This window comes from Rutidosis leptorrhynchoides, chromosome 3, assembly GCF_046630445.1.
Source record: "Rutidosis leptorrhynchoides isolate AG116_Rl617_1_P2 chromosome 3, CSIRO_AGI_Rlap_v1, whole genome shotgun sequence".
NCBI classification, from domain to species: Eukaryota; Viridiplantae; Streptophyta; class Magnoliopsida; order Asterales; family Asteraceae; genus Rutidosis; species Rutidosis leptorrhynchoides.
The window spans coordinates 500,046,228-500,190,406 of record NC_092335.1 but is presented as its reverse complement, the minus strand read 5'-3'; the positions used below and the strand labels follow the sequence as shown (position 1 = coordinate 500,190,406).

Sequence of the window (144,179 nt, the reverse complement as noted above, 5' to 3'; positions counted from 1 at the left end):
ACTATAGTTTAATAATTAAAATCATAATTATTATTAAAAATACAAAATACCGAATTATTTATTATTTTTATGCAAAATTTGTATTTATTAATTAAATAAAAAAAATATTGACAAATATTCTTGGAAAAGCACTAAATCAATTTGTTTATTTATATAAAAAATCCTTAAAATAAATGAATTTAAAAAAATAAATAAATAAAAAAATAAATAAAATACTTTTTTATTAAAAATTATAATGGAAAAACTACTTTTATTATTTTATTTTGTGTATTATCCCATGACCTAACATTTAATACTTTTGAATTTTAAAATCCCATTAAAAATTAAAATATTTCTTTTTCTTTTAATTATTTTATTCTTTTTACCTAATTTTTTCAAGTATAAATACCCCTCATTTCTCATTCAAACTCACACCAAAATTTTTCTCATTCTCTCTTTAAAGAATTACTACTAGTAAGTATTCTTTTCTTAATTTTTACTTTTTACTTTTTACTTTTTACTTCAGTTTATTATTTTTTTTTTTTACCAAAACATGTAAATAATGTTATAAATTATATGCAATTAAAAATAAAATAAATAACATGTTATAATTAGTAATATATGTTACTAAAAATTATAAAAGTATTTTTATGAATTAATATATAGGAATTATAATTAAAATCGAATTAATGAATATATATGTATATACGCACCTAACGTGAAGGTTATAATTAAAGATAGCGTATAAAGACTACAAACATCACCGCTACTTGTGGCCTAGGGTGATCCTTGTTACCATTATGGGACGCTTGTGGATCTCGAATGCCAAGACTTAGATTCTGGTCAAGAGATCCTGGGCCACTCGGTAACAATAGATCATTCGAGTAACTTGCATGTTAGCAATGAAGTTTGGGCGAGATTGTACAACATCTTTGTTAAGAATTATAACCCGAACATTCTTAAACTAGAAGCTTACTATAAGTGGAAGCTTTTCATAAATAGTAAGTTTCCAAAAATAGAAACTTTTAAGAAATAGGAACTTTTCTCGAAAACCGTCACTGTCAATATAGTTGCTATATTAATAAACATACTTTATGTCAGTTAGACATTAACTAATCAAACGTTATACCTCTAGGTTGATATCCAGATCACTTACTTGCTTTACTTTCCTTCTTGCGTGGAATACTTCAACTGCCATTTAAGGTGAATTCATAACCCCTCTTTATTGCTAGCAAACTTACTTACTTTACTTGGGGTGAGACACATGCTGTTTTTACTTTTTACAATTTAGACACAAGTACCAAACTGTTAAACTATGTTATACCCGGCTATGTCCGACTAAGTCCCTACAGTGATATTTTTAATTGCTGCTGCATGCTTAATTATTGGGGGTAGGCCTATCGGGAGTAACGTCCCCGATACATTTAACTAAGTCTTTGTATTACTTGATAATGAAATTAAACCGACAAGGACAGACACAACTTGTCATGGGGCAAACTTGAACGTTTAGTCTAAATATCAAACTTTGGCATAACTTTTTGATCCTGCGGGAGATCAACTTTACAAACTAAATCTTGTGGTCTAAAACAACGGTTAAACTTTTGTTAAACCTATGAACTTCACTCAACCTTTTGGTTGACACTTTAGCATGTTTTGTCTCAGGTGCTGTTTGATTCAAGCTTACTTATCTACTGCTTATGTGATGCTACTTGGACATAGGATCAAGATATTATCGCATTTATTACTATTGCATTTAAACATTTACTTTACTCCTTTGTAACGACATTTCATTTTCCGCTGCGTACTCCATAAAGTTTAACTTTCTCATTTAGTATTGTTCTCGTTATTATAATATGTTGATATATTTTGATATTAAGTCACATTTCGCCCAGGCCCTAACTGGGGGTGTGACATATTGGTATCAGAGCATAATCAGGCTGTTATAGAGAACCAGAATTGCATTTTTGTGTGTGCCTTATGTGTTAGCTAGGGTGCCTTAGCAATCTAGGAAACTATAACCTTTCCTGCCTTAGACTTAAAGCACTTAGGATTACCTTATAATCTTAACAACCTTGCTTTGATAATTTTGGCTTAAAATGCTAATCAAAGTCTCTTTCCTAATGTTAGGATGTCTAATTTTCATTAAACGAACAAAATGACTCTTTTCAAGCCGACCGAAGAAGATACTAAAGGGTCTTCCACTGAAAGACCAGCCCAAAGTCCACCTTATGGCTTTGGTGGTCCTCGTTCACCAAACTATAGTCCGGATACTTTACCTAATTCTCCCGATCACTACCCGACCCCGAAAACTGAAGACAAGGGGAAACGTCCTGAGGAAACTACTCCGTCAAGGAAAAGAGTCCGATATCCTTCTTATGATGATGCTGCTAAGTAAGAGATCATGAGCCTGCGAAAAGATACCGAGAGAAACTTGGAAGGTTTGCTTCGCCACATGGCGAGAATGGAGGTTCATATGGATGAGAAGGATCGTAAAATTAAGAAACTCTCGGAGGTAAACACGGAGTTAAAGAAAGAGATAAAGTTGGTGAAGTATGAGGAAGAACGTAACACCCGTTGGGGAAAGCAATCACTTGCTCATCTCAAGGAGAATGTTGATTTCTGGTTGGATATGGAAAGAAATCGAGTCAATAAGCAGCTTACTCTAAAGGGGTACGATAACAACGCAGTCAACAGCCACGTTACCAACCTCTACGATAACCTCGAGTATCTTTATGAGAAGCAAAAGGCGAGGAACAAGAAAGTTGATGAGTTTATGAAGAAGGTGGAGGATGAGAAGAAGAAATATGAAGACTACTTCGATCTTAATATTCTTTAGTTATTTTTCCATTTTCTATCTATGTAAAGGCTATGCCTTAAAACTATTTCTATTTCCGAATCGTGCACTAAAAGGCTTATTTAATGCCTCGTTCCTTAATAATATAAACTGTTTTATATATATCATGTGTTACGATAAAACTGTTAATGTTCCATTGGAAAATGGAGAGACTCTCATCATCCAAGGTGAAAAGAGTGGTTCCAATCTCAACATCATCTCCTGTATTAAAACTCGCAAATACCTTAAGAAAGGTTATCCAGCTATTCTAGCTCACATTAAGATTATTGAATCGAAAGAGAAGCGTATTGAAGATGTACCAGTGGTTAAAGACTTTCCCGATGTGTTTCCCGAAGATCTTCCTGGTCTTCCACCTCCTCGACAAGTTGAATTTCAAATTGATTTAACTCCTGGTGCTGCTCCTATTGCTAAAGCGTCGTATCGTTTAGCACCCTCCGAGATGAAGGAATTATCCAACCAGCTCCAAGAACTATTGGATAAAGGTTTCATTCGTCCAAGCTCGTCCCCATGGGGAGCTCCTATTCTATTTATTAAAAAGAAGGATGGTACGTTAAGGATGTGCATTGATTACCGCAAACTTAACAAGCTTACTATCAAGAACCGTTATCCGTTGCCACGTATTGATGATCTATTCGACCAACTTCAAGGGTCAAGTGTTTATTCAAAGATTGATTTGAGGTCCGGATATCACCAACTTAGAGTCAAGGAATCCGATATTCCTAAGACTGCTTTTCGCACTCGTTATGGGCACTATGAATTCTGTGTCATGCCTTTTGGTTTGACCAATGCTGCTGCTATGTTCAATGAACCGTGTTTGCAAACCCTATCTCGATAAATTCGTCATTGTATTCATTGATGACATCTTGATCTATTCCAAGAGTGAGAAAGAACATGAGCAACATTTGCGTATGATTCTTGAACTCTTACAAAAGGAACAACTTTATGCTAAATTCTCTAAGTGCGAGTTTTGGCTCAAAACCGTACAATTCCTTGGACATGTTGTTGATAGAAGAGGAATACATGTTGATCCTGCTAAAATCACTGCTATTCAGAACTGGGAGATACCAAAGACTGCGAAGCATATTCGCCAATTTTTGGGACTTGCCGGTTACTATCAGAGATTTATAAAGGATTTTTCACTTCTTGCTAAACCTCTTACGAAGCTAACTCAAAAAGGGAAGAAATTTGAGTGGTCTGAAGAACAGGAATCTGCTTTCAAGATTCTGAAGGAGAAATTGACCACAGCCCCGATTCTATCTTTACCTGAAGGTACTGACGATTTTGTTGTTTACTGCGATGCCTCAAAGCAAGGCTTTGGTTGTGTTTTAATGCAACGTGAAAAGGTTATTGCCTATGCATCTAGACAATTGAAGAAACACGAGGAGAACTATACCACACACGACCTTGAGTTAGGCGCCGTGGTATTTGCATTAAAGATATAGAGACATTATCTATATGGTACCCAGTTTACGGTGTACACTGACCATAAAAGTCTTCGACACATCTTTGATCAAAAACAGCTGAATATGAGGCAAAGTCGATGGATCGAGTTATTGAACGATTATGACTGTAAGATGGAATATCATCCTGGCAAGGCAAATGTAGTTGTCCATACCCTTAGTCGAAAAGACGACGTTAAACGTGTTCGTGCCTTAAACCTGAAAATCAAATCAAATCTTATATCACGAATTTGAGAAGCTCAACTGGAAGCTATTAAACCAACACTTATCGAAGGTGAAGGACCTATCGGTTTCGAGAACCAACTCCAAGTGAAAGCTAATGGTACACGGTACTTTGGCAACAGAATTTGGGTTCCTCGCTTCGGTAATCTCCGTGAACTAGTCTTGGATGAAGCGCATAAGACTAGGTATTCTATTCATCCGGGTTCCAGTAAGATGTACCACGATGTGAAGGAATTCTACTAGTGGCCTAACATGAAAACCGACATTGCTACTTATGTTAGTAAGTGTCTCACTTGTTTGAAAGTTAAGGCTGAACATCAAAAGCCTTCTGGTCTGTTGACACAACCCGATATTCCGCAGTGGAAGTGGGAATTTATTGCTATGGACTTTATTACTAAATTGCCCAAGACTTCTAGTGGAAATGATACTATATGGGTCATAGTAGATCGTCTTACTAAATCTGCTCATTTCTTACCGATCAAGGAGACCGACAAGATGGATAGATTGTCACAGCTGTATATCAAAGAAATTGTCTCTCGTCATGGTGTTCCTATATCAATCATATCTGATCGCGACAGTAGATTCACTTCCAGATTCTGGAAATCCTTACAAACTGCTCTTGGAACTCAACTCAACATGAGTACTGCTTATCATCCACAAACCGATGGTCAAGGTGAGTGAACCATTCAAACATTGGAAGATATGCTTCGCGCTTGTGTTATCGACTTCGGCAAAGGCTGGGATAGACATCTGCCTTTGGTTGAATTTTCTTATAACAACAGTTATCACTCTAGCATTAATGCTGCACCTTTTAAAGATCTATATGGACAGAAGTGTAGATCCCCTCTGTGTTGGGATGAACTTGAGGACAGACATTTAACTGGTCCTGAAATTATTCACGAAACTACCGAAAAGATCGTTCAAATCAAGCAACATTTAGAAACTGCTCCTAGCCGACAGAAGAGTTATGCCGATAAGAAATGAAAGGACATCGAATACCAAGTTGGAGATAAAGTCATGTTGAAAGTATCCCCTTGAAAAGGTGTTGTCCGTTTCGGTAAACGAAGTAAACTCAGTCCACGAGATGTTGGACCTTTCACAATCACTGAAAGAATTGGTCCCGTGGCATATCGATTAGAACTACCAACCGAACTCAGTCAAGTACATGATGTGTTTCATGTCTCAAATCTTAAACGGTGTATTGCTGATGACACTCTCATTATTCCTTTGGATGACATTCGCATTGATGATAAAATGCACTTCATAGAGGAACCCGTAGAAGTCATGGACCGATCTGCTAAACTCTTATAACAAAGCACCATACCTATTGTTAAGATCCGTTGGAATTCACGACGTAGCCCCGAGTATACGTGGGAACGTGAAGACCAAATGAAACAGAAATATCCCCATCTTTTCTCAACCGCTGATGCATCCGAGAAGTCTACCTAAAACTTCGGGACGAAGTTTTTATTAACGGGGAGGTACTGTAACAACCCACACTTTTCAACTTCTAAATTTACTGAATTAACCCTAGGGTTATCTGCCTGACTATATGTATTAAGGGTTGTTATATACAATTAAATATTGACCGAATAGTAATTTTTAGTCAACATTGTACGCTTAAATAAATAATATATTATTAATTTATATAATTTGACATAATTTAACTAAGTATATAAACTTTGTATCCCTTTTATTATTTAGTTAATGTATTATATATTTAACTATATAATAAATCCAATTATATATAAATGTAATAATATTTACAAACTTACTAAAACTATAGTTTAATAATTAAAATCATAATTATTATTAAAAATACAAAATACCGAATTATTTATTATTTTTATGCTAAATTTGTATTTATTAATTAAATAAAAAAAATATTGACAAATATTCTTGGAAAAGCACTAAATGAATTTGTTTATTTATATAAAAAAAATCCTTAAAATACATGAATTTAAAAAAAAAAAATAAATAAATAAAATACTTTTTAATTAAAAATTATAATGGAAAAACTACTTTTATTATTTTATTTTGTGCATTATCCCATGACCTAACATTTAATACTTTTGAATTTTAAAATCCCATTAAAAATTAAAATATTTCTTTTTCTTTTAATTATTTTATTCTTTTTACCTAATTTTTCAAGTATAAATACCCCTCATTTCTCATTCAAACTCACACCAAAATTTCTCTCATTCTCTCTTTGAAGAATTACTACTAGTAAGTATTCTTTTCTTACTTTTTACTTTTTACTTTTTACTTTTTACTTCAATTTATTATTTTTTTTACCAAAACATGTAAATAATGTTATAAATTATATGCAATTAAAAATAAAATAAATAACATGTTATAATTAGTAATATATGTTACTAAAAATTATAAAAGTATTTTTATGAATTAATATATAGGAATTATAATTAAAATCGAATTAATGAATATATATGTATATACGCACCTAACGTGAAGGTTATAATTAAAGATAGCGTACAAAGACTACAAACATCACCGCTACTTGTGGCCTAGGGTGATCCTTGTTACCATTATGGGACGCTTGTGGATCTCGAATGCCAAGACTTAGATTCTGGTCAAGAGATCCTGGGCCACTCGGTAACAATAGATCATTCGAGTAACTTGCATGTTAGCAACGAAGTTTGGGCGAGATTGTACAACATCTTTGTTAAGAATTATAACCCGAACATTCTTAAACTAGAAGCTTACTATAAGTGGAAGATTTCCATAAATAGTAAGTTTCTAAAAATAGAAACTTTTGAGAAATAGGAACTTTTCTCAAAAACCGTCACTGTCAATATAGTTGCTATATTAATAAACATACTTTATGTTAGTTAGACATTAACTAATCAAACGTTATACCTCTAGGTTGATATCCAGATCACTTACTTGCTTTACTTTCCTTCTTGCGTGGAATACTTCAACTGCTATTTAAGGTGAATTCATAGCCCCTCTTTATTGCTATCAAACTTACTTACTTTACTTGGGGTAAGACACATGCTGTTTTTACTTTTTACAATTTAGACACAAGTACCAAACTATTAAACTATGCTATACCCGGCTATGTCCGACTAAGTCCCTACAATGATATTTTTAATTGCTGCTGCATGCCTAATTATTGGGGGTAGGCCTATCGGGAGTAACTTCCCCGATACATTTGACTAAGTCTTTGTATTACTTGATAATGAAATTAAACCGACAAGGACAGACACAACTTGTCATGGGGCAAACTTGAACGTTTAGTCTAAATATCACGCTTTGGCATAACTTTTTGATCCTGCGGGATATCAACTTTACAAACTAAATCTTGTGGTCTAAAACAACGGTCAAACTTTTGTTAAACCTATGAACTTCACTCAACCTTTTGGTTGACACTTTAACATGTTTTGTCTCAGGTGCTGTTTGATTCAAGCTTACTTATCTACTGCTTATGTGATGCTACTTGGACATAGGATCAAGAGATTATCGCATTTATTACTATTGCATTTAAACATTTACTTTACTCCTTTGTAACGACATTTCATTTTCCGCTGCGTACTCCATAAAGTTTAACTTTCTCATTTAGTATTGTTCTCGCTATTATAATATGTTGGTATATTTTGATATTAAGTCACATTTCGCCCAGGCCCTAACTGGGGGTGTGACACTATTCAATGCAAATATAGTGGTACGCCAAAAGAAGATCCAAATGAACATCTTCGAACCTTTAATAGGATCTGTACTCTATTCAAAATCAGAGAAGTTGAGGATGAACAGATCTATCTCATGTTGTTTCCCTGGACTTTAAAAGGAGAAGCCAAAGATTGGTTAGAATTGTTACCTGAAGGGACGATTGATACATGGGATGTCTTAGTTGAAAAATTTCTTAAACAATTCTTTCCGGCATCTAAAGCCGTAAGACTTCAAGGAGAAATAGTTACGTTCACGCAAAAGTCAAATGAAACTCTATATGAGGCGTGGACAAGATTTGGAAAGTTGTTAAGAGGATGTCCTCAGCACGGTTTAGACACTTATCAAATAGTACAAATATTCTACCAAGGTGTCGACGTTGCTACACGAAAAGACATCGACATAACAGCTGGTGGTTCCATTATGAAGAAAACCGCAACTAAAGCTTACAAATTTATTGATAACACAGCATCCCACTCACATGAGTGGCACCAGAAAAAAGATATCTTTCGTTCATCTAAAGCGGCTAGAGCCGATTCTAGCCATGACTTTGATTCCGTTTTCGCAAAAATAGATGCTTTCGAGAGACGAATGGAAAAGATGACTAAAGATATTCATGCAATACGAATCAGTTGTGAGCAATGTGGTAGACAACACTTAACGAAAGATTGTCACATTGTACAAACGATGGAACTACGAGAGAATGTTTCCTACATGAACCAAAGGCCGGGAAATAATTATCAAAATAATTATCAATTTCCAAAGCCAAATTTCAATCGAAATCAAAACATTCTTTACAATCCAAATGGACCAAACAATAACTCGTACAACCAACAAGGTCCGAATAACCAACCAACTCAAAACAACACTTTCAATCAACAAAAACCTTGCTTGTATAAACCACCACAACAAACCGAAGAGAAAAAGCCAAATCTGGAAGAAATGATGGCAAAGCCAATGGAATCTCAAACACAATTTATTACATCTCAAACCCAAACAAATGAGAGGTTTGATCAGTCATTAAGAACTCAACAAGCTTCCATTTTGAATCTAGAAAAACACGTAGGTACTCTTGCTAGCATGATGAGTGAGAGGGAACAAGGAAAGCTACCGAGTAATACTGAAGTAAATCCTCGAAATGAGAATGTTAATATGGTGTCAACAAATTCTGAAAAACCATCATCAGAAGATGAGAAGGTTTTAGATGTGAGTAACAATGAAGAAGTTACAACACCACCACCACCCGAGTTTGTAAAGCTAGTGGTGGCACCATACAAACCACCCATCCCGTTTCTAAGAAAATGAGTTGAGTATGAGCAAGTGATAGGTAATAAAGTTTGTGATACCTCTGGAAAGAAGAAGAAGAATAAGAAAGTACAAGAAACAAAAACCGTAATGATAAACCCGGTGAAGACAGTTTCACCAAAACCTCCACCCAGGGTGGGTGATCCGGGTGAATTTATTGTTCCTTGTCTACTTAGTGATTGTATAATGTATGATGCACTAGCAGATTTAGGTGCGAGTGTGAGTGTTATGCCTCTTTCATTATATAAGAGATTAGGAGTAGGTGAGTTAAGTCCAACAGAGATGAGTGTCCGACTCTTTGATCAAACCATTAGGCACCCAGTTAGAATTGCTGACAACCTACCCATTCAAGTGGGTAATTTAACCTTTCTAGTCGAATTCATTGTCATTGACATAGAAGTGGACCCAAACATTCCTCTAATTTTAGGTCGACCATTCTTAGCGTCCACCGGGGTGTTATTTGATGTAAGAGAGGGTAGAATGACACTTAGTAATGATGAAAAATCGATCACCTTTGTAAATCGAAAGTCTAAATCTCCACCAACCAAAACCGCTGAACCAACAAAAACGATTGGTAAGAACCATGTTGTTTTACCAACTCCAACGGTAGTGCTTAACAATAATAAAACATCTAAGTGTGGGGAAAATGAAGTAACACCTAATGATGACTTGATAACAAAGAACCCCGTTATTGATATGAAATTAAATGACTCCGTTATTAATAGTTCAATGAAGAAACTTATTAAACGGATTCGCGATGCTAGAACCAAGGGGAACTTTAAGTTATGTAACCGGTTAGTATCCAATCTATCGCCTAAAGAAAAGGCGAAACTAGTTGAATTTGTGAATATTACACAAGAATCCGACCAATGGCTTAAAGCGAAAGTCACAGATATGCAAGTTGATTATGGTCCAAGAGAAATTGATAATGAAGTTAACCACAATTTCGACACCACAGCTACCTAAGTGTGGGGAGATTCAAATGTTCTTAGAAATAATGCTGTCTAGGGTTAGTTGTTCTGTTCTCGTGTAGTTCCGAGAATAGAGTTCGATTGGTCTTTTCCACTAGCAGACACTAAAGAACTGGTTTTCTCACCCCATTCTGAATTTTTGTTTTGTAGGTTTTGTATGAAATTAATATGCATTTTTCAATTTAAGTTTTGTGTTAATTTAAAAACAAAAAAATTACTTTATTTCATTAAGTTTAAAAAAATGATTTCTAAAATTCATCGTAAGTTGAAGACTAGGTCATGGAACCGAAATTGCTTTACCCGAGGGCGGGGCGACAAATTTTGCTATCATTATTTTTAATATTATTGATCTAAAGTATACCAAAAAAAATTAAAAAACCAAAAATCTTTACTTTTAAAACAATCGCTTTAAAAACGACAAATTTTAAATTTTGTCGAGGGACGGACTAGGTAAACATACCGAAACTACCTAAAGTAAAAGGAAACAAAATTTAAAAAAAAAAATTATTCATTAAAATTGTTTTAATAAATAAAGGTTTTTATAATATATATATATATATATATATATATATATATATATATATATATATATATATATATATATATATATATATATATATATATATATATATATATATATATATATATATATATATATATATATATACTTATGTACAAAACAGGGTAAAACAGCCCACTTTCAAAGACTGACATTAAGTTCAGCAAAAGCTACTAATTTTGACGACAAGACGCAAAATATCAAATGTGATATAAAATAATATGTTTGCAAACTCGGTATTTTTAATCACTTTTCTACACTAATCACCCTCATGAATTTATAATTATAGTCTGATTTCATGCAAATGAGGGCATTGCATGATCTCAAGTGTGGGGAAGGGTTATAAATTCTCTCCGGTTTACACTTAGTTTATTTTGAAAAATTTTCAATAAAATGAATTCAAAATCATGTTTATACATATTTATGAACGATAAAACTAGGTGTTAATGCCGAAATTATTGTTACCTCAGAGAGAACATAAATGGAGAAACAACCCAAAAACATTAGAATTCATTTAAAATGGAATAGAAGAGAATAAAAAGGCAAAGAAAAGAATAAATAAAAGCTAAGTGTGGGAAGAATTTACCAATTTCTTTAAAACACATATCACATATTTGGTACAGATTATTGCAGGTACTTTTGCTTTGGACTAAACTAATCAGTTTTACCCGATTTATTGTAATACCTTTGAAAGAAAAGATGGATCTATACAATGAATCAATTCCATCATTAAAAGGAAGTAAAGTCTTCTGAAAAAGACACGCGCTTCTTGATTTAGGTCAGGAAGTTGTCGTCCAGATCAGCTGTAGGTTGACGAAAAATCTAGAAAAGTCATCTCTAAAATTAGCAAAAAATCCACGGACCTCAGCATCAAACAGTGTCGCCAAGTGGTCAGACTTATCCTAACCATGAGAGGATCTGTCTCGTAAAATGGGGAGGGCGCCATGCAAATTAGCTTGATAAGACTAATGAATCAGACTCCCAGAAAGGATAATCTCCTTAAAGATTAAAAATCAACATTTAAGCCTGATATTACTCAATCTTTGAGATTGACCTTAAAGATTGAAAATTACAAACTCATGGAATTCGATGATAACTAAACTCGAGCTTGAACGAGAAAATATTTTGATCAAATTAAAACCGATTTGTTTTCTGAAAACCCATTTTTAATGCGTTCATTACCATTGAACGTAAAATCCTAGAAATTCACTTGGAATTCATTAGGTCACCTGAACCAAATCGGGTGTCAACCGTAAGAAAGGTGGTTGCATAGCATGGTCGAAGACAGGACCTTGTGCCAGACTGAAAAACTATAGGGTGATCTTTACTATTGCTCCTACAAAGAATAGTAATTGCATCCGACACGTTTTAGACCATGAACATCAGCATGTCACGGGACATTGCCTTAACAATTGCTTGTTCAACGCTTTCCTTTACAACCGGACGGTAGTTTACCGAAAGGTAATATACGGAGCAAGTATACTGGACGTGTGCTTTCATAATACAAGGATTAGGAAGTGGGTGACACAAAACCACAAGTTTTTGAGCTAAAATCTTCAAAACTGAAACCCACAAAACCCACAAAAATATTTTGCAAACACCGGTGAAGGGTTATTCCGGAAAACTTATCTAGGGTAAAAGCTAGAATGAATTTTCAAAAGATCAAATGTTTTTATAAAGATCCGATTTCCTTCAAGGATCTAAATTTTCATAGTCATGTGGGACTGTAAACCACATCGTTACTATCATTGTTCATACCGCCGTATTGAAATCACTGATGTACAAAGTGTGAAGAATAAAGAAGTGATTCTCGTAAAGTTATATTCAAGTTCTATATTGCTTGAGGACAAGCAACGCTCAAGTGTGGGAATATTTGATAATGCTAAAAACTAACATATATTTCATAGCATTATCCCTCAAGAAAGACAAGCTTTTAGTTGCAATTGTTCTATTTACAAGTGATATTCGTTTAAATAATAAAAGGTGAAGACAAAAGATAGATTCGACGATTTGAAGACGCAAATGACCAAAAAGCTAAAAAGTACAAAGTACAATTCAAGTGGTTCAATTTATTGATGAGAAACGTCTCAAAATTACAAAAGTACGGCCACAAAATGCAAAGTACAAGATATTAAATTATACGAAAAGGCGTTCGAAAATCCGGAACCGAGACATGAACCAACTTTCAACGCTCGACGCAACGGATCTGAAAGCACAAGTCAACTATGCACAAGAATATAATATAATATTTAAATAATTCATAATAAGAATAATAATAAATAATATAAAGTTGTTAATTGAGCATAGTTAAAGGGTCATAACTGAAAATTTCAAATCAATAATTCGCAATGAGATATTATTGATTCAACTTTGAATGGTAGCCAGCTAACATTCCACCTACAACAGTATCAATCATTTGCCTATAAAAGTAAGGCACGGAGTAATGAAGAAACTACACCTTTTTCTTTTCCTTTCTCATATCATATACGATATATATATATTTATATTTTATAATTATAATTTTAATTTAAGTTTAATAATAATTGGGTTATTGTAAGAATGTTTTACGGGTTTTAAATCGAAACTCTGTCAGTGTAACGCTACGCTATAAATAATCATTGTAAGTTATGTTCTTCCTTTTTAAATTAGTGTCTCATAACTAAGTTATTATTATGCTTATTTAAGCCGAAGTAATCGTGATGTTGGGCTAAATATTAAGGTTGGGTAATTGGGCTTTGTACCATAATTGGGGTTTGGACAAAAGACCGACACTTGTAGAAATTGGACTATGGACTATTAATGGACTTTATATTTGTTTAACTGAATGATAGTTCGTTAATTTAATATAAAGATTTACAATTTGACGTATCTATAAATAACCACATACACTCGATCGAATACAATGGGCGGGATATTTATAAGTACTAATAATTGTTCATTTGACCGGACACGGGGATGGATTAATAGTCAATGGACTCATTAAAACAGGGGTGGATTACATACAATGAAAATTGGTGTAATTGTTAACAAAGTATTAAAACCTTGTTACAGTTTAAGTCCTCAATTAGTTGGAATATTTGACTTCGGGTATAAGGGTAATTTGACGAGGATACTCGCATTTTATAATTATGGCTGATGGACTGTTATGGACAAAAACCAGATAAACGTATCGAATAATCTAGGACAAAGGACAATTAACCTATGGTAATAAATTAAAATCAAAACGTCAAACATCATGATTACGGAAGTTTAAATAAGCATAATTCCTTTATTTTATATCTCATCGTACTTTCATTTATCGTCATTTTATTTATCGTACTTTAAATTATCGCACTTTTATTTTTACGCTTTATTTATATTTTTAATTATTGCACTTTTATTTGTTGTCATTTACTTTACTCTTTAAAATAAGTTATATTTATATTTAATATTTTGCATTAGGTTTTAACTGTGATATAAGTCTCAAAATCGACAAACCGATCATTAAACGGTAAATCCCCCCAAAGTTACCTATAATTACTATATATTACTAAATCTAGTTTAACTACTTAATTAACTAATTTGACATAGTAAGACACCCAATAATAGTGTCCACGGATCGACCTCCCGGACTTTACCTTAGCTATATTATTACACGATAGGTATAATTGGGCTTTGTACCATAATTGGGGTTTGGACAAAAGAACGACACTTGTGGAAATTAGACTATGGGCTATTAATGGGCTTTATATTTGTTTAACTAAATGATAGTTTGTTAATTTTAATATAAAGATTTACAATTGGATGTACCTATAAATAACCATATACACTCGATCGGACACGATGGGCGGGGTATTTATATGTACGAATAATCGTTCATTTAACCGGACACGGGAATGGATTAATAGTCTATGGAATTATTAAAACAGGGGTGAAATTATGTACAAGGACACTTGACATAATTGATAACAAAGTTTTAAAACCTTGGGTTACACGCAGTCGATATCCTGGTGTAATTATTAAACAAAGTATTAAAACCTTGTTACAGTTTAAGTCCCCAATTAGTTGGAATATTTGACTTCGGGTATAAGAATAAATTGACGAGGACACTCGCACTTTAAATTTATGACCAATGGACTGTTATGGACAAAAACCAGACGGACATATTAAATAATCCAGGACAAAGGACAATTAACCCATGGGCATAAAACTAAAATCAACACGTCAAACATCATGATTACGGAAGTTTAAATAAGCATAATATATTTTATTTCATTTTTCCTCGTACTTTTAATTATTGTCATTTTAATTATGGCCGATGGACTGTTATGGACAAAAACCAGATAAACGTATCGAATAATCTAGGACAAAGGACAATTAACCTATGGTAATAAATTAAAATCAAAACGTCAAACATCATGATTACGGAAGTTTAAATAAGCATAATTCCTTTATTTTATATCTCATCGTACTTTCATTTATCGTCATTTTATTTATCGTACTTTAAATTATTGCACTTTTATTTTTACGCTTTATTTATATTTTTAATTATTTCACTTTTATTTGTTGTCATTTACTTTACTCTTTAAAATAAGTTATATTTATATTTAATATTTTGCATTAGGTTTTAACTGTGATATAAGTCTCAAAATCGACAAACCGATCATTAAACGGTAAATCCCCCCAAAGTTACCTATAATTACTATATATTACTAAATCTAGTTTAACTACTTAATTAACTAATTTGACATAGTAAGACACCCAATAATAGTGTCCACGGATCGACCTCCCGGACTTTACCTTAGCTATATTATTACACGATAGGTATACTTGCCTTTTGTGTTTTAGTTTAATTTAGGTGATTTCCTGTAGTAAATAAATATAAAACTGGTAGCCATTTCATACACACCCTCTAGAACACATCAGGACATTAAAAGAAAACATGATCAGTAGGCTCTATACCATGTTGATAAGAAACACATCCAATTTATTCAATCTCCAACCCCTTTTGTAACAACTTTAACCTTGTTGGAAGCCTATCGATAGAAAGTCTCCAAAGAAAAATATTTAAATTACGTTACGATGAATGTAATGGAACCATCTGGTAATGTGAGTTGTCATCGGAAGTAAGTGATCATCAATGACTGCACGAGAATCAGCAACCGGAAAGGATTCATCACCTGCCAACTTCCATTACCAAAAATCATCTCAATTAAATAAGATAATCGAATCATTTATCCTCGACATCTCCTCCAAGATTTTTGAATTTCGGCTGCCAATGTTAGAACGACACCAGCACCAACTCCACAAACCATTTGTCCATCTCTCTGCCACTTTGCAATCAGGGTGGACATCAAGATGAAATAAACGTGGAAACTTGTTAGCTAAAACACCAACTCCACACCACTCATCAAGCCAAAACTGAGATGTGTTGCCATTGTAAAGTTTCTTGTACAAAGTGTTATGGGGAATAAGATTTTTCACTTGTGCATTATTACAAGATTTTAAGATATTAGCCCAAGTTCCTTTTTGATTAGGCTTTAGAACCGTGACCCCTGTATGTACACCATGAATAAATTTTATGATCTTTGTCTATTTAGAAGTCGGTTGAGTTGCAATTAATCCTCCAAATATACTTTTTTATTTAAAAGCACGAAGGCTACCGATCCCAAATCCACCTTTCATCGTACCTCGTATGATGCTAAGGCGATATATCAATTCACTCAATTCATTGTCTTCGAATCTCCCGTCGATCCCCATAAGAACCCATCACGAATGGAATCTAATTCATCATTAGAGGTAATAAATACCTAAGCTTCCCAAAACCGACTTTAAAAGAGTGAGGCACCCACCAATAGAAATCATATACGCTTTCCAATCGGAGAGTTCTTTTGAAACGATTAATAATCGGTGCCCAATTCCCAACAATGTTGATGTTTGAACCCATGGGTAAATCGAGATATTGGAATATGAAAGACCCTTTTACGCAGCATGCATCTAACACCAAACTATCAACTACCGTATCACTAAATCCCAAACCGAAAAATTGTGATTTGTTTACATTAAATTATTTGAGGTCTGATTGTGAATGGAAGGAATCAAGAACCTGCAATATATTAGTAAGACTTTGGTTATGTCGTTCAGACACAACAAATGTAAACCTTTAATGACTATCAAAAACAAGAACGGACTCAGCGGATCGTTTTGACGCAAACCTTTTTTCAAAGCGAACTCACTGGTCGGCCTTCCATTAACTAACACAGATATACGCCCCGTTATAAGACACGTTGAAATCCAATCACACCATATTTGACCGAACCCCATCTTTAACATCATGTCATAACGATCGTCTGATAAGGCAAAAAGGAACATATATTTCATAGCAATATCCCTCCTAAATAATAGGTTTTCATATGTAATTGTATTATATTTTCATTGTAATTGTTTAAATAAATAAGTGCGAAGACAAAAGGCGAAAACGAAGATTTGAAGACACAAACGTCCAAAAAGCTCAAATGTTCAAGATACAATTCAAAAGGTTCAATTTATTGATGAAAAACGTCTAAAAATGACAAGAGTACAAGTTACAAAATGCAAAGTACAAGATATTAAATTGTACGCAAAGACGTTCGAAAATCCGAAACCGGGACATGAGTCAACTATCAACGCCCGACGCAACGGACCAAAAATTACAAGTCAACTATGCACAAGAATATAATATAATATTTAAATAATTATATAAATTATTTATATATTATATATATTTAAAAATTATGTCGACAAGCTATGAGACAAATGATTCTGAGCTATATTTTCAAACTCCACGACTCGCGGAGTTTGAAGGCTAAAAACTCCACGACTCGCGGAGCTGTCAGAAATCAAAACTCCTATAAAAGGTCACGAATTCTGCGAGTAAAAATAACATAATAATAATAATACTCCCTAGTATAATATAAATATATATATATATATATATATATATATATATATATATATATATATATATATATATATATATATATATATATATATATATATAATATAATATAGATTAGTGTTATATTAGATTTGTTCGGGTTATGTAAAGGTTATTTTACGGGTTTTAAAGTAAGAGCTCTGTCCGTGTAACACTACGCGATAAATAATCAATATAAGCTATGTTCTCCTTTTTAAATTAATGTCTCGTACTTAAGTTATTATTATGCTTATTTAAGAAGAAGTAATCATGATGTTGGGCTAAAAATATTAAAATTGGGTAATTGGGCTTTGTACCATAATTGGGGTTTGGACAAAAGAACGACACTTGTGGAAATTAGACTATGGGCTATTAATGGGCTTTATATTTGTTTAACTAAATGGTAGTTTGTTAATTTTAATATAAAGATTTACAATTGGATGTACCTATAAATAACCATATACACTCGATCGGACACGATGGGCGGGGTATTTATATGTACGAATAATCGTTCATTTAACCGGACACGGGAATGGATTAATAGTCTATGGAATTATTAAAACAGGGGTGAAATTATGTACAAGGACACTTGGCATAATTGATAACAAAGTTTTAAAACCTTGGGTTACACGCAGTCGATATCCTGGTGTAATTATTAAACAAAGTATTAAAACCTTGTTACAGTTTAAGTCCCCAATTAGTTGGAATATTTGACTTCGGGTATAAGAATAAATTGACGAGGACACTCGCACTTTAAATTTATGACCAATGGACTGTTATGGACAAAAACCAGACGGACATATTAAATAATCCAGGACAAAGGACAATTAACCCATGGGCATAAAACTAAAATCAACACGTCAAACATCATGATTACGGAAGTTTAAATAAGCATAATATATTTTATTTCATTTTTTCTCGTACTTTTATTTATTGTCATTTTAATTATTGTTATTTATTTTATATTGTTATTTAAATATCGTCATTTACTATACGCTTCGTTTAAAATATAAATTGACAAACCGGTCATTAAACGGTAAACCCCCTTTTATATATTATTATATATAATTATATATATTTTGTACAAATATAGTTGTTTAAAAATATAATGTGCAATAAGCCCGCTCCCTGTGGAACGAACCGGACTTACTAAAAACTATACTACTCTACGATTAGGTACACTGCCTATAGTGTTGTAGCAAGGTTTAGGTATATCCCATATGTAAATAAATAATTAAAACTTGTGTAATATTTCGTCGTATTTCGTATTTAAATTAATACTATTTCGTACACCTCGCACGACATCAAGTTTTTGGCGCCGCTGCCGGGGAATCGGCGAAACGCTATATTTTTAATTTATTTTTGTATAAATATATTTATATATCATTTTAGAAAAACAATATAAAATGTAAAAAAAAAAAAACACGTTTTTCAAACTCCACGACTCGCGGAGTTTGCAGGCTTAAAACTCCACGACTCGCGGAGCCACCCTGACAGGCACACCCAGGAACCCTACTTCGCATTTATTACGGAATATTATTAATTATTATTATTTTAAAACCCTAATTAGGTTTAATTAATTTAATATTTAATTTTTAGTTTTAATTAAATTTGTAATAATTACTTTTAATTAGTTTTATTATATATAAAAATTAATACTTTTATAAAATAAAAATATAAAAATAATATTTTTATAAAAATTGTACTTTTTACAACTTTAAGTTTATTTTTATATTTTGTATTTTTTTAGTGTAATATTTGTATCTTTATTGTTCGTAGGTAGTTTTAAGTTCTAGTATTTTGCCGTAGCTTATTTTTATTATTAGATTTTTAGGCTTTGCCGTAAAATCCCTTAAGTGCTTTTTCTTTAGATTAAGATTTAGGCGCTTTGGAATTTTGCGACGCCGTTTTTCGCTTTAGTTTTAAATAGATTTTAGTGCCTTTAAGTAATTGCCGTTTTCTGAATAAAATTGCATTTACCTTTAGACCTTTAGGCGCAACTTTTTAGATATAATTTTTAGACTTTTAAGTTACGACGCGCTATTTTCTTATTTTTATTTTTTGACGTTTTTCGACACACATTCTTTTTCTTTCTTATTTCTCGACGCTTTAGTTTTTAGGACTTAGAAATTTTCTCTATTTCTTATCTAATATCTCAAACGGAAAGAAAAATTATTTAAGTGGTTAAATTAATGGACGTTGACAATTTTCTGCTTCGTAGTAATAGTTGGATTTGTTAGTGGCTGAGTTGTGAGCTTCCGATTTAAAGGGTTCTGGCTCCCTGCTGCATCTTTTGGCTATTCGAAACGTGGGCAAAAGCAGAAAAGTCTATTAATTGGACAACTTATATAAGTTTTTCTATTTTTATAACTAATAGGATAATTAGTAAATGCACCACATTGTAGCTAAAATTTGGCCATCGCAATAAAATGGAAAATTTTGAAAACAAGGCTATGGAAACCCTTTTTGATATCCAAAATCAATTAAATCAATACTCTCAAACGAGTGTTGTTGACAATTCGTTCGGTCAATCTTGGATCACGAATGACGAAACAATAACTGGTTGTGAAATCTGTGGAGATTATCACTCAACATGGGAATGTTATTATTACGTTCCTATGGAAAATTACGCACCCACGGAACCTGAATGGAATGATTATGAAGAATACAATTCAAATTGGGATTATTCCCAAGAATATATCCAAACTCAACAACCAGTAGACGAGGAAAATTACGTGTCTGGAAATTTATTAGACAATATGAAAATCAAACTCGAAGAACTCAATGCTCAAAATGAACAAATGAGAGAGTTTGTAAACTGGCAAGCTGAAACTCTATCAGACTACACACCTGTTGATCTGAGGAGTATTGTGCAAAAAAATCTCATATCATCGAATTTTGATGAATTCGAGAGCTCCGAAATTACCAACTATCCCGATGATACTTTTTATTCAGTCTTACCAATTTCACAACATATCGACACATTAGCCTCTACCGACGAAATCATCGATCCATCTATGGATGAAGAAGAAGTAAGGAAGACAAATTTGTACTCTTGGGAAAACGATAACGTTGAAAATTTTACCCCCGAGACCAAAATGGAGGGACTGATAAGTACCGTTAATGAAGAAGAATCTACTCCAATCCCGAAATTCACCATTCCACAACCTTCCAACCCAATATTCTCAATAGACGAGTCATCTACCGAAGATGAAATACGAGCTGTAATAGATAATGACACCTCGGATTTCACCCAATTGGGTAATAGAGGTGAAAACTTTGATCTTGAGAATAAAAGGAAGGAAACGTTAGAAATTGTCCACCCTATAATATGTATGTCGGTGTATATCGATCCATTTGACCAAGAACCAGAAAAGAGACATATCCATTTACTAAAAGCTACACTTAAAAAAGAATTAAGTAGTGACGATCGGGTGGGTCTAAACTTTAAACCCATTAATATATTTTATACCACCCGAGATGTAAATAACTGGCTCACTATTTTAATTCGTGGAACTTATTCTACCGACTTCACATGTCGTCAGCTAAGTGTGGGGAAGTTTAACCCCACTTAACGTTAAATTCGGGGTTCGGGTTAGTGCATAACTCGTTAAATAAACATGCATAATAAGTAAGGGTAAAAGACGCTTTTTCAAATATTAGTAAACAGTTCAGAAAAGCAGCCGTTTTTGAAAGAAAAAAAGCATGTGTGATAAAACAAGAAGGAATGAACGATGAGGCGTGCCATCTATCATTCGACAAGCTTTGTAATTACAAACTGGGTATTTTCAATCACTTTTCTACACTAATCACCCTCATGAATTTATAATTAGAGTCTGATTTCATGCAAATGAGGGCATTGCATGATCTCAAGTGTGGGGAAGGGTTATAAATTCTCTCGGGTTTATACTTGGTTTATTTGCCAAATTTTATGAAAATTTGAAAAATTTTCAACTAAATGAATTTAAAATCATGTTTATATATATTTATGAACGGTGAAAACTAGGTGTTAATACCGAAATTATCGTTACCTCGGAAAGGACATAAATTGAGAAACACCCTAAAACGATTGAATTCATTTAAAATGGAATAAAGGAGAATAAAAAGGCAAAGAAAGAAACTAAGTGTGGGGAGAATGTGCCAAGTTATTCAATTAAAAACTATCTATCACATGTTTCTGTAAAGTTTATTGCAGGTGCTTTTGTTTTGGACTAAATTAACTATTTTACCCGATGAAAGAAAAGAAAAGATGGATCTACACGATGAATCAATTCCATCATTAAAAGGAAGTAAAGTCTTCCGAAAAAGACACGCGCTTCTTGATTTAGGTCAAGAAGTTGTCTTCCAGACCAGTTGTAGGTTGATGAAAAATCTAGAAAAGTCATCACTAAAATCAGCAGGAAATCCACGGACCTCAGCATCAAACAGGGTCGCCAAGTGGTCAGACTTATCCTAACCATGAGAGGGTCTGTCTCGTAAAATGGGGAGGGCGCCGTGCAAATTAGCTTGATAAGACTAATGAATCAGATCTCCAGAAAGGATAATCTCCTTAAAGATTAAAAATCAGCTTTTAAGTCTGATATTACTCAATCCTTGAGATTGACTTTAAAGATTGAGAAATTCAAACTCATGGAATTCAATGATATCTAAACTCGAGCTTGAACGAGAAAATATTTTGATCAAAATTAAAACCGATTTGTTTTCTGAAAACCTATTTTCAGTGCGTTCATTACCATTGAACGTAAAATCCTAGGAATTCACTTGGAATTCATTAGGTCACCTGAACCAAATCGGGTGTCAACCGTAAGAACGGTGGTTGCATAGCATGGTCGAAGACAGGACCTTGTGCCAGACCGAAAAATTATAAGGGTGAGCTTTACTATTGCTCCTACCAAGGATAGTAATTGCATCCCACACGTTATAGACCATAATTAAAAGCATGTCAGGGGACATTGCCTTAACAGTTGCTTGTTCAACGCTTTCCTTTACAACCGGACGGTAGTTTACCGAAAGGTAATATACGGAGCAAGTGAACTGGACTTGTTGCTTTCCTAATACAAGGTTAGCAAGTGGGTAACACAAAACCACAAGTGTTGAGCTAAAATTTTCAAATCTGAAACCCACAAAACCCACAAAAATATTTTGCAACACCGGTGAAGGGTTATTCCGGAAAACTTGTCTAGGGTAAAAGCTAGATTGAATTTTCAAAAGATCAAATATTTTCATAAAGATCCAATTTCCTAACGGATCTAAATTTTCATAGTCATGTGGGACTGTAAACCGCCTTTCAAATGTGCACTTTGCTTTGGAAACCGAAAGTAAATCGGCTATTTGATTGCAAGTGTCGTTGACCTAAACCCGAGGCAACTGTGGATGACACACCCACCTTTAACCATGGTTCTATCGTTACTATCATTGTTTATACCACCATATCAAAATCACTGATGTACAAAGTGTGATGAATAAAAAAGTGATTCATGTATGTTTTTATTTCAAGTTCTGTATTGCTTGAGGACAAGCAACGCTCAAGTGTGGGGATGTTTGATAAGGCTAAAAAGGAACATATATTTCATAGCAATATCTCTCCTAAATAATAGGTTTTCATACGTAATTGTATTATATTTTCATTGTAATTGTTTAAATAAATAAGTGCGAAGACAAAAGGCGAAAACGAAGATTTGAAGACACAAACGTTCAAAAAGCTCAAATGTTCAAGATACAATTCAAAAGGTTCAATTTATTGATGAAAAACGTCTAAAAATGACAAGAGTACAAGTTACAAAACGCAAAGTACAAGATATTAAATTGTACGCAAGGACGTTCGAAAATCCGAAACCGGGACATGAGTCAACTATCAACGCCCGACGCAACGGACCAAAAATTACAAGTCAACTATGCACAAGAATATAATATAATATTTAAATAATTATATAAATTATTTATATATTATATATATTTAAAAATTATGTCGACAAGCTATGAGACAAATGATCCTGAGCTGGATTTTCAAACTCCACGACTCGCGGAGTTTGAAGGCTAAAAACTTCACGACTCGCAGAGCTGTCAGAAATCAAAACTCCTATAAAAGGTCACGAATTCTGCGAGTAAAAATAACATAATAATAATAATACTCCCTAGTATAATATAAATAAATATATTATATATATATATATATATATATATATATATATATATATATATATATATATATATATATATATATATATATATATATATATATATATATATATATATATATATATATATATATAATATAGATTAGTGTTATATTAGATTTGTTCGGGTTATGTAAAGGTTATTTTACGGGTTTTAAAGTCGGAGCTCTGTCCGTGTAACACTACGCGATAAATAATCAATGTAAGCTATGTTCTCCTTTTTAAATTAATGTCTCGTACTTAAGTTATTATTATGCTTATTTAAGACGAAGTAATCATGATGTTGGGCTAAAAATATTAAAATTGGGTAATTGGGCTTTGTACCATAATTGGGGTTTGGACAAAAGAACGACACTTGTGGAAATTAGACTATGGGCTATTAATGGGCTTTATATTTGTTTAACTAAATGATAGTTTGTTAATTTTAATATAAAGATTTACAATTGGATGTACCTATAAATAACCATATACACTCGATCGGACACGATGGGCGGAGTATTTATATGTACGAATAATCGTTCATTTAACCGGACACGGGAATGGATTAATAGTCTATGGAATTATTAAAACAGGGGTGAAATTATGTACAAGGACACTTGGCATAATTGATAACAAAGTTTTAAAACCTTGGGTTACACGCAGTCGATATCCTGGTGTAATTATTAAACAAAGTATTAAAACCTTGTTACAGTTTAAGTCCCCAATTAGTTGGAATATTTGACTTCGGGTATAAGAATAAATTGACGAGGACACTCGCACTTTAAATTTATGACCAATGGACTGTTATGGACAAAAACCAGACGGACATATTAAATAATCCAGGACAAAGGACAATTAATCCATGGGCATAAAACTAAAATCAACACGTCAAACATCATGATTACGGAAGTTTAAATAAGCATAATATATTTTATTTCATTTTTCCTCGTACTTTTATTTATTGTCATTTTAATTATTGTTATTTATTTTATATTGTTATTTAAATATCGTCATTTACTATACGCTTCGTTTAAAATGTAAATCGACAAACCGGTCATTAAACGGTAAACCCCCTTTTATATATTATTATATATAATTATATATATTTTGTACAAATATAGTTGTTTAAAAATATAGTGTGCAATAAGCCCGCTCCCTGTGGAACGAACCGGACTTACTAAAAACTATACTACTCTACGATTAGGTACACTGCTTATAGTGTTGTAGCAAGGTTTAGGTATATCCCATTTGTAAATAAATAATTAAAACTTGTGTAATATTTCGTCGTATTTCGTATTTAAATTAATACTATTTCGTACACCTCGCACGACATCATCGTCCCAACACACCGAATCATTAACCTTTTCAAAAGCAATTTTGAATATCAACAACTGGCTCTTCTTATTATTAAACAACTCCATTGTTTTGCTTAAATTCAAAGGACCATCCATAATCTGACGACCCGTAATAAAAGAGGACTCGTAATAATAGAGGACTGTTTTTCACTAATGATTTTATCAATCACTTTAGCCAAGCGATTCACCAAAATTTTAGTAATACTTTTATTCTGGACACTAATAAGAGAGATTAGCCTGAAATCCTTACTAACATAGGTTTTGTTACCTTCAGAATTAATGTTATAAAAACCGACAAGGCACCTCTGGGAAACTTGCGGTCCTTAAAAGCTTCCAAAATTAAAGAGCATAAATCCTGTTTAATAATGTCCCAATAGTTTTTATAAATCCGAACGTTAATCCATCTGGACTGGGAGCCTTAGGACTTCCACAACTCCAAATAGCTTCTTTAATTTCTGCTTCAAAAATGTCACAAACAAGAGAAGCTCAATACATATCATCAAGTGTCACTGTCGGGTCAGGAACAACAAGAGACGTATTACGTTGCACTATATCGAATTTGGTTTTATAATAGTCAAAAGAAAGCTGCCTTTATACACATTAGATCTATCATCCAATGACAAAGCAATAAGACCACATCTTATGCGGCGTTACATTTCAATGTGCACGTGAGTTAGCAAAATTAAGTTCCCATAACGCCTGTCATAGGTTGTTAAATTTGGCATTCTCGGGGCGTCAGTTACACTTGTAACGGACAATGTCAAATTTTAACATTCAATCAAATGTTGACACCTCATTTGCATCGCATATTTTTTTTTACCTAAATACTAATCATATTTTAACACATCATTCAAAATATTTTAACTCAAGTTTAATACTCAAATTTTACATTCACTATAATATAACTTCAAAATATTTGACACTCTCAGATTACAATTATATGTTTCTTTAAATAAAAAATGCATTTATTGACTCAGGTTGTAGTAAAATAGCTTTAAGGTAATGTGTGGTGTAATAAAGCAAAAACAAAGGTCAATTAAAACTTCAAAATCTTTAAAGGTATAAAAAGTAAAAGTAAATAAAGTTGATGGGTTGCATGGCACAAATACCAGAGACATCGTCGTATCTTTAATTTGCGTGGGGAAGAAAACCCATGCATCGTTCGTTATAAAAATTAAATCATGATCTTATCATTTAGTTTGCTTTAAATTTCACTGCTTTTTACGACAGTAAAGCAATTGCAAAATCCAATGCCATGCATCGACGTAAATACTAAAATTCCATCAAATCTTTTGTTTTTTGTGCAAACGCAAACAATGGCATCCTTCCAACAAGTAAAAGGCAACGACAAATTAGGATTATTAGAGATTTGAAAAGTAAATCTTAAGATAGGTTCATTTTATTCATTTCTTATTGAAACCGGATCAAATTCAGTTTAGATTGAAACCGAATAATCAACACATTAATATTATAATAATTTCAATATGTAAATGCTATCAAGTCGTACATAATTATACGGAGTATGATACAAACAACATTAATTTAACAATTAATTATTTCTTCGTTGAATAGCATAAATTAAAATCAAATAAGTAACCAGCCAATTTAAGTTTACAATTATCATTGTAGTTCAATGTAGGTTATATACTCAGATAAATACTACTGTAAGTTATGTACTTTGACAACGTATGCTAATGTAAACAACACGTGACTGGTTACCTGTTAGACCGGTTAAATTGACTATCTGTCATTTTTTTTTTTAAACTGAAAACATTACACGTCAGTCCATGTTGTGATGCCCCGTACAAAACTATCGTGTACGAATCATCAACAACAGGATCATTACAAGGTCAAGCACTATATGCTATTTCAAAATACGTTTGCATTCAAGATAAAAGGTGACGTCATAACTAACGTCGAATGTTTTACACCAACAGTATGCTTTCACGAATAGCAAGCATGAATAAATGTATGTGACCCTTAGGTCGTTACAAAACATAGTTTCAAATGTATTAAAGTTTGAATGCAAGATAAACAGTTCATGCGGTGATAACACTAGAGCAGCGGGTGTCTACGGCAAGACTAACACGACAGCGAAAGCAAATAACCTTAAGCACCTGAGAAAAACATGCTTAAAAACGTCAACACAAAGGTTGGTGAGCTATAGTTTAAGTATAACAGTATGTAAGGTAGGCCACGAGATTTCAGTGCTACAAAGAGCGTTTCAAAACAGTATGGTAAAGTATATGTTAACCGTGGGCACTTGGTAACTAACTTAACGTTTATACCCCCTGAAAGTACACTTGGCAAGTGCGTATGTCTACGAAGTATTAAACACTCGTTAAATGCTAGCGCGAATAGCCCGAGTGGGGATGTCAAACCCTATGGATCCATATCTAAGATTCGCGTTCACGGTTCCAAAACCAATGATTAAACGTTACCGAGCTAAAGGGAATGTTTATGCCGTTGTATAACCCACACATATATAAGTTTAAGTACTCGTGCCTAGAATGTAAAACATAAAATCCGCATGTATTCTCAGTTCCCAAAATAAGTTAAAGTAAAAAGGGAATGCTATAACTCACAATGATAAAGTAGCGGTAAAGTATGACTCGGAAAGTAAGCAAGTAATGAAGGTTGTCCAAAAGGGTCCTCAACCTAAGTCAAATAGTACTAAGTCAGTAAATCGTCCGAATAGATTTAAAAGTATGTAAATAAGGTCTTAAGGGTCATCATCATTCATCATTTAACAAAAGGTGTAAAGTAAGTTTCGTTCGTGAAAAGAGTTTAAAACAAAGGCTGAGTTCGGTCAGTCACCACGGCCCCTATACCTAATGAAATAAGGTGAGACCAGTGGCCATGGCTCCGTATATGAGTCTTTTAGTTGTGGTAAAAATTACAGAATCAAACTCGTCTTCGTTTGACCTTGGCGACGGTCTAAGTGCGAGTAGGTCAGAATTTTCAGCACAACGTTAAATGGACATAGTGACGATCGAAGGGCCATAAATCCTAAACCGCTCGGATTAAGACGAGTCCTATATGAAAAGTTATCTATTAGAATAGAGATATCTGAAAATCATAGTTACAGTAGCCCAGGTCGTACGAGTCAGACACAGAAACAGTAAAACAGTAGGGTCAGTAGGTTCCGGTGGTTCTTGGTGTTCGATGCTTATCATGGTTCTCATCCTTGATGCATATAGCTTCAAGTGTACAACTCGTTGATGTGTTTGCATCATTTTCACCAAGGTTTGACCATCATAACCCAAGTGTAAGTCTAAGACATGAAGCACAACTCACTTAAGTGTTGCAAGTGTTTTGATGAACCAAAGTTACATCGAAGTCTTAGATCCGACACATACATGAGCTATAAAAGTAATATTAACCAAGTTTTGACTATTATGATACATGTGTAAGTTTAAGACATGTAGCACAACTCACTTAAGAGTTGTATGAAGTTTGATGAACCAAAGTTACATCAAGGCCTTAGATCTAACACATACATGAACTTTAAAACTAATAATAAGTTACAAACTTGAAAGTAAACTTATAAAATCAAGATCTTAAGTTGTAGAACATAGTTCTTAGTTAGATCTTGAAGATCCTAGACCCAAAAGTCTAGATCTAACATAAGTGTACCAAGTTATAATTAAAGAAAGCTTACTTATGTGTTCTTGAACTTTCAAAGTTAACTTTTAGTTCAAGATTAATGAGATCAAAGTTAACTAGTAACATTTGACCAATAACAACCAACAAACATGAAATTAAAGTGCATAATATGAAGAAATAAACTAAGTAAACAAGTTAATAAGTTCATGGGTTGCATACTTTAAAGATTCAAGCCTAAGTTTGATCTTTAAGAAAGTAAACTTTTAAGTTTACAAACATGATTCACAAGTATGATTCCACAACACATGAACTTAAATCTTTTGAAATATTATATGTAGAACATAACTAGAAAGTTAGTTCTTGTATGTTCTTGCTAGTACAAGATTAAAAGAAGAATCAAACTAAAGAGTTTTATTCTTGAAAACATGTAAGTAATAACTACAAGTAAGTAATAACAACAACAAGTAACAAAACAATAATCAAAGAACAAGTGATGATGATGATTAGGGGGTGTTGGTTTACGGTTTTACAAGAGAAAAAGGAAGGAGAAAACTCAAGTTACTTACAAAGATGTAAAGGAAAGATGAGAGAAAAAAGAAGAGAAAAGTTGCAAGTAATTTAGGTGTGTGAAAAATGAAATGGAACAAGTGAATGGAGTAATCAAAAAAAAGAAACCAAACACCTCTAAAGGCCTCCCTTGGCCGTCGGTTTGCAAAGAGGGAAGGGGGAAGGGATTGATCACTAGTCACTAGTATGTATTTGTCCTTTAAAGGTGGTTAATAAGAGAACTTGCATGGGGATTATGGTAACTAGATTCTTCATGTAAAAGAACTAACATAACCAATTTAGTTTAACTTGAAAGTAATACTTACATGTGAGATTGGGCTAGTTAGTCCATTTAAAATGTAGGGTGGGCTTATAAGCCCATGTTCATGAGTCCATTACACTAATCAAAGCCCAAGTTCAATAATTTCTCAAGTTAATCCAATTAAAGCCCAAGTAACTAACTAGTAGCCATAGTTAATTAAAATGATTAATAAACCTTAATCATGAATGTAAATAATATGTAAAAATATTATTCGTGAAAGTTTCGTGTGTCACAAAGACGTTTCGGGCATTTAAAGTCAAGTACCGGCAATCATGGTAACAAGACAATGTAATAACATACATTCGTTTAATCACAAGTATTAATAATAAAAATTATTAATAAATAAACGTTGGAAAATCCAGGGTCGTTACATTACCCACCTGTTAAAGAAAATTTCGTCCCGAAATTTTAAGCTGAAGTAGATGGAGGAGTCGGGAAAAGGTGAGGATACTTCTGCATCATTTGATTCTCTCGCTCCCAAGTAAACTCAGGTCCTCGTTTGGCATTCCATCGTACTCGAACGATCGGGATCTTGTTGCGTTTTAAAGTTTTGATCTCATGATCCATAATTTCAACAGGTTCTTCCACAAAGTGGAGTTTGTCGTCAATCGTAAGTTCCTCAAGTGGTATGATAAGTTCGGGTGCAGCAAGACACTTCTTCAAGTTTGACACGTGGAAGGTAGGATGAACTGAGCTCAATTGTGCTGGTAGATCCAAACGGTAAGCAACGGGTCCAACACGTTCCAAGATTTCAAAAGGACCAATGTATCGTGGGTTCAACTTTCCACATTTTCCAAAGCGAATCACACGTTTAAGATCACCAACGTTGAATTCAAAGTCTTTACGTTTAAGATCGGCATAACTCTTTTGACGATCGCTGGCAGTCTTAAGTCTAGCTTGAATCTGAGCAATCTACTCCGTTGTTTCATGGACTACCTCGGGTCCGATGATTTGCTTTTTGCCTACGTCAGCCCAACAAATAGGGGATCGGCACTTACGGCCATACAACGCTTTAAAAGGTGTAGAATTAATGCTCGAGTGATAACTGTTGTTGTAAGAAAATTCGGCGAGTGGCAAATGCCTTTCCCAGGCCTTTCCAAAATCAATGACACATGCACGCAACATGTCTTCCAATGTCTGAATCGTTCGTTCACTTTTCCCTTCGGTCTGTGGGTGATATGCAGTACTCATGTCGAGACGGGTTCCCATGGCTTCTTGCAAAGAACGCCAAAATTTGGAAGCAAAACGGGGATCGTGATCTGAGATGATCGATAAAGGTACACCATGACGAGATACAACCTCCTTGATGTATAGTTGAGCAAGTCTCTCCACTGTATCCGTTTCCTTCATCGTTAGAAAGTGTGCAGATTTAGTAAGGCGGTCAACAATAACCCAGATGGTATTGTATCCGCCCACCGTCTTTGGTAGCTTGGTGATAAAATCCATCGTTATCCTTTCCTACTTCCATTGTGGGATTTTCGGTTGTTGAAGTAAACCAGAAGGTCTCTGATGCTCGGCTTTAACCTTCGAGCAAGTCAAACACTTACCAACATAAGTCGCAATGTCCTTCTTAAGATTCGGCCACCAATACTGTTCTTTAAGGTCGTGGTACATTTTGCCCGCTCCAGGATGAATCGAATATCTCGATTTGTGTGCTTCATCAAGTATAAGGTTCCGTAGATCTTCATAAAGAGGTACCCAAATTCTTCCGGCATAACATCGGAGTCCAAACTCCCTAACCTCGAATCGAGAGACATGGTATGTTCAAATGTTCATGAGTTATATTCTCCTTCTTGAGAGCCTCATCTTGGGCTACTCTGATCTGGCTGTTGAGGTTCGAATGGATGGTGATGTTCAGAGCCCTAACACGAAGAGGTGCCGTCCTCTCCTTTCGGCTTAAAGCGTCAGCTACAACATTGGCCTTGCCAGGATGATAACGGAGTTCACAATCGTAGTCGTTGAGAGTCTCGATCCATCGACGCTGTCTCATATTCAGTTGCTTCTGATCGAAGATGTCATGCCCCGTCCTAATCCATCTGGACGAAGTCACCAACATCTGGTCCCATTGCGATGATCGACTCCAAGTAATGTCTTTAAAATGAGCAAATGCACAGCGGAATGTTTCTTTCATACCTGAGAATAAACATGCTTAAAAGTGTCAACCAAAAGGTTGGTGAGTTCATAAGTTTATCATAAAACAATAAAATTCATCATTTTGATAGACCACAAGATTTAAATCCTGCATGGTACAAATGGGCCCGAATCCTATACCCACCTGTAATGCACATGCGATATCTTTTAAATACAGTACCTTTCTCGTGTACGAAATCATGTTTCATAAATCTTAGTAACCGTACACATATCTCGTGCACAAAAATAACATACACATAACCTGTGTATAAAATCATTCTCTCGATACATAATATTCATATCAATTGGTGGCAATTATCATGTCCACATAATTCAATGGTGGCAATTATCATGTCCACATAATTCAACGGTGGCAATTATCATTTCCACATAATTCAATAATAATCCGCAGAACTTCTGTCTGCATAATAATTCATTCGAGGAATGTTTTGCTTGTGTCTATCTCGTTAAACATTTATAAAAGCATTTCATGTATTCACAATTCAAAATATATTTCAAAAGCATTTAATAAAGCAGTTATAAAAACAACGCATGTGTTCTCAGTCCCAAAAATGTAAAGTGTAAAAGGGAGCAAATAAACTCACACATATAAATATTGTAAAACAGTTAATAAAGCAGTTGCATGTATTCTCAGTCCAAAAATGTAATGAGTAAAAAGGAGCAAATGAACTCACCATACTGTATTTTGTAGTAAAAATACATATTACGACATTGATCAATTGTAGGGTTGACTTTGGATTCACGAACATATATTATTCGTTTATTTATTAATACACATCTTTGTAATCGAACAATATATATACAAATTTATTAATTACATTATATATATGTTTCATATCTTCATTTTGTATATGAAAATATTAGTTTTGATATGTTATATGTATAAAATATATATAAACATCGTTTGTTTGTGAAAATATATTAATTATAATAATACTAATATAATATTTAATAAGGGTAAAAATGATAATAATTATAATACTTAATATTACTAATAAAGATAATAATATTAATGATTCTTTTAATGATAGTACAAATGATAGTTTTAATAAAAAAGGTAATATTATTAAAGATGATAACTTTAATACAAATGATAACTTTTAATACTTTTAATAATAATAATAATGATAATATCATAAGCTATATTATTAATCATTTTGTTATTACTAACATCTAATATGATAACAATAATATCAATTTATAATAATGATCATAGTAAAAATAAATATAACAATAATACTAATAAAGATGTAATAAGAACAAAAGTATGATAACTACCTCCAAGGTGTAAGCCTTTAAAAAAATATTTGCCACAGGAGGGATTCGAACCCACGACCTCTCGAAAATCAGCAACACACTAAACCATTACACCACTACTTACTTTTCTGTTATAAATAGGTAGCCCATATTTATTTATCTTATTTTCTATCTCGTCCCCAATTTAATTATGGCCCAACGACAACTACTCATAATCGGCCCAAGTACTTTTTATTTTAAATGATCCGTTAACAGCCCAACCTAATAAATAAATCAAGTCCAAAAAATCATTTGGCCCAACTGAAGAAGTTTAACACTTGACCTAATATACGGATGAGTAATTCGTGGACAAGGATTTTACAGCCGCCCTTCTTCATCATCATCTTCATAATTGACCTCATCATATCCCATTTTTTTCTTCATCATCGTCGACTAAAAAAAAATTATATCATCTTCTACCTTGCTATCATGTATCACGATCATCATTCCCTCATCTCCACTATTCATCATCTCTTTCGTTGAGTAGTAACCCAGAGAAGCAACAATAGTAAACAGAACTTAGAATCAAGTGGTGATCGGTGGTGGGTCATTTTGGTGGTTCCGTTTATCAACGGCAGTAACGAAATAGAAATGGTATCCAACAGTGATGGTTCGATCATGGTGGCAGTTCTTGAGTGTGATATTTGAATGGTGACATTTGTTTTCAGCTACTCGTAAAACAAAAATACAAACAGTAACAGAGATATTTGATTGTGTAGGTTGTTGTGGGGTTTGATCGTATGAACGGAATTTGAAACAGGAAATTGGTAACCGTAACGATCGAATGATGAATATCAATGGTGGTGGTGGTTTATGATAGCGAGGTGGTGAGAGTGATGACCGGCTGTTTACAGCAGTCGGGGATGGTGATAGTTGTCGGGTGGTCTTCAAGGTGGTTGAACGAAACATGAATTAGAAATAGAAGCCAACAATTGTGTGGTGGTTGTGGGTGGTTCACGGAGGTTGTAGGGTGATGGTGGTTCAACGGTTTTGATCAAATGAAGCACCATAATCACATAACAGTAGTAGCAGTTTGAGGTTCGGTTTGATGGTTTGACGAATGTAATGGTAACTGGTGATAGTTTTCAAGAAGATGTTCAAAGGTGATATTTGAGTTGGGTTTAATTAGAAGTAAAAGAAAAATGAAAGATGATATATATATTTATGATGTATATATATATATATGTTTATGAAATTTAAATGGTTGGTGTTCTTGAATATCGAAAACGGACATAAGAGTAGTTGGTGGATTGATGTTCATGCTCAATATGCATGTATGTATGTTGGTAGTAGCACATAAAATATTGATAAGATGTAAAGAACAAAAACAGTAGCCAGAAATGAGTCATTGATTTGTAATCGTTGGAATTGATGGTTTGTCTATGGTTGTAGAAAAATAAAAATGCAAATGACAAGATGGTGATATATGCATGTATGTGTAGATATTATGTACATATAATAATATTAATAATAATATAATATATATAAGTAATTGAAAGGAACGTCCACTTATGAAATTGAAAGCCACACTTGTGTCTTCTTCTACCTACAATTTTATCACTGCCTGCTATATCGTACTCCCGTGGTTAATCAGTGGCGGATAAAAGTCTTCGGAAAAATTCTCAAAATTTTAAATTAACTATATTTATTTATTTTTGTCATTATGGTATAAAATTCGAGCATTAATTTGTCAAATAAAAATTACATCAACTGTCCCTCTCATTTTTGGTTAAAATATAAAAAGTGTTAAAATTACATAATTAGATCCTAAATATACTTTTAATAAGCCTATAACTTATATAACTCATTTTCGGGTCACCTTTTATTTTAAAATTACATATGTTTGAATTTAACTTGTTTAATATCAATCGGAACATCAGACGAGTATTACAATCATTTAATATTTATTTTTAATATACTTATATATATATATATATATAGATTCAGGTTTTATTATATAATTAAATACATTAAGTATATGTTTTTAAATAAATAAATTTAATATTTAAACTTATATATTTACAATTAATATTCATGTACATATATATATATATATATATACATACTTAAATATATATGAATCTATTTACAGATAGTTATTCGTGAATCATCGAGAAATAGTCAAAGGTCAAATGCATTCATGTAACTGTTCCAAAGTTTTCGAGACTCAACATTACAGACTTTGCTTATCGTGTCGGAAACATATAAAGATTAAGTTTAAATTTGGTCGGAAATTTTTGGGTCGTCACAATACCTACCCGTTAAAGAAATTTCGTCCCGAAATTTGAGTAAGGTCGTCATGGCTAACAATAAAAATGTTTTCATGACGAATATGAGTTGATAAACAGAGTTTTATTATTATTGATCAATATAGATAACATGATTCGATTATGTGAAGCGTACGAATGAAGCTATCACAAAAGATGTAGATGAGTAAATGCAGATTTGTGGGTGACGTAGTCATGGTTGAATTTAGAAAATAAGGTGCGTCTTAACTTTTGACGTAGTCTGGTTTGAATTTTAGAGAATAAGATGCGTCTTAGCTTTTGACGTTGTTTTGCTTGAATTTCGAAATTCAAGGGATTAAAGAAAATCTTCGAAATCTAAAAGATTTGATTTTTTTTTTTTTTGTGAATAAGGAAATTAAAATTTCTATAATCAATTACGGTGATCTGTCTCGATTACTCTATCTAATATTTCCATTATAAATTATGCTCTTCTGTTCTATTATTCTCACAATTCCTATACTTTCTTTCTTAGTTCATACATCCAAAAGATTGTGAGAATGCTTAATCCCGTTCTAATCCTTGATATTTTTCTAATTATAATTTCTGTCATCCTTCTTTTCAATCTCCCTCCAGAAGAACCTGTTTACTTCTACTATTACCTTGGGGTGATACTATTCTTAATTATATCGTGTCTTTTTATTGCTATTCCTATTAATATCCACGGTTTGTAACCTCCGTGTTGTTATTGGGCTTAATATTTTCTCTTATATTTTGGAGCTCTTTGCCTTGTTATTATCCTCCCGAACTCTAGTAAAGCGAGTAACGGTCCAGAATTCATAAGTATGGAATTTCGGATAAACATCATGTTTTAAATAAGAAAGAATGTATTAGAACGATTTGATTTGTCAAATTACCAGAATCACTGAGAATAGAACTATCAAGAATATATTTTCATGATATGTTCAAAAGTTAATCAGAATGAAAGAGTTATGTAACAAGACACCTGATGACGTTATAATCTGTAAATCATCATGTTCCATTTAGAAACTCAGCATGACTTACTGTAATATAATCACGTTGATCAAGTGTCATTATATTATACTAACTCATGCATCAGTTCCCAACATCACTTCAATAACATTCATATTTTAAACTCGAAGATTTCAAAATTTAGAAACTAAAATAGTTTCTTTTATGATGTAACACAGGAAGCACGAAGAGGTATAAAATTTCGGACGAGAATATTTATGAAAATATCCTCAGAAATATCGAAGATATTGATGATGATATTTTGGAATTTCTAAGTTCGAAGGTTGATGAAGAAAAATTTTCTGCAAGATTTTAACATGACTTCGGAGCAAGGTATTCTCTAAAGATTTCAACGGATCCAGAATTACCTGGATTCTTTGAATATAGGGTATGGTCCTTGTATTTATCCTTGGTCTCCTTCGTGGTTAGCTCAATCCGTTTTCCAGTTCTAACTTTTCTGAGCTTTTCCAACATACTATTCTTTATCATCAAACTTCCGACGGTTAATGTCGTTTACGGTTGTCTATCTTTTCTGCTGCTTCATTCAGCTTTTTCAAAGATCAATGTATTGATTCGTAGGCTGGATGCTTTTCAAAATTTAAGAATGGAAAATCTTAATTTCAAGAGATAAATGCTATATGTATACGTTTAACTGTTGATGTAGAGACATTGTGAGATTCAAAATACTGATTTGCTATTTCCCGGTAATTGGTATGGCAATTCTTGTTACAAGATGTGGATGAGTACATGATGAGACTTCAATAGATAAATATAGTGATTTGTCGGAGGGATTTAAACCAAGGAGCAACGAGATTACTGGTATGTCTGCTGGTAATATAGTAGAATATAAAAGGTTCCCTGGTAACAATAAAAGAGCACACATATATATCAAGATTATAATAAGGTTGTTTCGAACGAAAAGTCGATGTTGACTTACTGGAGCTGTGACAAAATTTGCTACTTTAAAAATGAATAGCAAAGTTATTTTCGGTAATAACAATGCCAAAAGAGCTAGCACAGATATGTTTTAAGCATTTACTCATGTTCCGAGTGTTTTCAGGTGCATAACTATATGCATCAATCTTTTCCCCCGTAGATGAAGTGCGGTTGATTCATCCTCTTGATTGAGGAATTTTCAAGAATCATGAAAGGTTTGAATGCAGATTGTAATCAGTAAGATACAATTGAGGTTTAAGATGAGATCAAGTGGCAAACTTGAATAATTGTTTAGTTTCATATGTTATAGTCAATATTTTAATTCATTTTAATTGTCCAATGTTATTAGTCCACAGTCGATAGTCCATAGTTGATAGTCCAATAATTCATATATAGTTTAATTTATAATATTTGAATTAATTAATACGTATCGTGACCCGTGTACATGTCTCAGACTCGATCACAACTCAAATTATATATATTATTGTAGAATTAACCTCAACCCTGTATAGAGAACTCGATCATTAATGCATATAGAGTGTCCATGGTTATTCCAAATAATATATATAAATGCGTCGATATGATATGTCAAAACCTTGTATACGTGTCCCGATATTTAAAGTGCGTAAAATAAATACAGAAATTAAATGACAATAAATAAATTTGCGAGAATGTAAATTGCGATAAATAAAATGTAATCAGTTAGCTAGAAACAATTAGCTAGGAACAGTTAGCGTGGATTCTTAACACAATTTCTCATAGTTAATTAGTCTGTTTCTAACAAATTTTATTTTGTCATATGTTTTCTTCATTATGCCACTTGTTGGATTTTGATAAGTCAAAATCCGAATATGAAATTGAATAAAAATGGTTATTCTGCGGTGAACGGATACATATATTAGTGGTTGTAAGTAAGATAGTAAATGACTATTGAATCAGATTCGAAGAATGTACAGTATAACTTATTAATGTGAAATCTAAATGTTCCTCGGGTATTACCTATCCGTTAAAATATTTTCACCATTAACAGTTTGAACGAAAGAATTTTTAATTACAATCTTTATGAAAAAATATATACATATATATTTTCTTCAGATGTAATTATGTATTTAATGAGTCAATATGATATTAAACTTATTTAATTTTCGGTTTGAGCTAAGATAAATAATCTCTAAAACTTTTAGAAACCACATATTCTTCGCAGAATATTTCTTCAATGAAGTTATGAATTAATACTTTATCGTTCATTGTTGTTGGTACTCCTTGGTATCCATGGTGCGTATGACGTTGATGTTCGCGTGACAGATTGTGAAGTTGAGGTTTGCGATGCGGTTGTTTTTGGTGATGGTAATGGTACTGTTGGCGTTGGTGGTGGTACTGGTTATGCTGCTGGTGCTGCTGCTGGTGTTTGTAACCTTCGCACCATATTCTCTAAAGCCACTACCCGAGCGCGAAGCTCGTTGACTTCTTCTATTACACCGGGGTGATTTTCGGTTTGAACTAGCGGATAAATATAATCTAGAATTTGGTATAGTATATAATCGTGGCGAGATACTCTGAAAATGAGAGAAAAGATGGTGTTTCGAACAGGTTCACCGGTAAGTGCTTCAGGTTCTTCGCCAATAGGGCAATGTGGCGAATGGAAAGGATCACCTTCTTCTTGTCTCCAATGATTGAGGAGGCTCCGAACCCATCCCCAATTCATCCAGAATAGATGATGACTGATTGGTTGATCCATTCCGGTCACACTGCTTTCGGAGCTTGAGTGGAAATCCATATCGGAATAGCTGTCGGAATAACTATCGGAATAGCTATCGAAATCTTGAGGGACTCGAACTGGTTGAGGGATTCATCTCGTACGATCAGATGAAGTATTTTCGATAAGAAATAGATCCCATAAGTTACGGAGGAATCTACGGAAGCTGTCAGGTAAAGGTAACAATAACAGATACGCTAAGATATGAATTTATCTATACACTGTCTATGCAATAGATGCAGTAAGACGTGTCTAGGCTTTAAGGATGATAAGCAAATAATTTTTCGACACTAAATGATAAGCAAAACTTTTGACATGCAGACACGGTCGAAGTCCAGGCTCACTAATGTATCTAAACAACTATCAGTTAGACACACTAATACAAGACCTGGTTCACTAAGAACACCGCTCTGATACCACATGTCATACCCCGTCCTAATCCATCTAGACGAAGTCACCAACATCTGGTCCCATTGCGATGATCGACTCCAAGTAATGTCTTTAAAATGAGCAAATGCACAGCGGAATGTTTCTTTCATACCTGAGAATAAACATGCTTAAAATTGTCAACCAAAAGGTTGGTGAGTTCATAAGTTTATCATAAAACAATAAAATTCATCATTTTGATAGACCACAAGATTTAAATCCTGCATGGTACAAATGGGCCCGAATCCTATACCCACCTATAATGCACATGCGATATCTTTTAAATACAGTACCTTTCTCGTGTACGAAATCATGTTTCATAAATCTTAGTAACCGTACACATATCTCGTGCACAAAAATAACATACACATAACCTGTGTATAAAATCATTCTCTCAATACATAATATTCATATCAATTGGTGGCAATTATCATGTCCACATAATTCAATGGTGGCAATTATCATGTCCACATAATTCAACGGTGGCAATTATCATGTCCACATAATTCAATAATAATCCGCAGAACTTCTGTCTGCATAATAATTCATTAGAGGAATGTTTTGCTTGTGTCTATCTCGTTAAACATTTATAAAAGCATTTCATGTATTCACAGTTCAAAATATATTTCAAAAGCATTTAATAAAGCAGTTATAAAAACAGTGCATGTGTTCTCAGTCCCAAAAATGTAAAGAGTAAAAGGGAGCAAATGAACTCACGCATATAAATATTGTAAAACAGTTAATAAAGCATTTGCATGTATTCTCAGCCCAAAAATGTAATGAGTAAAAAGGAGCAAATGAACTCACCATACTGTATTTTGTAGTAAAAATACATATTATGACATTGATCAATTGTAGGGTTGGCCTTGGATTCACGAACCTATATTATTCGTTTATTTATTACTACACATCTTTGTAATCGAACAATATATATACAAATTTATTAATTACATTATATATATGTTTCATATCTTCATTTTGTATATGAAAATATTAGTTTTGATATGTTATATGTATAAAATATATATATACATCGTTTGTTTGTTAAAATATATTAATTATAATAATACTAATATAATATTTAATAAGGGTAAAAATGATAATAATTATAATACTTAATATTACTAATAAAGATAATAATATTAATGATTCTTTTAATGATAGTACAAATGATAGTTTTAATAATAAAGGTAATATTATTAAAGATGATAACTTTAATACAAATGATAACTTTTAATACTTTTAATAATAATAATAATAATGATAATAATGATAATATCATAAGCTATATTATTAATCGTTTTGTTATTACTAACATCTAATATGATAACAATAATATCAATTTATAATAATGATCATAGTAAAAATAAATATAACAATAATACTAATAAAGATGTAATAAGAACAAAAGTATGATAACTACCTCCAAGGTGTAAGCCTTTAAAAAAATATTTGCCACAGGAGGGATTCGAACCCACGACCTCTTGAAAATCAGCAACACACTAAACCATTACACCACTACTTACTTTTCTGTTATAAATAGGTAGCCCATATTTATTTATCTTATTTTCTATCTCGTCCCCAATTTAATTATGGCCCAACGACAACTACTCATAATCGGCCCAAGTACTTTTTATTTTAAATGATTCGTTAATAGCCCAACCTAATAAATAAATCAAGTCCAAAAAATCATTTGGCCCAACTGAAGAAGTTTAACACTCGACCTAATATACGGATGAGTAATTCGTGGACAAGGATTTTACAGCCGCCCTTTTTCATCATCATCTTCATAATCGACCTCATCATATCCCATTTTTTTCTTCATCATCGTCGACTAAAAAAAAATTATATCATCTTCTACCTTGCTATCATGTATCACCATCATCATTCCCTCATCTCCACTATTCATCGTCTCTTTCGTTGAGTAGTAACCCAGAGAAGCAACAATAGTAAACAGAACTTAGAATCAAGTGGTGATCGGTGGTGGGTCATTTTGGTGGTTCCGTTTATCAACGGCAGTAACGAAACAGAAATGGTGTCCAACAGTGATGGTTCGATCATGGTGGCGGTTCTTGAGTGTGATATTTGAATGGTGACGTTTGTTTTCAGCTACTCGTAAAACAAAAATACAAACAGTAACAGAGATATTTGATTGTGTAGGTTGTTGTGGGGTTTGATCGTATGAACGGCATTTGAAACAGGAAATTGGTAACCGTAACGATCGAATGATGAATATCGATGGTGGTGGTGGTTTATGATAGCGAGGTGGTGAGAGTGATGACCGGCTGTTTACAGCAGTCGGGGAAGGTGATAGTTGTCGGGTGGTCTTCAAGGTGGTTGAATGAAACATGAATTAGAAATAGAAGCCAACAATTGTGTGGTGGTTGTGGGTGGTTCACGGAGGTTGTAGGGTGATGGTGGTTCAACGGTTTTGATCAAATGAAGCACCATAATCAAATAACAGTAGTAGCAGTTTGAGGTTCGGTTTGATGGTTTGACGAATGTAATGGTGACTGGTGATAGTTTTCAAGAAGATGTTCAAAGGTGATATTTAAGTTGGGTTTAATTAGAAGTAAAAGAAAAATGAAAGATGATATATATTTATGATGTATATATATATATATATATATATATATATATATATATATATATATATATATATATATATATATATATATATATATATGTTTATGAAATTTAAATGGTTGGTGTTCTTGAATATCGAAAACAAACATAAGAGTAGTTGGTGGATTGATGTTCATGCTCAATATGCATGTATGTATGTTGGTAGTAGCACATAAAATATTGATAAGATGTAAAGAACAAAAACAGTAGCTAGAAATGAGTCATTGATTTGTAATCGTTGGAATTGATGGTTTGTCTATGGTTGTAGAAAAATAAAAATGCAAATGACAAGATGGTGATATATGCATGTATGTGTAGATATTATGTACATATAATAATATTAATAATAATATAATATATATAAGTAATTGAAAGGAACGTCCACTTATGAAATTGAAAGCCACACTTGTGTCTTCTTCTACCTACAATTTTATCACTGCCTGCTATATCGTACTCCCGTGGTTAATCAGTGGCGGATAAAAGTCTTCGAAAAAATTCTTAAAATTTTAAATTAACTATATTTATTTATTTTTGTCATTATGGTATAAAATTCGAGCATTAATTTGTCAAATAAAAATTACATCAACTGTCCCTCTCATTTTTGGTTAAAATATAAAAAGTGTTAAAATTACATAATTAGATCCTAAATATACTTTTAATAAGCCTATAACTTATATAACTCATTTTCGGGTCACCTTTTATTTTAAAATTACATATGTTTGAATCTAACTTGTTTAATATCAATCGGAACATCAGACGAGTATTACAATCATTTAATATTTATTTTTAATATACTTATATATATATAGATTCAGGTTTTATTATATAATTAAATACATTAAGTATATGTTTTTAAATAAATAAATTTAATATTTAAACTTATATATTTACAATTAATATTCATGTACATATATATATATACATACTTAAATATATATGAATCTATTTACAGATAGTTATTCGTGAATCGTCGGGAAATAGTCAAAGGTCAAATGCATTCATGTAACTGTTCCAAAGTTTTCGAGACTCAACATTACAGACTTTGCTTATCGTGTCGGAAACATATAAAGATTAAGTTTAAATTTGGTCGAAAATTTCCGGGTAATCACAGAAGATGTGCTGGAGACTCTTGTGATCGGTGAAGATAGTACTCTTAGTTCCATACAAATAGTGTCTCCACAATTTGAGTGCAAAGACAACGGCTCCAAGTTCAAGATCGTGTGTAGTGTAGTTTCGCTCGTGAATCTTCAATTGGCGGGCGGCATAGGCAATAACTTTTGATCTTTGCATCAGTACACAACCAAAACCACTTTTCGACGCATCGTAATAAACAACAAAGTCGTCACTGCCCTCAGGAAGTGATAGGATAGGTGCGGTGGTTAACTTCTTCTTCAAAGTTTGAAATGCTGATTCGTGTGTGGGTTCCCAAATGAACTTCTTACCCTTGTGAGTCAGTGCGGTCAAAGGACGCGCAGTCAGAGAAAAATCCTTCAATGAACCTTCGGTAGTAACCGGCGAGACCTTGGAACTGGAGAATGTGAGTCGGAGTAGTGGGAGTCTCCCACTTGCTGATGGCTTCAATCTTGGCGGGATCAACTTTGATACCCTGGTCGCTCACAACATGACCCAGAAACTGAACTTCCTTCAACCAAAATTCACACTTGGAGAATTTGGCGTAAAGTTGCTCTTGTCTCAAGAGTTCAAGTACTAGTCGGAGGTGTTGCTCATGCTCTTCTTCACTCTTAGAGTAGATGAGGATATCATCTATGAAGACGATAACAAACTTATCCAAGTACGGCTTGCAGACACGATTCATGAGGTCCATGAACACGGCATGTGCGTTGGTCAATTCGAATGGCATCACGAGAAACTCATAATGACCATAATGGGTTCTGAATGCAGTTTTCATCACGTCACTTTCCTTCACCCTCAACTGGTGATAACCGGATCGCAAATCGATCTTTGAGTAGACACTCGATCCTTGTAGTTGATCAAAAAGATCGTCAATTCTAGGAAAAGGATACCGATTCTTGATTGTCAATTTGTTGAGTTCACGGTAGTCGATACACATACGGAAGGATCCATCCTTCTTCTTCACAAACAGAACAGGTGCGCCCCAAGGCGAGAAACTTGGTTGGATAAACCCTCGGTCAAGTAGTTCTTGTAGTAGGCTCTGTAATTCTTGCATCTCGGAAGGTGCGAGTCTGTAAGGTGCGCGAGCTACAGGTGCAGCTCCTGGCACTAAATCGATTTGAAACTCTACTGCTCTCGGCGGCAGTAATCCAGGCAATTCTTCAGGGAAGACATCGGAAAATTCGTTCACAATTTGAACGTCGTTCACATTCTTCACCTCGGTTTCTACCGTTTTCACATGCGCTAGGACAGCAAGACGTCCCTTCTTCATAATCTTTTTCACTTTCACGCAACTAATGAGGTTCAACTTCGAGGTACATCTCTCTCCGTAGATGATTAGTGGCTCACAGTCTCCCTGTGGTATACGAAGAGCTTTATCTCCAAAAATAATATCGGCCCTTATCTTGCTCAACCAATCCATACCGACGATCACGTCAAAACTTCCCAATTTGATAGGTATCAAATCAATTTCGAAATCTGCACCATCTATGTTGATAATAGCTCCTCGACTAATATGGTCAACTTTCTCAAGTTTTCCATTGGCGACCTCGACAAGCATACTCTCTTTTAACGGGACTAATGACCAATTAATCTTATCGCAAAAATGTCTACATACATAACTTCTATCCGCACCAGTATCAAACAAGACAGAAGCTAAAAGATTGTTGATTTTGAATATACCTGTCACCAAGTCGGGGTTTTCGCGTGCGTCCCTTGCATTAACATTGAAAGCTCCAGCGCGCGGTAGTCCGCCATCTTTTCGCTTATTTGGACACGCATTTCTGAAATGGCCCGTCTGTCCGCATTCGTAGCACTTCCTTAGCCCTGTGGGGTTCGGCTTCCCATTCAAAGTGGTGACCTTGCAGTCTTTTCCAACATGCCCAGTCCGTTGACACTTCTCACAAACAACATTACAATATCCAGTATGGTGCTTGTAGCACCGCTTGCATTGTGGTAAGGTTCCCTTGTAGTTCGGGTTCGTGTTGGTGTTCAGATTGGGGTTTCCACCGCTGTTGTTTCCTCTGAAACCCTCATGTCGTTTCGCCGGGTTCTGTTCATAGTATCTTCCCCTGTTGTTGTTGTTTTTGTGGTTATCCCATTTGCGCTTCTCACTAGTACTCGCTTCAGACTTAGTTTTCTCCGGTTCATCGATGGTTATTTAATTCATCAAAGTATGCGCCATGCGCATCGCTTCGGGAACATTCGGCGGCTTGGACGAGGTAACATTTCCCTTGATGGACAGAAGTATCTCTCCATACACTTGAATTCTGGGGTGACCATTGTCAGACACATCAGGGCTAGTTCCAAAAATCTCCTGTTGTAACCATCAAGGTCGTTCCCAACGGCCTTTAACTGCATAAATTCCATTTCCATCTTCTCGATCTTGGTCCTAGGGCAATATTCCTCAATTAGGGCCCCTTTAAATTCCTCCCATGGGGTAGCAAACGCCTCATCAATACCTTTTGCTTGAGCCAACGTGTTCCACCACGTTAGTGCGCCTTCAGACAGCGTGCATGAAGCAAACTTGGTCTTATTCTCCTCTGAATAGTTACTAACCCGAAACACAGATTCTAACTTCTCGAACCATCTAGTGAGACCAACCGATCCCTCTGTTCCACTGAAGTTGTGAGGTTTGCAGCTCTGGAATTCCTTGTAAGTACACCCATTTCAAATGGGTTGAATAACCGGTGGTGGTGGCGGTGGCGGTGGCGGTGGAGCTTGGGGTTGCATTTCCGCAATGGCTGCGGCTACCCTTTCGGCAATCATCTCTTCGATTTGGGCGGTGGTAGGTGTTGATCGTCCGTTGGCCATGATGTTCTAAACAAAATTTTTGACTCAAGTCAAAATCCAGCATTCAATATATAATAATACAGTATATAATAACCAACATGGAGTCAAAACATCATATGTTATTAAACAACGCATCTAGGTACAAATACCACAGAATCATCGTACAGTAATGTAAATAGAACATCGTGCAAGAATTAAATAACGCAAAGTTCCATTCATTAATAATAATAAGTTTCATACATCTGAATAAGTCCGTACAATACATAAGTGAAACATAAAACTTCAACTAGATTACATAATGAAATCTAAATACAAAAGCCCTACGGTGAAGGTGGGTGTAGGAAGTCCATAACATGGGCCATCTGGTCCTCTAGCTCGGCAACTCGAGCTCGGAGGATCCCCACCTCCCTTGTCAATTCCTCGATAGTGGGAGATGGTGGGGAAGGTGGTGCCGGCGGTGCAGGTGGTGCCGGTGGTGCAGACATTACATAACGGGGTGCAGATGTTCCGGCTCCAGAAATAGTCAGTACGTAACGGGGTGCCTTACACACTTGTGGGTCGGCAGGGAACGGCACAAGCCTCTTACGAGCAGTAACCCTACGACGCCGACCAAATGCGTCAGTGAAAGCACGACCTCCATTCACCCCTGGAATGACGGTGCCATCAAAACGGTACCGCTTCTTCGGCAGGGTAGAGGGTGCCTGTATAGGTACATCAGCAGGGTCCTCATCATCATTGGAGTCATCTGAGGAGGTGTCGTCGGATGAAGTATCAGTGGATGACGGGTCGTCCGAATCATGTGGTGGCTGTACGGGTGGCTGAACTGGCCGTCCCTGAGCGGCCATCATCTGTCTGTACCTAGCGGGTCCGATCGGAATGAGATGTCCATCAGGGCCTCGTCGGCACTAATGGCGATATCGGTTACGGAACGGACCTTCCCCGAACTCCGCGGGAATCACAATCTCACCGGAGCGGGGCTGTGATCCTGAGGGTCCGGGGGCAGATGGAGCTGGAATCTCCGAAGGGTCCTGGGCTCCGCTAGAAGTAACCACTGGGGCAGGCGCCTGGCTGCTAGTCTCGGAAGATGAAGCACCGGGGTCACTCGTGGGTAGCGGGATCGGTGTGTCGGCAGCAGCAGCAGGTGGGGTGGTTGACGAGTCTGAACTGCCTAAAATGATAGCAGGTGGAGTATCCGACATCTGAATAAGGAAAAATAAATTTTTCCATGTCAGTAAGTCATAAAGCAAGCACGTATTAGGCCAACAGTTTAAATCATGTATAACAATAAGTAGCATGGCAATAATGACAAGTATCATGCAATCGAAAGCATATAATAGCATGCAGTAGTGAAATCATGTAATAGCATACGGCATATAGCAGTAAAAGTAAGCAGCAGCATGCAGTAAGTTCAGCGGAAACAAGTAAACTAGCAAGTTGTAGATTAGTCCTATTAGTGAATCCTACTCGGGTCGGTCTTGACTCACTAATGCAACCTAATTCCCTACAACCAATGCTCTGATACCAAATGTGATGCCCCGTACAAAACCATCGTGTACGAATCATCAACAACAGGATCATTACAAGGTCAAACACTATATGCTATTTCAAAATACGTTTGCATTCAAGATAAAAGGTGACGTCATAACTAACGTCGAATGTTTTACACCAACAGTATGCTTCCACGAATAGCAAGCATGAATAAATGTATGTGACCCTTAGGTCGTTACAAAACATAGTTTCAAATGTATTAAAGTTTGAATGCAAGATAAACAGTTCATGCGGTGATAACACTAGAGCAGCGGGTGTCTACGGCAAGACTAGCACGACAGCGGATGCAAATAACCTTAAGCACCTGAGAAAAACATGCTTAAAAACGTCAACACAAAGGTTGGTGAGCTATAGTTTAAGTATAATAGTATGTAAGGTAGGCCACGAGATTTCAGTGCTACAAAGAGCGTTTCAAAACAGTATGGTAAAGTATATGTTAACCGTGGGCACTTGGTAACTAACTTAACGTTTATACCCCCTGAAAGTACACTTGGCAAGTGCATATGTCTACGAAGTATTAAACACTCATTAAATGCTAGCGCGACTAGCCCGATTGGGGATGTCAAACCCTATGGATCCATATCTAAGATTCGAGTTCACGGTTCAAAAACCAATGATTAAACGTTACCGAGCTAAAGGGAATGTTTATGCCGTTGTATAACCCACACATATATAAGTTTAAGTACTCGTGCCTAGTATGTAAAACATAAAATCTGCATGTATTCTCAGTTCCCAAAATAAGTTAAAGTAAAAAGGGAATGCTATAACTCACAATGATAAAGTAGCGGTAAAGTATGACTCGGAAAGTAAGCAAGTAATGAAGGTTGTCCAAACGGGTCCTCAACCTAAGTCAAATAGTACTAAGTCAGTAAATCGTCCGAATAAATTTAAAAGTATGTAAATAAGGTCTTAAGGGTCATCATCATTCATCATTTAACAAAAGGTGTAAAGTAAGTTTCGTTCGTGAAAAGAGTTTAAAACAAAGGCTGAGTTCGGTCAGTCATCACGGCCTCTATACCTACTGAAATAAGGTGAGACCAGTGGCCATGGATCCGTATATGAGTACTTTAGTTGTGGTAAAAATTACAGAAGCAAACTCCTCTTCGTTTGACCGTGGCGACGGTCTAAGTGCGAGTAGGTCAGAATTTTCAGCACAACGTTAAATGGACATAGTGACGATCGGAGGGCCATAAATCCTAAACCGTAACTCGGATTAAGACGAGTCCTATATGAAAAGTTATCTATTCGAACATAGAAATCTGAAATTCGTAGTTACAGTAGCCCAGGTCGTACGGGTCAGACATAGAAACAGTAAAACTGTAGGGTCAGTAGGTTCCGGTGGTTCTTGGTGTTCGATGCTTATCATGGTTCTCATCCTTGATGCATATAGCTTCAAGTGTACAAGTTGTTGATGTGTTTGCATCATTTTCATCAAGGTTTAACCATCATAACTCAAGTGTAAGTCTAAGACATGAAGCACAACTCACTTAAGTGTTGCAAGTGTTTTGATGAACCGAAGTTACATCGAAGTCTTAGATCCGACACATACATGAACTATAAAAGTAATATTAACCAAGTTTTGACTATTATGACACATGTGTAAGTTTAAGACATGTAGCACAACTCACTTAAGAGTTGTATGAAGTTTGATGAACCAAAGTTACATCAAGGCCTTAGATCTAACACATACATGAACTTTAAAACTAATAATAAGTTACAAACTTGAAAGTAAACTTATAAAATCAAGATCTTAAGTTGTAGAACATAGTTCTTAGTTAGATCTTGAAGATCCTAGACCCAAAAGTCTAGATCTAACATAAGTGTACCAAGTTATAATTAAAGAAAGCTTACTTATGTGTTCTTGAACTTTCAAAGTTAACTTTTAGTTCAAGATTAATGAGATCAAAGTTAACTAGTAACATTTGACCAATAACAACCAACAAACATGAAATTAAAGTGCATAATATGAAGAAATAAACTAAGTAAACAAGTTAATAAGTTCATGGGTTGCATACTTTAAAGATTCAAGCCTAAGTTTGATCTTTAAGAAAGTAAACTTTTAAGTTTACAAACATGATTCACAAGTATGATTCCACAACACATGAACTTAAATCTTTTGACATATTATATGTAGAACATAACTAGAAAGTTAGTTCTTGTATGTTCTTGCTAGTACAAGATAAAAAGAAGAATCAAACTAAAGAGTTTGATTCTTGAAAACATGTAAGTAATAACTACAAGTAAGTAACAACAACAACAAGTAACAAAACAATAATCAAAGAACAAGTGATGATGATGATTAGGGGGTGTTGGTTCACGATTTTACAAGAGAAAAAGGAAGGAGAAAACTCAAGTTACTTACAAAGATGTAAAGGAAAGATGAGAGAAAAAAGAAGAGAAAAGTTGCAAGTAATTTAGGTGTGTGAAAAATAAAATGGAACAAGTGAATGGATTAATCAAAAAAAAGAAACCAAACACCTCTAAAGGCCTCCCTTGGCCGTCGGTTTGCAAAGAGGGAAGGGGGGAAGGGGTTGCTCACTAGTCACTAGTATGTATTTGTCCTTTAAAGGTGGTTAATAAGAGAACTTGCATGGGGATTATGGTAACTAGATTCTTCATGTAAAAGAACTAACATAACCAATTTAATTTAACTTGAAAGTAATACTTACATGTGAGAATGGGCTAGTTAGTCCATTTAAAATGTAGGGTGGGCTTATAAGCCCATGTTCATGAGTCCATTACACTAATCAAAGCCCAAGTTCAATAATTTTTCAAGTTAATCCAATTAAAGCCCAAGTAACTAACTAGTAGCCATAGTTAATTAAAATGATTAATAAACCTTAATCATGAATGTAAATAATATGTGAAAATATTATTCGTGAAAGTTTCGTGTGTCACAAAGACGTTTCGGGCATTTAAAGTTAAGTACGGGCAATCATGGTAACAAGTAAATGTAATAACATACATTCGTTTAATCACAAGTATTAATAATAAAAATTATTAATAAATAAACGTTGGAAAATCCAGGGTCGTTACACATGTGGTTTGTTCATTTTGCTTTTGCAGTCCCTAAAGTTAACGGATGTTAAAAGGTCCGTTAAATCGAATCAAATAGCAAGCATCTCACATTCATACTACTTTTGTCCGTTTCCGGCTCCTGTTTCTGTCGTTTTCATCATCATGTAGCATCTCTCGTCAAGCTTGATCTTTATCTTCATCGAGACCGACAAAATTGTAGTTTGAACGAATTGAGTTTTGAAATTGATTGCAACATCTCCTAGAAGCAGCGATTGGAAGATTTTTGTTAACGATTTGTGTCAAAAACAACAATCAACAGCGGAGTCAATGATGAACAATTAGTGTATAGCATTAACAACAAGTGAACTGTGATTTTTCGATTCTTCGGGTTTTTTTATAAGGATTCCTTCATGAAACTTGTTTCCAATCCTTCGAGTAACACTCAAGAATCATTAGATTAAGCAGAATCATCACATAGAACTCGAATTAGAAGAATCAAAATTCGGTTGACTTTTTATCCAAAACTTTGACTCACGAATTCAGAATCGATTTTTTGAGTTTGGATCTGAGAATTTGCAGACACATTCACTAGATGAAAGTGAACAACTATGCACTTTTACATTTCTCAATTTCATTCCGAATTGTTTCAGAGGCTAAAACGGTCACGATGAAGGTGAATGAAGAACTTCGATCAAATTCACCACAAATTTGCCCTAATTTACATTTGTATGGAAAAAGTTGAAGATGAAAAAGGAGATAAAAATGTCGTCACATGCTTTGCACATGACTGTATAAGGAAAAAAATTTAACAACGTTAGCATGTATAACAAATACATTATTTATCAGGTTAACAACTTAAGTTGGCTTAAATTTAACACACTTTTTCAAAGTACATAGCCTACAATAGTATTTTTTTGATATATAACTTATATTGGAAAAAAATAAAATTATATATGACTACTGAGTAGCTTAAAATCTTGTAAAAATTACTTCGTATAAGATAACTGTTTTCATGATTTTACTAGCTCTATTCAATCAAGAACAATTCCACCTAAAGAGTAATATAATCGATAATTTATAACGAAACTTGTAGTTGTTAGAGTATATGAATAGTTTCAAGCTAGTTATTGTTATCCGTTGTTTATCGTTACTTATCTTTGAATGATTATCATTAAGGATGTTGGAGAGCTATTAGAAGCGTACTATAAATTGAAGGGCTGTTGATAAAAGATTTATGAAAGTCAGAGGGTGCTGCTTGTCATTCTAGATAGTTGAAGTTCTTAATGTGGTCATTTTCATTCTTATAAAAGAACTGTCACATTATTATGAATTTATGGTTGTACTCATTCCGTCCCAATTTAATAGTCTACAGACAAAAAACACACACAGTTTAAGAAAAAGTGACTGTCACATATACTTTTTGTCTATTTTTTTTTCTACTTTCTAGTTTTACCCCTTATTTTTTACATATACTTTTGTCTTACATAAATAAAGCAAGGGTATACATGTACTTTAACCAATTATTCTTTTCTATTTATGGAAGTAGATTATTAATTTGGGACGGACGAAAAAAAGGAAAGGTGAACTATTAATATGGGACGGAGGGAGTAATAATAAGTGTAAAGTGTTCATGCTCAATTTTATCTTCACCAAATTATCTTTGCTGTTATTCTCCTTAATTATGAAACCCTAATCTGTTTGTTGAGTGTTAAGATCATTGTGTTAATAATCTATGAGTATTATCCCGAGTGTTCAGCTTTCTATATTGAATTGTTATTTTGGTTCTTGAATAAAAGTTTAATTGTTTGATTGATTGGAACTTATATCTTGTGTTGATTACTATTCTCACAAAAAAACATGAATAACTTAGAGCAAAATTGAGTTACAAATCGTTAATCATGTTCTCTTTGATACTATAAAAGTCGAACTGAATAAGATTTGGGGGGGGAAAAAATTGTATTTTCCATTAACTGGTAAGTAGACATTTATAAGTAGTTTATTTATATACATGAAAAAGTAAACTAACTGCTTCTAACAAAATACAAAGTAATTACAACCCGACGCTTGATTGTTGCGAGTACATAATAGTTTTTTTTTTTAAACGGAACAACCATTAGAATGCGAGGTAAAACTAACGGGAAGAATGAGTAGTTTGAATATTGACGTAACTATTCCTACTTAAAAAGGATTAACATAACATTTATGAAAGAAATGACCAATTTAAAATTCTAACATGATTAGTCCACATACTTCATTTTTTAATGAAATACATACATTTATAAATAAATAAAATATTTGGAGATCAACCAAGTACAACAACACACTTTAAAATCTGTATGAATAAATCCGATGGTTTATAAACAACAATTCCAACTACAGAGCTCTAACAACATCCTAACTCCATGGAAACCAACTGATTGAACCAACGAACAAACATTAACCTAACAAACAATACATCGAACCTAACAAACTCGCCTCACAAACTAACCATGTTGGTGGTTGATCAAACGTTAATAATCAAATGCTAATATCTTTGTTTTGATTATGACATGAGGTTCTTATACGCCATTAAATAACTTGAGTTCATGAACCTAAATTTAATCTAGCAAACGACCGACACATTACACGTATACAAAAAGTAGTTTGTCAACAGCCTTCTGCGGCTGATGATTGCTATCTGAACGTAGCATGAACCGTAGAACGGTTTAATCAAAATAATCTTTTGAAGTCTAATCTTTTACTATGATTTGGCAATTTTAACCATTAATATTGCATCTTGTTGAAATAATATTAAGTGTACATTGATAATTTATGATGTTAACACATTAAGAATATAGTTATCACTTAATGTCATATCATTAAAGAAAAAAAGGTTTGATATGATTAACGTGTAAGCGTTTGTTGGTTTATCAAATGTCTAAGATATACCTAGACATAGTAAGAACATTTATTAACTCACATTAAGAGTAGCTATCTCCTCTAATTAATTACCTAACCATTTTTTAAGTTATGATTGACACTTAATCTTGATTTAAAGATGTACAAAAATCAGTACATACTTCTTTTGTGTTAATGATACTGCGACCCGTACCCGCATGTTTTTAGTAAGTGGTCAAGCTATAGTAAGCGTATGCGGATGGACTCTATGCGGTATGCAGTAGCGCACGTTGTACATTGCTCCCGGATGGGCGGTTACTTGGTAACCAAGTCTGAATATCTTTTCCATAATTACATCCGAGATTCGGGGGAGTTTGTTATGGAATGGATTATCACAATCTAGGATGGTTCTAGAATTAGGGTTTGCCTATATATACTAACCCTAATCGTCTTTCTTAAACATCCATCTTACGTAACCCACAACACGTAATAATAATCATCATCATCATCTCTCATCTTCTAAGGTTAACAGGTTAGTTCTTCAACGACTGTTACCTACAACCTTATCTAGGGCCTTCTGATCGACAACCGTCATCAAAGGTGGACTTAACCACTTAGCCACCCCGCCGACATCATCATGTCGGCCAGGGTTATTCACGGTAGCCGGACCGGAGAGGTTAGTTCTAAGATCCTTAAACCTCTTCTAACATATTGAGCATGCGTATTTACCCTCCTGAAAATATATGCATGATCAATTAGTGTTCTCGTTGAGAGTCGAACTAATTCAAGACGTGTTTAATTGTTTTTCTTCTTTTAAGTTTTGAATTATTAAAGCTCGTTAATTACAATTTTTTCGAATTTTTTGTTAACATGGTTTCCGGGGAATCATCGGAACGAACTCAGACTGATGATCAGAATACGCAAGCTATGACTACGGGTGCATACAATATATCTTATCCTCCACCCACGTCTGGTGAACCTTTTCAAAGGTACAAGCCGGTATACTCGGACGTAATAACACCGCCACAGGCCAACTCACCAGTTACAACTACGCGGTTGGATTTTGGGGGGTCCTCTAAAGTGGATGCGAGAGTTATCTCTGTTGGTCATAACGGGGAAACAGTGGGGCCAAATGTAGTATGCTGCGGACAGTTTCCTATTTATAGTACTACAGTGGCAATCCCTCTGCAATCATAGAGTGATCAGCAGAATTCATCGTTCGCACCGTTACAGCCTTGGCAACCGCCTCGCCAGTGTGACAATTTCTAACTCCTGCGAATGCGCAGGCATTACTTAATAGTTGGGGATACGGTGTGATTCCAGATGCTAACTCGGACTGGACACCTCCAACTGCAGAGCAACAGAGCACTGCGCATACAATAGGTCTTTCGGTGGCATACCCGAATGTTTCGCAGCCACCCGTACCGCAGTTTTCTGCTCCCTTTTATCAGCCAGTATACTCTGCGCCGTCGGGGCTCCCATCTTTTCCCATAGAGCAGCCTTGGTCATATGCGCAGATGTAGGGGCAACCCTCTTGGAAAAATTTTCAAGGGCAGGCAAACCTTGCGGTTCAGTTTATGCAGGCCGCCCCGCCTGACATGGTCCACTTATCTTCACAGCCTGATTTTGTTCAGGACATGATGAAGCGTTTATTCGTAGGGCTCAAAGGTGACCCTGTTACGCAACCCTTTTAGCTACCAACCACTTTTGATAAATTCCCTCCGCATATATCTGCATATCCGTTTCCATCAGCGACAAAGATACCCCACACATTGGGTACCTAAAATGGTTTGACTAATCCAGATGATTTTTTGCAACGTTTTGAAGGAGCAATGCGCACCCAGGGATGGGTAGACCCGATAGCATGTCAGATTTTTCCAATGACGCTACAGGGCATTGCACGTGAATGGTCTAATAAACTCCCGGCTGGTAGCATATCTGGATTCATGGATTTGCGGACAAAATTTTTGTTGCAGTACCAAAATCAAAGACCTCGCAAGCGCACTCATATTGAATGTCATGATATCGTGCAAAAGCCCAAGGAGTCTTTGGGGGAATTTCTTACGAGGTACACCAATGAATACTTGCGCATACCGGATCTTAAGCCAGAACAACAAATCTCTGGGCTCATACATGGTATAAGTTCAGAACGTCACCCAACACTTGTCAAGCGTTTGCGTCATACGGTGCTACTATTAGTATGCATGTTGACATCTAACCATTTCCATTTTCTTATCTTTAGTATGCATGTTGTTCTAAATACATAAAATTTGTAATCCAATTTTTACAGCGCACCATTTGCGTCGCATCACCCAATCGAGTTATGTGGTTTGGTCATGCCTGTGGATATCCCTAGTACGGGAGAACAACTTAAAAGCATAGCAGTTGTAGCTAACTACTTATGTCCTGATAAGAAAATCAAAATTGGTGCGAATTTGTCAATGGAAACTAAAGCTAAGTTACACGGTATTTTGTTAGCTAACGCAGATGTTTGCGTATGGCAGGAATCAGACATGACTGGGTTCTGCGAGATATTGCGGAGCATAAGTTAAAAGTTAATCCATCGCTTACGTCTGTTAGATAAAAAAAGCGACACATGGCTCTTGAGCGTAGTGATTGGTTATGCGCAGAGGTGGATAATCTTGTCAAGGCAAATATTTTGCCGGAAGTGCGGTATCAAATGTGGGTTGCTAACCCCGTATTAGTAAAGAAAGCCGACGGTAGCTGGCGAATGTGCGTAGACTTCAAGGACATAAACTAAACATGTCCAAAAGATAACTATCCTTTGTCGGAGATTGACCGGAAGGTAGAGTCGCTGTCGGGTTATATATACAAGTGTTTCCTGGACGCTTATAAGGGTTATCATCAAATCCTTATGGCCGCGAAAGATGAGGACAAGACAGATTTCCATACACCTCAAGGTATATATTGCTATACTAAAATGCCGTTTGGTTTAAAGAATGCCAGTGCTACATATCAGTGCGTCATCGATATGGTGTTTAAACACCAGATAGGCAGAAATCTTGAAGCATATGTACACGACTTGGTAATTAAGAGCAACACCGAAGATGAGATGCTCGCAGACTGTCATAACCCGACCTTAACCATAAGGACGAATACAATAACATATGATTTCATCGCGAGGTATTGACCTCTATATGCGACATTTTTCAAAAATTGCATTTGTTTTTACAATACAAACCATAGCTTTTATTACAAATACAAGGTTTAAACAACTTAATAATGATTATCGTTTAGCGATAATCTTAGACTTACAAACTTTACATGTGATAATAACAATACGACCTCCAACATATTTTACATTACAAATCCTCCGATATGCAGTTTTATTTTTGACACAAATATGCATACTCAAGATCTTGCTTAAATTCAACATGTTGCAGCGGAAGCTTTTAGTTATCACCTGAGAATAAACATGCTTAAAACGTCAACATAAAGTTGGTGAGATATAGGTTTAATGCCGGCAGCGTTATAAATATAGACCACAAGATTTCATATATAAACGTTTTAATAAAAATATTCTAAGTTGTTGAGCACTTGATAACCATACTTAACATTTAATCAACGTCGCATATTCCCTTTATTATGAAATCTTACTACACCGTACCAAGTGTAGTTACCGAAACGAAGTACTGTGCAACCGTTGAATACTGGTCGTCCAGTCCGGTTGGGGTTGTCAGGCCCGATAGATCTATCAACAGGATTCGTGTTTACAATACCTCATGTAAATAATAGTTACCAAGTTACAGGGAAGTATGCCAGTGGTACAACTCAACGTAGAATATATATTTTTAATCACTTGTGTGCATAACGTAAATCATAAAATGCATGTATTCTCATCCCGAAATATTTAGAGTTTAAAAGTGGGACTATATACTCACCTTTTCCTTGAAGGTATTTAACTCGACTTGGTCTCCGATAGATATCACGAACCTAACCATATATATAATATATCAACATATTTTCTTTTCAAGTAATCGTTACATATATATATACATATATATATATATATATATATATATATATATATATATATATATATATATATATATATAATACTTTTAATATTTTCTTAGTCCGTAGTTAGCAGTCTGTTGTTAATGGTCCATAATTAGTTGCTCAATAAAATAAATAAAGACCCCATCGTATTCGTATTGATCAGAATTAATCTCGACCCATGGTACCATGTTGTCAAATGACGTGTTGCGTACATAAAGTACCGTGTTGTCAGATGACGTGTTGCGTACAATCATGAGGTCTTATGATTAATCTTCTCGTGTTGTTTACGGGTGGTCCTGGAATATATAAAATCAAATCATAAGTAAATATATATTAAATATTATGTTAATTAGCCAAGATATGATTAATCCGATTTTGTCATAATATGATATATTACATGTTTCGAAGTGTTTTAAAAATCAAATTAGAAGGATCTATTTAGTTTGCGAACAGGTTTGAAATCATTCAAACTATGTTCTTGTTGTTAAAAATTTTATAACACAAAATAAGATAGCTATATAAATATGAATCGAATAAGATTATGAATAAGGTTACTACCTCAAGTTACTTGGATAAAGCTACTGGAAAAGATAGAAAATAATCTTGATCAAACTTTCTTATGATGATTATAGGTTGTTCATGAAGCTAGTTCTTCATGAGTATTTGCTGAGATTGTGAAGAACACTTAGAGTTCCTAAGAGTGTGTTTTTTTTTGGTTAGAGAAAGATGATTGTAAGAATGAAATGAAAAACCAAGGTGATGATGATACTTATAGGACAGTCTGGTTGTTGAGGGAACAAGGACAAATTATTGTGTTGAATTTTTGAGTAATAATGTATGCTAGCTTACAAATAAGATTCCCTCTTATCTAGGGCAGATCTAAAGCTGATAAGGATATTGATTTGATGTGTATTTACCAATAGTAAATACGTATGGATGATGGGTATGATACGGTAAAAGAAGCTCAAAATCGGGCTTTTATTTTGGGTCCAACCGGGCCAAAAATAAAATTTTAAGACATTTTTAATAAAGCAATGTTAGCCCAAAAAAAAATTTCCAAGCTGACCTGGCAGCTCGACCCCAGCCAGGGGCTCTGCCCCTTGGACCCCGCTTATCGGGGGCGCTGCCCCCGAACCCCCGTCATAATCAAGATAAGTTCAAACAAGTGTGCACTCCACACTTCCCCAAACTTGTTCGATATTTATCAAGATTATTTTGGTTACAAATTAATCCCATTACACTTAAATCATATTGGTGACATAAATCACAACACATTATATATTGTAAGTATATATGTCAAAGAACGTTACATATAATTATCGTTTTGAAAACTTAAGTTAGTGGTCTCAAAGTATACTTATAACTCATTGTTGTTAGTTCACAATGAAATGTTAAACCATCCTTAAATCATGTTAAATATGTATAGATATGTACATATACATAATCGTATAATTATCGTGTGTTATATAGTTCGTGATATCATCGGTCAAATTGGACGGTCAAACGTTGTGTAAAACTCTTTTCAAAAATATAAGTCTCAACAGTTTGGATTGCTTATCATGTTGGTAAGGTTTAATTTATGTAAATATTAATCTCATAAGTATAGAACGATCGAAAAATTCCGGGTCGTTACACAGACATCCTAGAAACTTTTGCATCTCTACGTAGGATAAACATGAAGCTCAACCCGATCAAGTTTAGTTTCGGGGAGGAAGAGGGCAAATTTCTGGGACATGTAGTAACATCGCGTGGAATCAAAGCGAATCCTAAAAAGATAGAAGCTATCAATAAGCTACCATCTCCTAAGACAAAGAAAGACGTACAGAGTTTGACTGGAAAACTCGCGGCAATTACACGTTTTCTGTCAAAAACTGCGGAACGACAGTTGCCGTTCTTCGATACTTTAAAGAATTGCTTAAAGAAGAAAGACTTTGTGTGGACTCAAGAAGCGGAATCAGCTTTTCAGGAAATGAAGAAGGTGCTTGTGGAATTACCAACACTAACAGCACCAGTATCAGGTGAAACACTAACGCTATACCTTGCGGCATCAAAGGAAGCTATCAGTTCTGTTCTAATCGCGGATCGCGGGAAGGTAATTCGTTTGTTTTTTGTCTAATTATTTGTTTCGTATACAATTGACGCTGAGGTTTTCTCAGACACAAATGCCGGTTTACTTCGTAAACAAGACGCTGACAGGAAGTGAAATAAACTACTCGCCGATTGAGAAGCTTGTATATGCGCTGGTACACACGGCGCGACGTTTGCGTCGATATTTTCAAGCGCACTCGGAATACTACCTAACATTGCGGCAATGACCCGGAATACTGCATTGATTAACATGGTTCTTTTTCTTTCAGGTGTTGTACAAGCCTGAGATTTCTGGCCGAATGGCTAAATGGGCAGTTGAGTTTGGAGAGCACGAAATAAATTTTTCTTCGCGAAGCGCGGTTAAAGGTCAAATACTTGCGGATTACCTAGCAGAGTTACCTGCGGATGTTGACGCGTCAGCTGAACATCATGAAATACACGCACCAATTTTAACACCATGGGAAGTATACACGGATGGTGCCTATAGCGCAGAAAGTGCAGGTGCGGGGATAATTTTAACTGGCCCAGACGGTGAAGAGCATACATATGCGTTACGGTTTAATTTCGCGGTCACAAACAATGAAGTGGAATATGAGGCTTTGGTAGCAGGTATGCGGATCGCGAAAAAACTTGAAATTAAAATTGTACACGTACATGTGGATTCTAAACTGGTATAGAGCCAAATTAATGGCGATTTCGAAGCACACGATATAGCCATGCGACAATATCTTTCGCTAGTACACAATCTCGCAGATCAGTTCGAGGCCTTTCAAGTCTCTCACGTTATGCGAGGGCAAAATAAGAAAGTGATGCGCTTAGCAAATTGGCTACGTTAGCCTTTAATCATCTGGGCAAAAGAGTTCTCATAGAAGTACTACATACGAAATCTATTGTTATGATGCCTTTAGTGGCACCTGTCGAAGAATCAAGTTCGACATGGATGACACCTATCATTGCTTTCCTAAAGGATGGCACAATGCCTGCGGATTCCGCTGACGCAAAGAAGGTCATGACCAAAGCACCAATGTATGCCCTTGAGGGCAATGTCCTATACAGGAAAAATTATTTAGGACCATTGTTACAGTGCGTCGGGCCAAATGAGGCAGAGGAAGTGATGCATGAGGGTGCATGTGCACTTCATTCAGGGCACAGGTCTATTGTGTCTAAAATCATGCACTAAGGATATTATTGGCCGTCGATGTACGCAGACGCGGCAAACGTAACTAAGCGCTGCGAATCTTGTCAAATACATGCACCAATTAGCAGGGCACCTGCGCATCTGTAACGACCCAACCCGTATTAAAACCGGCCCATAAAAATTTTTCCTTTTAATACGCGTCAAATAATACTTTAGGTCTGATGTCGAACGAGGTGTATATAAAATAGTTTATAATTTTAGCAGAAAATACTATTAAATACGATACAATTTTACACAAGATATTTATTTATTTATAGAATGGATATACTTAAACCTTGCTACAACACTTATAGGCAGTGTACCTAATCGTACAGTAGTGTAGTTTTTAGTAAGTCCGGTTCGTTCCACAGGGAAATCTTTAAACAAAGCTCAACGCTATATTAGTTAACTTTTATAAAAATACAAATATATATATAGGTAATATTATTATTATAAAAGGGGGGTTTTTACCGTTTAATGACCGGTTTGTCGATTTTAAAACTTTAGTCGCAGTTAAAACCTAATGTAAAATATAAAATAAATACAAGACTTTAAATTAAAGCGTAAAGTAAATAATGATAATGAAATTGCGAATAATAAAAATGCGATAAAATTAAATTGCGATAATTAAAAAAGTACGATAATTAAAAGTGCGATAAAATAAAATAACAATAAATAAAAGTGCGATAATTAGAAGTGCAATTAAATATAAAATAAAGGAAATTAAATATGAAATAAAAGAATTATGCTTATTTAAACTTCCGTAATCATGATGTTTGACGTGTTGATTTTAGTTTTATGCCCATGGGTTAATTGTCCTTTGTCCTGGATTATTCAATATGTCCGTCTGGTTTTTGTCCATAACAGTCCATCAGTCATAAATATAAATTGCAAGTGTCCTTGTCAAATTATTATTATACCCGAAGATAAATATTCCAACTAATTGGGGATTCGAATTGTAACAAGGTTTTAATACTTTGTTTAATGAATACACCAGGTTATCGACTGCGTGTAAACCAAGGTTTTACTACTTTGTTAACAATTACACCAATTACCCTTGAATGTAATTTCACCCCTGTTTTAATTATTCTAGTGGCTATTAATCCATTCCCGTGTCCGGTTAAATGAACGATTATTCGTACATATAAATACCCCGCCCATCGTGTCCGATCGAGTGTATATGGTAATTTATAGGGACGCCCAATTGTAAATCTTTATATTAACATTAACAAACTTTCATTTAGTTAAACAAATATAAAGCCCATTAATAGCCCATAGTCTAGTTTCCACAAGTGTCGTTCTTTTGTCCAAACCCCAATTATGGTACAAAGCCCAATTACCCAATTTTAGTAATTAGCCCAACATCATGATTACTTCGTTTTAAATAAGCATAATAATAACTTAGCTACGAGACATTAATATAAAAAGGTTGAACATAACTTACAATGATTAAAAATAGCGTAGCGTTACACGGACAGAATTTCGACTTACACCCTTACAACATTCGCTAACATACCCTTATTATTAGAATTATAATTAAAATTAAAATATAAATTATAAATATAAATATATATTACTTCGTATGAATGAGAAGAAAAAAATGATGATGATTTTGATCAGAATTCGGGTTGATTTATAGCCAGGAATGATTTTTGGGGCTCCGCGACTCGCGGCAAAAAGCCCTTCAAACTCCGCGAGTCGCGGAGAGGTATTTTCAATTCACACCCTTGGAGTTTCTGGCTGCCGACAGTTTTTAATATATATATATAATATATATATAATTAATATAATTAATTATATATTATATTATATTTATATACATAGTTAACTTGTAATTTTTAGTCCGTTGCGTCGAGCGTTAAGAGTTGACTCTGGTCCCGATTCCGGATTTTCGAACGTCCTCGCGTACAATTTAATATCTTGTACTTTGCGTTTTGAATCTTGTACTCTTGTGATTTTGAGACGTTTCTTATCAATAATTGGAACCTTTTTTTATTGTCTTTTGTTCTTTTGAGCTTTTTGGTCGTTTGCGTCTTCAATTCGTCGAATCTGTCTTTTGTCTTCACCTTTTATTATTTAAACGAATATCTCTTGTAAATAGAACAATTGCAACTAAAAGCTTGTCTTTCTTGAGGAATAATGCTATGAAATATATGTTCGTTTTTAGCATTATCAAATATTCCCACACTTGAGCGTTGCTTGTCCTCAAGCAATATCGTCTTGAAATACTAGAATCACTTCTTTATTCTTCACACTTTGTACATCAGTGATTTCTTTATGGCGGTATAAACAATGGTAGTAACGATATGGTTTACAGTCCCACATGACAATAAAAATTTAGATCCATTAAGGAAATTGGATCTTTATGAAAACATTTGATCTTTTGAAAATTAAATCTAGTTTTTACCCTAGATAAGTTTTCCGGAATAACCCTTTACCGGTGTTTGCAAAATATTTTTGTGGGTTTGGTGGGTTTCAGATTTGAAAATTTTAGCTCAAAACTTGCGGTTTTGTGTCACCCACTTGCTAACCTTGTATTAGGAAAGCAACACGTCCAGTTTACTTGTCCCGTATATTACCTTTCGGCAAACTACCGTCCGGTTGTAAAGGAAAGCGTTGAACAAGCAACTGTTTAAGGCAATGTCCCGTGACATGCTTTTGATTATGGTCTATAACGTGTCGGACGCAATTACTATCCTTGGTAGGAGCAATAGTAAAGCTCACCCTTATAATTTGTCGGTCTGGCACAAGGTCCTGTCTTTGACCATGTTATGCAACCACCGTTCTTACGGTTGACACCCGATTTAATTCAGGTGACCTAATGAATTCCAGGTGAATTCCTAGGATTTTACGTTCAATGGTAATGAACGTATTGAAAATAGGGTTTTCAGAAAACAAATCGGTTTGTAATTTTGATCAAAATATTTTCTCGTTTAAGCTCGAGTTTAGATATCATTGAATTCCATGAGTTTGTAATTCTCAATCTTTAAGGTCAATCTCAAGGATTGAGTAATATCAGGCTTAAAAGCTGATTTTTGATCTTTAAGGAGATTATCCTTTCTGGGGATCTGATTCATTAGTCTTATCCAGCTAATTTGCACGGTGCCTCCCCATTGTACGAGATAAATCCTTCTCATGGTTAGGATAAATCTGACCACTTGGCGACCCTGTTTTATGCTGAGGTCCGTGGATTTCCTGCTGATTTTAGTGATGACTTTTCTAGATTTTTCGTCAACCTACAGCTGGTCTGGACGACAACTTCATGACCTAAATCAAAAAGCGCGTGTCTTTTTCGGAAGACTTTACTTCCTTTTAATGATGGAATTGATTCATCGTGTAGATCCATCTCTTCTTTTCTTTCATCGGGTAAAACAGTTTAGTTTAGTCCAAAGCAAAAGTATTTTCAGTTATTTGTTACAAATATATGTGGCATATGTTAAAAATAACTTGGTAAATTTTCCCACACTTGGCTTTTTATTTTTCTTTTTATCGTCCTCTATTCCATTTTAAATGAATTTTAACATTTTAGTTTGTTTCTCAATTTATGTCCTTTCCGAGGTAACAATAATTTCGGTGTTTGAAACCTAGTTTTATCGTTCATAAATATGTATAAACATGATTTTGAATTCATTTAATTGAAAATTTTGAAAAATTTTACTAGAATTGGGTAGTCAGTATATAAGACTAGGGCTGTTCTTTTTTATCAGAGAGCACTAGATTCTAATACAACTACTGCTTTACTAGTATTTTTAATGGTAACCAAGTGTTTAATATAAAAAATTTTTAAAATCCGAAAGAATTTAACCCCTTCCCACACTTAAGATCTTGCAATGCCCTCATTTGCAAGAAATCAGTAACAATTTAAATTATTGAGGGTGATTTGTGTGAAAATGATTAAATTTTTACCAAAGTTTCCAAATATATTGGCGTTTGTTTGCTGAATGATAAATGGTGCACGTCATTTGTTCATTCCGTCTTGTTGTTATTTCACATATATTTTGCATCATTGTCGTCAAAATTACTTGCTTTTGCTGAACTTAATGCCAGTCTTTGAAAATGCGTTGTTTTACCCTGTTGTGTACATAAGATAAACTGCAAACATATATACATATTTTTGAAGTTTGGTATATTACCCCACATTCAAAAATTATTAAAATCTAAGAATAAAAGTTAGATAAATATAAAAATGATTACAATATTAACAAAAAATATTAAACATATCAATAATTACAAATTACAAAATAAAAATAAAAATAAGTAAACTAAGGATGATATTGGTACCAATAGGGGTTCCACGCATAACCATAAGTGCTATAGAATGCTTCGGCAGGGTCATACGTAGGATATGGTGGCTGCATCTCTATCGACCAAGGAGGGAAGACGGGTTTCGGTGTAGGAATATAGTTTCTACCTATATGTTGGCAATGCGCTATGATCTGGTTCTGATGAACTTGCCAATCTTCAAATGCTCTCTGTCTAGCATTTTCGTATTCCTGAGAAGCTATAAACCTATGCATTTCTTGCATCTGGTTCCCCCCTCCTACATTACCTTGTTCCTGGTTTCTCTCTACCTGTGGATGTCTACCATTGTATCGTACTGCGGCGTTATTTCGCCGCTTCAAAACTTTCGCACCATGGTATACATTTAAACCTATAGTGTCGCGGGGTTCCGGCTCTTCTACTAATAATCCCCCCCGACTTATATCCACACCGAGATATTCACCAATCAAAGTAATAAAAATACCACCTCCTATTATGCTATGTGGACGCATCCCTCGAACCATAGCTGATAAATAATAACCCACACAATATGGTATACTTACAGCGCTGTGTGGGTCTCGAATACACATATGGTAAAACAAATCTTGTTCATTTACCTTTTCTTTGTTTTTACCCCTTTGTGTAATCGAGTTAGCTAAAAATCTATGTATTACTCTTAATTCGGCTCTATCTATATCCAAATAAGAGTAGTTTCCCCCTTTGAAACGGTGATGGCTTGTCATTTGACTCCACACACCGTGTGTATCAAAATTTTCATCTATTTTCCTACCGTTTAGTATCAATCCTCTACAATCGGCAGACGCTAATTCCTCAGGCGTGTATATACGTAAAGCCTGAGCCATGTCCAGTAAAGACATGTGGCGCATCGAACCGCCTAACAAAAATCTAATAAAAGAACGATCGGTTAAACTCGCTACCCGATCATTCAACTCTATACTACATAACAACTCTTCACACCATACTTTATATACAGGTCTGCGTATGGTGAATAAACATATCCAGTCATTAAAAGAAGAATTACCATACCTCTGTACCAGTAATTCCCTAATTGGCCCGGCCAATTCTACAGCTTCCAAGGGTCCCCATTCTATGACCCTCGGTACCTCAACAACCTTAGAGTGAAGAGTATGCAAACCCCGTTGATATTTTGGATAATCTATCCAAAGTCTGTCAAATCGCAGGTTCGGGTGCAACTGTTCCAAGTGCATATCTGAAAAGGTCATGACTGGATGAGGTACATCCTGCTTGTAGTAGTTATCTACCTCCTGTTGTTCCAAGTTCTCAGCAGGAGCATGACGGGCTTGGGATGAAGATTCACCCCTTTCATTCTGCAAAACACATCAAACACAAATTTTGTGCATCCAAATATGCATTAGTGTCAGAAAAATCATCAATCAAAATAATTACAATGACATTATCAATTTATATCAAACTTAAGCTTATTTTCACATTTTTATCAAATCTACACTTTTTCAAATAAGCATATACGAAAATTTTCGCCAAGTTCATAAGCATTCAACTCAAATAACATGTCAAAATAATCATTACTAGCAAATAAACAAGTCTCAAATGGCATTATCTTTCAAAAATCAAGTTCATGAATTTTGGACTTGAAAAAGTCCACTTTAATTCTCAAAATCATGTTTAGGCTCAAAGTTTGGATCATTTAACTACCTAGACATGTTACACTACTCAATTTAGCAACAATTCATGAAAAAAATCGGCCATAACCTGTTTATATCAAAAAGCCCCAAATTGCTCAAGAACACAAACCCTAGATTCTAAAGATTTTGAAGTTTTTGGCTTCAAATCATGTTAACAAGCATCAATCTAGGTTATACATGCATAATATACTAACAATTTAACACTAATTACACTAAAAATTAACAAAATTCAAATTATGAAAATATGCTCAAGAACACACTAAAATTCGGATTTAAAGGTGATTTGGGGTGTAATTGTACCTGTTTTCTTGAGTAATTCTTAGATAAGATCCTCCTCAACATGATTGTAGTGAAAAATTTGAAGATTAACGGTGAAAAATCGAGTTTTTGGGATGATTTTCGTGGGTTTTCTCGGGTTTTTTCGAGCTGTATTTGGGTGTTTATGTGTGTGTGTGAGTGACTGATCGTGTGCAGCTGTTTTATTTTTTTCTGTAATTTGGTACCTCCGCGAGTCGCGGAGGTTTGTACTTAAAACTCAGCGAGTCGCGGAGTTTTTTTTTTTTTTTTTTTTTTTTTTTTTTTTTATAATCTTTAACTTATAAAACAATTAAGAAATTAATTTTAAAATTTTGTTTCCCTTGTTATTTAGGACGAGGTCGTTTCGGATTGATGTCCTAGTCCGTCCCTCGACAAAATTTTAAAATTTGTCTTTTTGTAGCGATTGTTTTAAAAGCTAAGATTTTTGGGTTTTTTAATGTTTTTGGCATACTTTAAATCAATAAGATTAAAAATAATGATAATAAAAGTTCTCGTCCCTCCCTCGGGTAAAGCAATTTCGGTTCAAAGACCTAGTCTTCAACTTACGACGAATTTTAAAAGTCATATTTTTAACTTAATGAGATAAAGTAAATTTTTGTTTTTAAATTCACACAACTTAAATATAAAATTCAAAATTAAAATTAAAAATTCACACCAAACTCAAAATTTGAAATGCATAAAATTAAAAATTCATATTTTAGAAATTAAAAATTCACACCAAACTTAATTTAAAAATTCATAAATTCACACCAAACTTAATTTAATTTTTCAAATATTTACAATTTTAAATATATTGTTTTTACAAAGTTTACAATATTAATTTAAGATTTAAATATTAATTTTAAAAACATAGTAAAAATAAAATTAAAAATCTTTTTGTCTTTTTTTTTTTTTTTTATCCCACTTTAATCAATCAAATATTATCAAAAATATGCGCCCCTCTTTTCGGTAAAGTAATTTCGGTTCCAAGACCTAATTTAACTCATGACGAATTTTTGAAATATTTTGGGTTGATTGATTAAAGATATTTATACCTTAAGAATAAACGTTAAATTTCGCAGTGATGTAATAAATTTTTGAATGATATCAATAATTTCGGTCGCCAAACCTAATTTTATTTAATACCAATTTAATACTTTTTAGCGAACAAATTAGCGTTTATTATCAAAAGGTTAAAAATAAAAATAAAAATAAAAACTATACAGACATACCTGTGAAATAGATTTCTTAGTTATATGATCTATTATATTCATAAGATAGTCGGTTTAATTGGTCTTCCATGGCTGCATAGGCGTAACCTCGAGCATTCATTGTCTTTTCTTCTAAACATATGAACGGTCCGTCTCTGCATAAAGTAACAAATTCGGTATTTGAATAGGTTTGATTATTTGAACATTTACCTCCATGTGACCATTTTCCGCATTTGTGACATTTTTCTAGGTGTCGTGCTCTTCTTTTCGCTGCGGATTTTGATTTTCCTTTACCAAATTGTAACTTATTATCTTCGCATCTGGATCCTTTTCTAACTCCGTCCATTCTTTCTCTGATTACTGATACTATTTCACTCGGGAGTATGTCATTATTTCTTTTAGTGATCAAAGCGTGTAGCATTAGACCATGGTTTAATTCACAGGCAGTCTTCATTACGTAAAAACCTAAAAAAAAATAAAAATTCAGAATGGGGGGAGAAGACTAGTTCTTTAGGGTCTGCTAGGGAAAGACCATATGTGTTCCATTTTCGAGAATTACACGAAAACAGACAATCTAACTCTAACAGAAATATATATTATCCTTTTCAGACTTGATTCTCCCCACACTTAGTTAGCTGTGGTGTCGAAATTGTGATTAACTTCGTTGTCGACTTCCATCGGACCCTGTATGTAATGTTTAACTCTGTGACCATTAACTTTAAATTCAATCCCATTTGAATTTATTAATTCTATCGTTCCGTATGGGAAAACTCTTTTGACTATGAATGGTCCAGACCATCTTGATTTCAATTTTCCAGGAAATAGCTTGAATCGTGAATTGAAAAGAAGAACTCTGTCTCCTTCTTTAAATTCTTTTGAACTTCTGATTCTTTTATCATGCCATTTCTTCGTTCTTTCTTTATAGATTAACGAATTTTCGTATGCTTCATGTCTTAATTCTTCTAATTCGTTTAGTTGACTTAATCGTAGACGTCCGGCTTCATGTAAATCAAGATTACATGTCTTCAAAGCCCAAAATGCTTTGTGTTCAATTTCTACTGGAAGATGACACGCTTTTCCATAAACAAGTCTAAAAGGTGTGGTTCCAATTGGAGTTTTGTAGGCTGTTCTAAAAGCCCAGAGTGCATCCTCCAATTTAATGGACCATTCCTTCGGATTTGATCCTACATTTTTCTCTAGAATACGTTTTAAAGCTCGGTTTGTATTTTCAACTTGTCCACTTGTTTGTGGATGATATGCGGTGGAGATTTTATGAGTTACTCCATATCTTTTAAGAACTTTCTCAAGTTGATTATTACAGAAATGAGTACCCCGATCACTTATTAAAGCTTTCGGTGTTCCAAACCTTGCAAAAAGACGTTTTAAAAAGTTGACTACAACTCGTGCATCGTTAGTTGGGAGAGCTTGTGCTTCCGCCCATTTAGATACATAATCAATGGCTACGAGTATAAATAGATTATTATGAGATTTTGGAAATGGACCCATAAAGTCAATACCCCAAATGTCAAATACTTCACATACTTGGATGACATTTTGTGGCATTTCATCACGTTGACTTATTTTTCCGGCCCTTTGACATGCATCACAGGATTTGCAAAGAAGGTGTGCGTCTTTGTAAATTGTAGGCCAATAGAATCCAGCTTCATAAACTTTTCTTGCTGTTAGTTGAGGCCCATAATGCCCTCCTGTTGGTCCTGTGTGACAATGGTTTAAAATTTTACTAGCTTCATCTCCAAATACACATCGGCGTATTATTCCATCGGGACAACTTTTAAACAAATGTGGATCTTCCCAGAAATAGTGTTTTATATCACTGAAGAATTTCTTTCGTCTTTGGTACGATAATCCTTTTTCAAGGAATCCACAAACTAAGTAGTTTGCATAGTCTGCAAACCATGGTATTTCTTTATAATCTATCTTCAATAGATATTCATCAGGAAAGTTGTCTTGTATGGCCGATTCATTCAGAACTTCTAATTCGGGATTTTCAAGACGAGAAAGATGATCAGCGGCGAGATTTTCTGCTCCTTTTTTATCTCGGATTTCAATATCAAACTCTTGTAAGAGTAAGATCCAACGGATTAATCTTGGTTTAGCATCTTGTTTTGAAAATAGGTATCTAAGAGCAGAATGGTCGGTATAGACCACCGTTTTTGCTAGAACGAGATATGATCGAAATTTGTCAAAAGCAAAGACAATAGCAAGGAGTTCTTTTTCAGTAGTTGTATAGTTCGTTTGTGCTCCTTGTAATGTCTTACTAGCATAATATATAGGTTGAAATCGTTTTTCAATCCTTTGTCCTAAAACGGCTCCCATTGCAAAATCACTTGCATCGCACATTAGTTCGAATGGTAGATTCCAATTTGGTGTTATCATGATCGGCGCATTAGTGAGTTTTTCTTTAAGAATATTAAAAGATTTGATACACTCATCTGAAAAGATGAATGGAGCATCCTTTTCTAGGAGTTTATTCATAGGAGTGGCAATTTTAGAAAAATCTTTTATAAAACGTCGGTAAAAACCGGCATGCCCTAGAAAACTCCTAACTCCTCTAACATTGGTGGGATGTGGAAGTTTAGCAATTACATCTACTTTAGCTCTATCCACTTCAATTCCTTCTTTTGAAATTTTATGTCCAAGAACGATGCCTTCTTTAACCATGAAATGGCATTTCTCCCAATTAAGTACTAGATTTGATTTTTCGCATCTAATTAGCATTCGTTCCAGATTAACTAGACATGATTTAAATGTATCACCGAAGACTGAAAAGTCATCCATGAATACTTCCATGCATTCTTCTATCATGTCATGAAAAATCGCCATCATACACCTTTGAAAGGTTGCAGGGGCGTTGCAAAGTCCAAATGGCATGCGTTTGTAAGCAAAAGTACCATAAGGGCACGTGAATGTGGTTTTTTCTTGATCTTCGGGTGCTATTGGAATTTGAAAATATCCGGAAAATCCATCTAGGAAACAATAGTAACTATTTCCGGCTAATCTTTCCAACATTTGATCTATGAAAGGTAAGGGAAAGTGATCTTTTCTGGTGGCGTCATTTAATTTTCTATAATCAATACATACACGCCATCCTGTTACAGTCCTAGTAGGAATAAGCTCATTTTTCTCATTTGTGATGACAGTCATGCCACCCTTCTTAGGCACGCATTGAACTGGGCTTACCCATGGACTATCAGAGATTGGATATATCAAACCTGCATCTAGCAGTTTAATAATCTCTTTCTTAACTACATCTTGCATATTAGGATTTAGTCTTCGTTGACGTTGCACATACGTTTTATGACCTTCTTCCATAAGGATTTTATGTGTGCAATACGAAGGACTTATTCCTTTAATATCATGAATCTTCCATGCAATGGCTGGTTTATGAGCTTTCAACACAGAAATGAGTTGTGATTTCTCATTTTCAGTAAGAGAAGACGATATTATTACAGGTAATTCAGATTCACCATGTAAATAAGCGTATTCCAAATGGTTTGGAAGTGGCTTTAACTCTAATTTCGGAGGTTCTTCTATCGATGATTTATATCGATATCTGTCTTCTTCTTTTAGCATTTGAATTTCTTCTATTGTTGGTTCATATCCATTAGCTATAAGTGTAGCTAACATTTCAGCTTCATCAATTGGTTCATTTCCTTCTCCTAAAGAACATTCTCCTGTTCCTTGTAATTCTGGAAATTCTTTTAATAATTCTGCATGTGCATCTATAGTTTTAATATAATAACATGTATCATCTGCAGATTGTGGTTGTTGCATTGCTCTATCAACTGAAAAGGTAACACTCTCATCCTCTATACTTAGGGTCAGTTTCTTACCGAACACGTCTATCATTGCTTTAGCCGTGTTTAAGAATGGTCTTCCTAATATGAGAGGAACTTGAGAATCTTCTTCCATGTCCAAAACAACAAAATCTACTGGAAATACTAAAGTACCAACTTTAACTAGCATGTTCTCCATTATCCCTCTAGGATATTTTATTGATCTATCGGCTAGTTGTATGCTTATTCTGGTTGGTTTTAATTCTCCAAGGTCTAGTTTAGCGTATAGTGAATACGGCATTAGATTTATACTAGCACCTAAGTCTGCCAATGCTTCTATTGAACTAAGACTACCCAGAAAACATGGAATTGTGAAACTTCCTGGATCAGATAGTTTTTCTGGTATCTTATTCAACAGCACTGCTGAACAATTGGCATTCATAGTAACAGCCGAGAGTTCTTCCATTTTCTTTCTATTCGTGATTAGATCTTTCAAGAATTTAGCATATCTAGGCATTCCTGAAATCACATCAATGAAAGGAAGATTTACATTTATCTGTTTAAACATATCCAAGAATTTGGATTGCTCGGCTTCAAGTTTTTCTTTCTTCATTTTACTCGGATAAGGAAGTGGTGGTTGGTATGGTTTAACATAAGGTTTATCCTTAGCTGTGTTATCTTCATTAACCTTCTCAACTACCGGTTCTTTTTCCTTATCTTGATCAGGTTGTGGTTCTTGTGGAGTAGGAATAGTTTCATCAGAAGTTACAGGTATTTCAGGTGGTTTAAGTGTTGTACCACTTCTTGTGGTAATAGCTTTAGCTGTTTCATTCCGGGGGTTAGCATTTGTATCACTTGGTAGACTTCCCGGTTTTCTTTCACCTATTAACCTTGCTAGGTTGCTCACTTCTTGTTCCAGATTTTGAATAGAAGCTTGTTGATTTCTAAATGCTTGAGCATTTTGTTCATTGGTTTGTTTTTGAGATGTGAAAAACTGCGTTTTAGTTTCAACTAGCTTCGTCATCATATCTTCTAAATTCGGCTTTTTATCATCGGTTTGTTGTGGTGGTTTGTTTTGAAAATTCGGTCTTTGCTGATTATAAGTATTATTGGATACTTGTTGATTGCTAGGACCTTGTTGGTTGTTGTATGGAATATTTCGGTTATAATTCTGGTTTTGATTGTAAATCGGTCTTGGCGGTTGATAATTATTCTGATAATTATTTCCAGGCCTTTGGTTTATGTATGAAATATTCTCTCTTTGTTCCATTGTTAATTCAATACTGAGACAATCTTTTGTCAAATGTGGTCCTCCACACTGCTCACAACTAATTCGTATAGCATGAATATCCTTAGTCATCTTTTCCATTCGTCTCTCCACAGCATCTATCTTTGCGGAAATGGAATCTAAGTCATGGCTAGAATCGGCTCTAGCTGCTTTAGATGATCTAATGATATCTTTTTCTTGGTGCCACTCATGTGAGTGGGAAGCAGTATTATCAATAATTTTGTAAGCATCAGTTTCGGTTTTCTTCATAATAGAACCACCAGCTGCTATATCTATGTCTTTTCTTGTAGTGATGTCGCATCCTTGGTAGAATATTTGTACTATTTGACAGGTGTCTAAACCATGTTGCGGACATCCTCTTAACAACTTTCCATATCTTGTCCACGCCTCATATAGAGTTTCATTTGGCTTCTGTGTGAACGTAACAATTTCTGCTTGAAGTCTTACGGCTTTAGATGCAGGGAAGAATTGTTTAAGAAATTTGTTAATTAAAACGTCCCATGTATCGATCGCCCCTTCAGGTAACGATTCCAACCAATCTTTGGCTTCTCCCTTTAAAGTCCAGGGAAATAACATGAGATATATCTGTTCATCCTCCACTTCTCGTATTTTAAATAGTGTGCAGATCCTATTAAAGGTACGTAGATGTTCATTCGGATCTTCCTTCGGCGCACCACTAAATTGGCATTGATTAGTCACCATGTGTAGAATTTGTCCTTTGATTTCATAATCTGGCGCATTAATGTCTGGATGAGTAATTGCGTGACCTTGGCCAGTGCGTTTAGCTCTCATTCGGTCTTCCATACTTAAAGGTTCCAGATTCTCCATATTTGAATTTGTTGACTCGGTATCAATAGATGATTCTGATTTAATGGTTCGTTCCTCAACAATCTCTGTTTGAATGATTGGTGGTTCCGGAGGAAAGTTTAATGGTTCAGGATCTATGAACCGTTCCTGAATATTTTCTGGATTCTCAATTGTGAGGTTTGTTTCAAAAACTGGATTATCGGAAATTTGAACTGAAGTACTTGGTCGACTGGATGACGATTCTAAAGAAAAATCAACGGCGGTTATATTTGTTAAACGATGTCTTGATCGAGTTACAGGTGGTGAACGTACAAAAGGTGATGAACGTCTTGCTCGGTGCATTCACAGAATATCCTATTAGTTTTAAAAAGGAAAGAAAAATTATAATAAGTTATCCAATCAATAGACTTTTCTGATTTTGCCCACGTTTCGAATAGCCAAAAGATGCAGCAGAGGGGCAGGATTCGTTTGGTCTCAATATAATTGAGGACTGTTTGGCTCCAATAACCCGGTCCACGTACAAATCCAACTATTACTACGAACCAGAAAATTTTGATGTCTATTAATTTAACCACTTAAAATAAATTTTCGTAATTTTAAGAAATTTAGATAAGAAGTAGAATAAAATTCTAAGTCCTAAAAACTAGAATGGCGAGAATTAAGAAAGACAAAGAGTTCGTCGAAAAATGTCGAAAAAGAAAAAATGGTTGAAAAATAAAAGGTGACGGAAAAATAAAAGAAACTTAAAAATACTTAACTAATTTAACCTTATTACTACAACTAACTTAAAATTATAATCGCAAATTGAAATTACTAATTGGAATGATAATTGATACATAGTAAAAGGTCTAAAAATATTAAAGCTTACAAGGAAAAACTAAATCCCAAATGAAAATAACTTAAAAAGAAACTAAAACTTAAAAAGGCGTCGCAAAATTCTAAAGCACCTATATCTTAGTCTAAAGAAAAGGCACTTAAGGAATTCTACGGCAAAGCCTAAAAATCTAGGAGTAAAAATAACTATAGCAAAAACTAAGTTTAAAATTAAATATGAGCTAAAAATACAAATATTACGCTACAACGATTAAAAAGGTACAAAATATAAAAATATACAAAAAGTTGTAAAAAGTACAATTTTTATAAAAATATTATTTTTATATTATTTATTTAATAAAACTACTAATTTTACAATTTAATTAAACTTATTTAAACTAAATACATAAATTAAATAAAAATAAAACTTAAAACTAATAATAATAATAATAATAATAATAATGTTTAAATAATAATAATAAATAATAACCCGTGATTAATGCGGTTTTAGGGTTTTTGTCCGTGTGTCAGAAGCCCTCCGCGAGTTGCGGTGAATAAAGAGGAAAACCCCGCGAGTCGCGGGGTTCAGGAATTCAGTTGACAGGTTTTGTTTTTACGCGTTTTTCTTTATTTTTTTTTTTATTTTCTTTTTTCTGTTTTTAATTTAAATAAACGATTTTTAATAAAATTTATATTTTTATAAATTAAAATAAAGATAAAGAAACTTATAAAACTTAAATATTTAACAAAATCCTAAAAATACTTATATTTTTGTTTTTCTTTTTATATTTTTGAATGATTAAAACGTAATTTTTACAAAAACGACTTTTAATAAAAGTAAATAAAATTTTTTTTTTTTTTTTTTTATTAGCGTTGCGCTTCCGGCTTTTAAGAGTAATTCCCCGGCAGCGGCGCCAAAAATAACTTGATGTCGAACGAGGTGTATATAAAATAGTTTATAATTTTAGCAGAAAATACTATTAAATACGATACAATTTTACACAAGATATTTATTTATTTATAGAATGGATATACTTAAACCTTGCTACAACACTTATAGGCAGTGTACCTAATCGTACAGTAGTGTAGTTTTTAGTAAGTCCGGTTCGTTCCACAGGGAAATCTTTAAACAAAGCTCAACGCTATATTAGTTAACTTTTATAAAAATACAAATATATATATAGGTAATATTATTATTATAAAAGGGGGGTTTTTACCGTTTAATGACCGGTTTGTCGATTTTAAAACTTTAGTCGCAGTTAAAACCTAATGTAAAATATAAAATAAATACAAGACTTTAAATTAAAGCGTAAAGTAAATAATGATAATGAAATTGCGAATAATAAAAATGCGATAAAATTAAATTGCGATAATTAAAAAAGTACGATAATTAAAAGTGCGATAAAATAAAATAACAATAAATAAAAGTGCGATAATTAGAAGTGCAATTAAATATAAAATAAAGGAAATTAAATATGAAATAAAAGAATTATGCTTATTTAAACTTCCGTAATCATGATGTTTGACGTGTTGATTTTAGTTTTATGCCCATGGGTTAATTGTCCTTTGTCCTGGATTATTCAATATGTCCGTCTGGTTTTTGTCCATAACAGTCCATCAGTCATAAATATAAATTGCAAGTGTCCTTGTCAAATTATTATTATACCCGAAGATAAATATTCCAACTAATTGGGGATTCGAATTGTAACAAGGTTTTAATACTTTGTTTAATGAATACACCAGGTTATCGACTGCGTGTAAACCAAGGTTTTACTACTTTGTTAACAATTACACCAATTACCCTTGAATGTAATTTCACCCCTGTTTTAATTATTCTAGTGGCTATTAATCCATTCCCGTGTCCGGTTAAATGAACGATTATTCGTACATATAAATACCCCGCCCATCGTGTCCGATCGAGTGTATATGGTAATTTATAGGGACGCCCAATTGTAAATCTTTATATTAACATTAACAAACTTTCATTTAGTTAAACAAATATAAAGCCCATTAATAGCCCATAGTCTAGTTTCCACAAGTGTCGTTCTTTTGTCCAAACCCCAATTATGGTACAAAGCCCAATTACCCAATTTTAGTAATTAGCCCAACATCATGATTACTTCGTTTTAAATAAGCATAATAATAACTTAGCTACGAGACATTAATATAAAAAGGTTGAACATAACTTACAATGATTAAAAATAGCGTAGCGTTACACGGACAGAATTTCGACTTACACCCTTACAACATTCGCTAACATACCCTTATTATTAGAATTATAATTAAAATTAAAATATAAATTATAAATATAAATATATATTACTTCGTATGAATGAGAAGAAAAAAATGATGATGATTTTGATCAGAATTCGGGTTGATTTATAGCCAGGAATGATTTTTGGGGCTCCGCGACTCGCGGCAAAAAGCCCTTCAAACTCCGCGAGTCGCGGAGAGGTATTTTCAATTCACACCCTTGGAGTTTCTGGCTGCCGACAGTTTTTAATATATATATATAATATATATATAATTAATATAATTAATTATATATTATATTATATTTATATACATAGTTAACTTGTAATTTTTAGTCCGTTGCGTCGAGCGTTAAGAGTTGACTCTGGTCCCGATTCCGGATTTTCGAACGTCCTCGCGTACAATTTAATATCTTGTACTTTGCGTTTTGAATCTTGTACTCTTGTGATTTTGAGACGTTTCTTATCAATAATTGGAACCTTTTTTTATTGTCTTTTGTTCTTTTGAGCTTTTTGGTCGTTTGCGTCTTCAATTCGTCGAATCTGTCTTTTGTCTTCACCTTTTATTATTTAAACGAATATCTCTTGTAAATAGAACAATTGCAACTAAAAGCTTGTCTTTCTTGAGGAATAATGCTATGAAATATATGTTCGTTTTTAGCATTATCAAGGTCCCAATTGTGTTTCCATAAACATCTTTAATACAATAGAAGGTTTAATAAACCTTAAAACATTTAATACATTGATTAATTGTCCAAACGGACATACACGACCCGACTAGTTTAGTTTCCAACCAAAACCGAGCATGGTGATTTGGGACTACGCTACCCAAATCCTAATCGAATACAAAAGCAAGATCTTCTTAGCAACCTAGCCAAGATCTCTAATCCCCAAGCTTACCCGAGCCGCCAAGCATGCGAACCTATAAAAATATCAACAACGAGAGGGTAAGCTAACGCTTAGTGAATGATAATATACTACATACATATATATGTATAAAATGGACACGCCACACAAATATCAAATACCGCATACCGAAGCATCCATGTATAAGACAACTACACTAAGTATACCGTACGATCTCTAAGCAACAAGCTAAAGATATCAACAAAGTATAAGTTCACCAACGACGATGTGAACAACGCCAATAAGCTACACCCGGAGGGTTAGCTACAACACAACATTACATTAATATATATAACAATATAAAATGAATAAGGTTAACCCCTTAACCCATTACGGAATACCAAATGCCACAATGAAGATTGGCTGAGCTACACGAGCCTTAGAAATCCGAACCCACACGAGATTTCTATCTTCACAACATCGAGGTTGGCCGAACTACACGAGCCTTTGTAATCCGAAACTACACGAGATTACTACCTCAATAAGATGACCGAACTACATGAGTCATCGTGAATCCGAACTACACGCGATTCACTTTTCAACCTCAAAACCCACGGTCACGGGATTATAAAATCCACCACATCGGGGTCATCCACTTCACAACAATATCAACCCTTCGCCATTGGGGTTATAACATCCAAATCACAACCACGTGTGTTAACGTACACACAAGCGTGTACCTCGCCAAAGGTGGTCAACCAAAACGCACAAACGTGCCAATTGGACCTATACGCAAGTCCATCAATCCACCTATATGTGAAGTGAGCTCTATGACCGAGAACCACTTCACCCGACCCGCACCCAACCTACACATACATATGCATATAGGATATTAACACTCACCTTGTCGCCTTGAAGAAATGCTTCCAAGTAATCCGCAACTCGTCAATGGAAAGTACCTATTCCATTATCACAAATTCAACAACACACTTAGATTGGATCTACAAACCAACCCAATTCGACACTTAGTGCAATTTCGACCCAAATGCACTTCCAAGGACAAACCGCGCCCAAACTAACCAATAATCACTAACACAAGCGATAATGGTCCTAATATGCCAATTGAACCCGAACACAAGTGTTAACACTTATCGTTCTCAAAATCGCCCATAAACCCTAATTTTGACCCATAAGGTCAAAATCTCACCATTTACAAGTTTTGACACCAAAACATGTTTAACTCGGTTTTATACTTCAACTTAATCCATTTTAAGTTTACAAACCGCATCGAATCGACATTCGGGTTATAATCCTCAACAAAACCTAATTTTGACTCTAGTCAAAATTAGTCAACCACGAAAACCCTAAAAGTCTCCAAAACAACAATAATCACTAATGCTAGTGATTGTACACCATTTACGAGTCTTAAACATGGTTATATCATTAACCAACCCAAAACCCGCCTCTAAAACTGATGTTATGCGAGGTGTATATAAAATAGCTTATATTTTACAAGGAAATACTATTAAATATGATACAATTTTACACAAGATATTTATTTATTTATAGAATGGATATACTTAAACCTTGCTATAACACTTATAGGCAGTGTACCTAATCGTACAGTAGTGTAGTTTTTAGTAAGTCCGGTTCGTTCCACAGGGAATCTTTTTCACAAAGCTTAACGCTATATTAGTTTAAATTTATAAAAATACAAATATATATATAAGTAATATTATTATTATAAAGGGGGTTTTTACCGTTTAATGACCGGTTTGTCGATTTTAAAAATTTTAGTCGCAGTTAAAACCAAATGTAAAATATTAAAAATAAATAAAAGACTTAATTTAAAGCATAAAGTAAATAACGATAATGAAATTGCGATAAATAAAAGTGCGATAATTAAAAAGTACGATAATTAAAAGTGCAAATAAATACAATAACGATAAATAAAAGTACGATAATTAGAAGTGCAATTAAATATAAAATAAAGGAAATTAAATATGAAATAAAAGAATTATGCTTATTTAAACTTTTGTAATCATGATGTTTGACGTGTTGATTTTAGTTTTATGCCCATGGGTTAATTGTCCTTTGTCCTGGATTATTTAATATGTCCGTCTGGTTTTTGTCCATAACAGTCCATCAGTCATAAATATAAAGTGCGAGTGTCCTCGTCAAATTATCCTTATACCCGAAGTCAAATATTCCAACTAATTGGGGACTTAAACTGTAACAAGATTTTAATACTTTGTTTAATAATTACACCAGGATGTCGACTGAGTGTAACCCAAGGTTTTAATACTTTGTTATCAATTATGCCAAGTGTCCTTGTACATAATTTCACCCCTGTTCTAATAATTCTAGTGGCTATTAATCCATTCCCGTGTCCGGTTAAATGAACGATTATTCGTACATATAAATATCCCGCCCATCGTGTCCGATTGAGTGTATATGGTTATTTATAGGGACGTCCAATTGTAAATCTTTATATTAAAATTAACAAACTATCATTTAGTTAAACAAATATAAAGCCCATTAATAGCCCATAGTCTAATTTCCACAAGTGTCGTTCTTTTGTCCAAACCCCAATTATGGTACAAAGCCCAATTACTCAATTTTAGTAATTAGCCCAACATCATGATTACTTCGTTTTAAATAAGCATAATAATAACTTAGCTACGAGACATTAAATTAAAAAGGTTGAATATAACTTACAATGATTAAAAATAGCGTAGCGTTACACGGACAGAATTTCGACTTACACCCTAACAATATTCGCTAACATACCCTTATTATTAGAATTAAAATTAAAATTAAAATTAAAATTAAAATATAAATATAAATATTTACGTATAGATATAGAGAGATTGATATTTTTTGGATATTTTTGCGATCAAACTGCGTTTGCTTTTATAGGGATTTGAGTCCAGGTGAACTCCGCAAGTCGCGTAATTTTTTGCCTTCAAACTCCGCAACTCGCGGAGTTTGAAATTACAGCTCACTAAGCTTTGGCTCTTTGTTTGCCGACGATTTATAAATATATTATAATATATATATTAATTTTAAGAATTAATTATATATTATATTATATTTATATACATAGTTAACTTGTAATTTTTAGTCCGTTGCGTCGAGTGTTGAGAGTTGACTCTGGTCCCGGTTACGGATTTTCGAACGTCCTTGCGTACAATTTAATATCTTGTAATTTGCGTTTTGAATCTTGTACTCTTGCAATTTTGAGACGTTTCTTATCAATAATTGGAACCTCTTTGATTGTATTTTGTACTTTTGAGCTTTTTGGTCATCTGCGTCTTCAATTCGTCGAATCTGTCTTTTGTCTTCACCTTTTATTATTTAAACGAATATCACTTTTAAATAGAACAATTGCAACTAAAAGCTTGTCTTTCTTGAGGAATAATGCTATGAAATATATGTTCGTTTTTTGCATTATCAAATATTCTCACACTTGAGCGTTGCTTGTCCTCAAGCAATATAGTCTTGAAATACTAGAATCACTTCTTTATTCTTCACACTTTGTATATCGGTGATTTCTATACGGCGGTATAAACAGTGGTAGTAGCGATATGGTTTACAGTCCCACATGACTATAAAATTTAGATCCATTAAGGAAATTGGATCTTTATGAAAACATTTGATCTTTTGAAAATTAAATCTAGTTTTTTACCCTAGATAAGTTTTCCGGAATAACCCTTCACCGGTGTTTGCAAAATATTTTTATGGGTTGTGTGGGTTTCAGATTTGAAAATTTTAGCTCAACACTTGTGGTTTTGTGTTACCCACTTGCTAACCTTGTATTAGGAAAGCAACACGTCCAGTTCACTTGTCCCGTATATTACCTTTCGATGAACTACCGTCCGGTTGTAAAGGAAAGCGTTGAACAAGCAACTGTTAAGGCAATGTCCCCTGACATGCTTTTACTTATGGTCTATAACGTGTCGGACGCAATTACTATCCTTGGTAGGAGCAATAGTAAAGCTCACCCTTATAATTTTTTCGGTCTGGCACAAGGTCTTGTCTTTGACCATGCTATGCAACCACCGTTCTTACGGTTGACACCCGATTTGGTTCAGATGACCTAATGAATTCCAGGTGAATTCCTAGGATTTTACGTTCAATGGTAATGAACGCATTGAAAATAGGGTTTTCAGAAAACAAATCGGTTTGTAATTTTATCAAAATATTTTCTCGTTCAAGCTCGAGTTTAGATATCATTGAATTCCATGAGTTTGAATTCTCAATCTTTAAGGTCAATCTCAAGGATTGAGTAATATCAGTCTTAAAAGTTGATTTTTAATTTTTAAGGAGATTATCCTTTCTGGGGATCTGATTCATTAGTCTTATCAAGCTAATTTGCACGGTGCCCCCCATTGTACGAGATAAATCCTTCTCATGGTTAGGATAAATCTGACCACTTGGCGACCCTGTTTTATGCTGAGGTCCGTGGATTTCCTGCTGATTTTAGTGATGACTTTTCTAGATTTTTCGTCAACCTACAGCTGGTCTGGACGACAACTTCCTGACCTAAATCAAGAAGCGCGTTTCTTTTTCGGAAGACTTTACTTCCTTTTAATGATGGAATTGATTCATCGTGTAGATCCATCTCTTCTTTTCTTTCATCGGGTAAAACAGTTTAGTTTAGTCCAAAGCAAAAGTATTTTCAGTTATTTGTTACAGAAATATGTGACATATGTTTAAAATATCTTGGTAAATTTTTCCCACACTTGGCTTTTATTTTCCTTTTTATTGTCCTCTATTCCATTTTAAATGAATTTTAACATTTTGGTTTGTTTCTCAATTTATGTCCTTTCCGAGGTAACAATAATTTCGGTGTTAACACCTAGTTTTATCGCTCATAAATATGTATAAACATGATTTTGAGTTCATTTAATTGAAAATTTTGAAAAATTTTACTAGAATTGGGTAGTCAGTATATAAGACTAGAGCTATTCTTTATTATCAGAGAGCACTAGATTCTAATACAACTACTGCTTTACTAGTATTTTTAATGGTAACCAAGTGTTTAAGATAAAAATTTTAAAAATCCTAAAGAATTTAACCCCTTCCCACACTTAAGATCTTGCAATGCCCTCATTTGCAAGAAATCAGTAACAATTTAAATTATTGAGGGTGATTAGCGTAGAAATGATTAAATTTTACCAAATTTTCCAAACATATTGTTGTTTGTGTTGAATGATAAATGGTGCACATCATTTGTTCATTCCTTCTCGTTGTTATTTCACATATATTTTGCATCTTGTCGTCAAAATTAGTTGCTTTTGCTGAACTTAATGCCAGTCTTTGAAAATGCGTTGTTTTTTCCTGTTGTGTACATAAGATAAACTGCAAACATATATACATATTTTTGAAGTTTGGTATATTACCCCACATTCAAAAATTATTAAAATCTAATAATAAAAGTTAGAAAATTATAAAAACTATTACAATATTAACATAAGTATTAAATGTATCAACATTACAAATAATAAAATAAATAAAACTAAGTAGACTAGGGATGATACTGATACCAGTAGGGGTTCCATGCATAACCGTATGTGTTATAGAATGCTTCGGCTGGGTTATACGTAGGATACGGTGGTTGGATCTCTATAGACCAGGGAGGAAATACGGGCGATGGAGTAGGAATATAGTTTCTACCTACATGTTGGCAATGAGCTATGATTTGGTTTTGATGAACTTGCTAATCTTCAAATGCTCGATGTCTAGCATTTTCATACTCTTGTGAAGCTATAAACCTTTGCATTTCTGTCATTTCATTTCCTCCTCCCACATTACCTGGCTGTTGGTTTCTCTCAACCTGTGGATGTCTACCATGGTATTGTACTGCGGCGTTATTTCGCCTCTTCAAAACCTTCGCACCATGGTATACATTTAAACATATTGTATCGCGGGGTTCTGGTTCTTCGACTAATAATCCCCCCCGACTTATATCCACACCGAGATATTCAGCAATCAAAGTAATAAAATACCACCTCCTATTATGCTATGCGGTCTCATCCCCCTAACCATAGCTGATAAATAATAACCCACACAATAAGGTATACTTACAGCGTTTTGTGGGTCTCGAATACACATATGGTAGAACAAATCCTGTTCATTTACCTTTTCCTTATTCTTACCTCTTTGTGTAATCGAATTAGCTAAAAACCTATGAATTACTCTTAACTCTGCTCTATCTATATCCAAATAAGAGTAATTTCCCCCTTTAAATCGGTGATGGCTAGTCATTTGACTCCATACACCATGCGTATCAAAATTTTCATCAATTTTCCTACCATTTAATATCAACCCTCTACAATCGGCAGATGCTAACTCCTCAGGCGTATATATACGTAAGGCCTGAGCCACGTCTAGTAAAGACATGTGGCGCATCGAACCTCCTAACAAAAATCTAATAAAAGATCGATCGGTTAAACTAACTACCCGATCATTTATTTCTATACTACACAATAATTCTTCACACCATACTTTATATACAGGTCTACACATGTTGAATAAACGTACCCAATCGTTAAAAGTAGAATTACCATACCTCTGTGTAAGTAATTCTCTAATTGGCCCGGCTAATTCTACAGCTTCTAACGGTGCCCATTCTATTACCCTAGGTACTTCAACAGCTTTAGAATGAAGAGTATGCAAACCCCTTTGGTATTTTGGATAATCTATCCAACGTCTGTCAAATCTCAAGTTCGGGTGCAACTCTTCCAAGTGCATATCTGAAAATGTCATGACTGGATGAGGTATATCTTATTTGTAGTAGTTATCCACCTCCTGTTGTTCCGCATTCTCAGCAGGAACATTGCGAGCTTGGGATGAAGATTCACCCCTTTCAGTCTGCAAAACACATCAAACACAATTTTTGTGCATCCAAATATGCATTAGTGTCAGCAAAATCATCAATCAAAATAATTACAATGACATGTTCAATTTATATCAAACATAAGCTCATTTTCATATTTTTATCAAATCTACACTTTTTCAAATAAGCATATACGAAAATGTTCACCAAGTTCATAAGCATTCAACTCAAATAACATGTCAAAATAATCATTACTAGCAATTAAACAAGTTTCAAATGGCATTATTGAAATGTCCCGTTCTTATTGATTAAAAACGTTCCATATTAATTGATTTCGTTGCGAGGTTTTGACCTCTATATGAGACATTTTTCAAAGACTGCATTCATTTTTAAAACAAACCATAACCTTTATTTCATAAATAAAGGTTTAAAAAGCTTTACGTAGATTATCAAATAATGATAATCTAAAATATCCTGTTTACACACGACCATTACATAATGGTTTACAATACAAATATGTTACATCGAAATCAGTTTCTTGAATGCAGTTTTTACACAATATCATACAAACATGGACTCCAAATCTTGTCCTTATTTTAGTATGCAACAGCGGAAACTCTTAATATTCACCTAAGAATAAACATGATTTAAACGTCAACAAAAATGTTGGTGAGTTATAGGTTTAACCTATATATATCAAATCGTAACAATAGACCACAAGATTTCATATTTCAATACACATCCCATACATAGAGATAAAAATCATTCATATGGTGAACACCTGGTAACCGACATTAACAAGATACATATATAAGAATATCCCCATCATTCCGGGACACCCTTCGGATATGATATAAATTTCGAAGTACTAAAGCATCCGGTACTTTGGATGGGGTTTGTTAGGCCCAATAGATCTATCTTTAGGATTCGCGTCAATTAGGGTGTCTGTTCCCTAATTCTTAGATTACCAGACTTAATAAAAAGGGGCATACTCGATTTCGATAATTCAACCATAGAATGTAGTTTCACGTACTTGTGTCTATTTTGTAAATCATTTATAAAACCTGCATGTATTCTCATCCCAAAAATATTAGATTTTAAAAGTGGGACTATAACTCACTTTCACAGATTTTTACTTCGTCGGGAAGTAAGACTTGGCCACTGGTTGATTCACGAACCTATAACAATATATACATATATATCAAAGTATGTTCAAAATATATTTACAACACTTTTAATATATTTTGATGTTTTAAGTTTATTAAGTCAGCTGTCCTCGTTAGTAACCTACAACTAGTTGTCCACAGTTAGATATACAGAAATAAATCGATAAATATTATCTTGAATCAATCCACGACCCAGTGTATACGTATCTCAGTATTGATCACAACTCAAACTATATATATTTTGGAATCAACCTCAACCCTGTATAGCTAACTCCAACATTCACATATAGAGTGTCTATGGTTGTTCCGAAATATATATAGATGTGTCGACATGATAGGTCGAAACATTGTATACGTGTCTATGGTATCTCAAGATTACATAATATACAATACAAGTTGATTAAGTTATGGTTGGAATAGATTTGTTACCAATTTTCACGTAGCTAAAATGAGAAAAATTATCCAATCTTGTTTTACCCATAACTTCTTCATTTTAAATCCGTTTTGAGTGAATCAAATTGCTATGGTTTCATATTGAACTCTATTTTATGAATCTAAACAGAAAAAGTATAGGTTTATAGTCGGAAAAATAAGTTACAAGTCGTTTTTGTAAAGGTAGTCATTTCAGTCGAAAGAACGACGTCTAGATGACCATTTTAGAAAACATACTTCCACTTTGAGTTTAACCATAATTTTTGGATATAGTTTCATGTTCATAATAAAAATCATTTTCTCAGAATAACAACTTTTAAATCAAAGTTTATCATAGTTTTTAATTAACTAAGCCAAAACAGCCCGCGGTGTTACTACGACGGCGTAAATCCGGTTTTACGGTATTTTTCGTGTTTCCAGGTTTTAAATCATTAAGTTAGCATATCATATAGATATAGAACATGTGTTTAGTTGATTTTAAAAGTCAAGTTAGAAGGATTAACTTTTGTTTGCGAACAAGTTTAGAATTAACTAAACTATGTTCTAGTGATTACAAGTTTAAACCTTCGAATAAGATAGCTTTATATGTGTGAATCGAATGATGTTATGAACATCATTACTACATTAAGTTCCTTGGATAAACCTACTGGAAAAGAGAAAAATGGATCTAGCTTCAATGGATCCTTGGATGGCTCGAAGTTCTTGAAGCAGAATCATGACACGAAAACAAGTTCAAGTAAGATCATCACTTGAAATAAGATTGTTATAGTTATAGAAATTGAACCAAAGTTTGAATATGATTATTACCTTGTATTAGAATGATAACCTACTGTAAGAAACAAAGATTTCTTGAGGTTGGATGATCACCTTACAAGATTGGAAGTGAGCTAGCAAACTTGAAAGTATTCTTGATTTTATGAAACTAGAACTTTTGGAATTTATGAAGAACACTTAGAACTTGAAGATAGAACTTGAGAGAGATCAATTAGATGAAGAAAATTGAAGAATGAAAGTGTTTGTAGGTGTTTTTGGTCGTTGGTGTCTGGATTAGATATAAAGGATATGTAATTTTGTTTTCATGTAAATAAGTCATGAATGATTACTCATATTTTTGTAATTTTATGAGATATTTCATGCTAGTTGCCAAATGATGGTTCCCACATGTGTTAGGTGACTCACATGGGCTGCTAAGAGCTGATCATTGGAGTGTATATACCAATAGTACATACATCTAAAAGCTGTGTATTGTACGAGTACGAATACGGGTGCATACGAGTAGAATTGTTGATGAAACTGAACGAGTATGTAATTGTAAGCATTTTTGTTAAGTAGAAGTATTTTGATAAGTGTCTTGAAGTCTTTCAAAAGTGTATGAATACATATTAAAACACTACATGTATATACATTTTAACTGAGTCGTTAAGTCATCGTTAGTCGTTACATGTAAATGTTGTTTTGAAACCTTTAGGTTAACGATCTTGTTGAATATTGTTAACCCATTGTTTATTATAACAAATGAGATGTTAAATTATTATATTATCATGATATTATGATATATAATATATCTTAGTATGATGTATATACAGTTAAATGTCGTTACAACGATAATCGTTACATATATGTCTCGTTTCGAAATCATTAAGTTAGTAGTCTTATTTTTACATATGTATTTCATTGTTAATACACTTAATAATATATTTACTTATCATTTAACATAATTAACCAAGTGTATCAATATCTTAATATGATTCATATGTACCTAGTAAGACGTTGTTATAACGATAATCGTTATATATATCGTTTTCGAGTTTCTTAAATTAATAGTCTCATTTTTATGTATATAACTCATTGTTAAAATACCTAATGAGATACATACTTATAATAAAAACATGTTAACTATATATATAACCATATATATGTCATCGTATAGTTTTTACAAGTTTTAACGTTCGTGAATCACCGGTCAACTTGGGTGGTCAATTGTCTATATGAAACATATTTCAATTAATCAAGTCTTAACAAGTTTGATTGCTTAACATGTTGGAAACATTTAATCATGTAAATATCAATCTCAATTAATATATATAAACATGGAAAAGTTCGGCCCGTTAAATAAATTTCGTCCCGAAATTTTAAGCTGTTGAAGGTGTTGACGAATCTTCTGGAAATAGATGCGGGTATTTCTTCTTCATCTGATCTTCACGCTCCCAGGTGAACTCGGGTCCTCTACGAGCATTCCATCGAACCTTAACAATTGGTATCTTGTTTTGCTTAAGTCTTTTAACTTCACGATCCATTATTTCGACGGGTTCTTCGATGAATTAAAGTTTTTCGTTGATTTGGATTTCATCTAACGGAATAGTGAGATCTTCTTTAGCAAAACATTTCTTCAAATTCGAGACGTGGAAAGTGTTATGTACAGCCGCGAGTTGTTGAGGTAACTCTAGTCGGTAAGCTACTGGTCCGACACGATCAATAATCTTGAATGGTCCAATATACCTTGGATTTAATTTCCCTCGTTTACCAAATCGAACAACGCTTTTCCAAGGTGCAACTTTAAGCATGACCATCTCTCCAATTTCAAATTCTATATCTTTTCTTTTAATGTCAGCGTAGCTCTTTTGTCGACTTTGGGCGGTTTTCAACCGTTGTTGAATTTGGATGATCTTCTCGGTAGTTTCTTGTATAATCTCCGGACCCGTAATCTGTCTATCCCCCACTTCACTCCAACAAATCGGAGACCTGCACTTTCTACCATAAAGTGCTTCAAACGGCGCCATTTCAATGCTTGAATGGTAGCTGTTGTTGTAGGAAAATTCTGCTAACGGTAGATGTCGATCCCAACTGTTTCCGAAATCAATAACACATGCTTGTAGCATGTCTTCAAGCGTTTGTATCGTCCTTTCGCTCTGGCCATCAGTTTGTGGATGATAGGCAGTACTCATGTCTAGACGAGTTCCTAATGCTTGCTGTAATGTCTGCCAGAATCTTGAAATAAATCTGCCATCCCTATCAGAGATAATAGAGATTGGTATTCCATGTCTGGAGACGACTTCCTTCAAATACAGTCGTGCTAACTTCTCCATCTTGTCATCTTCTCTTATTGGCAGGAAGTGTGCTGATTTGGTGAGACGATCAACTATTACCCAAATAGTATCAAAACCACTTGCAGTCCTTGGCAATTTAGTGATGAAATCCATGGTAATGTTTTCCCATTTCCATTCCGGGATTTCGGGTTGTTGAAGTAGACCTGATGGTTTCTGATGCTCAGCTTTGACCTTAGAACACGTCAAACATTCTCCTACGTATTTAGCAACATCGGCTTTCATACTCGGCCACCAAAAATGTTTCTTGAGATCCTTGTACATCTTCCCCGTTCCAGGATGTATTGAGTATCTGGTTTTATGAGCTTCTCTAAGTACCATTTCTCTCATATCTCCAAATTTTGGTACCCAAATCCTTTCAGCCCTATACCGGGTTCCGTCTTCCTGAATATTAAGATGCTTCTCCGATCCTTTGGGTATTTCATCCTTTAAATTTCCCTCTTTTAAAACTCCTTGTTGCGCCTCCTTTATTTGAGTAGTAAGGTTATTATGAATCATTATATTCATAGATTTTACTCGAATGGGTTCTCTGTCCTTCCTGCTCAAGGCATCGGCTACCACATTTGCCTTCCCCGGGTGGTAACGAATCTCAAAGTCGTAATCATTCAACAATTCAATCCACCTACGCTGCCTCATATTCAGTTGTTTCTGATTAAATATGTGTTGAAGACTTTTGTGGTCGGTATATATAATACTTTTGACCCCATATAAGTAGTGCCTCCAAGTCTTTAATGCAAAAACAACCGCTCCTAATTCCAAATCATGCGTCGTATAATTTTGTTCGTTAATCTTCAATTGTCTAGACGCATAAGCAATCACCTTCGTTCGTTGCATTAATACACAACCGAGACCTTGCTTTGATGCGTCACAATAAATCACAAAATCATCATTCCCTTCAGGCAATGACAATATAGGTGCCGTAGTTAGCTTTTTCTTCAATAACTGAAACGCTTTCTCTTGTTCATCATTCCATTCAAATTTCTTCCCTTTATGCGTTAATGCAGTCAAGGGTTTTGCTATTCTGGAAAAATCTTGGATGAACCTTCTGTAGTAACCAGCTAGTCCTAAAAACTAGCGTATGTGTTTCGGAGTTTTCGGGGTTTCCCACTTTTCAACAGTTTCTATCTTTGCCGGATCCACCTTAATACCTTCTTTGTTCACTATGTGACCGAGGAATTGAACTTCTTCCAACCAAAATGTACACTTTGAAAACTTAGCGTACAATTCTTCCTTCCTCAATACTTCTAACACCTTTCTCAAATGTTCACCGTGTTCTTGGTCATTCTTTGAGTAAATAAGTATGTCATCAATGAAAACAATGACAAACTTGTCAAGGTATGGTCCACACACTCGGTTCATAAGGTCCATGAACACAGCTGGTGCATTAGTTAAACCAAACGGCATGACCATAAACTCGTAATGACCGTAACGTGTTCTGAAAGCAGTCTTTGGAATATCATCTTCTTTCACCCGCATTTGATGATACCCGGAACGTAAGTCAATCTTTGAATAAATAGACGAGCCTTGTAGTTGATCAAATAAGTCATCGATTCTCGGTAGTGGGTAGCGGTTCTTGATGGTAAGTTTGTTCAACTCTCGGTAGTTGATACACAACCTGAATGTACCATCTTTCTTCTTGACAAACAAAATAGGAGCTCCCCACGGTGATGTGCTTGGTCGAATGAAACCACGCTCTAAAAGTTCTTGTAATTGGCTTTGTAGTTCTTTCATCTCGCTGGGTGCGAGTCTGTAAGGAGCACGAGCTATTGGTGCAGCTCCTGGTACAAGATCTATTTGAAATTCAACGGATCGATGTGGGGGTAATCCCGGTAATTCTTTCGGAAATACATCGGGAAATTCTTTTGTGACGGGAACATCATTGATGCTCTTTTCTTCAGTTTGTACTTTCTCGACGTGTGCTAGAACAGCATAGCAACCTTTTCTTATTAGTTTTTGTGCCTTCAAATTACTAATAAGATGTAGCTTCGTGTTGCCCTTTTCTCCGTACACCATTAAGGGTTTTCCTTTTTCTCGTATAATGCGAATTGCATTTTTGTAACAAACGATCTCCGCTTTCACTTCTTTCAACCAGTCCATACCGATTATCACATCAAAACTCCCTAACTCTACTGGTATCAAATCAATCTTAAATGTTTCGCTAACCAGTTTAATTTCTCGATTCCGACATATATTATCTGCTGAAATTAATTTACCATTTGCTAATTCGAGTAAAAATTTACTATCCAAAGGCGTCAATGGACAACTTAATTTAGCACAAAAATCTCTACTCATATAGCTTCTATCCGCACCCGAATAAAATAAAACGTAAGCAGATTTATTGTCAATAAGAAACGTACCCGTAACAAGCTCCGGGTCTTCCTGTGCCTCTGTCGCATTAATATTGAAAACTCTTCCGTGGCCTTGTCCATTCGTGTTCTCCTGGTTCGGGCAATTTCTAATAATGTGGCCCGGTTTTCCACATTTATAACAAACTACATTGGCATAACTTGCTCCGACACTACTTGCTCCGCCATTACTCGTTCCAACACCATTTGTTCCTTTCGTTCTATTAACCCCTAGTCCGTAGACCTCACACTTTGCCGCGCTATGACCATTTCTTTTACACTTGTTGCAAAATTTGGTGCAGAACCCCGAGTGATTCTTTTCACACCTTTGGCATAGCTGCTTCTGATTGTTGTTGTTGTTGCGGTTATTATTGTTGTTGGGATGATTGTTGTAGTTGTTGTTGTTGTTGTTGTTGTTGTTGTTGTTGTTGTTGTTGTTGGGCCGTTTGTTGTAGTTGCGATTGATGTTGCGATTGTTGGGATAATTGTTGCGATTATTGTTGTTGTTGTATTGGTGATTCTTATCACCGTTTTCCTCCCACTTTCTTTTGACTTGCTTCACATTGGCCTCTTCAGCAGTCTGTTCTTTAATTCTTTCTTCAATCTGGTTCACGAGTTTGTGAGCCATTCTACATGCCTGTTGTATGGAGGCGGGCTCGTGTGAACTTATTTCTTCTTGGATTCTTTCCGGTAATCCTTTCACAAACGCGTCGATCTTCTCTTCCTCATCTTCGAATGCTCCCGGACACAATAGGCACAATTCTGTGAATCGTCTTTCGTACGTGGTAATATCAAATCCTTGGGTTCGTAACCCTCTAAGTTCTATCTTGAGCTTATTGACCTCGGTTCTGGGACGGTACTTCTCGTTCATCAAGTGCTTGAATGCTGACCACGGTAGTGCGTACGCATCGTCTTGTCCCACTTGCTCTAGATAGGTATTCCACCATGTTAACGCAGAACCTGTGAAGGTATGCGTAGCGTACTTTACTTTGTCCTCTTCAGTACACTTACTTATGGCAAACACCGATTCGACCTTCTCGGTCCACCGTTTCAATCCGATCGGTCCTTTAGTTCCATCAAATTCCAAAGGTTTGCAGGCAGTGAATTCTTTGTAGGTGCATCCTACACGATTTCCTGTACTGCTAGATCCAAGGTTATTGTTGGTATGTAACGCAGCCTGTACTGCGGCTATGTTTGAAGCTAGAAAAGTACGGAATTCCTCTTCATTCATATTCACGGTGTGTCGAGTAGTCGGTGCCATTTCCTTCAAAATAGTCAAATGGAACAAGTTAATCATACAGAATATTAAGAGTAGTTAATAGTATTTCGTAGCATAATATGAACTCATTTATAAAAGCTTTTTCTTCATATTAGCATTTTATAAGTTTAAATTCGGGTAGTACCTACCCGTTAAGTTCATACTTAGTAGCTAATATACAATTCAACTACTACAATTCTATATGAAAAACTGATTGTAATAATATTTCGCGTTCAAACTTTTATACAATATTTTACAAACTTACAATACCGCTTATTTTACATAAAGCATGAAATATAGCACACAATAACTTTGATACAAGTTAGGTGTGAAGATAATTCTAGCTAGTACACAAGTCGTTCAGCAAAGGCAATAAAGACACGTAATTCATACGTCCAGAAACAAGTCATGCATTCTGGTTTTACTAGGACTACTTCCCATCCTTGGTCTTGTGGAACATAACCGTTATGGCCGTTGATAAGACAGCGTGTTGTAACGTCGTCAAAGGGACGAGGGTTACGTAATGTCCAACAGTCCCATAACAATCTAAAAACCTCATTTCTTACCCCAATTACCGACTCCGTCACTTGTGGGAACGTTTTGTTTAATAGTTGTAGCCCGATGTTCTTGTTCTCACTTTGGTGAGAAGCGAACATTACTAATCCGTAAGCATAACATGCTTCTTTATGTTGCATGTTAGCCGCTTTTTCTAAATCACGAAGTCCAATATTCGGATATATTGAGTCAAAATAATTTCTTAACCCATTGCGTAAAATAGCATTTGGGTTCCCCGCAATATATGCGTCAAAGTAAACACATCGTAACTTATGGATTTCCCAATGTGATATCCCCCATCTTCCGAACGAAAGCCTTTTATAAACCAAGGCATTCTTGGAACGTTCTTCGAATGTCTTACAAACTGATCTCGCCTTAAATAGTTGTGCCGAAGAATTCTGACCGACTCTAGACAAGATTTCATCAATCATGTCTCTGGGTAGGTCTCTTAAAATATTGGGTTGTCTATCCATTTTGTGTTTTTATACTGTAAAATAGACAAGAGTTAGATTCATAAAAAAATACTTATTAATACAAGCAATTTTTACATATATCATAAAGCATAAGCACACTATATTACATATATTACACCACACGAATACAACTATCTTATTCCGACTCGCTTGTTTCTTCTTCTTCGGTTTTGGTTCGTTTTGCCAAGTTTCTAGGGATATATGATGTTCCCCTAATACGAGCCGTCGTTGTCCACATTGGTTTAGAAAAACCTGGTGGTTTAGAGGTTCCCGGGTCATTGTTACAACTTAAGGACTTCGGGGGTCGACGATACATATAAAGTTCATCGGGGTTGGAATTAGATTTCTCTATTTTTATGCCCTTTCCCTTATTATTTTCTTTTGCCTTTTTAAATTCAGTTGGGGTAATTTCTATAACATCATCGGAATTCTCGTCAGAATCCGATTCATCGGAGAATTGGTAATCCTCCCAATATTTTGCTTCCTTGGCGGAAACACCATTGACCATAATTAACCTTGGTCGGTTGGTTGAGGATTCTCTTTTACTTAACCGTTTTATTATTTCCCCCACCGGTTCTATTTCTTCTTCCGGTTCCGATTCTTCTTCCGGTTCCGATTCTTCTTCCGGTTCCGACTCTTCTTCCGGTTCCTCTTCGGGAACTTGTGAATCAGTCCACGAATCATTCCAATTTACATTTGACTCTTCATTATTATTAGGTGAGTCAATGGGACTTGTTCTAGAGGTAGACATCTATCACATAATATCAAACACGTTAAGAGATTAATATATCACATAATATTCACATGTTAAAAATATATAGTTTCCAACAAAATTTGTTAAGCAATCATTTTTCAAGTAAACATGGTCGAAGTCCAGACTCACTAATGCATCCTAACCAACTCGATAAGACACACTAATGCAAAATTCTGGTTCTCTAAGACCAACGCTCGGATACCAACTGAAATGTCTCGTTCTTATTGATTAAAAACGTTCCATATTAATTGATTTCGTTGCGAGGTTTTGACCTCTATATGAGACATTTTTCAAAGACTGCATTCATTTTTAAAACAAACCATAACCTTTATTTCATAAATAAAAGTTTAAAAAGCTTTACGTAGATTATCAAATAATGATAATCTAAAATATCCTGTTTACACACGACCATTACATAATGGTTTACAATACAAATATGTTACATCGAAATCAGTTTCTTGAATGCAATTTTTACACAATATCATACAAACATGGACTCCAAATCTTGTCCTTATTTTAGTATGCAACAGCGGAAACTCTTAATATTCACCTGAGAATAAACATGCTTTAAACGTCAACAAAAATGTTGGTGAGTTATAGGTTTAACCTATATATATCAAATCGTAACAATAGATCACAAGATTTCATATTTCAATACACATCCCATACATAGAGATAAAAATCATTCATATGGTGAACACCTGGTAACCGACATTAACAAAATGCATATATAAGAATATCCCCATCATTCCGGGACACCCTTCGGATATGATATAAATTTCGAAGTACTAAAGCATCCGGTACTTTGGATGGGGTTTGTTAGGCCCAATAGATCTATCTTTAGGATTCGCGTCAATTAGGGTGTCTGTTCCCTAATTCTTAGATTACCAGACTTAATAAAAAGGGGCATACTCGATTTCGATAATTCAACCATAGAATGTAGTTTCACGTACTTGTGTCTATTTTGTAAATCATTTATAAAACCTGCATGTATTCTCATCCCAAAAATATTAGATTTTAAAAGTGGGACTATAACTCACTTTCACAGATTTTTACTTCGTCGGGAAGTAAGACTTGGCCACTGGTTGATTCACGAACCTATAACAATATATACATATATATCAAAGTATGTTCAAAATATATTTACAACACTTTTAATATATTTTGATGTTTTAAGTTTATTAAGTCAGCTGTCCTCGTTAGTAACCTACAACTAGTTGTCCACAGTTAGATATACAGAAATAAATCGATAAATATTATCTTGAATCAATCCACGACCCAGTGTATACGTATCTCAGTATTGATCACAACTCAAACTATATATATTTTGGAATCAACCTCAACCCTGTATAGCTAACTCCAACATTCACATATAGAGTGTCTATGGTTGTTCCGAAATATATATAGATGTGTCGACATGATAGGTCGAAACATTGTATACGTGTCTATGGTATCTCAAGATTACATAATATACAATACAAGTTGATTAAGTTATGGTTGGAATAGATTTGTTACCAATTTTCACGTAGCTAAAATGAGAAAAATTATCCAATCTTGTTTTACCCATAACTTCTTCATTTTAAATCCGTTTTGAGTGAATCAAATTGCTATGGTTTCATATTGAACTCTATTTTATGAATATAAATAGAAAATGTATAGGTTTATAGACAGAAAAATAAGTTACAAGTCGTTTTTGTAAAGGTAGTCATTTCAGTCGAAAGAACGACGTCTAGATGACCATTTTAGAAAACATACTTCCACTTTGAGTTTAACCATAATTTTTGGATATAGTTTCATGTTCATAATAAAAATCATTTTATCAGAATAACAACTTTTAAATCAAAGTTTATCATAGTTTTTAATTAACTAAGCCAAAACAGCCCGCGGTGTTACTACGACGGCGTAAATCCGGTTTTACGGTATTTTTCGTATTTCCAGGTTTTAAATCATTAAGTTAGCATATCATATAGATATAGAACATGTGTTTAGTTGATTTTAAAAGTCAAGTTAGAAGGATTAACTTTTGTTTGCGAACAAGTTTAGAATTAACTAAACTATGTTCTAGTGATTACAAGTTTAAACCTTCGAATAAGATAGCTTTATATGTATGAATCGAATGATGTTATGAACATCATTACTAAATTAAGTTCCTTGGATAAACCTACTGGAAAAGAGAAAAATGGATCTAGCTTCAATGGATCCTTGGATGGCTCGAAGTTCTTGAAGCAGAATCATGACACGAAAACAAGTTCAAGTAAGATCATCACTTGAAATAAGATTGTTATAGTTATAGAAATTGAACCAAAGTTTGAATATGATTATTACCTTGTATTAGAATGATAACCTACTATAAGAAACAAAGATTTCTTGAGGTTGGATGATCACCTTACAAGATTGGAAGTGAGCTAGCAAACTTGAAAGTATTCTTGATTTTATGAAACTAGAACTTTTGGAATTTATGAAGAACACTTAGAACTTGAAGATAGAACTTGAGAGAGATCAATTAGATGAAGAAAATTGAAGAATGAAAGTGTTTGTAGGTGTTTTTGGTTGTTGGTGTATGGATTAGATATAAAGGATATGTAATTTTGTTTTCATGTAAATAACTCATGAATGATTACTCATATTTTTGTAATTTTATGAGATATTTCATGCTAGTTGCCAAATGATGGTTCCCACATGTGTTAGGTGACTCACATGGGCTGCTAAGAGCTGATCATTGGAGTGTATATACCAATAGTACATACATCTAAAAGCTGTGTATTGTACGAGTACGAATACGGGTGCATACGAGTAGAATTGTTGATGAAACTGAACGAGGATGTAATTGTAAGCATTTTTGTTAAGTAGAAGTATTTTGATAAGTGTCTTGAAGTCTTTAAAAAGTGTATGAATACATATTAAAACACTACATGTATATACATTTTAACTGAGTCGTTAAGTCATCGTTAGTCGTTACATGTAAATGTTGTTTTGAAACCTTTAGGTTAACGATCTTGTTGAATATTGTTAACCCATTGTTTATTATAACAAATGAGATGTTAAATTATTATATTATCATGATATTATGATATATAATATATCTTAGTATGATGTATATACAGTTAAATGTCGTTACAACGATAATCGTTACATATATGTCTCGTTTCGAAATCATTAAGTTAGTAGTCTTATTTTTACATATGTATTTCATTGTTAATACACTTAATAATATATTTACTTATCATTTAACATAATTAACCAAGTGTATCAATATCTTAATATGATTCATATGTACCTAGTAAGACGTTGTTATAACGATAATCGTTATATATATCGTTTTCGAGTTTCTTAAATTAATAGTCTCATTTTTATGTATATAACTCATTGTTAAAATACCTAATGAGATACATACTTATAATAAAAACATGTTAACTATATATATAACCATATATATGTCATCGTATAGTTTTTACAAGTTTTAACGTTCGTGAATCACCGGTCAACTTGGGTGGTCAATTGTCTATATGAAACATATTTCAATTAATCAAGTCTTAACAAGTTTGATTGCTTAACATGTTGGAAACATTTAATCATGTAAATATCAATCTCAATTAATATATATAAACATGGAAAAGTTCGGGTCACTACAATTATCTCTCAAAAATCAAGTTCATGAATTTTAGACTTGAAAAAGTCCACTTTAATTCTCAAAATCATGCTTAGGCTCAAAGTTTGGATCATTTAACTACCTAAACATGTTACACTACTTAATTTAGCAACAATTCATGACAAAAATCGGCCATAACCTGTTTATATCAAAAAGCCCCAAATTTGCTCAAGAACACAAACCCTAGATTACTCAAAATTTGAAGTTTAAGGCTTCTAATCATGTTAAATAGCATCAATCTAGGTTATACAAGCATAATACACAAGCAATTTAAGCATAATTACACTAAAAAGCATTAAAATCGAATTGGGGAAAAAATTGCTCAAGAACACTAATTTTCGGATTAAATGGTGTTTAGGTGTAGAAATTTACCGTTTTCCTTGAGTAATTCCTTGATAGCATCCTTCTCAACATGATTTTAGTAAAAGATTTGATGATAAACGGTCAAAAATTACAAATTTGGTGTGTGTTTTTCGGGTGTTTGCGCAGTTTGGAGTGGGTGGGTGTGTGCAACTGAGCTGTTCAGCTCGTTTTATTTTTTTTCTGGGTTTTGGTCTCTCCGCGAGTCGCGGCATTTGACTCTTTCAAACTCCGCGAGTCGCGGTGTTTGTTTGTTTATTTTTTTTTTATATAAGCCTTAACTTATAAAACAAATATAAAATAAATTTAAAATTTTGTTTTCCTTTGTTTTAGGACGAGGTCGTTTCGGATCGATGTCCTAGTCCGTCCTTCGACAAAATTTTAAAATTTGTCTTTTTATAGCGATTGTTTTAAAAGCTAAGATTTTTTGGGGGGTTTTTTTAATGTTTTTGGCATACTTTAAGTCAATAAGTTTAAAAATAATGATAATAAAAGTTCTCGTCCCTCCCTCGGGTAAAGCAATTTCGGTTCAAACACCTAGTCTTCAACTTACGACGAATTTTAAAAATCATATTTTTAACTTAGCGAAATAAAGTAAATTTTTGTTTTTAAATTCACACCACTTAAATTTAAAATGCATAAAATTAAAAATTCATATTTTAAAAATTAAAAATTCACACCAAACTTAATTTAAAAATTAATATTATAAATTCACACCAAACTTAAATTATATTTTTGTTTTTATACATGCAAACTTATATTAAAAATATTAATTTTTCAAATATTTACAATTTTAAGTATATTGATTTTAAAAAGTTTACAATATTATTTTAATATTAATTTTAAAAACAAAGTAAAAATAAAATTAAAAATCTTTTTGGCTTTTATCCCACTTTAATCAATCAAATATTATCAAAAATATGCGCCCCTCTTTTCGGTAAAGTAATTTCGGTTCCATGACCTAATTTAACTCATGACGAATTTTTGAAATATTTTGGGTTGATTGATTAAAGATATTTATACCTTAAGAATAAACGTTAAATTTCGCAGTGGTGTAATAAATTTTTGTATGATATCAATAATTTCGATCGCCAAACCTAATTTTATTCAATACCAATTTAATACTTTATAGCGAACAAATTAGCGTTTATTATCAAAAGGTTAAAAATGAAAATAAAAAAAAAACTGTACAGACTTACCTGTGAGATAGTATTCTTAGTGAGATGATCTATCCCACTCATAAGATAATCGGTTTAATTGGTTTTCCATAGCTACAAAGGCGTAACCTCGAGCATTCAGTGTTTTTTCTTCTAAACATATGAACGGTCCGTCTCTGCATAAAGTAACAAATTCGGTGTTTGAATAGGTTTGATTATTTGAACATTTACCTCCATGTGACCATTTTCCGCATTTGTGACATCTTTCTAGGTGTCGTGCTCTTCTTTTCGCTGCGGATTTTGATTTTCCTTTACCAAATTGTAACTTATTTTCTTCGCATCTGGATTCTTTTCTTACTCCGTCCAATCTTTCTCTGATTACTGATACTATTTCACTCGGAAGTGTGTCATTCTTACGTTTAGTGATCAAAGCATGTAGCATTAGACCATGGTTTAGTTCACAGGCAGTCTTCATTTTGTAAAAACCTAAAAAAAAATAAAAATTCAGAATGGGGGGAGAAGACTAGTTCTTTAGGGTCTGCTAGGGAAAGACCATTCGGGTTCCATTTTCGAGAACTACATGAAAACAGAAAATCTAACTCTAATAGAAATACATATTATCCTTTAAAAGACTTGATTCTCCCCACACTTAGTTAGCTGTGGTATCGAAATTGTGATTAACTTCATTGTCAACTTCCATTGGACTATCTATGTAATGTTTAACTCTGTGACCATTAACCTTAAATTCAATCCCATTTGAATTTATTAATTCTATCGTTCCGTATGGGAAAACTCTTTTGACTATGAATGGTCCAGACCATCTTGATTTCAATTTTCCAGGAAATAGCTTGAATCGTGAATTGAAAAGAAGAACTCTGTCTCCTTCTTTAAATTCTTTTGAACTTCTGATTCTTTTATCATGCCATTCCTTCGTTATTTCCTTATAGATTAACGAATTTTCGTATGCTTCATGTCTTAATTCTTCTAATTCATTTAGTTGACTTAACCGTAGACGTCCAGCTTCATGTAAGTCGAGATTACATGTCTTCAAAGCCCAAAATGCTTTGTGTTCAATTTCTACTGGAAGATGACATGCTTTTCCATAAACGAGTCTATAAGGTATGGTTCCAATTGGAGTTTTGTAGGCTGTTCTAAAAGCCCAGAGTGCATCCTCCAATTTAATGGACCATTCCTTCGGATTTGATCCTACGGTTTTTTCTAGAATACGTTTTAAAGCTCGGTTGGTATTTTCAACTTGTCCACTTGTTTGTGGATGATATGCGGTGGAGATTTTATGAGTTACTCCATATCTTTTGAGAACTTTCTCAAGTTGATTATTACAGAAACGAGTACCCCGATCACTTATTAAAGCTTTCGGTGTTCCAAACCTTGCAAAAAGACGTTTTAAAAAGTTGACTACAACTCGTGCATCGTTAGTTGGAAGAGCTTGTGTTTCCGCCCATTTAGATACATAATCAATGGCTACGAGAATATAGAGATTATTATGAGATTTTGGAAATGGACCCATAAAGTCAATACCCCAAATGTCAAATACTTCACATACTTGAATGACATTTTGTGGCATTTCATCACGTTGACTTATTTTTCCGGCTCTTTGACATGCATCACAGGATTTGCAAAGAAGGTGTGCGTCTTTGTAAATTGTAGGCCAATAGAATCCAGCATCATAAACTTTTCTTGCTGTTAGTTGAGGCCCATAATGCCCTCCTGTTGGTCCTGTGTGACAATGGTTTAAAATTTTACTAGCTTCATCTCCGAATACACATCGGCGTATTATTTCATCTGGACAACTTTTAAACAGATGTGGATCTTCCCAGAAATAGTGTTTTATATCACTGAAGAATTTCTTTCATTTTTGGTACGATAATCCTTTTTCAAGGAATCCACATACTAAATAGTTTGCATAGTCTGTAAACCATGGAATTTCATTATAATCTATCTTCAATAGATATTCATCAGGAAAGTTGTCTTGTATGACCGATTCATTTAGAACTTCTAATTCGGGATTTTCAAGACGAGAAAGATGATCAGCGGCGAATAATACTTTAGGTCCCAATTGTGTTTCCATAAACATCTTTAATACAATAGAAGGTTTAATAAACCTTAAAACATTTAATACATTGATTAATTGTCCAAACGGACATACACGACCCGACTAGTTTAGTTTCCAACCAAAACCGAGCATGGTGATTTGGGACTACGCTACCCAAATCCTAATCGAATACAAAAGCAAGATCTTCTTAGCAACCTAGCCAAGATCTCTAATCCCCAAGCTTACCCGAGCCGCCAAGCATGCGAACCTATAAAAATATCAACAACGAGAGGGTAAGCTAACGCTTAGTGAATGATAATATACTACATACATATATATGTATAAAATGGACACGCCACACAAATATCAAATACCGCATACCGAAGCATCCATGTATAAGACAACTACACTAAGTATACCGTACGATCTCTAAGCAACAAGCTAAAGATATCAACAAAGTATAAGTTCACCAACGACGATGTGAACAACGCCAATAAGCTACACCCGGAGGGTTAGCTACAACACAACATTACATTAATATATATAACAATATAAAATGAATAAGGTTAACCCCTTAACCCATTACGGAATACCAAATGCCACAATGAAGATTGGCTGAGCTACACGAGCCTTAGAAATCCGAACCCACACGAGATTTCTATCTTCACAACATCGAGGTTGGCCGAACTACACGAGCCTTTGTAATCCGAAACTACACGAGATTACTACCTCAATAAGATGACCGAACTACATGAGTCATCGTGAATCCGAACTACACGCGATTCACTTTTCAACATCAAAACCCACGGTCACGGGATTATAAAATCCACCACATCGGGGTCATCCACTTCACAACAATATCAACCCTTCGCCATTGGGGTTATAACATCCAAATCACAACCACGTGTGTTAACGTACACACAAGCGTGTACCTCGCCAAAGGTGGTCAACCAAAACGCACAAACGTGCCAATTGGACCTATACGCAAGTCCATCAATCCACCTATATGTGAAGTGAGCTCTATGACCGAGAACCACTTCACCCGACCCGCACCCAACCTACACATACATATGCATATAGGATATTAACACTCACCTTGTCGCCTTGAAGAAATGCTTCCAAGTAATCCGCAACTCGTCAATGGAAAGTACCTATTCCATTATCACAAATTCAACAACACACTTAGATTGGATCTACAAACCAACCCAATTCGACACTTAGTGCAATTTCGACCCAAATGCACTTCCAAGGACAAACCGCGCCCAAACTAACCAATAATCACTAACACAAGCGATAATGGTCCTAATATGCCAATTGAACCCGAACACAAGTGTTAACACTTATCGTTCTCAAAATCGCCCATAAACCCTAATTTTGACCCATAAGGTCAAAATCTCACCATTTACAAGTTTTGACACCAAAACATGTTTAACTCGGTTTTATACTTCAACTTAATCCATTTTAAGTTTACAAACCGCATCGAATCGACATTCGGGTTATAATCCTCAACAAACCCTAATTTTGACTCTAGTCAAAATTAGTCAACCACGAAAACCCTAAAAGTCTCCAAAACAACAATAATCACTAATGCTAGTGATTGTACACCATTTACGAGTCTTAAACATGGTTATATCATTAACCAACCCAAAACCCGCCTCTAAAACTGATGTTATGCGAGGTGTATATAAAATAGCTTATATTTTACAAGGAAATACTATTAAATATGATACAATTTTACACAAGATATTTATTTATTTATAGAATGGATATACTTAAACCTTGCTATAACACTTATAGGCAGTGTACCTAATCGTACAGTAGTGTAGTTTTTAGTAAGTCCGGTTCGTTCCACAGAGAATCTTTTTCACAAAGCTTAACGCTATATTAGTTTAAATTTATAAAAATACAAATATATATAAGTAATATTATTATTATAAAGGGGGGTTTTTACCGTTTAATGACCGGTTTGTCGATTTTAAAAATTTTAGTCGCAGTTAAAACCAAATGTAAAATATTAAAAATAAATAAAAGACTTAATTTAAAGCATAAAGTAAATAACGATAATGAAATTGCGATAAATAAAAGTGCGATAATTAAAAAGTACGATAATTAAAAGTGCAAATAAATACAATAACGATAAATAAAAGTACGATAATTAGAAGTGCAATTAAATATAAAATAAAGGAAATTAAATATGAAATAAAAGAATTATGCTTATTTAAACTTTTGTAATCATGATGTTTGACGTGTTGATTTTAGTTTTATGCCCATGGGTTAATTGTCCTTTGTCCTGGATTATTTAATATGTCCGTCTGGTTTTTGTCCATAACAGTCCATCAGTCATAAATATAAAGTGCGAGTGTCCTCGTCAAATTATCCTTATACCCGAAGTCAAATATTCCAACTAATTGGGGACTTAAACTGTAACAAGATTTTAATACTTTGTTTAATAATTACACCAGGATGTCGACTGAGTGTAACCCAAGGTTTTAATACTTTGTTATCAATTATGCCAAGTGTCCTTGTACATAATTTCACCCCTGTTCTAATAATTCTAGTGGCTATTAATCCATTCCCGTGTCCGGTTAAATGAACGATTATTCGTACATATAAATATCCCGCCCATCGTGTCCGATTGAGTGTATATGGTTATTTATAGGGACGTCCAATTGTAAATCTTTATATTAAAATTAACAAACTATCATTTAGTTAAACAAATATAAAGCCCATTAATAGCCCATAGTCTAATTTCCACAAGTGTCGTTCTTTTGTCCAAACCCCAATTATGGTACAAAGCCCAATTACTCAATTTTAGTAATTAGCCCAACATCATGATTACTTCGTTTTAAATAAGCATAATAATAACTTAGCTACGAGACATTAAATTAAAAAGGTTGAATATAACTTACAATGATTAAAAATAGCGTAGCGTTACACGGACAGAATTTCGACTTACACCCTTACAATATTCGCTAACATACCCTTATTATTAGAATTAAAATTAAAATTAAAATTAAAATTAAAATATAAATATAAATATTTACGTATAGATATAGAGAGATTGATATTTTTTGGATATTTTTGCGATCAAACTGCGTTTGCTTTTATAGGGATTTGAGTCCAGGTGAACTCCGCAAGTCGCGTAATTTTTTGCCTTCAAACTCCGTAACTCGCGGAGTTTGAAATTACAGCTCACTAAGCTTTGGCTCTTTGTTTGCCGACGATTTATAAATATATTATAATATATATATTAATTTTAAGAATTAATTATATATTATATTATATTTATATACATAGTTAACTTGTAATTTTTAGTCCGTTGCGTCGAGTGTTGAGAGTTGACTCGGGTCCCGGTTACGGATTTTCGAACGTCCTTGCGTACAATTTAATATCTTGTACTTTGCGTTTTGAATCTTGTACTCTTGCAATTTTGAGACGTTTCTTATCAATAATTGGAACCTCTTTGATTGTATTTTGTACTTTTGAGCATTTTGGTCGTCTGCGTCTTCAATTCGTCGAATCTGTCTTTTGTCTTCACCTTTTATTATTTAAACGAATATCACTTTTAAATAGAACAATTGCAACTAAAAGCTTGTCTTTCTTGAGGAATAATGCTATGAAATATATGTTCGTTTTTCGCATTATCAAATATTCTCACACTTGAGCGTTGCTTGTCCTCAAGCAATATAGTCTTGAAATACTAGAATCACTTCTTTATTCTTCACACTTTGTATATCGGTGATTTCTATACGGCGGTATAAACAGTGGTAGTAGCGATATGGTTTACAGTCCCACATGACTATAAAATTTAGATCCATTAAGGAAATTGGATCTTTATGAAAACATTTGATCTTTTGAAAATTAAATCTAGTTTTTTACCCTAGATAAGTTTTCCGGAATAACCCTTCACCGGTGTTTGCAAAATATTTTTATGGGTTGTGTGGGTTTCAGATTTGAAAATTTTAGCTCAACACTTGTGGTTTTGTGTTACCCACTTGCTAACCTTGTATTAGGAAAGCAACACGTCCAGTTCACTTGTCCCGTATATTACCTTTCGATGAACTACCGTCCGGTTGTAAAGGAAAGCGTTGAACAAGCAACTGTTAAGGCAATGTCCCCTGACATGCTTTTACTTATGGTCTATAACGTGTCGGACGCAATTACTATCCTTGGTAGGAGCAATAGTAAAGCTCACCCTTATAATTTTTTCGGTCTGGCACAAGGTCTTGTCTTTGACCATGCTATGCAACCACCGTTCTTACGGTTGACACCCGATTTGGTTCAGATGACCTAATGAATTCCAGGTGAATTCCTAGGATTTTACGTTCAATGGTAATGAACGCATTGAAAATAGGGTTTTCAGAAAACAAATCGGTTTGTAATTTTATCAAAATATTTTCTCGTTCAAGCTCGAGTTTAGATATCATTGAATTCTATGAGTTTGAATTCTCAATCTTTAAGGTCAATCTCAAGGATTGAGTAATATCAGTCTTAAAAGTTGATTTTTAATTTTTAAGGAGATTATCCTTTCTGGGGATCTGATTCATTAGTCTTATCAAGCTAATTTGCACGGTGCCCCCCATTGTACGAGATAAATCCTTCTCATGGTTAGGATAAATCTGACCACTTGGCGACCCTGTTTTATGCTGAGGTCCGTGGATTTCCTGCTGATTTTAGTGATGACTTTTCTAGATTTTTCGTCAACCTACAGCTGGTCTGGACGACAACTTCCTGACCTAAATCAAGAAGCGCGTTTCTTTTTCGAAAGACTTTACTTCCTTTTAATGATGGAATTGATTCATCGTGTAGATCCATCTCTTCTTTTCTTTCATCGGGTAAAACAGTTTAGTTTAGTCCAAAGCAAAAGTATTTTCAGTTATTTGTTACAGAAATATGTGACATATGTTTAAAATATCTTGGTAAATTTTTCCCACACTTGGCTTTTATTTTCCTTTTTATTGTCCTCTATTCCATTTTAAATGAATTTTAACATTTTGGTTTGTTTCTCAATTTATGTCCTTTCCGAGGTAACAATAATTTCGGTGTTAACACCTAGTTTTATCGCTCATAAATATGTATAAACATGATTTTGAGTTCATTTAATTGAAAATTTTGAAAAATTTTACTAGAATTGGGTAGTCAGTATATAAGACTAGAGCTATTCTTTATTATCAGAGAGCACTAGATTCTAATACAACTACTGCTTTACTAGTATTTTTAATGGTAACCAAGTGTTTAAGATAAAAATTTTAAAAATCCTAAAGAATTTAACCCCTTCCCACACTTAAGATCTTGCAATGCCCTCATTTGCAAGAAATCAGTAACAATTTAAATTATTGAGGGTGATTAGCGTAGAAATTATTAAATTTTACCAAATTTTCCAAACATATTGTTGTTTGTGTTGAATGATAAATGGTGCACATCATTTGTTCATTCCTTCTCGTTGTTATTTCACATATATTTTGCATCTTGTCGTCAAAATTAGTTGCTTTTGCTGAACTTAATGCCAGTCTTTGAAAATGCGTTGTTTTTTCCTGTTGTGTACATAAGATAAACTGCAAACATATATACATATTTTTGAAGTTTGGTATATTACCCCACATTCAAAAATTATTAAAATCTAATAATAAAAGTTAGAAAATTATAAAAACTATTACAATATTAACATAAGTATTAAATGTATCAACATTACAAATAATAAAATAAATAAAACTAAGTAGACTAGGGATGATACTGATACCAGTAGGGGTTCCATGCATAACCGTATGTGTTATAGAATGCTTCGGCTGGGTTATACGTAGGATACGGTGGTTGGATCTCTATAGACCAGGGAGGAAATACGGGCGATGGAGTAGGAATATAGTTTCTACCTACATGTTGGCAATGAGCTATGATTTGGTTTTGATGAACTTGCTAATCTTCAAATGCTCGATGTCTAGCATTTTCATACTCTTGTGAAGCTATAAACCTTTGCATTTCTGTCATTTCATTTCCTCCTCCCACATTACCTGGCTGTTGGTTTCTCTCAACCTGTGGATGTCTACCATGGTATTGTACTGCGGCGTTATTTCGCCTCTTCAAAACCTTCGCACCATGGTATACATTTAAACATATTGTATCGCGGGGTTCTGGTTCTTCGACTAATAATCCCCCCCGACTTATATCCACACCGAGATATTCAGCAATCAAAGTAATAAAATACCACCTCCTATTATGCTATGCGGTCTCATCCCCCTAACCATAGCTGATAAATAATAACCCACACAATAAGGTATACTTACAGCGCTTTGTGGGTCTCGAATACACATATGGTAAAACAAATCCTGTTCATTTACCTTTTCCTTATTCTTACCTCTTTGTGTAATCGAATTAGCTAAAAACCTATGAATTACTCTTAACTCTGCTCTATCTATATCCAAATAAGAGTAATTTCCCCCTTTAAATCGGTGATGGCTAGTCATTTGACTCCATACACCATGCGTATCAAAATTTTCATCAATTTTCCTACCATTTAATATCAACCCTCTACAATCGGCAGATGCTAACTCCTCAGGCGTATATATACGTAAGGCCTGAGCCACGTCTAGTAAAGACATGTGGCGCATCGAACCTCCTAACAAAAATCTAATAAAAGATCGATCGGTTAAACTAACTACCCGATCATTTATTTCTATACTACACAATAATTCTTCACACCATACTTTATATACAGGTCTACACATGTTGAATAAACGTACCCAATCGTTAAAAGTAGAATTACCATACCTCTGTGTAAGTAATTCTCTAATTGGCCCGGCTAATTCTACAGCTTCTAACGGTGCCCATTCTATTACCCTAGGTACTTCAACAGCTTTAGAATGAAGAGTATGCAAACCCCTTTGGTATTTTGGATAATCTATCCAACGTCTGTCAAATCTCAAGTTCGGGTGCAACTCTTCCAAGTGCATATCTGAAAATGTCATGACTGGATGAGGTATATCTTGTTTGTAGTAGTTATCCACCTCCTGTTGTTCCGCATTCTCAGCAGGAACATTGCGAGCTTGGGATGAAGATTCACCCCTTTCAGTCTGCAAAACACATCAAACACAATTTTTGTGCATCCAAATATGCATTAGTGTCAGCAAAATCATCAATCAAAATAATTACAATGACATGTTCAATTTATATCAAACATAAGCTCATTTTCATATTTTTATCAAATCTACACTTTTTCAAATAAGCATATACGAAAATGTTCACCAAGTTCATAAGCATTCAACTCAAATAACATGTCAAAATAATCATTACTAGCAATTAAACAAGTTTCAAATGGCATTATTGAAATGTCCCGTTCTTATTGATTAAAAACGTTCCATATTAATTGATTTCGTTGCGAGGTTTTGACCTCTATATGAGACATTTTTCAAAGACTGCATTCATTTTTAAAACAAACCATAACCTTTATTTCATAAATAAAGGTTTAAAAAGCTTTACGTAGATTATCAAATAATGATAATCTAAAATATCCTGTTTACACACGACCATTACATAATGGTTTACAATACAAATATGTTACATCGAAATCAGTTTCTTGAATGCAGTTTTTACACAATATCATACAAACATGGACTCCAAATCTTGTCCTTATTTTAGTATGCAACAGCGGAAACTCTTAATATTCACCTGAGAATAAACATGCTTTAAACGTCAACAAAAATGTTGGTGAGTTATAGGTTTAACCTATATATATCAAATCGTAACAATAGACCACAAGATTTCATATTTCAATACACATCCCATACATAGAGATAAAAATCATTCATATGGTGAACACCTGGTAACCGACATTAACAAGATACATATATAAGAATATCCCCATCATTCCGGGACACCCTTCGGATATGATATAAATTTCGAAGTACTAAAGCATCCGGTACTTTGGATGGGGTTTGTTAGGCCCAATAGATCTATCTTTAGGATTCGCGTCAATTAGGGTGTCTGTTCCCTAATTCTTAGATTACCAGACTTAATAAAAAGGGGCATACTCGATTTCGATAATTCAACCATAGAATGTAGTTTCACGTACTTGTGTCTATTTTGTAAATCATTTATAAAACCTGCATGTATTCTCATCCCAAAAATATTAGATTTTAAAAGTGGGACTATAACTCACTTTCACAGATTTTTACTTCGTCGGGAAGTAAGACTTGGCCACTGGTTGATTCACGAACCTATAACAATATATACATATATATCAAAGTATGTTCAAAATATATTTATAACACTTTTAATATATTTTGATGTTTTAAGTTTATTAAGTCAGCTGTCCTCGTTAGTAACCTACAACTAGTTGTCCACAGTTAGATATACAGAAATAAATCGATAAATATTATCTTGAATCAATCCACGACCCAGTGTATACGTATCTCAGTATTGATCACAACTCAAACTATATATATTTTGGAATCAACCTCAACCCTGTATAGCTAACTCCAACATTCACATATAGAGTGTCTATGGTTGTTCCGAAATATATATAGATGTGTCGACATGATAGGTCGAAACATTGTATACGTGTCTATGGTATCTCAAGATTACATAATATACAATACAAGTTGATTAAGTTATGGTTGGAATAGATTTGTTACCAATTTTCACGTAGCTAAAATGAGAAAAATTATCCAATCTTGTTTTACCCATAACTTCTTCATTTTAAATCCGTTTTGAGTGAATCAAATTGCTATGGTTTCATATTGAACTCTATTTTATGAATCTAAACAGAAAAAGTATAGGTTTATAGTCGGAAAAATAAGTTACAAGTCGTTTTTGTAAAGGTAGTCATTTCAGTCGAAAGAACGACGTCTAGATGACCATTTTAGAAAACATACTTCCACTTTGAGTTTAACCATAATTTTTGGATATAGTTTCATGTTCATAATAAAAATCATTTTCTCAGAATAACAACTTTTAAATCAAAGTTTATCATAGTTTTTAATTAACTAAGCCAAAACAGCCCGCGGTGTTACTACGACGGCGTAAATCCGGTTTTACGGTATTTTTCGTGTTTCCAGGTTTTAAATCATTAAGTTAGCATATCATATAGATATAGAACATGTGTTTAGTTGATTTTAAAAGTCAAGTTAGAAGGATTAACTTTTGTTTGTGAACAAGTTTAGAATTAACTAAACTATGTTCTAGTGATTACAAGTTTAAACCTTCGAATAAGATAGCTTTATATGTATGAATCGAATGATGTTATGAACATCATTACTACATTAAGTTCCTTGGATAAACCTACTGGAAAAGAGAAAAATGGATCTAGCTTCAATGGATCCTTGGATGGCTCGAAGTTCTTGAAGCAGAATCATGACACGAAAACAAGTTCAAGTAAGATCATCACTTGAAATAAGATTGTTATAGTTATAGAAATTGAACCAAAGTTTGAATATGATTATTACATTGTATTAGAATGATAACCTACTGTAAGAAACAAAGATTTCTTGAGGTTGGATGATCACCTTACAAGATTGGAAGTGAGCTAGCAAACTTGAAAGTATTCTTGATTTTATGAAACTAGAACTTTTGGAATTTATGAAGAACACTTAGAACTTGAAGATAGAACTTGAGAGAGATCAATTAGATGAATAAAATTGAAGAATGAAAGTGTTTGTAGGTGTTTTTGGTCGTTGGTGTATGGATTAGATATAAAGGATATGTAATTTTGTTTTCATGTAAATAAGTCATGAATGATTACTCATATTTTTGTAATTTTATGAGATATTTCATGCTAGTTGCCAAATGATGGTTCCCACATGTGTTAGGTGACTCACATGGGCTGCTAAGAGCTGATCATTGGAGTGTATATACCAATAGTACATACATCTAAAAGCTGTGTATTGTACGAGTACGAATACGGGTGCATACGAGTAGAATTGTTGATGAAACTGAACGAGGATGTAATTGTAAGCATTTTTGTTAAGTAGAAGTATTTTGATAAGTGTCTTGAAGTCTTTAAAAAGTGTATGAATACATATTAAAACACTACATGTATATACATTTTAACTGAGTCGTTAAGTCATCGTTAGTCGTTACATGTAAATGTTGTTTTGAAACCTTTAGGTTAACGATCTTGTTGAATATTTTTAACCCATTGTTTATTATAACAAATGAGATGTTAAATTATTATATTATCATGATATTATGATATATAATATATCTTAGTATGATGTATATACAGTTAAATGTCGTTACAACGATAATCGTTACATATATGTCTCGTTTCGAAATCATTAAGTTAGTAGTCTTATTTTTACATATGTATTTCATTGTTAATACACTTAATAATATATTTACTTATCATTTAACATAATTAACCAAGTGTATCAATATCTTAATATGATTCATATGTACCTAGTAAGACGTTGTTATAACGATAATCGTTATATATATCGTTTTCGAGTTTCTTAAATTAATAGTCTCATTTTTATGTATATAACTCATTGTTAAAATACCTAATGAGATACATACTTATAATAAAAACATGTTAACTATATATATATCCATATATATGTCATCGTATAGTTTTTACAAGTTTTAACGTTCGTGAATCACCGGTCAACTTGGGTGGTCAATTGTCTATATGAAACATATTTCAATTAATCAAGTCTTAACAAGTTTGATTGCTTAACATGTTGGAAACATTTAATCATGTAAATATCAATCTCAATTAATATATATAAACATGGAAAAGTTCGGGTCACTACAATTATCTCTCAAAAATCAAGTTCATGAATTTTAGACTTGAAAAAGTCCACTTTAATTCTCAAAATCATGCTTAGGCTCAAAGTTTGGATCATTTAACTACCTAAACATGTTACACTACTTAATTTAGCAACAATTCATGACAAAAATTGGCCATAACCTGTTTATATCAAAAAGCCCCAAATTTGCTCAAGAACACAAACCCTAGATTACTCAAAATTTGAAGTTTAAGGCTTCTAATCATGTTAAATAGCATCAATCTAGGTTATACAAGCATAATACACAAGCAATTTAAGCATAATTACACTAAAAAGCATTAAAATCGAATTGGGGGAAAAATTGCTCAAGAACACTAATTTTCGGATTAAATGGTGTTTAGGTGTAGAAATTTACCGTTTTCCTTGAGTAATTCCTTGATAGCATCCTTCTCAACATGATTTTAGTAAAAGATTTGATGATAAACGGTCAAAAATTGCAAATTTGGTGTGTGTTTTTTGGGTGTTTGCGCAGTTTGGAGTGGGTGGGTGTGTGCAACTGAGCTGTTCAGCTCGTTTTATTTTTTTTCTGGGTTTTGGTCTCTCCGCGAGTCGCGGCATTTGACTCTTTCAAACTCCGCGAGTCGCGGTGTTTGTTTGTTTGTTTTTTTTATATAAGCCTTAACTTATAAAACAAATATAAAATAAATTTAAAATTTTGTTTTCCTTTGTTTTAGGACGAGGTCGTTTCGGATCGATGTCCTAGTCCGTCCTTCGACAAAATTTTAAAATTTGTCTTTTTATAGCGATTGTTTTAAAAGCTAAGATTTTTTGGGGGTTTTTTTAATGTTTTTGGCATACTTTAAGTCAATAAGTTTAAAAATAATGATAATAAAAGTTCTCGTCCCTCCCTCGGGTAAAGCAATTTCGGTTCAAACACCTAGTCTTCAACTTACGACGAATTTTAAAAATCATATTTTTATCTTAGCGAAATAAAGTAAATTTTTGTTTTTAAATTCACACCACTTAAATTTAAAATGCATAAAATTAAAAATTCATATTTTAAAAATTAAAAATTCACACCAAACTTAATTTAAAAATTAATATTATAAATTCACACCAAACTTAAATTATATTTTTGTTTTTATACATGCAAACTTATATTAAAAATATTAATTTTTCAAATATTTACAATTTTAAGTATATTGATTTTAAAAAGTTTACAATATTATTTTAATATTAATTTTAAAAACAAAGTAAAAATAAAATTAAAAATCTTTTTGGCTTTTATCCCACTTTAATCAATCAAATATTATCAAAAATATGCGCCCCTCTTTTCGGTAAAGTAATTTCGGTTCCATGACCTAATTTAACTCATGACGAATTTTTGAAATATTTTGGGTTGATTGATTAAAGATATTTATACCTTAAGAATAAACGTTAAATTTCGCAGTGGTGTAATAAATTTTTGTATGATATCAATAATTTCGATCGCCAAACCTAATTTTATTCAATACCAATTTAATACTTTATAGCGAACAAATTAGCGTTTATTATCAAAAGGTTAAAAATGAAAATAAAAAAAAAAACTGTACAGACTTACCTGTGAGATAGTATTCTTAGTGAGATGATCTATCCCACTCATAAGATAATCGGTTTAATTGGTTTTCCATAGCTACAAAGGCGTAACCTCGAGCATTCAGTGTTTTTTCTTCTAAACATATGAACGGTCCGTCTCTGCATAAAGTAACAAATTCGGTGTTTGAATAGGTTTGATTATTTGAACATTTACCTCCATGTGACCATTTTCCGCATTTGTGACATCTTTCTAGGTGTCGTGCTCTTCTTTTCGCTGCGGATTTTGATTTTCCTTTACCAAATTGTAACTTATTTTCTTCGCATCTGGATTCTTTTCTTACTCCGTCCAATCTTTCTCTGATTACTGATACTATTTCACTCGGAAGTGTGTCATTCTTACGTTTAGTGATCAAAGCATGTAGCATTAGACCATGGTTTAGTTCACAGGCAGTCTTCATTTTGTAAAAACCTAAAAAAAAATAAAAATTCAGAATGGGGGGAGAAGACTAGTTCTTTAGGGTCTGCTAGGGAAAGACCATTCGGGTTCCATTTTCGAGAACTACATGAAAACAGAAAATCTAACTCTAACAGAAATACATATTATCCTTTAAAAGACTTGATTCTCCCCACACTTAGTTAGCTGTGGTATCGAAATTGTGATTAACTTCATTGTCAACTTCCATTGGACTATCTATGTAATGTTTAACTCTGTGACCATTAACCTTAAATTCAATCCCATTTGAATTTATTAATTCTATCGTTCCGTATGGGAAAACTCTTTTGACTATGAATGGTCCAGACCATCTTGATTTCAATTTTCCAGGAAATAGCTTGAATCGTGAATTGAAAAGAAGAACTCTGTCTCTTTCTTTAAATTCTTTTGAACTTCTGATTCTTTTATCATGCCATTCCTTCGTTATTTCCTTATAGATTAACGAATTTTCGTATGCTTCATGTCTTAATTCTTCTAATTCATTTAGTTGACTTAACCGTAGACGTCCAGCTTCATGTAAGTCGAGATTACATGTCTTCAAAGCCCAAAATGCTTTGTGTTCAATTTCTACTGGAAGATGACATGCTTTTCCATAAACGAGTCTATAAGGTATGGTTCCAATTGGAGTTTTGTAGGCTGTTCTAAAAGCCCAGAGTGCATCCTCCAATTTAATGGACCATTCCTTCGGATTTGATCCTACGGTTTTTTCTAGAATACGTTTTAAAGCTCGGTTGGTATTTTCAACTTGTCCACTTGTTTGTGGATGATATGCGGTGGAGATTTTATGAGTTACTCCATATCTTTTGAGAACTTTCTCAAGTTGATTATTACAGAAACGAGTACCCCGATCACTTATTAAAGCTTTCGGTGTTCCAAACCTTGCAAAAAGACGTTTTAAAAAGTTGACTACAACTCGTGCATCGTTAGTTGGAAGAGCTTGTGCTTCCACCCATTTAGATACATAATCAATGGCTACGAGAATATAGAGATTATTATGAGATTTTGGAAATGGACCCATAAAGTCAATACCCCAAATGTCAAATACTTCACATACTTGAATGACATTTTGTGGCATTTCATCACGTTGACTTATTTTTCCGGCTCTTTGACATGCATCACAGGATTTGCAAAGAAGGTGTGCGTCTTTGTAAATTGTAGGCCAATAGAATCCAGCATCATAAACTTTTCTTGCTGTTAGTTGAGGCCCATAATGCCCTCATGTTGGTCCTGTGTGACAATGGTTTAAAATTTTACTAGCTTCATCTCCGAATACACATCGGCATATTATTTCATCTAGACAACTTTTAAACAGATGTGGATCTTCCCAGAAATAGTGTTTTATATCACTGAAGAATTTCTTTCATTTTTGGTACGATAATCCTTTTTCAAGGAATCCACATACTAAATAGTTTGCATAGTCTGCAAACCATGGAATTTCATTATAATCTATCTTCAATAGATATTCATCAGGAAAGTTGTCTTGTATGACCGATTCATTTAGAACTTCTAATTCTGGATTTTCAAGACGAGAAAGATGATCAGCGGCGAGATTTTTTGCTCCTCTTTTATCTCAGATTTCAATATCGAACTCTTGTAAGAGTAAGATCCAACGGATTAATCTTGGTTTGGCATCTTGTTTTGAAAATAGGTATCTAAGAGCAGAATGGTCGGTATAGACCACCGTTTTTGCTAGAACGAGATATGAACGAAATTTGTCAAAAGCAAAGACAATAGCAAGGAGTTCTTTTTCAGTAGTTGTATAGTTCGTTTGTGCTCCTTGTAACGTCTTACTAGCATAATATATAGGTTGAAATCGTTTTTCAATCCTTTGTCCTAAAACGGCTCCCATTGCAAAATCACTTGCATCGCACATTAGTTCAAACGGTAGATTCCAATTTGGTGTTATCATGATCGGCGCATTAGTAAGTTTCTCTTTAAGAATATTAAAAGATTTGATACATTCATCTGAAAAGATGAATGGAGCATCCTTTTCTAGGAGTTTATTCATAGGAGTGGCAATTTTAGAAAAATCTTTTATGAAACGTCGGTAAAAACTGGCATGCCCTAGAAAACTCCTAACTCCTCTAACATTGGTGGGATGTGGAAATTTAGCAATTACATCTACTTTAGCTCTATCCACTTCAATTCCTTCTTTTAAAATTTTATGTCCAAGAACGATGCCTTCTTTAACCATGAAATGGCATTTCTCCCAATTAAGTACTAGATTTGATTGTTCGCATCTAATAAGCATTCGTTCCAGATTAACTAGACATAATTCAAATGTATCACCGAAGACTGAAAAGTCATCCATGAAAACTTCCATGCATTCTTCTATCATGTCGTGAAAAATCGCCATCATGCACCTTTGAAAGGTTGCAGGGGTGTTACAAATTCCAAATGGCATGCGTTTGTAAGCAAAAGTACCATAAGGGCACGTGAATGTGGTTTTCTCTTGATCTTCGGCTGCTATTGGAATTTGAAAATATCCGGAAAAACCATCTAGAAAACAATAGTAACTATTTCCGGCTAGCCTTTCTAACATTTGATCAATGAAAGGTAAGGGAAAGTGATCTTTTCTGGTGGCGTCATTTAATTTTCTATAATCAATACATACACGCCATCCTGTTACAGTCCTAGTAGGAATAAGCTCATTTTTCTCATTTGTGATAACAGTCATGCCACCCTTCTTAGGCACGCATTGAACTGGGCTTACCCATGGACTATCAGAAATTGGATAAATTAGACCTGCATCTAGCAGTTTAATAATTTCTTTTTTAACAACATCTTGCATATTAGGATTTAGTCTTCGTTGGCGTTGCACATACGTTTTATGACCTTCTTCCATAAGGATTTTATGTGTGCAATACGAAGGACTTATTCCTTTAATATCATGAATCTTCCATGCAATGGCTGGTTTATGAGCTTTCAACACAGAAATGAGTTGAGATTTTTCATTTTCAGTAAGAGAAGACGATATTATTACAGGTAATTCAGATTCACCATGTAAATAAGCGTATTCCAAATGGTTTGGAAGTGGCTTTAACTCTAATTTCGGTGGTTCTTCTATCGATGATTTATATCGATATCCGTCTTCTTCTTTTAGCATTTGAATTTCTTCTGTTGTTGGTTCATATCCATTAGCTATTAGTGTAGCTAACATTTCAGCTTCATCAATTGGTTCATTACCTTCTCCTAAAGAACATTCTCCTAAAGAACATTCTCCTGTTCCTTGTAATTCTGGAAATTCTTCTAACAATTCTGCATGTGAATCTATAGTTTGAATATAATAACATGTATCATCTGCAGATTGTAGTTGTTGCATTGCTCTATCAACTGAAAAGGTAACACTCTCGTCCTCTATACTTAGGGTCAATTTCTTACCGAACACGTCTATCATTGCTTTAGCCGTGTTTAAGAATAGTCTTCCTAATATGAGAGGAACTTGAGAATCTTCTTCCATGTCTAGAACAACAAAATCTACTGGAAATACTAAAGTACCAACTTTAACTAGCATGTTTTTCATTATCCCTCTAGGATATTTTATTGATCTATCGGCTAGTTGTATACTTATTCTTGTTGTTTTCAATTCTCCAAGGTCTAGTTTAGTGTATAGTGAATACGACATTAAATTTATACTAGCACCTAAGTCTGCCAATGCTTCTATTGAACTAAGACTACCCAGAAAACATGGAATTGTGAAACTTCCTGGATCAGATAGTTTTTCTGGTATCTTATTCAACAGCACTGCTGAACAATTAGCATTCATAGTAACGGCCGAGAGTTCTTCCATTTTCTTTCTATTTGAGATTAGATCTTTCAAGAATTTAGCATATCTAGGCATTCCTGAAATCACATCAATGAAAGGAAGATTTACATTTATCTGTTTAAACATATCCAAGAATTTGGATTGCTCGGCTTCAAGTTTCTCTTTCTTCATTTTACTCGGGTAAGGAAGTGGTGGTTAGTATGGTTTAACATAAGGTTTATTCTTAGCTGTGTTATCTTCATTAACCTTTTCAACTACCGGTTCTTTTTCCTTATCTTGATCAGGTTATGGTTCTTGTGGAGTAGGAATAGCTTCATCAGAAGTTACAGGTATTTCAGGTGGTTTAAGTGTTGTACCACTTCTTGTGGTAATGACTTTAGCTGTTTCATTCCGGGGGTTAGCATTTGTATCACTAGGTAAACTTCCCGGTTTTATTTCACCTATTAACCTTGCTAGGTTACTTACTTCTTGTTCTAAGTTTTGAATAGAAGCTTGTTGATTTCTAAATGCTTGAGCATTTTGTTCATTAGTTTGTTTTTGAGATGTGAAAAACTGCGTTTGAGTTTCAACTAGCTTCGTCATCATATCTTCTAAATTCGGCTTTTTATCATCGGTTTGTGGTGGTTTGTTTTGAAAATTAGGTCTTTGCTGATAGTAAGTATTATTGGATACTTGTTGATTGCTAGGACCTTATTGGTTGTTGTATGGAACATTTCTGTTATAATTCTGGTTTTGATTGTAGATCGGTCTTGGCAGTTGATAATTATTCTGATAATTATTTCCAGGCCTTTGGTTTATGTATGAAATATTCTCTCTTTGTTCCATTGTTAATTCAATAATGAGACAATCTTTTGTCAAATGTGGTCCTCCACACTGCTCACAACTAATTCGTATTGAGTGAATATCCTTAGTCATCTTTTCCATTCGTCTCTCGACAGCATCTATCTTTGCGGAAATGGAATCTAAGTCATGGCTAGAATCGGCTCTAGCTGCTTTAGATGATCTAACGATATCTTTTTCTTGGTGCCACTCATGTGAGTGGGAAGCAGTGTTATCAATAATTTTGTAAGCATCAGTTTCGGTTTTCTTCATAATGGAACCACCAGCTGCAATATCTATGTCTTTCCTTGTAGTGATGTCGCATCTTTGGTAGAATATTTGTACTATTTGACAGGTATCTAAACCATGTTGCGGACATCCTCTTAATAACTTTCCAAATCTTGTCCACACCTCATATAGAGTTTCATTTGGCTTCTGTGTGAACGTAACAATTTCTCCTTGAAGTCTTACGGCTTTAGATGCCGGAAAGAATTGTTTAAGAAATTTTTCAACTAAAACGTCCCATGTATCAATCGCCCCTTCAGGTAACGATTCCAACCAATCTTTGGCTTCTCCCTTTAAAGTCCAGGGAAATAACATGAAATATATCTGTTCATCCTCAACTTCTCTTATTTTAAATAGTGTGCAGATCCTATTAAAGGTATGAAGATGTTCATTTGGATCTTCCTTCGGCGCACCACTAAATTGGCATTGATTAGTCACCATATGTAGAATTTGTCCTTTGATTTCATAATCTGGCGCATTAATGTCAGGATGAGTAATTGCGTGACCTTGGCCAGTGCGTTTAGCTCTCATTCGGTCTTCCATACTTAAAGGTTCCAGATTCTCCATAATTGAATTTGTTGAATCTGAATCACTAGAGGATTCTGATTTAATGGTTCGTTCCTCAACAATATCTGTTTGAATGATTGGTGGTTCCGGAGGAAAATTTAATGGTTCAGGATCTATGAATTGTCCCTGAATATTATCCGGATTCTCAATTGTGAGGTCGGGTTCAAAAAATGGATTATCGGAAATTTGAATTGGAGTACTTGATCGACTGGATGACGATTCTAAAGGAAAATCAACGGCGGTAATATTTGCTAGATGTCTTGATCTAGTTACAGGTGGTGAACGTACAAAAGGTGGTGAACGTCTTGCTCGGTGCATTCACTGAATATCCTATTAGTTTTTAAAAGGAAAGAAAAAAATTATATAAGTTATCCAATTAATAGACTTTTCTGATTTTGCCCACGTTTCGAATAGCCAAAAGATGTAGCAGAGGGGCTGGATTCGTTTGGTCTCAATATAATTGAGGACTGTTTGGCTCCAATAACCCGGTCCACGTACAAATCCAACTATTACTACGAACCAGAAAATTTTGATGTCTATCAATTTAACCACTTAAAATAAATTTTCATAATTTTAAGAAATTTAGATAAGAAGTAGAATAAAAATCTATGTCCTAAAACTAGAATGGCGAGAAATAAGAAAGAAAAAGAGCGCGTCGAAAAAGGTCGAAAAAGAAAAGATCGAAAAAATAAGAAAGAAAAAGAGTGACTTATAAAACTTAAAAATACTTGACTAACCCAACCTTATTACTATCACTAACTTAAAATTATAATCGCAAATTGAGATTACTAATTGGAATGATAATTGATACATAGGTAAAAGGCGTCTAAAAATATTAAAGCTTACAAGTAAAACTGTATCCCAAATGGCAATATCTTAAAAAGGAACTAAAACTTAAAAAGGCGTTACAAAATTCTAAAGCACCTATATCTTAGTCTAAAGAAAAAGCACTTAAGGGATTTTACGGCAAAGCCTTAAAATTTAGAAATAAAAATAACTATGACAAAAACTATGAATTAAAACTAAATACGAGCGAAAAATACAAATATTACGCTAAAAACAATTAAAAAAAATAAAATATAAAAATATACTAAAAGTTGTAAAAAGTACAATTTTTATAAAAATATTATTTTTATATTATTTATTTATTAAGAGTGTTAATTTTATAATTTATTTAAATTAATTAAACTAAATATACAAATTAAATAAATAAACTAAACTTAATTAATTAAAAATTAAAACCTAATTAGGGTTTTTAATTAATAATAATAATAATAATTACGTAATTAATGCGAAATTAGGGTTCTGTGTAACCCGTGTCAGACGGCTCCGCGAGTTGCGGTATTCCAGGCAACAAACTCCGCGAGTCGCGGGGATCGAAATTTCAGATGACAAGCTGTTTCGTTTCAGTTTTTCGACGTAATTATTTATTTTTTTTATTTGCGTTGCGCTTTCGGCGTTTAAAATTCCCGCAGCGGCGCCAAAAATACTTGATATTATGCGAGGTGTATATAAAATAGCTTATATTTTACAAGGAAATACTATTAAATATGATACAATTTTACACAAGATATTTATTTATTTATAGAATGGATATACTTAAACCTTGCTACAACACTTATAGGCAGTGTACCTAATCGTACAGTAGTGTAGTTTTTAGTAAGTCCGGTTCGTTCCACAGGGAATCTTTTTCACAAAGCTTAACGCTATATTAGTTTAAATTTATAAAAATACAAATATATATATAGGTAATATTATTATTATAAAGGGGGGTTTTTACCGTTTAATGACCGGTTTGTCGATTTTAAAAACTTTTGTCGCAGTTAAAACCAAATGTAAAATATTAAAAATAAATAAAAGACTTAATTTAAAGCGTAAAGTAAATAACGATAATGAAATTGCGATAAATAAAAGTGCGATAATTAAAAAGTATGATAATTAAAAGTGCAATTAAATACAATAACAATAAATAAAAGTGCGATAATTAGAAGTGCAATTAAATATAAAATAAAGGAAATTAAATATGAAATAAAAGAATTATGCTTATTTAAACTTCCGTAATCATGATGTTTGACGTGTTGATTTTAGTTTTATGCCCATGGGTTAATTGTCCTTTGTCCTGGATTATTTAATATGTCCATCTGGTTTTTGTCCATAACAGTCCATCAGTCATAAATATAAAGTGCGAGTGTCCTCGTCAAATTATCCTTATACCCGAAGTCAAATATTCTAACTAATTGGGGACTTAAACTGTAACAAGATTTTAATACTTTGTTTAATAATTACACCAGGATGTCGACTGAGTGTAACCCAAGGTTTTAATACTTTGTTATCAATTATACAAAGTGTCTTTGTACATAATTTCACCCCTGTTTTAATAATTCTAGTGGCTATTAATCCATTCCCGTGTCCGGTTAAATGAACGATTATTCGTATATATAAATATCCTGCCCATCGTGTCCGATTGAGTGTATATGGTTATTTATAGGGACGTCTAATTGTAAATCTTTATATTAAAATTAACAAACTATCATTTAGTTAAACAAATATAAAGCCCATTAATAGCCCATAGTCTAATTTCCACAAGTGTCGTTCTTTTGTCCAAACCCCAATTATGGTACAAAGCCCAATTACCCAATTTTAGTAATTAGCCCAACATCATGATTACTTCGTTTTAAATAAGCATAATAATAACTTAGCTACGAGACATTAAATTAAAAAGGTTGAACATAACTTACAATGATTAAAAATAGCGTAGCGTTACACGGACAGAATTTCGACTTACACCCTTACAATATTCGCTAACATACCCTTATTATTAGAATTAAAATTAAAATTAAAATTAAAATTAAAATATAAATATAAATATTTACGTATAGATATAGAGAGATTGATATTTTTTGGATATTTTTGCGATCAAACTTCGTTTGCTTTTATAGCGATTTGAGTCCAGGTGAACTTCGCGAGTCGCGTAATTTTTTGCCTTCAAACTCCGCAACTCGCGGAGTTTAAATTTACAGCTCACTAAGCTTTGGCTCTTTGTTTGCCGACAATTTATAAATATATTATAATATATATATTAATTTTAAGAATTAATTATATATTATATTATATTATATTTATATACATAGTTAACTTGTAATTTTTAGTCCGTTGCGTCGAGTGTTGAGAGTTGACTCTGGTCCCGGTTCCGGATTTTCGAACGTCCTTGCGTACAATTTAATATCTTGTACTTTGCGTTTTGAATCTTGTACTCTTGAAATTTTGAGACGTTTCTTATCAATAATTGGAACCTCTTTGATTGTATTTTGTACTTTTGAGCTTTTTGGTCGTCTGCGTCTTCAATTCGTCGAATCTGTCTTTTGTCTTCACCTTTTATTATTTAAACGAATATCACTTTTAAATAGAACAATTGCAACTAAAAGCTTGTCTTTCTTGAGGAATAATGCTATGAAATATATGTTCGTTTTTTGCATTATCAAAAACTTACAAACCCGAATCTTGGTGTTAATCTCCAATTAACAACTAAATGGGTTCCATCTATGAACACACAACCCAAAAGCCTCAATTTGAATGATGAACACGAAAATGAAATTCGGAGTTAGAGCTTACCACTAGTATCACCGTGTAGCTAAGAACGAGGAGAACAAACTTGTCAACTACGCCAAAGATCAAAACCCGCTTCTTCCTTTCCAAAATCCCACTTGAATCACTTGAGGAATTTATGTTTTGAGAGGAAAATAGGAAAGAAAAGGAAAAGAAAATAAAGAAAATGAATGAGTGGATGAGGTTAAAGCCTCAAATCTGGCTCAAACGTGAAATGACCAAATTGCCCTTGAACTTCATTTAAAATTACAAGAATCCGGTGCCAGTTCGCACTGTATGCCGCGCCGCGGCCTAATTCATCGCACCGCGACCTATAACTAGGTCTGGGATCATTTTATATCAAGCTTCTGACCTGGATTCTTTCGAAACGCCGCGCCGCGGCTCCATTTGTCTCGCCGCGACACTCTGCTTTCCCTGATTCATTTTTCTTGCGTACTAACTTCAACATGCGAGTACGCTTTGAACCATCCGTAAAATAGTAGTACGCACACTTTACACCTATAAGTCATGTACGGGGAAAACGTGGTGTTACAACTCTCCCCCACTTAGATTCGATCACGTCCTCGTGATCCTAGTCACGAACCCAAACTGACCCACACTCAATGGTTGTCGAACATGCATTTCAAACCGACTTCTACCACAAATTTGCTAACCCGATGGTTAATCCAATGACAAATTACACACTTGATTGCATCCCGAGACGTACAATACACGCAACAACCGAAGTCTACAACGATCCCTTAGACAATTATTCTCAAAGAGTTACCCTTAACAGCTAAATCGTCACCCGCGATTTATCAAATTCCATAATTCTGAGCACTAGCACTAACTCAATCCCTCACATCGGGAAAACTCAACCAATCTCGAACCGAGATATCAACCCTCTAGCATACCATTACCAAGTACAATGCTCTAAAAGCAACCAAGTCTCAACCTAAGGTCAACAATCCGAAACGATGGAGACCGAACCAAACGAATCCTTACGGATAACACCAATCACTATACATCCCTTGTAGTGCGCAATACGACCAATATGCAACTACCGTAACATTATAACAAACGGTTAAGACCGATAACGCCCAAAACGACTATGGTAACGTTAATCCCAAGGTGTACAAAATCGACTATCGTCACACCCGTAGCAACATGTGAGCGAAATACGGCTATCGCATCACTAATCATACAACATGGTACTCACGACCCCACCATCGGCGTATAAAACAACCGATAGTTCCCACAACATGGTCCTTACGACCCCACCATTGGTGTATCAAATAACCAATAGATCACACGACATGGTCCTTACGACCCCACCATTGGTGTATCAAACAACCAATAGATCACACGACATGGTCCTTACGACCCCACCATCGGTGTATAAAACAACCGACAGATCACACAACCCGAAGGCTGGACGAAAACACACGCGCCTTAGTGAATCCGAACTACACGCGACTCACTACCTTCACCACAACAACAATCGGGATTAGCCGAACTACACGCGCCTTAGTGAATCCGAACTACACGAGAGTCACTATCCCAGAGGAATGACCGAACTACACGAGTCATTTGTGAATCCGAACTACACGAGACTCACTCCTCCATACAATGACCGAAACCACACGAGTCATTTGTGAATCCGAACTACATGCGACTCACTTCCACAATAAGATGACCGAAACCACACGCATCATCGTGAATCCGAAACCACACGCGATCCACTACCATGATGAAGTCAGTGGACCCGAAGATCATACTTCACCAATCTCAACACCGGATGAAGTCAGCGGACCCCGTCAACGGTCATGCTTCACCGATATAACACATCGCTCATGATGAAGTCAGCGGACCCTAAAGGTCATGCTCCACCAATCGCATACTCCCATGATGAAGTCAGCGGACTTCGAAAGTCATGCTTCATCAATCAACGCCCTTTTGGCCTCAAATGACGAGTAGCGTAACATCGCGCTCTGCTATGCCATAGTGAATCCTAACGGATACCACTAACCATTCACACACTCGAGCAAGAACCACCTATATCAAACATAGGTACAAAACACTAATTCTCTAGAAGAGAATCCGACACACACCTCCCTTAACCGAAGGATTTCACCTTGCTCACCAAACACGTCCATTATCTCTCAACGAGATTTACCACATTACCACCTCGGTGATAATTCAAATCCAAACCATAAGTACAATATATCCGAAATTGTAATCTACCACAAATCGACCAAAACCAGGTCTCGACAACATTTTCCGGATCTACCGAAAGCATCATCCGAAATCTCACTTGGAACTACGTCCCATATCCACTTGGAACTACGTCCCATATCCACAACTCGTACAACCGTACAATGCTACCAAAGGTAGACTTTACAAACGATTGGGCTCACATGACCCATCACCATATCTTGCTCCAGCCTTGAGCACACGGAAGATTTCGATCAATCCTTAAACACTTCGAATGAAAAGTGTACCACGATTACCCAAACCATACCCTCGCAATCATCCAATTGCTTTAGTTTGTCAAATTTCACCCGATCACTCATGTACCTGAGGGTTTTACTTCGGTACCTTAAGTACAATGTAACCGCAACACAATCGGAGTCGAACACCATGCTAGTAGGTATAAGAGAGGCACCTAATGTCGCGTCACGTAGACTCCTTTACCAACATACATCGAGATCAGCACTAGATTTCTCGGGCTTCATTCCACCCGTCGAACCTTGTGGTTCATCAACTTCAACATAAAAGCGAGCACGTGCTTAACAACCGAACACCAAAACCCATTTCCATGGCTTGGTAGAAACATTTCCCAAATACCAAGGAATTTTTGGTTGCACCAAGTCTTACGCCCTTCGCCCATTAATCAAAACGTCACCATAGGGTACTTCCATTAGGAACGTCACCTATAGCAATAATATGAACAACACAAGGCATTTAATCAACTCAAATTCAAACGGCACTTAATAAATAATCAAAGGGCATATTTATTAAAATGAAAGGTACCTTAACGTCTCCTTCCCGCACCCGTCCCCGCTAACTTGGGACATTCCGACTTACGATGTCCTTCTTCATGGCAATTGAAACACACCATACCATCACCCTTTGGTACCGAACATTCCCAAGACTTGTGACCCCTCATGCCACAATTGTAACATCTAGATGCACTAGAATCCGGTATACCCATCCGTGTACCACCCGTGCTCACACTCGGACCCTTAGTCCTCTTACTTGGAGCACCATACGAAACAACCCTTCTCTCACTTGAAGGTTCACCCGTCTTCGATCGCGAATACGACTGGAAACCTCTAGCCAAGTCGAATAATTCCGCAAACGATTTCGCGTGACCCCGGCTAATCTTATTCTTCAAGTCATCATTCAAGGTTCGATAGAAATCTTGCATCAACAAATTATCATCCCCTAAATACTCCGGGCAAAAACGAGCCTTCGCCATAAAGGTCGTCTTGAGAGTATTCAAATCCATAGAACCCAGTTGCAAATTTCGCAACTCATTACGCATTTCCGACAAATCGGCTGAAGTCCGGAACTCCTCGAAGAATTCCTTCTTAAACCCGTCCCACGATAACATCATAAACGGTTCACCACCGACAAGATCAATCTTACCATCCAACCAATCCTTTGCCCTACCCCGCAACAAACTAGTAGCGAGTCTCGTCTTCTTCTCAGGAGGGCATTCAATAGTACGAAAACACCCTTCGACATCCGAGATCCAAGTTGTGCTTACCAAAGGATCCGGTTTCCCATCATACATCGGGGGTTTAGTCCTCATGAAGCTCTTAAGACAACGCTCCATTTCACTACTACCCCGAAATTCGGAATACTTCCTATCCATTTCTTCTCGAAACGCACTCATTTGCTCCGCAACAGTGGCTGCAACTCTAGAGTTAAACTCCTCGTCATTCGTTTCGATCTCGTTTCACGTCGTCATTCTAAAGAATGCAAAACGATTAGTCCACGAACGTATAAAACAACATGCATAACACCGCACCATCTTGCTCAACACTCTTCGTACATCACTTGTTAGACACGATTTGCACCCGTAATAAGGTTTGCAAGTCCTTATTACGCACACACGTCATCTCAACTCGTTAGTACAATGACCGCCTCGCTCGATGATATAACCAACACAACGATGATTCCACGCGATATAAACACACGCAAGGGAATAGCATCACAACACAAGCCAAAAATCCTAGTTAGTCCACCTACAAACAAGGCACTAACTATAACCCGTTCCGACCCGTTCACCAACAAGTCCCGCAACAAATAAGCACACACAAAAGTCTAAGTCTAGGCACCTATCTCAAGTCACCTAAATCCCTTAGACCATGCTCTGATACCACTTGTAACGACCCAACCCGTATTAAAACCGGCCCATAAAATTTTTTCCTTTTAATACGCGTCAAATAATACTTTAGGTCCCAATTGTGTTTCCATAAACATCTTTAATACAATAGAAGGTTTAATAAACCTTAAAACATTTAATACATTGATTAATTGTCCAAACGGACATACACGACCCGACTAGTTTAGTTTCCAACCAAAACCGAGCATGGTGATTTGGGACTACGCTACCCAAATCCTAATCGAATACAAAAGTAAGTTCTTCTTAGCAACCTAGCCAAGATCTCTAATCCCCAAGCTTACCCGAGCCGCCAAGCATGCGAACCTATAAAAATATCAACAACAAGAGGGTAAGCTAACGATTAGTGAATGATAATATACTACATACATATATATGTATAAAATGGACACGCCACACAAATATCAAATACCGTATACCAAAGCATCCATGTATAAGACCACTACACTAATCATATCGTACGATCTCTAAGCAACAAGCTAAAGATATCAACAAAGTATAAGTTCACCAACGACGATGTGAACAAAGCCAATAAGCTACACCCGGAGGGTTAGCTACAACACAACATTACATTAATATATATATAACAATATAAAATGACTAAGGTTAACCCCTTAACCCATTACCGAATACCAAACACCACAATGAAGATTGGCCGAGCTACATGAGCCTTAGAAATCCGAACCCACACGAGATTTCTATCTTCACAACATCGAGGTTGGCCGAACTACACGAGCCTTAGTAATCTGAAACCACACGAGATTACTACCTCAATAAGATGACCGAACTACACGAGTCATCGTGAATCCGAACTACACTTGATTCACTTCTCAACATCAAAACCCACGGTCACGGGATTATAAAATCTACCACATCGGGGTCATCCACTTCACAACAATATCAACCCTTCGCCATTGGGGTTATAACATCCAAATCACAACCACGTGTGTTAACGTACACACAAGCGTGTACCTCGCCAAAGGTGGTCAACCAAAACGCACAAATGTGCCAATTGGACCTATACGCTAGTCCATCAATCCACCTATATGTGAAGTGAGCTCTATGACCGAGAACCACTTCACCCGACCCGCACCCATCCTATACATACATATGCATATAGGATATTAACACTCACCTTGTCGCCTTGAAGAAATGCTTCTAAGTAATTCGCAACTCGTCAATGGAAAGTACCTATTCCATTATCACAAATTCAACAACACACTTAGATTGGATCTACAAACCAACCCAATTCGACACTTAGTGCAATTTCGACCCAAATGCACTTCCAAGGACAAACCGCGCCCAAACTAACCAATAATCACTAACACAAGTGATAATGGTCCTAATATGCCAATTGAACCCGAACACAAGTGTTAACACTTATCGTTCTCAAAATCGCCCATAAACCCTAATTTTGACCCATAAGGTCAAAATCTCACCATTTACAAGTTTTGACACCAAAACATGTTTAGCTCGGTTTTATACTTCAACTTAATCCATTTTAAGTTTACAAATCGCATCGAATCAACATTCGGGTCATAATCCTCAACAAACCCTAATTTTGACTCTAGTCAAAATTAATCAACCATGAAAACCCTAAAAGTCTCCAAAACAACAATAATCACTAATGCTAGTGATTGTACACCATTTACGAGTCTTAAACATGGTTAGATCATTAACCAACCCAAAACCCGCCTCTAACACTTACAAACCCGAATCTTGGTGTTAATCTCCAATTAACAACTAAATGAGTTCCATCTATGAACATACAAGCCAAAAGCCTCAATTTGAATGATGAACACGAAAATGAAATTCAGAGTTAGAGCTTACCACTAGTATCACCGTGTAGCTAAGAACGAGGAGAACAAACTTGTCAACTACGCCAAAGATCAAAACCTGCTTCTTCCTTTCCAAAATCCCACTTGAATCACTTGAGGTATTTATGTTTTGAGAGGAAAATAGGAAACAAAAGGAAAAGAAAATAAAGAAAATGAATGAGTGGATGAGGTTAAAGCCTCAAATCTGGCTCAAACGTGAAATGACCAAATTGCCCTTGAACTTCATTTAAAATTACAAGAATCCGGTGCCAGTTCGCACTGTATGCCGCGCCGCGGCCTAATTCGTCGCGCCGCGACCTATAACTAGGTCTGGGATCATTTTATATCAAGCTTCTGACCTGGATTCTTTCGAAACGCCGCGCCGCGGCTCCATTTGTCGCGCCGCGACACTCTGCTTTCCCTGATTCATTTTTCTCGCGTACTAACTTCAACATGCGAGTACGATTTGAGCCATCCGTAAACTAGTCGTACGCACACTTTACACCTATAAGTCATGTACGGGGAAAACGGGGTGTTACAGCATCCAATGATTCCAGTCTCCTCACCATGGCTGTTCTGTAAATGGGCAATTGACATAGTCGGACCATTTCCAAAAGGACGAGGTAATATAATCTTTTAATTCATAAGTACGTTACATGCGACAGTACCTTACGCTGACTCTGCATATGCAGGAAACATTAAGTTCTTGATTGTTGCAATCAATTATTTCACAAAGTGGGTAGAAGCACGCCCACTGGCAACAATTTCAAGAAAAAGAGTGCGGAATTTTGTATGGGAAGACATTGTCTGTCGCTTCGGTATACCGAACGAAATTGTTAGCGATAACGGCATGCAATTTGTGGGTGATCCTTTTCGCCGTTGGTGCGAAGAACTTGACATTAAACAAACTTTCACATCTGTGGTGCATCCGCAAGCAAATGGTCAGTGCGAAGTCACCAACCGGGATATAGTGGTTGGAATAAAAGCAAGGCTTGGGCACTATTGCGTTGGTTGGGTAGATGAATTGCCAAAGGTGCCATGGGCACATCGCACAACACCTAAACCAAGTACTGGTGAGACTCCGTTTAGTTTGGTGTATGGTACAGAAGCTGTTGTACCTGCAGAAATTGGGGTACCAACGTTCCGCGTACAGAATTTCGATGAAGAATCAAACTCAGAAGCTTTGCGGGAGAATCTTAACTTGCTGGAGGAACGCATGCTTTCTGCAGTAGTTATGCAGGCTAATAACAAACAGAAAATCACAAAGTATTATAATCAGCGTGTGCTCTGGCGCTCCTATAAATGTGGGGATCTAGTGTGGCGTCAGAATGACCCAAGTCATGCGGAAGATACTGGGAAGCTGGGCCCTCGATGGGAAGGTCCATACAGGGTAGTGGGAGCAAGCAACACCGGAGCATACCATCAGACTATGTTAGATGGGAAACCTGTGAAACGCACCTGGCACGCGACGTTGTTACAGAAATGTTACATGTAGCTGGTTGGAACTGATCACTCCAACGTATCCTAGCGCATTATTTTTTTAATTCATGTAATTTCCGTCTGTTTGGATGTGTCGCGGTTGTAATTATACTTTTGATGCCAATGGAAATATTTACTCGCGCATACTTTTACTGTGTACATATTACATTTCTATGCGGTTTCCTGCCTATATAAGGGGTATCATCTAGCCCCCGCGTGGCAGAAGCCTGTTTTGTTACAAGGCACGTAAACAACAGGTGAAGGGAATTGGTTCTCCCCTAGCTAAGCGCCATGCAGACTAGAAGCTGCAAAGTCTACTTAAAATACGAGTATTGGTTTGCTTGTGCGTAATTACTCTCGCATTGGTTTGCTTGAGGAAACTCTCAACTATAAAAACATTGGTTTGTTTTTAGTTACGTTGCTTACCACACAACTATAGTGCACCTCTAGTACGTGACAAAGCAAGAGCGCAATAGCTTTTGAGTCTAAAATACTTAGGGTAATTTTGTTAAAATATTGGTTTATTTTACGCAGTGCCCGCGTATGCGCATGGGTTTTGGCTTATTTTACGCAGTGCCCGAGTATGCGCATGGGTTTTGGTTAACTCGTGCGCATAGGCATGCGGTTTATATTTGTTTTGATTCGCGATATATAATCAATATAACACAGACACATGCAAAAGACCTACAAGCATAATATAGGCACATATATAAAGTTTGTCATTATTTCAACGCCATCCCAAGATGGGACTTAAGGCTCCAAAATATAAATACATAAACCTGCCTAAGCATAGGACTTACGGCGCAACAGATGGGACATTGTTTCAAACTTACAATTTCTCCTTTAAAAGTTGGTCGATAGGTGCGATGGGGTTCGCGGAAAACACAACAAGCTTCGGGATTTCGATGCATTGTATCGCTTGCTCTGCATCCTAGAGTGATGCGACAGTACCCTTCGTTAATGTGTTTCTGGACGGCGTCTGGGTAAGGGGGCTCGAGGTCGCAGCACTTGAGCACCTCTCACACGACCTTGTTGCGGTCAAGCTCCAAAGCCGCGTCCACATACGCATTGAACTTTTCGGTCACAGGTTCCGAATCCATAACTTTTTGCGCGATGTCTAGAAGAGAGGTGCGCAGTTTCGTCAAATCTTCTTCCGCTAGCTCGTGGCCAGTCACCGTATCATCCTTTTCCCTACGGACCTTGTCAAGTTCTGTCCGTAGACGTTCTGCTTCTCCCTTGGTTTAATAAACAGCCCCCACCAACTCTTGATTTTTCTTCCTGGATTCAATCAAAGCAGTTTTCATTTCTGCCGCAGACGCTTCAGCAGCTTTGTGCGCTTCTTCAGCGTCTCTCTTATCATTCCTCAACTGCCTAACACCTGCCTGCATCAGCCCAAGTTCGGTCTCTTTTCGTAGCGCTGCGTCATACAGATTATCTGCACGGTGAACGTAATCCGCGAACATGCCAAAGAACACGAGACCATTCTGAACAATGGCGTCATGTGCTTGGCGATATGATAGTGCAGAGAGGGGTTTGCAGAACCGTGCTGGGAAAATTTGCTCTAGGAAGGCAGATTGCTCCGCAGAGTTTTTAGCAGAGGATTGGATGAGTTGGGCTAGGTTGGCCAAGCAGAAGCTGCCGGGCGGTGGCATCGGTGTTGTATCAGAATTTAAATGTATGGCCTGGTCTTTTGACGTTGCGGTTGCTTCGAGGTCTGGGTTCACCCGCGACGACGTGCGGTGCGTCTCGTCAATTTGCTCTGCAAAGACATGCATAAGTTAGCACAGGCATCGTTTCTAAAAAACTCGAGTAATAAGATGCTTACTGGTAACCGGAGGCGGAAGATCTGCGGATTGCTGCTCCATTGGGACAAAGTTATCATTTCGCAGGTGCTCTTTTTATTTCACGGTGAGTTTCTTTTTCTTGGGCTAGTTTGTTTGCAGGGTTACAGCCGCCTTACGTTTGGACGATGAGGTTGCAGAGGCAGAAACCTCATTCTCGCCCGTCTTTTCTTGCTCTAGCTACTCCTCTACGTTCTTCTTGCTGAAGGAGAGAGCCGTAATCTCCTCCATGGTCAATACCTTCTTCATCTTCATCTCTGCATACACAATCACGCGGTTAGACAAAAACATGAGTATGCGGCTGCGTAAAACAAAATACATGTGTTACTATTCCTACCCTTGCCATTCGAGGCGACTATTGCTGGGCGCATGTTCTCCCATGGCCAATGGGCAGATATCTTTCCCAACCGCAGCATCACATTCCCATACGAGCGGTAGACATGTTGTACATTTGCGCATTCCCGCAAGCAGCTTAGTTTACTCATCATCAAGTATTGGGGTTTTGTTTACATCTTTGGCTACGCTATCACACCACACCAGCGTTTGCGGGAAATTTGTACCATAACAATTTGGTCGATAAAGAAAAAAGTTTCTTTCCATTGGCGAGCGTTGTGTAACGACCCTAGTTTTTCCAACGTTTATTTATTAATAATTACTATTATTAATACTTGTGATTAAACGAATGTATGTTATTATGTTTACATGTTGCCATGATTGCCCGAACTTGACTTTAATTGCCCGAAACGTCTTTGTGACACCCGGAACTTTCACGAATAATATTTTTAGATATTATTTACATTCATGATTAGTTTTATTAATCATTTTAATTAACTAAGGTTGTTGGTTAATTACTTGGGCTTTTGTTGGACTTTATTTGTTAATTTTTGAACTTGGGCTTTGTTTAATGTTAATGGACTCATGGTTTTGGGCTTATAAGCCCACCCTACACTTTAAGTGGACTAACTAGCCACTCTTTCACTTGTAAGTATTAAATTGAACCTTAACTAGTTAGTTTTACTTGAAGGAATCTAGTTAGCTTGTTATCCCCATGCATAACCATTCTTTATCCACCTTTTATGAGCTTAAATGCAAGAACCTAACAAACAACTTCCCCCTCCCTTTGTGCAGCTGAAACCGTGGCCTTTAGGCATGGTTAGGAGTGCTTTTGTTTCATTTCTCATTACTTGTTTACTCTCATTCTCTCACAATTTCAAACACTCTCAAACTTGCTTCATTCTCTCTCACTTTTCTCTCTAGTTCTTGTAAGTAAACTTGAATCATTCTTCCTTTCTTTCCTTTGTAAAACCGTGACATATCACTCTTCATCGTCATCATTCTTTGTTTGTTAAATCTTTAGTTACTTGTGTTGATTACTAGTTGTTGTTATCCTTCTTTACTTACATGTTATTATAAATCAAACTCACTAGTTTGTTCACCACTTTATCTTGTATTAACAAGAACATTCAAGAACTAAACTCTCTAGTTTAGGTTCTACATATAATGTTTTGAAAGATTAAAGTTCATAGTTGTAAATCATGCTTGTAAGTCATGTTAGTAAACTTTAAAGTTTACTTTCTTAAAGATCAAACTTTGGTTTGAATCTTTAAAGTATGAACAACAATGAACTAATTACTTGTTTAAATTAGTTTGTACTTCATTTACTTGCACTTTAATTTCATGTTGTTGGTTGTATTTGGTCAAATATTACTAGTTAACTTTGATCTCATTAATCTTGAACTTAAAGTTAACTTTAAGAGTTCAAGAACATGTAAAGGAAACTTTTTAATTATAACTTGGTACACTTATGGTAGATCTAGACTTTTGAGTCTTGGATCTTCAAGATCAAACTATGAACTATGCTCTACAACTCAAGATCTTGATTTCATAAGTTTACTTCAAGTTTGTAACTTGTTTTTACTTATACAGTTTATGTAAGTGTTAGATCTAAGATCTTGATGTAACTTTGGTTCATCAACTTCATACAACTCTTAAGTGAGTTGATCTACATGTCTTAAACTCACACTTGTGTCATAATTGTCAAAACTTAGTTAGTAATACTTTTACATTTCATGTATGTGCTAAACCTAAGACTTTGATGTAACTTTGGTTCATCAAAACACTTGCAACACTTAAGTGAGTTGTGCTTCATGTCTTAGACTTGCACTTGGGTTATGATGGTCAAATCTTGGTCAAGATGATGCAAACACATCAACGAGTTGTAGACTTGAAGCTATATGCATCAAGGATGAGAACCGTGATAAGCATCGAGCACCGGAACCCATTATTTTCTGTTTACTGTCTTCCACCTACTGTTTTGGTGATTCTGTAACAGACCAGTAGACCTGGGCTGTTTTGGTTATGATTTTCAAATAGCTCTGTTTGAGTAGATAACTTTTCATATAGGACTCGTCTTAATCCGAGTTACGGGTTAGGATTTATGGCCTTCCGATTGTCACTATGTCTTTTAACGTTCTGCAGAAATTTCTGACCTACTCGCACTTAAACCATCGTCACGGTCAAAAAAAGACGTGTTTGCTTCTGTAAATTTTACCACAACTAAAGGACTCATAGACGGAGCCATGGCCACTGGTCTCATTTTAATTCCGTAAGGGTAGAGGCCGTGGTGACTGACCGAACTCAGCCTTTGTTTTAAACTACTTTCATAAACGAAACTTACTTTACGCCTTTTGTTTGATGATGAATAATGATGAACCTTAAGACCTTATTTACATACTTTTAAACCTATTAAGACGATTTACTGACTTAGTACTATTTGACTTAGGTTGAGGACCTTCAGACCGATTACTTGCACACCTTTTTCGAACCGACTTTACGACTACATTATCATTGTGAGTTATAGCATTCCCTTTTTACTTTGACTTATTTTGGGAACTGAGAATACATGCAGATTTTATGTTTTACATACTAGGCACGAGTACTTAAACTTACATATGTGTGGGTTATACAACGGCATAAACATTCCCTTTAGCTCGGTAACGTTTAATCATTGGTTTTTGAACCGTGAACGCGAATCTTAGATATGGATCCATAGGGTTTGACATCCCCACTCGGGCTAGTAGCGCTAGCATTTAACGAGTGTTTAATACTTCGTAGACATATGCACTTTCCAAGTGTACTTTCAGGGGGTATAAAAGTTAAGTTAGTTACCAAGTGCCCACGGTTAACATATACTTTATCATACTGTTTTGAAACGCTCTTTGTAGCACTGAAATCTCGTGGCCTACCTTACATACTATTATACTTAAACTATAGCTCACCAACCTTTGTGTTGACGTTTTTAAGCATGTTTTTCTCAGGTGCTTGAGGTTAGCTTCCGCTGTGTACTAGTCGTGCTGTAGACACCCACTGCTTAGAGTTGTTATCGCATGAACTACTTTATTTTGCATTCAAACATTAGTACTTTTGAACTATGACTTGTAACGACCGTTGTGGTCACTTACACTTATTATTTGCTTCTACTTAGTGAAGCATGCTTTTGGATTGTAAAACATTCGATGTTGGTTTAGACATCACTTTATTAATGAATGCAAACTCTTTTTGAAAACGCATATAGTACTTAACCTTGTAATGATCCTGTTGTTGGTGATTCGTACACGATGGATTTGTACGGGGCATCACATTTGGTATCAGAGCATTGGTTGTAGGGAATTAGGTTGCATTAGTGAGTCTAAGACCGACCCGAGTAGGATTCACTAATAGGACTAATCTACAACTTGCTAGTTTACGTGTTTCCGCTGAACTTACTGCATGCTGTTGCATACTGTTACTGCTATATGCCGTATGCTACTACATGATTTCACTACTGCATGCTATTACTTGCTTTTGATTGCATGCTACCTTCGTACAATTTGCTGTTATTGCCATGCTGCTTATTGTCATACATGATTTAAACTGTTGGCCTAATACGTGCTTGATTTATGACTTACTGACATGAAAAATTTATTTTCCTTGTTCAGATGTCGGATGTACCACCTGCTAGTATTTTGGGCAGTTTAAACTCTTCAGCTACTCCACCTACCATTGTTGCCGATCCACCGATCCCGCTACGCACGAGTGACCCCGACGCTTCATCTTCCGGGACTAGCAGCCAGCCGCCTGCACCAGTGGCTACTTCTGATGGACACGTGAGCCCTACGGAGATTCCAGCTCCGTCTGCTCCCAGACCCTCGGGGTCACAGCCCCGCATCGGTGGGATTGAGATTCCCGCGGAGTTCGGGGAAGGGCCATTCCGTAACCATATGCGCATGCCGTGCCGACGCACTCCAGATGGACGTTTAGTGCCGATTCCGCCAGGCAGACACAGAGAGATGTTGGCCGCCTTCGGACTGCCAGTTCAGCCACCCGTGTCACCACCACATGATTCGGATGACTCATCATCCGCCGATTCTTCATCAGATGATTCTTCATCAGACTCCAGTGACGACGAGGACCCTGCTGATATACCTATTCAGCCACCCTCTACCCCGCCGAAGAAGCAGTACCGTCCTGATGGCACCGTCATTCCAGGGGTGAATGGAGGTCGTGCTTTCACTGACGCTTTTGGTCGGCATCGGAGGGTTACTGCCCGTAAGCGGCTTGTGCGGTACCCTGCCGACCCACTCATACGTAAGGCACCTCGTTACGTGCTGACTATTTCTGGAGCCGGGACATCTGCACCCCGCTTCGTGCGGTCTGCACCACCCGCTCCACCAGCACCACCCGCTCCACCAGCACCATCCGCTCCACCCGCACCACCTGACCCACCATCTCCCACAGTCGAGGAATTGACAAGGGAGGTGGGAATCCTTCGAGCTCGGGTTACTGAGCTCGAGGAGCAGTTGGCTCAGGTTTTAGACATCCTATACCCACCTTCACCGTAGGACTTTTGTATTAGATTTCATGATGTAATCTAGTTGTAGATTCTTGTATTATTTATGTATTGTACGGACTTATTCATATGTATGGAACTTATTATTATTAATGGAACTTTGCGTTATTTAATTCTTGCACGATGTTCTATTTACATTATTGTACGATGATTCTGTGGTATTTGTACCTAGATGCGTTATTTAATAACATGTGATATTTTGATTCCATGTTGGTTACTATATACTGTATTATTACTACTTGCATACTGGATTTTGACTTGAGTCAAAATTTTTGTTTAGAACATCATGGCTAACGGTCGATCCACACCTACTGCTGCTCAAATTGAAGAGGTGATCCAAGAACGTGTCACTGCAGCCCTAGCAGAAAGAAATCTCCAAGCTCCACCGCCACCACCGCCAGTTATCCCACCCGTTCGAAATGGGTGTACTTACAAGGAATTCCAGAGCTGCAAACCGCATAACTTCAGTGGAACCGAGGGACCGGTTGGTCTCACCAGATGGTTCGAGAAACTTGAATCAGTATTCCGAGTTATCAACTGTTCGGAGGATAATAAGACCAAGTTTGCTTCGTGCACGCTATCTGACGGTGCACTAACGTGGTGGAACACGTTAGCTCAAGCGAAGGGTATCGATGAGGCGTATGCTACGCCATGGGAGGAATTCAAAGCAGCAATGATTGATGAGTATTGTCCGAGAACCGAAATACAAAAGATGGAGATGGAATTCATGCAGTTAAAGGCCGTTGGGAACGACCTTGATGGTTACAACAGGAGGTTTCTTGAGTTAGATCTTATGTGTCCAACAATGGTCACCCCGGAATTCAAGCGTATGGAGAGATACTTCTGGGGACTCCCTAAGTCCATCAAAGGAAACGTCACATCGTCCAAACCACCGAATGTTCCCGAAGCAATGCGAATGGCGCATACTCTCATGAACCAAATCATTATTGACGAGCCGGAGAAGGCTAAGTTTGAAGCTGGTAGTAGTGAAAAGCGAAAGTGGGATAACAACAACAACAACAACAACAACAACAACAACAACAACAACAACAACAACAACCACCACAACAACAGGGGGAGGAACTACGATCAAACCCCCGTCAAGAGGCACAACAACGGTGGAAATCCTAATCCCAACAACAACACCAACACCAACCCGATCTACAAAGGAACCTTACCACAATGCAAGAGGTGTTACAAACACTACACTGGGTATTGCAATGTTGTCTGCGAGAAGTGCCAACGGTCTGGGCATGTTGGAAAATACTGCAAGGTCACCACTTTGTATGGGAAGCCAAACCCCACAGGGCCGAAGAAGTGTTACGAATGCGGGCAGACGGGCCATTTCAGAAATGCGTGCCCAAACAAGCGAAAATACGGCGGACCACCCCGTGCTAGAGCTTTCAACGTTAATGCAAGGGATGCACGCGAAAATCCCGACTTGGTGACGGGTATATTCAAAATCAACAATCTTTTAGCTTCTGTCTTGTTTGATACTGGTGCGGATTGAAGTTATGTATGTAGACATTTTTTGCGATAAGATTAATTGGTCATTAGTCCCGTTAAAAGAGAGTATGCTTGTCGAGGTCGCCAATGGAAAACTTGAAAAGGTTGACCATATTAGTCGTAGAGCTATTATCAACATAGCTGGTGCGGATTTTGAAATTGATTTGATACCTATCAAACTGGGAAGTTTTGACGTGATCGTTGGTATGGATTGGTTGAGTAAGATAAGAGCCGATATTATCTGCAAAGATAAAGCACTTCGTATACCACAAGGAGACGGTGAGCCACTGGTTATCTATGGAGAGAGATGTACCTCGAAGTTGAACCTCATTAGTTGCGTGAAAGCGCAAAAGTTTATGAAGAAGGGACGTTTTGCTGTCCTAGCACATGTGAAAGCGGTAGAAACTGAGGTGAAGAGCGTGAATGATGTTCGAATTATGAATGAATTTTCTGATGTCTTCCCAGAGGAGCTGCCTGGATTGCCGCCGTAGAGAGCCGTAGAGTTTCAGATTGATTTAGTGCCAGGAGCTGCACCTGTAGCTCACGCACCTTATAGACTCGCACCTTCCGAGATGCAAGAATTACAGAGCCAACTACAAGAACTGCTTGATTGAGGATTTATCCAACCAAGCTTCTCGCCTTGGGGTGCACCTGTGTTGTTTGTGAAGAAGAAGGATGGATCCTTCCGTATGTGTATCGACTACCGTGAGCACAACAAATTGACTATCAAGAATCGGTATCCTCTTCCACGAATTGACGATCTTTTTGACCAACTACAAGGATCGAGTGTCTACTCAAAGATCGATTTGCGATCCGGCTATCACCAGTTGAGGGTGAAGGAAAGTGACGTGATGAAGACTGCATTCAGGACCCGTTATGGTCATTATGAGTTTCTCGTGATGCCATTCGGTTTGACAAATACACCTGCCGTGTTCATGGACCTTATGAATCGTGTCTGCAAGCCGTACTTGGATAAGTTTGTTATCGTCTTCATAGATGATATCCTCATCTACTCTAAGAGCGAAGAAGAGCATGAGCAACACCTCCGACTAGTACTTGAACTCTTGAGACAAGAGCAACTTTATGCCAAATTCTCCAAGTGTGAATTTTGGTTGAAGGAAGTCCAGTTTCTGGGTCATGTTGTGAGCGACCAGGGTATCAAAGTTGATCCCGCCAAGATTGAAGCCATCAGCAAGTGGGAGACCCCCACTACTCTGATGCATATTCGCCAATTCCTAGGTCTCGCCGGTTACTACTGAAGGTTCATTGAAGGATTTTCTCTGATTGCGCGTCCTTTGACCGCGCTGACTCACAAGGGTAAGAAATTCATTTGGGAATCCGCACACGAATCAGCATTCCAAACTTTGAAGAAGAAGTTAACCTCCGCACCTATCCTATCACTTCTCGAAGGCAGTGACAATTTCGTTGTTTATTGCGATGCTTCGAAGAGTGGTTTTGGTTGTGTACTGATGCAACGATCAAAGGTTATTGCCTATGCCTCCCGCTAATTGAAGATTCACGAGCGAAACTACACTACTCACGATCTTGAACTTGGAGCCGTTGTCTTTGCACTTAAATTGTGGAGACACTATTTGTATGGAACTAAGAGCACTATCTTCACCGATCACAAGAGTCTCCAGCACATCTTCGATCAGAAGCAACTGAATATGAGACAGCTTCGATGGATCGAGACGCTCAACGACTACGATTGTGAACTTCGTTATCATCCTGGCAAGGCCAATGTTGTAGCTGACGCTTTGAGCCGAAAGGAGAGGACGGCACCTCTTCGTGTTAGGGATCTGAACATCACCATCCATTCGAACCTCAACAGCCAGATCAGAGTAGCCCAAGATGAGGCTCTCAAGGAGGAGAACATATCTCATGAACATTTGAACATACTTGTCTCTCGATTCGAGGTTAGGGAGTCTGGACTCCGATGTTATGCCGGAAGAATTTGGGTACCTCTTTATGGAGATCTACAAAACCTGATACTTGATGAAGCACACAAATCTAGAAATTCGATTCACCCCGGTGCGGGCAAGATGTACCATGACCTTAAAGAATAGTATTGGTGGCCGAATCTTAAGAAGGACGTTGTGACTTATGTTGGTAAGTGTTTGACTTGCTTGAAGGTTAAAGCCGAGCATCAGAGACCTTCTGGTTTACTTCAACTACCAGAAATCCCACAATGGAAGTGGGAACGGATAACAATGAATTTCATTACTAAGCTGCCGAAGACGGTGGGCGGATACGATACCATTTGGGTTATTGTTGACTGCCTTACCAAATCTGCACACTTCCTAGCGATGAAGGAAACAGATACGATGGAAAGACTTGCTCAATTATACATCAAGGAGGTTGTATCTCATCATGGTTTACCTTTATCGATCATCTCAAATCGTGATCCCCGTTTTGCCTCTAGATTTTGGCGTTCTTTGCAAGAAGCCATGGGATCTCGTCTCGACATGAGTACTGCGTATCATCCTCATACTGACAGACAAAGTGAACGAACAATTCAGACCTTGGAGGACATGCTGCGTGCATGTGTCATTGATTTCAGAAAGGCCTGGGAAAGGCATTTGCCACTCGCCGAATTCTCGTACAACAACAGTTATCACTCTAGCATTAATGCTGCACCTTTTGAAGCATTGTATAGCCGCAAGTGCCGATCTCCTATTTGTTGGGCCGAAGTAGGCGAAAAGCAAATCACCGAACCCGAGGTAGTCCACGAAACAACGGAGAAGATTGCTCAGATTCAAGCTAGACTTAAGACTGCCCGTGACCGTCAAAAGAGTTATGCAGACCTCAAACGAAAAGACTTTGAATTCAACGTGGGTGATCGTGTAATGTTGAAGGTTGCACCTTAGAAGGGTGTGATTCGCTTTGGAAAACGTGGAAAGTTAAACCCACGATACATTGGTCCTTTTGAAATCTTGGAACGTGTTGGACCCGTTGCTTACCGTTTGGATCTGCCAGCACAATTGAGCTCAGTTCATCCTACCTTCCATGTGTCAAACTTGAAGAAGTGTCTTGCTGCACCTGAACTTATCATACCACTTGAGGAACTCACGATTGACGACAAACTTCACTTTGTGGAAGAACCAGTTGAGATTTTGGATCGTGAGATCAAAACTTTGAAACGCAACAAGATTCCGATCGTCCGAGTGCGATGGAATGCCAAACGAGGACCTGAGTTTACTTGGGAGCGAGAGGATCAAATGATGCGGAAGTATCCTCACCTTTTCCCGACTCCTCCATCTACCTCAGCTTAAATTTCGGGACGAAATTTTCTTTAACAGGTGGGTAATGTAACGACCCTGGTTTTTCCAACGTTTATTTATTAATAATTACTATTATTAATACTTGTGATTAAACGAATGTATGGTATTACATTTACATGTTACCATGATTGCCCGAACTTGACTTTAATTGCCCGAAACGTCTTTGTGACACCCGGAACTTTCACGAATAATATTTTTAGATATTATTTACATTCATGATTAGTTTTATTAATCATTTTAATTAACTAAGATTGTTGGTTAATTACTTGGGCTTTTGTTGGACTTTATTTGTTAATTTTTGAACTTGGGCTTTGTTTAATGTTAATGGACTCATGGTTTTGGGCTTATAAGCCCACCCTACACTTTAAGTGGACTAACTAGCCACTCTTTCACTTGTAAGTATTAAATTGAACCTTAACTAGTTAGTTTTACTTGAAGGAATCTAGTTAGCTTGTTATCCCCATGCATAACCATTCTTTATCCACCTTTTATGAGCTTAAATGCAAGAACCCAACAAACAACTTCCCCCTCCCTTTGTGCAGCTGAAACCGTGGCCTTTAGGCATGGTTAGGAGTGCTTTTGTTTCATTTCTCATTACTTGTTTACTCTCATTCTCTCACAATTTCAAACACTCTCAAACTTGCTTCATTCTCTCTCACTTTTCTATCTAGTTCTTGTAAGTAAACTTGAATCA

The 144,179-nt window shown here is 35.2% G+C and overlaps 1 protein-coding gene across 1 annotated transcript; it reads left to right on the top strand.

Moving 5' to 3' along the window:
- The first annotated feature begins 59,461 nt into the window (after positions 1-59,461).
- LOC139901803 (uncharacterized) lies at positions 59,462-131,985 on the top strand. Its single transcript, XM_071884479.1, has 5 exons — positions 59,462-59,878; positions 59,943-60,029; positions 60,144-60,148; positions 60,362-60,483; positions 131,156-131,985. The coding sequence occupies exons 1-5, from the start codon at positions 59,462-59,464 to the stop codon at positions 131,983-131,985; spliced, it is 1,461 nt and encodes a 486-aa protein (XP_071740580.1).
- The last annotated feature ends 12,194 nt before the right edge of the window (positions 131,986-144,179 follow it).

Bases quoted from the DNA above. Each gene is read 5' to 3' on its own strand.
- LOC139901803 (XM_071884479.1), top strand. From the start codon at position 59,462: ATGAAGCTCAACCCGATCAAGTTTAGTTTCGGGGAGGAAGAGGGCAAA. The intron at 59,879-59,942 runs GTAATTCGTTTG...AGGTTTTCTCAG, and splicing joins TAATCGCGGATCGCGGGAAG to ACACAAATGCCGGTTTACTT. The intron at 60,484-131,155 runs GTATGCGGATCG...TACATGCGACAG, and splicing joins ATATGAGGCTTTGGTAGCAG to TACCTTACGCTGACTCTGCA.